This window comes from Thermobia domestica, chromosome 4 (genome assembly GCF_964235325.1).
Source record: "Thermobia domestica chromosome 4, izTheDome1.hap1.1, whole genome shotgun sequence".
Lineage (NCBI taxonomy): Eukaryota > Metazoa > Arthropoda > Insecta > Zygentoma > Lepismatidae > Thermobia > Thermobia domestica.
This window is the reverse complement of record NC_137457.1, coordinates 25899163-26043341: the sequence shown is the minus strand read 5'-3', so window position 1 is coordinate 26043341 and position 144179 is coordinate 25899163. Positions and strand designations below refer to the sequence as shown.

Here is a 144179-nt window from a genome sequence, read left to right as displayed (position 1 = left end):
AATGTAAGTGCAAGTTGGGGATGCATTAGACAGAGTAAAAAACAAAAGCAGGTACCTAATAAATACGTTTATGCATACATTTAAACAAACTTCCTATGTACATGAATAAACGTTATCTGCAAATTATAAACATATATCCAAGAAATATCAGAGAAAATCTAAGTGTGTAAGACTACATGTTTCACAATGTAAAATACTTAAATGTCATAAAAAAAACGCATATAATGTAACTTTTACATTTTCGTTAATAACTCAGTTTTCATCTTACATTATTACCTTTTTCTGCTTTCTTTAAGAGAGGAGTATAGTAATGAATAATTATTTATGATTTTTGAGAAAAAATAAAATAAAATAAGAAAATTATAACCAAAACCCTTTATTGTTATGAAGCCTTAGTCAGCCAAATAACTACGCGAAGAATATTCTGGGAAAAATTGGAGGGAAAATGACTCGACACACTACACAGTTATTAGGAAACACTCACAAAGAGAGATATGTGAAGGGTAAAGATCAGAAGATAAAGCTATGTATTTCTGTGTTGAATATGCAATTCACACTTCATGCACGTTTCCAATATGCAAGATCAATCAAAATCTTCAGTTGAAATTACTGAAAAAGACAGAAAATGACTATTTAAAATTCCAGGTGTAAACTTTCGCTTGAAGCGATGCTATTTTTTAATATTACAACGCATTTTCTCGTAAGTTGCCTCTGTAGTCAAGCGGGTTTATTAATGTAGTTGAAATTCTGTAATCCAAGGGCGGCAGTTCGAGCCTGAGTACGGGAAGTTTCTTTTCAATTTAGGGATGGCTCTTTTTAAAAATATAAATGGCTACTTTGAAGTGCTTGAAAAAAAAAAAAAAACAGATGAACTGTCACGTTTCAAAGCTCAGTCGCATTTATTCACCATGCTCATCATTTATAATTTTATAATTCATTATCCATCATTCATTAATTCTATAACGAGAGGAACATTAACACTTACAATGAGAACACATTTATGAGTGAAGTACCTGAAACCACATGTCCGAAATAAAAATTATTCATGTTCCTGATACCTATTGCTAATATATATCGAGAGAGAGAGAGAGAGAGAAAATACATATGCTTGTATTTTCCATGTGAAAAGTTAGTGTAATTCATAATCTGAACTTTTATAAACAAATTTGAACAATCATGTAGAAAATATGTACTGTTTAAAATCGAATTAAATCGCTATTTCAATAAGCTGTAATATCTTACTTTTCTTATATTTTATATTGGGTCGATGTATAAGTTCGTGTGGTTTTCTTTTGGGTTGGCTACAATGCGGGGTGAAGCGATTGTTTATCGTTATTCCGTTGTTTCACCGTAGTTTAGAGTTTGTGTGTTGTGAAAATACAGGTTTTCTTGATTGTGAGCGTATTATTGTATATATTTCAGACAAACTAATATGGAATGTCAAGTTAAGAAAAATAATCATTTCCATCACATTTTACTCTTCGAGTTTAACCGAGGATCCAATGCAGTAGAAGCTGCGAGAACAATTTGTGCAATGTACGGGAATGAAGCAGTTGCTGAGAAAACAACAGAGAGAAGCTTTTCTTGACCAATGGCTAACAGGTTTCCTCCGGTCAAAACCAAAACAGTTCCACAGGCGAGGCATTGAACTGCTACCTGAACGTTGGCACAAAGTCATAGATAGTGGAGATGAATACATCACTGTGAGTTAATGTGAATGACAGTAAAATGCAGCAACGTATTGTTACACTTGTAGAATATGTTAATGATATGTCTATATTGTATTTGTTTTTGAATTAAGGTGGATGACTACCCGGAAGTCACTACATGTTTTAGCTTATTCCCTCAACTACTGCGCAATAAAACGTTACATAAAACGTTTCAGCTACAACACAACACTCGGATTCATTTGGTTGTGTTTCCTGATATCGAGAAATGAAACAAATAAAATAAAATATTTGATTCGTTTTACAATGAGCACACAAGATGGCACTTACTGTTAGATCTTACTAGAAGTGCTTCGTTTTATGAAATGTTTATTTGTATGTGTAAAGTATTTTAAAGAAACGATCTTATTACGAAATAGATATATTGTTTGACCGTTTTTCGTGTTATGTTTAATATTTTATTTAAATATTAATTTACATTTAAGGAAATAGATTTTGAGACGAAACTTGCGCAGAACGCCATAATGCGTTTTTGCCAAATTTGTACGTTTACTGTAGTAGTCACAATAAGAAAATTCCTGGATTCTTGCGTTGCAGTTCGAGAAGCGGAATGGCGGTAAGGTTCGAAAACTAATTTCTCCAGTAAGTATCCAAGAAGAATTCCATGATTACTCCCTTTATTATCTGGCATCAGTAAACATTCGATACTATATGGCAACGCCGTACTATTCAAGCAGCATTTAGTATAGCACCGAGAACACCTAGGGATCCACCTTAACAGAACAGCTAAATAAAAATAAATTATAAAATATAAGAACCGCACGAACTTATGCATCAACGCAATACTTTATAGCATGACTGTTAGCTGCTATGCAAGACACAATTATCTATAAATTGAATGTAATTAGGAAATCGAAATAGTTGCTATAAGAACAACTTTTTGAAAATAAAGTATGCAATAATGTTTGTATTTGAAATAGATTTTGTGTAATTGTGTAATTATTTGCTCCGCTAGCCTTGTAATAGTCGGCAATATAAACTGTCTATCCCATAATTTTACTTATTTCGCTACAATGTTCATGGAACTCAGTATAAAAGTATGAAACATTCAAAAACTGATCTAGCAGTGACGAAAAGTCAAATTTAACACATTTTATAAGATTAGATGAAGCTTGTCAGGGACACACTAGCTCGTTTCTCTACGAAACAACTTTGAACACATTACGAAAGGTTTGGAACCCTTTTTAGAATGTAAGACTGCCTCCCATATAGTCTTAATAAACGGCGACCTTAACTTCTAAAGTAAATATTAGCTTAGCAAAATGATTAGCACGTTGACTTTGGAATTGAATCTTCCAATTTCGATTTTTGACTTCCTCGTTGAAACTGTTAATTTGTGTGAAACTTAATATTTTAGTAAACCCATGTAATAAAATTCAATGGATAAATGCATTTTATTGTTATGTTGCAATTATATATAATTTTGATTTAAATATTTATTATGATCAGAATGAGAAAGCTCACTATCTCCAACTGAAGTATTGCATCCTCTTTGCAAAGCGGCCCCGCGTAGCGTATACGCTAACGCTCTCGCCTTCGGTGCGTGCGGTCCCGGGTTTGATTCCCGGTAGGGGCACTCGGTCGAAAAAGTGTAACACGCTCTTTCAGGCCAGCCACCCTGAATGAGGTTTTCCTCATTCACACCAGGCAAATGCCGGGATGGTACATAACTTATAGGTCCCAGGCCGCTTCCTTAATTGCCCTCTCCTTTCTTCCTTTACTTTTTGCGGATTATGTGGTCGCCGAGAGACGTCACCCCTCAAAACGTGAAGGGCTAAATGGCATTAGATGGCGAAAGCTCAGAAATCTAAATCCTAAATCCTAACCTAATCTCTTTGCAAAGTACTATCATATATATTTAAAATGAACTATCTTGAAATCATATTCATAGGTAAAATATTATGAGGAAGAGCTAAATTAAATAAGAAAATAAAATGAAATATTTCAGTTTAACGTTCCACTATTTTTCTATTTAGGGGGGAAGGTACTAGAATACTGACCCGCACACATAGGTAAAGGTGGGTTAATAGCGTGGTTGATTACTTTCTTTATCAAGATTTAATTGGTATGCAAACTAGTGTTCTAGAACTCTGCCCCTTTTGGCTAAGGGAAACGATCCCCATGGCGTAAACTTTCGCTTTCGAAAACATCTACTGGCCTACTTGCCGGTAAATGTCGATCGTCGAAGGATTGCAGCTAATGTTGCCACTGGAGGCAGGATTTCGTCGAGTCGAAAAATATATCTAGATTCGAGGTGTTGAAGTTACCACCGCGTGGCAGCGAGAACTTCATTTTAGTCCGCGCTCCTTCGATTCGTCGCGGAGAATCGTGAAGTTACCAACACGATCAACACTCATGTGCATGCGGTTATATTATTTTTTCCTGACGATTTGTTCCTAAAGTGAGCTCCAGGCGTCAAGAGTAACCCCTGTCTCTATATCATGAAGTAAAAAAGCTTGAGATGAGTGTGTATAATTGTATTCATTTAGATGGCAATGTCGCCGATCGTTAAAAACTGAATATGGGAGAACTTCAAATAAAGACGCGCGTCATTTTATTATAAAATTACAGAAATTACGGCAATGATGAGCTACATTTCGGTCACCACTTCGTAATTTTTTCAATATAAGCATAATTATTTTTTTCTAAATATAAACTTCTATTTTGAACATTTGAAGTTGTTATGAAAACAAAATCAGATAATCTGTCAGCGTTCAAACTTCTGTCACTTTTATACGAGGACGATACTATGTGAAATGCTAGCTCTACTAAAGTGGTAATAGACTTCTATGTTAATATCAAATTGAAACCACACGTCCAAAATGAGAATTCACGTTTTCGCTTTATATGTATAGCCATTATTTGGTTCTCGATTAACAATCTTCCCTATAAAACAATACGAGCAATCATATAGAAAAATGCTGCTTAATACGAAATTAAATCGAAATCCTAAAAATTTGCAATAACCATTTTTCTTGTTTCTTTTTTTAGAATATTTACGTATATATGGCATGTGTATTACCTGATATGTAGCATACAACCATCTATAAATTTAATTCTATTTAGCTTGCAAACAGAAGAAGCGTACGAAACTAATGGTTGTAGATTTGAAATAGATTTTGCGTAGTAGTAGAAATATTTATCCTGCCCCCAACGGGATAAGTATAAAAGAATGATGGCATGAGAAATACTAATACTATTAGAGATGGAATAGATTTCTGAGATGAATATCAACCAGAAACCAACCGTCTATATTATAGATAAACATACATGGACCGATCCGCGAATGTATAGTGGTTTTAGCCTATACCCCATACGCTTCGGGTCTCTCTTTCCTTCTCTCAGTATATAGGGTCCGGAAAAGTCCCGGAAAGGTCAAATGTCTCGCGAAAAATCAGTAAAACACAAGCAACATGTGTTAAGTAGTTTTGAAGAAACCTACAGTGTATGTCACGGACACTCATCGATATCATTGGTAAAATTTGTCCGTGATTGTACTTTTACTTCAAAGGACATTCAACAAACAGCAAAAGGAAATAATGGATATTTCAAAACTAAATTATATTTAATTAATAAATTCTTTATCTGTAAAACTGCTATGTGATTCCGTCTTTAAAATCGTTGCCAAGCACTAAAGTCAGCTAGCTTTCACAATTCAACATGTAAAATCCATGTATTGACAAATATGATAACAAAAGTAAAATTCAAAGATTCACGTCTTTTCGTATTTCACCACGAGTACAAAAAGTTCCATAACCTCGTCTCAAGTCGAGTAACAAAACTACTGGGCTTTTCCAAAGTCAAAGCAATATAGCTTCAAAGACCTATCAGGAAAAACACCTTGGTACTAGCGTAAATCATATTGTTCATCTAAACAACATCAATAAAAAAAAAGTATGTACCTGTTTCATATTTGTCAATGCCTAATCATGGATCAGTGCTTGAAAAGTTTCAAATAAACACTACTAATCAAAATTACACACATTAAAAACATTCCCCACAAATCCTATTATTTTATTTCAACCAAAATAATTAATAACAAATTTATTAATATACAGACTTATCAATGTCTAACAAGGATCTTATAAAATAGAGGATGTGCCCTTCCTTACAACAAAATCTTGAAGCCATACGTCACAGTTTCACCACCCCTACACTGCCCACTCCGCCCAATATGATCGCAATGTTTTGAGCCAACAATCATGGCGGAAACGAAAGTAGCCAATCAGACGATGGTAGAAACGAAAGTAGCCAATCAGACGTGCCGATGTTCGGTTGCATTTTGGCTTCACCGATTTAATAGGATGAAGATACATATGGGCAGATCCTCTATTTATAACATCCTTGATGTCTAAATTATTAAAAAAATAATTATTACTATAACACTTCTTGTGATTAATAAAATTGTAAGAACACAATGAAATTACATTGAAATAAAGTAAATTTCGTAATCACAAAATATTATACACGAGAGACCTTACTTGGCTCAGATTCTTCTCTAACTAAGAGTTTACAAAGAGAAAAAGGTCTTACATGAATGTTAGGTGGAATCCTCTCACCCACATGGCTGAATAACTTCTCCACTTGTTATGGCTGCCTCCGTCCCCCATAGCCAGCCTGGATTCTCTTTATATTCCCCACTTTATCTCGGTTTTCACAATTAAGAGGCCTTGTTCATTTGTTTATCTTGTCCCTTAGGCCAAGTTATTTGAACAAAACATTTTAATAGTTCATCTTCTTAAAATTCATTTAACCACAGATTATCTTATCCATTTTTTTTAAATCTGTTTCCCAGCACATTCCCCCACTGAATGAGTACATGATTCGAATAACACCGTTTAGTGTGTGTCTGTCTTATCCATATTTTTTTTATTTTTTTAAAAATCTGTCCTGGCAGTGAGCTACTTAACACTGTTAAGAATGTATTAGATTCAAAATAATGTGAATTATGTTATAAAAAAAGAATAAAAAAAAAGAATTCGTAAAGGAATAAACGAGAATAGGAATCACAATTCACATTCACAACATCGCACTGTATCACTGTATAACGATGTTCTACACTGCATCACAATTTCCATGAACACAAGAATATGGCATGACCCAGTCCTCCAGTCCGCTGAAGGGGGGATAGACTGTCGCCCATTGGGGGTGAAAATTTGCAGGTGCTCGTCACCTGGACCTCCTCATCTGTAATACACTCCGCCGGAGGAAGGAGTATAACAGCCCTTTGTTGTCTTGAAGTACCATGATAGTCCATTGGCAAGTCTGTTTCTATGAGAAATCACTACACGAGCTTGGCAGTAGGTTGAATGCGTGTGGGAACCATCTTCTTCTTTGGAGTTTTGGAGGAGACGTCTGCGTCATCCAGCATGGAGAATAGAACGGAAGCAGAATCCAGCATGGAGAATCGAACCAATGTGCACCATCCTGTGCGGTCCTGGATGTTGCTTGAGGATATGTCTGCGTCGTTCAACGGAAGCAGAATCCAGCATGGAGAATCGAACCACTGTGCACCACTCCTCGATGCTACTGGTGGAGGCATCATTGCTTGAGAGGATCAATGTATGAGAGGTATGATGAATGACGTGAAAGGAAGGAAATAAAGGAGAGGCTTGTATATTTGTTTGGTGCGTAGGTGGGTGGGGTATTGTTGTTATACCAGATTTATTCGAAAGAAAAAAAGGCATGCTTTTCTCAATTCAAGGCAGAGACATGACAGCAAATTCCCAGTGCAATTTTAATTGTATATTTTTATATATTTTGTCGGTATGCGTGTGAATGGGTTATATAGAAGGATTATAATTAGATGCAGCAAATTACAAATCTGTGGGATAAGAGAAGGTTAATATGTGGATTAGAGGAAGATTCATAAAGGACAAATGTAAAAAAAATAGAAGGAACTAAAAAAATTAAATGTTGAAGTTTCGTTTTTTTTTGTTTTTTTAATGGATTCGCCAATACTGTGTTTCTGGTACCTGGGGATAGGTACTTATTATAAAACACAATTACTAATTCTTTGTGGAGAATAGTACGGATTAGCGATGGGAATAGGGGGTTCTATCACCTGTTGAAGGGGGATAGCCACATGCTGTCTAACTTGTTGGTAGGTTTTGTGGGCTAGGTATTTTTTATAACAGCATAGCCCTAAAATGATTAGCAGTAAGAATGAGAAAGGATTAACTGTATTATTATTATTATTATTATTATTATTATTATTATTATTATTATTATTATTATTATTATTATTATTATCATTATTATTATTATTATTCATGTTCTGTATATTTAGAAGCTTGTGGTGTTCTATGTCTTCTTGTGCGGCAGCGTATGTTGCTTGGTGCTAATATTAGGGTGTTACTGTGAAAATGACATCTGGTAAAAGTTAGAGACTGCAATTCTTCATATTGTGTATGTTCTGTCAATGACATATAGTTGTTTAGTTCTGGGAAGGAAATGAGTCCGTGAACTTTTTTTTCCCTCTTCTGTAATGTTTCTCGTTGACGGAAAATGGAATGACGAAAACAAGTCGGACTAGTAGCTGCGGGGTAAATCGTTTTAAAGCTTTATGTATTATTCAGCATTGTTTTTAAAGTACTATGCAATACTATGGAATTTCTCTTTTCGCCCGAAAGACAAGAGAGGTGTTAAGTTTAGTACTGCAAACGAACTTCCTTGTTATCAGATGAACTGAAGATGGTTATCTAATTGTTACTTTCTCAATTTTTCTTGTTATTTCTGCTCTTTATTTTTCTGTCTTTTTTTAGTTAAGTATGAGATAAACTGAAGTGAACGTTAGTTAACGATGAGATAATAAATTGTTTTTAGAGTTGTTTGTAAAAAGAAATTGGAATGAACTGGAAACGTGTGTCATTTGCAGCCTAGTTATCAATGAAATTTCAAGGTTGGCGTAATCTACAACGGAGCAATTTGTTGCCTACCGAAAACATAGTTTTGCCGATTTTAATCGTATTTTTACCTTGTAGACGTTATGTCTGACGTGTATTTTGTTATTGATCTGTTCGTCATTTATGTCGCCGAGGGCGTATATACGGAGCTAATGCGTTAAAAATTGCCTTGATAAAAGGACACAGATTTGTGAGAATATATCAGTGTCAATTTGAGTAAAGCATCGACATCAATTTAGAAGATAATAAGTATGTTTACTTCTTTTGTTAAATTTGAATTTTATGATTTCATTATGAGAATTGGAGTTAATGTTGGAACGTGACTTTATTAATATTGCATGAATTTCATTAGCTAAATGCTAGCTTCCTGAGCATGATTTCGCTTAGGAAATCGACATGGCCAAATTTCTCTGAAAAGAGACTTTAGGTTTCAGGCACAGGAAAAACGAAAGGAGCGAATGCCTTGAAGGCGACATGGCCCACAATGCGATTGTGAGGTTTCAGCCGTTCCTATTAGGTCTTAATATAGTTTCTTTCAGAAACGATATAGGATTTCCACTCTGTTAATGAACTGGTGTAGTTAATAACGCATTTCTTCTATCTGATGAGAGTTGAATTTTATATTTATTTTGTGATGTTTGTCTATAAGAACAGATGTCTCCAATTGAATTGTAATAAGTTTTAATGAATGTTTAATGATGTTCGAGAGTTAGTAGGAAGAAGTCGTTGTTCAAAATGACCGCGAATATTTTGTCCATGAGATATTTGATAAAGAAGGATGGATGCATAGATGTCAGTGATGACGTCACAATTAGAGCCTCTTAAGTAAATCATAGTGCCGAACTGCATTTGTGATGCAGGTGAGTTCGGCCGTAAGTTTCACAGCGTTGTACGTAACGTTTACAATACATGCGTATAAAATAGCTGAATGTAATCCGGTGCTCTGTAATGTGTGGTTATTGAGGGTGGGTGTTAGTCTATTTTCAACCCCTATTCTTTTATTTCTTTTTTTGGTTTAGAATCCTGCTAAAGTCAATGTTTCATTCTATGTGTGTTACTGAGAAAAGAGAACAAGAAGTTATGTTTTGGTAGGGTTTTTTTTGTAAGTTGAAGTGAAACAACTGGTGATAGGAATCGGTGTTCAATTTGGGGAGGGGCTTTCGACCCACTCAATAAGAATCATTTCCTTTTCTTTGCACATTCTCTTATATCAATTTGAGTTCGTCGAGTGGAAGGGGTGGGCGTATTCTCCCAGTTAGAAGTATGTTTGGTTTTTATTATTGTTCTTTGAAAATGTGACTTATGCTTGAAAGCCAACGTAATGCATGTCTGTTTTCAGGCTGGATCAATACATAAACGTTAGATACGTGAGGCTTAGCCTCTGTCATTGATGTATCCCGGTCTCTCACTCGATACTTATGAAATCCATCGGGACGTAATTTGTGCATGCAATATTCGGTCTAAAGTGTAAAATGAATTGAATTTTATATTTTGAGGAGAAGGGTAGTTGCGTATTGTAATGATTAGGAGCATGTAATTTGGCAATTATCCTAATAGGATGGGTCTAAAACTTATGGCTTGGTCGCGAGTGTTGACCTGCTGGGTAGACCCGCATGTTAGTGGCGGCCTATGTCGTCACTTTTTTCGATGTGTATGTAAGGAGTATGATGTTGAAATGTTGGGTTTGGTTCAAGGCAAAATACTGAGGGTGGGGGTAGGAGTACCCTTTCACCGTAGTAGAATTTTTTTTTCCAGAATATGAATACCTATAACTTTACAGTTCGCTGTCCTGCTATACGTGTTGTATGTTATCAGCAATCCGCGTAAACCTCAGCTGCGTGGGTTGTTATGTGCGTAGTACAGAGTTTTTTTGGGGGGAGAGAACTGCATTCTTGTTATCTTTCATAATTCAATTTAAAGGTGCAGTGTATATTTTCATAGGAGGATTAAGTGAATCATGTGAGTGGGAGACAAAGGCGGCAAGCTTGCATGAGTGTGTCTGTTAATGAATAGGAAGGAAAAGGTCAAATGTGAATGAAGGATAGAGTGAATGTAAATCACAAATCATATTGCTAGACCGTTTTGAAAGTGCAAAATCATGACTGTTTGAGATATTAAATCTCCTTAGGGTTGTTTGTTAACAATTTAGATGGGCTAAGGAGAGACACTTAATGAATGGCAGTGAGCTTGTTCTAGACTAGTGGTGCTCAACTTTCGTTACTGACTATACGCTTTTATACCATGCACTTAAAGATCGTCAAAAGATACATGCAGCGTGTCTTTACAACTCATCTATGATGCTTTAATATGGTGAAACTATAATTATTGCTGCATGAGACAACATAGGTAGAAACACACTGGTTGAGCACTACTGTTTTAGATAATCGCAATATGGTCTTAGCAATTTGGTTGAAAAAAAAAGGCGTGGAAAGGATGCAATGAAGTTGTATGAGTTGTCCGCAACGGAGGTTGCGTGCTTTGTGGGAGTGGATTGGGCTATAAGTTTGATTTGGGTGGGGTTGTATGCCATGTCTGCTGCCTATACCTTGATGCCGCGTAGGTATTGTTTATATTTAGTTTCAAAAACTGTGTTTTTCTCTGTGTCTGGAATGTATAGTTTAAGTCTGTTCTTTGCTACATTAATTATTTTTCCTCCAACATCAATTTGATATGAATTTTCATCGAGTTTATTCAGAACTGTGTGTGGGCCTGTGTAAAGTTGCCTCAGAGGTCCACTTTCATTCTTCTTTGTGCTGAGTCTTTTCAAAAGAACTTGGGAACCGGGAATGAATGGGTGGGGGTGTTTTTGGCTTCCTCTTTTTCTTTATGCTTCTGAAAAAATTGTTCCCTCCTGAATTCTATTAGGCCCCGTAGTTCTTTGAGCATAACTAGCCTGTCATTGATGTCAGTGGGAGGTGTATCATGAAGAAAGTTCTGCATTGGGAATCTCACTTCCTTTCCAAATAAAATGTGAAATGGTGTAACCCCAAACTGTGTTAATGGAGTGTGATTAATTGTAGCCGTAGCCTTTTGTAAATGCAATGACCACTGTTTGTGGTCCTGTGTGGTAAGAAATTTGAGGGCTGTTTGTAAATTGGAAATTCTTGATTCAACTTGTCCTATAGATTTGTGCAAATTCGGCAACGCGTATATGGCCTTAATGCCTAGAGAATTGAGAAATGCTTTTGATTTGGAGCTCACGTGGCTTGTTTGCTGGTCGAGAAGTAAACTACGCATGACGCCGTAGGGTATAATTATTTCAGTTGTAATGAAATCTATGAATGCATCTGTAGTAGGAGATTTTATAGGTTTAGTGACCGTAAATGATGATACTTGTTCCACACCTACATAAAAGTGTGTATATTCGTCACCCTGTGATGGCATAAGTTTGCCACATATATCTATGGTCGAGCAGTCGAAGAGGTCACCCGTCGGTATTCTTTGAACTGTGTCAATATTTTGTTGGCAACTCCGTTTAAAGTAGCCACAATCTAAGCATGAGTTAACTTTGTGATGTAACCAATTTTTCAGATTCGGTATATAGTATTTGCTACGAATGAGGTAGTATAATTTCAAGTATCCAGGATGAACTAAAGAGTTATTGTGAAACTCGTTAAATACCGTATCACGCAATACCCTCGGTATGCATAACAAGGTGCGTGGTTGTGTTGGTGAATACATGTTACGGTATAGTAAATTCTTTTTGAAAACGTATTGCTTTTGCCATGTTTTGTAGTTTTTATCGTTTTTATTTTCCGTTAGTAAGGTTCGCACTATTTTAGAGAAGAAGGGATCATCCCTTTGGAGTTGCGCAATGTCAGTATTTCCATCTAATGCCAAGAAATGAAAGGGATGAACTTCAGTGTCGAGAAGTTCCATATCTTTTTCATCAAAAGGCAAGAGGTTCCGACTTAATAGGTCTGACAGTGAATTTTGATATGGCCCGACATGAACTATTGTGAAATCAAAGGTTTGTATCTGTTCCAACCACCACGTAAGTTTAGGAGTTAATTGGGTAGTAGTCTTTAATGCTAGCAGACTCTTATTATCCGTTACCAGTGTAAAATGTTTACCTAGTAGATATTTCTTTAACTTCATTAGCGAGTAGAAAATCGCAAAAAGTTCTAAATTGTGACTTGGCAGAGGTCGAATTCTTTGGGGATGACGAGCTGAAACGTAGCATACCGGATGATAATTTTTTTCGCCTACTTTTCTCTGAAAGAGACACGTCCTATGCCTTCGGCCGAAGCATCCGTCATTAACATGTGCTCTGTGTTTTGTGTACTATATAATTGTAAGATTGGAGGATTTACCTGACCTCATTGTCTCAAAGGCTTCATCCATATCAGAATTCCAGGTTAATGTTTTTGGATTTCCCCGAAGTGCTTTGTACAGTGGTTCTAGAGTTAGCGAAATATATGGAAAGAAGTTACGAAAAAAATTTTACACTCGCTAGCCAACTACGGAGTTGTTTTATGGTTTTAGGTTTTGGTATTTTAGTAATGGCAGCGATTTTGTCAGGGTCTGGCTTAATTGTACCATTTTCAACTATGTGCCCTAGACATTTAACAGAAGTAACCCCAAATTCAGATTTATCTACATTAAATAAAAGTGAATGTTTTTCAGCAATAGCTAAGACTTGGTCTAATAGTTCCAATAAATGCGAGTATGAAGAAGAATAAAGAAAAAAGTCATCAACATACAGGGATAAATTTTGAGCTGGAATATCGCGATAGATAGTGTGTAGTATGCGTTGCAAGTTAAGCGTACTAGATTTATGTCCTTGCGGTTGCACTGTAAGTTCAAATTGCGTGTGGGGCAAATGGAGATCCCGAACCGAAAATGCCATGGCCCCGCGATCTTCAGGAGCCAAAGGACACTGATAGAAAGATTGTGCTAGGTCAAGATGAATAATCCAGCGAGCAGCCGACATGTTATCCAAAACGTCCGTCGTGGGCTGTATGGGATCTGCTAATGTTTGGCATTTGCTAGACAAAGTTCTGAGATCCAAAACTAGACGAATGTCCGATTTACTATTTGGTTTCAGCACTGCAATAATATTATTTCTATACTGACTGTTAGATGGTTGGATTATGCCCTGTTCAAGAAACTGTAGGATTTTTTCTTTCACCATAGGCCTAAGGCGATGTGGAATTACAAATTGGGGCATAACAAAAGGTTTATCATCGATTAAGTCCAAAGAGACTTCAAAGGTTTTTATTTTTACTAAAATCAGATTTTGTCCATTTAAAGGTAGTGATCCGCTTTTCTAAATTTCCAACATTTGTTGCCTCTGGGATGGAGAAAGTGCAGGATTAATGTTGAATTCAGTGAGATCAATGTGTTCCTTTATTTTTTCCATCCTTTCCCTTCTATTTTGTTCCGCCTGTTCTTCTGTCGGTTCAAAAAGTTGCCTAACAGAGTATGCCTTATAGGTACGAGGCTCTGTAGGGAAGATTGTGCCCGAGGCAATAGGTAAGCCCTTGAAAAAAGTTTGATCGTAGGGAGAGAGGTTAATAATTGGTATTTGAAGGTTGTCAATTGAGGTTGCCATGTGAACCGTATAACACCCTTTAAGATTGGCATGTATAGGGGAATTGATGTAAAAATGTTTTATGTTTGTTTTTAGAGGAATTGTTAATCTTAGCATGCCAACACTATTTGCCGGAATGGTTTGTGTTTTAGCAATTTGAAAAACAAATTTGGGGTTTTTCTTAACTGCCAGTAAATTTGAAAGAAAACGAACCTCCTCAGGTTTATGTGATATGGGTTGTGCCGGTTTGCGCCCAAAATATGTTAAGCTTAGTGTACCTGTTTCGTAATCAAGTTTAGCCAGATGCTGTTTGAGGAATTGATTTCCTAAAATGGTGGGGAATGACTGCAGGGGTGAAATGCGAAAAAGAACCGAAAATGTACGACCCGCTATTGTAATTGGTAATGTAACTGCGTGGGTAAGGGTAAACGGGAGGTTAGAGACACCGTGAAGAACCGTGGCCAAAGAAAAAGGTCGCGCTTTTTGAGGAACTAAATAGCTAGGAATTAAATTTAGCTCTGCTTCTGAGTCAAGGATTATTAAATGTAGTTTTGAAGCAATAGAGCCCTCAATGTAAGTTAAATGCCTTCTAAAGATCAATGGGACATTCAACGTACACTGTTTACCAGACTGGTTAATATGCTCGTCTGTTTGTATGGGAGGAGGAATATGATTATTTTCAGCAACTGGAGAAGTTTGCTGGATCTGGGTGTTCTTGTGTAGGTCGAATGTTTGTTGTGATTCTAAGTCATTGAGAGAATGGTTAGTTGGAGGAGGAGGAGGACGGTCCTCCTCTAAGTTTAGCCGTTTTTTGGCGGCTGTTCTGTTGAGGGTAACGAAGGTAAAGTTGGGACGAAAGGGGTGGGACCACAAAGAGTTTGGGAAGTTGTAGGTAGTGGAAATAGAAAGGGAGATGGCTATGGTGGAGGGTAAAACTGTGGGTAAGGCATAGGATATATAGTAGCCAAGGCAGCTTCGTTATAGTTTGCTCCCTTTCGATTGTTCCCACCTTTTCTAAAAGGAGGACGACTTTTTCTATTGACATTCTTCTGGGGAGGGGTCTGAGTGGTGTGCTTAGAGTTTTGTTGTGGCTTTGGAGTTCGGCAAGAACAACATTTATGGGTGTGAGCTGAGGATGGTGTGGGAGTAGGAGGTGGGGATTGAGGTGGGTTCCTGTCATTCCGTTCCCTACTGTGTGATCGTTGCCGTGAACGATGAGTATGGTCATCCCGCCCCCGGGAGAAATTTCGGGAGTAGGAAGGAGACGGAGAACGATCTGAGTGCGATGCCTGTACTGCGCTTGATTATGTTCCATGAATACAACAATATGTTGGACGGGTTGAGCATTAAGATGGGTATTAAGTTGCACTTGAAGTGAATCTAAACGAGAAATGATGTTGTTTAAGGGGTCTTGCTGATATGTTTGTGGTGGGGGGTAGGATTGGTTAAGCTGGCTAGGCGCCGCTGGGCTAACCTGTCTGCTCTCTCCCTTGTGGCTGCTAATTCGATAAGTTCATCAAATGACTTAATAGTCTTTTGAGAAAATTCTACAATAAAGTGGGGCAATAGCCCTGTAATTGAATCCAACAGAAAATCTTAAAAGGAGGGTGGGTGATCGAGTTGTGTGGCCAAGTATTTCTTGGCATATAAATAGTGGAGAAGTGATTCTGTTGGTTCCTGAACTCTGGATCTATATTTTTCAGCTGCGTAGAGCGGTAAATTGTTTGGACCAAATTGCTTTAGGAATTTATCCTTAAGTGTATTCCATGGCAGGGTGGAAAGTGAATCGGTACTTTTGTACCAATATAGCGGAATGTCTGCAAGACATAACGGAAAGATGGAACACATTTTGTCTTCACTCCAACCCGCAATTTTAGCTGTACGCTCAAAGTTAGTAATGAATAGGTCTGCTCTTTCGAACGGGGTAGCCGAAAATATGTTGATTGAATTTGGATGTATGGGAATGGTGGGATCACTTGAATTTCCTTGTGTGGGTGGTGAAGTGGCCGATAATGTTGGCCCTGAACTGTGAGTTGAGGGATTAACAACGGATAGGTTTGAAATGTTAGTTAAGGGCGACCCATTAACTTGAGGACTCGATGTAACATTGTTAATCTGATGAGAGAAATGTTGTGAGGTGGGAGCTGGTGTTGGGGGGTTAGAATGTAACCAGGAATTAGTAAGATTGTTTGTAACCGACTGCATCTCGGTGAAGTTTACACCTAATTTTCGTGATTGAACTGCACTGCGCGTTAACGGCATACGGAATCACTCAACAAAACAAAAATTATAAGGATATTAAAATTTATAAAAATAATTGCACTGAGAAACCCATCAGCCGTAACCAAGAAATAGAGAAAAAAAATTTTTAAAAATAGAATCTGGTATAAAATATGTAAAATCTAGCCAAAAAAGAATCTGAGCATTAGCATGTCGCCAGGGGAGCCATGATTAATAAAATTGTAAGAATGTTACAGTATCGGCAGTGTTGAGTATCCACCGCTGTCAATTCAAAAATAATGGTTCTTATCTCTTCTCAGTGGAAGTCAGTAAAGGAACCGGGAGCAATACTTAAGTAAGCAAACTTTATTAACACTGAGAGAGATTATTGAAAATGCAAAAACACAATAAAATTACATTGAAATTAAGTAAATTTCGTAATCACAAAATATTATACACGAGAGACCTTACTTGGCTCAGATTCTTCTCTAACTAAGAGTTTACAAAGAGAAAAAGGTCTTACATGAGTGTTAGGTGGAATCCTCTCACCCACATGGCTGAATAACTTCTCCACTTGCTATGGCTGCCTCCGTCCCCATAGCCAGCCTGGATTCTCCTTATATTCCCCACTTTATCTCGGTTTTCACAATTAAGAGACCTTGTTCATTTGTTTATCTTGTCCCTTAGGCCAAGTTATTTGAACAAAACATTTTAATAGTTCATCTTCTTAAAATTCATTTAACCACAGATTATCTTATCCATTTTTTTAAAATCTGTTTCCCAACACACTTGCATATGTCCCGTTCTATATAAATCATAAATAACTCATAGCATAACCGCACCTATTCAATGCTACCAAACGAAACCCCTTATTCCCACCCCTTCGTGGATACAGAAGCAACTTTAAATTTTTAAAGTAGAACCCCAATTTCTTATTGCACATTTGGATTTCCAGAAAAAAAAGTGATTGATATCATTTAGAACTCAAGACAGTTTCTTCACGGATGGCGCTTTAATCGACACAGAAAAAGGAGGGGAACCAAAACGCTATGAAAATGTGGATTGGCAGGCCCGTGCTGTGTGATCACATGGTTAGTGTATTGGCCTGCGGAATCAAAGATCCTGATTTCAGTTCCCGCGCAAAGTAACAATTGTATGTGTGTTTTTTGTACTCAAATAGTAAATTCATACACTTTAACTTCGATAAGAATAATGTATTTATCCGTAATTTATTAAATTGCAAGATAATAGAAATTGCGAATAAAAAGGTTTTGTTTTTATAATAAATAACCCTATGACCTCTAATCGTAATAACCTTATTACTAAATAACACTTCATAAAGCTAGTTTGCAAAATAATTATCGAAACTTGTATTGTGTATAACTTGAATAAAGTATTAATTGAAACTAAAATGTATAAAATTATTATTTGGGAAAAGAAAGAAGAGGTTGCCTTGCGCGGGGATCTAACTCAAGACCTCTGAGTGCACAGTGCAGTATGTTAACCATATGACCACAGACTAGAGGACTGGTAACTTCTATTTTCATAACGTTTTCTTACTCCTTTTTTGTGTGTCGAATGAAGCGCTATCCGTGAAGGACCGGTCTTCAATTCTGGGTCAAATCATTGATCATTTTTTTTTCTGGAGAATCAAAATGTGCAATAAGAAATGTGAGTTCCCATTTAAAATTTCAAAGTTATCTCCCGTACCCCCGAAGGAGGCAGGGATAGGGGTTGCGTTGCATTTGGTATCATTGGATAGCCTTTTGAAGACTATTTAACACGTGTTGATTTTGTTTTGCTCATCTGTATATTTCGCGAGATATTTGACCATTCCGGGACTTGAACACACACACACACACACACACACACACACACACACACACACATACATATACATACATATACATATATATATATATATATATATATATATATATATATATATATATATATATATATATATATATAGTGTGTGTGTAATTCATAATTTTGTCAATTTACAAAATGTTTCCAAATACAAAATTTCTACTTCCCAATATGGACTTAAATCGCTTTTCTCATTTTTTCACATCTTATGAATAGCTTCACTGCTGAAAGGGACGTTAAACTCAAAATCAAGGCAACTCATATCTTGATATAACAGTAACAATACAAGATTTCGGATAAAGAACACACGCTATGACTGTCGTTCGTTTAAATCGGGGTTCGGGAGTGGACCTTTGTTTTCCCAATGTGTTATAATAAAAGGATATACAGGTGTAGAAGTTTCAAAGCGAATACAAGGCCAAGGAGCAAATATGTCGAATGATTTTTTTAATTATTAGCATCCACGTCTTTGGTGCGAGACATCTGAATTTGAATCTGAAACTAAATCCGATTGCTGAATATGAATGCACATGTGGTTTATTTTAGAAGACGTTTTATTGAGAGTTTTCTAGAGGAGGAAGAGCAACTGACTTACATGTAACACTCCGATTTTTATAAAATTTGACAGATGGATACTACACATAAAATAAACGAATATGTGTTGTTTTACTTTCTGTGGAAAAACGGTTTTATGGGCAAAGACCCCACCCAAAATTTTGGAAGTTGACGCCCGAAGGGCAAGCAGAAGTGCACCCAAGGGAATGAAATGGTGCACAGATATTGTGGATGTAAAATAGGGGAATATACGTTTGGTATTTTCCTGGAAAAACGGATGGGTGGGGCACAGACTTCTCCAAACCTTTGAGTACGGAATATCAAAAGTGTTAAAAACAGTACGTCAGAAGTGCCTAAAGGACATGTAGAATTGCAACGAAACTTTATGTAGTGACAATACGGAAAATATAAATGAATATGTTTTTGTTTTTTAATTGTATATGGAAAAACGGTTTTAGGGTGAAAAGCTCTCGCTCAAAATTTTGAAAGTTGACGGTTGAAAGGCAACAAGAAGTAGAAGAAGAAGCAGAAGTGAATGAAACTATGTATGGATATTGTAGAAATAAAATGAGTGAATACTCTTTCGTATTTTCCTTAAAAAACGGTTGAGTGGGGCACAGACCTTCTAAACCATTCACTATGAAATATCAAAAGTGCAAATAAGTATACGCCAGAAGTTCCTACAGATATGAAGAACTTCAACGAAACCTTGTGTATCTACAATTCGGAAAAATAAATGAACACGTTTGTGCAGAAAAAACAGGGAGCACACATGGCAGAAACATAGGAAATAGAGATAAATCGAAACCTGCCCTGAGCCAGTAATAACAGAACAGTATGTTAAAAACATATTCATAGAGTTTGTCTTATGCCTAGAGGCACTTACAAGTTCAGTACAATATTGTCTGTTAACATGTAAAAATTGCCTAAAGAAAAGCAGAACAGAATACTACATTAGATCTTATCACTTACTAAACAGTTGTGCAGTGCTCACTTTAAGTCAAACAAAACATCTCGAAATAAGGTGTGGTTCCTGGCTGTTAGCAAATAAAAACTACTATTTTATGTGCTGTTGGAACAATCAACTGCATATTCTGATAGAAATAAAAGAAGAGATTTAAACGCTTCAGCAAAAGTGAAAATATGCTTCGTAGTAATTGAATCCGATTACTATGAACAATTATAATAAATGACTGCAGTCGAGATTCGAACACGGACTCCCGCGTTAGTAGTCCACGACTTTATCGCCTGAGCAACGACTATTTGCTTGCTTTCATCTAGTATGTATATCAATGTATCTTCGGCACCACTTTGGAACATGAACGTTAATTTCCATGAACATTGAACTGAAATAATTAAAATGATGGGATTGACAGTTTGAACTATCCACTACTTGGAAGGCTGTTGGGGCAATACTTACAACATTACGCAAACTTTATTTTATATATAACCATTATTATACTTTTCATTTTCATAAACTTGCTCTTATGATATCAATACCGATTTCCTATTTAAATTCAATGTATAGATAATTGTTCAGTTGAGTTGATTTTGAGTTTAGTGTCCGTTTCAGTAGCGAAGCTATGTGAGATAGGACCTACTGATTAACGTGGATTCTGAACCACATGAACTCCCACCAGGAATCGAACCAGGCCAAAGATATAGATAATTGCGTCTTACATAGCAGGTAATATTCTTGCAATAAAGTATACAATAACTAAACATTTAATGTAAATAAATTAGAAACCTAAGATAATACAGATTACTGAAATTGCGATTTAATTCAATTTTAAGCACCATACATTTATATGATTGTTCAAATTGCTTAGAATTACAATAATTTTTTCAATGATATTAAATTAAAGCTTTAAGTTTGACGTCCCACGCGTATGCCGGTTATGTAAAGGAGACGGTGATGATGAGAAATGAATGAAAATGGTGGAACGAGGAACGTGGGAGGAAACAGGAGAACCCTCAGAAAACCCCAGCACACTGTGTTTCTCTACCACAAATCTCACTTTGTGCAAGTTGAGGTCGAACCGAGGACCCAAGGCAGCAGAGGTGAACGCTCTACTATTAAGCCACCGCGGCCCTATGAAAAATCCAACCATACTTGTATATAGGAGTAGGTATCAGTAGCATGAATAATTTTCATTTTAGACGTATAGTTCCAATTTGGTATTTAACTCAGAAATCTCTTCTTAATGAGTTGAGTTGATTTAGAATTTAACGTCCCTTTCAATAGCAAGACTATATGACACGTGGACGTGTTAATTAACTTGAAAACCGAACCACGTGAGCTGCCACCGGGAATTCAGATCTGTTCTCCTTATAAAGAATGTTAACGATACTTATTTTAACCTCTTCGTATAATTTGATGGACATGTCCAATAAATACGACTGAACTTTCAAACGTGACAGTTCATCTGATTTTATTTCTTCAAGCACTTCAAAATATAACTATATATTTTTAAAAAGAGCTATCCCTATATTTAAAAAGAAGAACTTACTATACTCAGGCTCGAACCGACGCCCTTCATTTCTAGAATTTCAATAGCATTATTAAACACGCTTGACCACAGAGGCAACTTACAAAAGTGCATTGTGATATTGCTAATAGAAGCGCTAAAAAGCGCAGGTTTATACTTGGAGTTTTAAATAGCCCTTTTCTGTCTTTTTTTGTAGTTTTAACTGAAGATATTGATTGATTTCGCATATTAGAACTTTGAGTGAAGTGTGAATTGTATCTTCATCTCAAAACTACGTCATTTTCTGTTCTTTCAATTTTACGTATTTGTGTGTGTTCCTAATACCTGTGCAATGTGTGAGTCATTTCCCCTCAAATTTCCTTCGAAATATTCTTCGACAACTATCTGACAGAAGAAAGTTTCATAACAACCAAAGTTTTTTGCTTATGATTTTCTTATTTTGCTTTAATTTTTCTCAAAAATTAAAAAATAATTATTCATTACTAAACTCCTTTGTTAAAGAAAGCACAAAGCAGCAATAATAAATGAAAAAAACTGAGTTATTAATGAAAATGTGAAAGTTACAGTATATGCGAACTTTGTTTTGTGGATCACAGTACTACAAGTACAAAATATTTTATAACGACATTCTTCTGTTGAATGAAATCATTAAATTCTTTAATGACATCTTGAAAATTTATGCTCCTAAAAATCGAATTTAGATCAAAAAACAATATGTTGGAGCGACATGGACCAAACATAGAAAATTATGTGCCGATTAGTGAAAAAAATCAGAATGAGTTGTTGTACGAAAAATGAAGATGGAAGTTAGTATAAGTTCAGCTGCTCCGACTGCAAAAACATAGTGCGGCCGTCTGTGGTAGGAAATGCTGTAGGTTTAAAAGAAATGTTAAAAAGACCTATAAGTATATAGCTAAATCGTTACTGTGATCTAAATATATAAAACAGAATATTTCAGGTCCAGGGTTAATATAACCTTACTTCCTCTAATTTTTCTATATGTAATTATTTGAGATAGATTAAGTAACAGTTAAGAGTGCAAATCGATATACCTAGTTGTTAATAAATTTTCAAAATTTCATAACTGCATTATTTATACACTGATTGGTGCCTAATTTATATATATATATATATATATATATATATATATATATATATATATATATATATATATATATATATATAATTTATATATATATATATATGGGGGGGTGTATAGGGTGGTCCAAAAGTGTGGAAACACCCAAATAAAATCCAGAAGGTTCAGAATTTGGAAAAAAGGAAAGAAGTAATGTTAGACGAGGGAGAAAATCATTTGAGACGTGTGGCACCATCGGCCGCCATTTTGAAATGGCCGGAACGTTTTAAATGGGAATCCTATCATGTGATAATCAAATAGCACTGAAATTTTGCCAGGAATCTAGTAGTGAAATGTTTTTGTGTCTACGACCAACCGTTGCAAAGTTTAAACCAATCTTCTACACTTATCTGGAGACAACACTGCGAGCAATGCGTAGCCCACTGACCAATGTTACAGCAATTGTTCAATGTGTCGTCTCTGCTGAGCAATCGTTAAATGTATCCGCTGCTACCAATCATCTATTGCCCTGCCCAGCATGTCCTCATGAATGCTGGCAAATGCACCAATAATCCTGCGTTGAAGGTGGTTAATGTCCCTGATCTCGGTAGCATACACAACGGATTTCAAGTAGCCTCACAAAGAAAATCCAATTGAGTGAAGTCTGGGGAACGCGGTGGCTATTCCACAGGTCCTCTCAGGCCTATTTATCTCTGTGGGAATTGTTCATCGAGGTAGTCACGTGCACATAATCTGAAATGAGGTGGTGCTCCATCATGTTGATCGAACAAAGGTCAAGAGCCATCCTCTAATGCGACGGGCGGCAGGATCTTCTCCTCAAGCATGTTACAGTTGATAATTTTATTTAATCTGCCGTCGATGACGAATAGGCCCACAACACGTGTACCACACCACACCATCACTTTGTCAGAGCCAACGACCCGTGAATCGTCGTATCAGTGTATGTTGTTGTCACACCAATATAGGTGATTTTGCTTGTTCACCTCGCCCGACACACACACACAAAATGGCCTATTCCGAGAACAGCATGTCATATGCGAATCGAGAATTTTGTCTGATTTGTTCCGCGGCTTACTCGCAGAATTCGACTCGACGGTCTGGATCATTCTCGGTTAGATGTTGGATGAGTGCCAATCATGCACAAATACGATTCGCAGGATGGACGAAAAGCATACACCACATTCCTGGGCTAGACGATGGGCACTGCAGGTGGGACTTTTCGCGAATGATGTCTACACAGACGTGGATGTAGCTTCGTCCGTCGCTGTGTCAGGCCTGCCTGATTTTGGTTTGTTTTCCATCGACCCGGTAGCTTTCCACATTACACTATGAAAAATGTGCTATCGTTCTGGGTGACGAGCGTTGAAATCGTCTGCGATTAGTTTGCTGCTGCACTCTCCTCAGATCACGATCTCTATCCTCTCATTCCTTGTTAGTGTCATTCCGTTTTACGCCACCTGAAACAAAAGAAAGTAGGTTAAAACTTTGCAACGGTTGGTCGTAGAACCAAAAATATTTCACCACTGGATTCCTGGGCAAACTTTCAGACGTATTTGATGTATCACACGATAGGGTTCCCATTTAGAAAAGTTTCCGCCATTTCCAAATGGTACCATACGTCTCAAACGATTTCCTCTCTCGTCTGTTATCATCATTGTTTTCCTTTTTTCCCAATTCTGAACGGTTTGGATTTTATTTGGTATTTCCACATTTTTGGAAAACCCTGCTTATATATATATATATATATATATATATATATATATATATATATATATATATATATATATATATATATAGGGTGCTTCAAAACAACAATGACAATGTTTGTGAGATGATTCCTGACACCAAGATAAGGCAAGAAGGATAGACCATCTTGGGTGCACAAATGCTTCCTTTCGGAGTTAAATTCCGCCTAAAACATGAAAAATTGAACTTTAAAGGTCCATAGCTCCAAAACTACGGAACCTACCGTAGTCGGATCAAAACTTTATTTAGGAACTAGTATGTACCTTATCCAAGTATCCAGGTTTCAGAATCCTGCCGTACTTCTGCAACAATTTTTACTTGAGTAGTTGGAGAGCACTTCAAATTATATACATGTAGTCAAACTCCTCCTATAAAAATTGCTTCGTGAGCATCTTAAGATTCTGAAACATGTATTTTTGGATAAAGCACATATTGGTTATTAAATGAAGTCTTGATCTGACTACGGTAGATCCCATAGTTCTGAAGCTATGGAACTTTAAATTTCAATTTTTCATGTTTTCGGCAGACTATAACTCCGAAAGGAAGCATTTATGCAGGTAGGTTGGTCTATACTTTTGTCTTATTTTGGTGTCAGGAATCACCTCCCAAACGTTGTCGGTGTTGTTTTGAAACATCCTGTATATAGGTTGGACAATTTATCTTAATACACCCTTGTAACTCCTATACTATTGTAAAAAAAATCTCTGAAATTTTGTACTGTTCAAACATCAACAGCGGGACATCGCTTGACATACTCTGTTATACCACAAAGTTGACACAGCTTCTCCAACGTTGACGCTGAGAAACACAGGCAATGCACTCAGGTCTATGTCTAAGCATCCTCTCATTCGTCTCTTTATTATTAACTGGCTTAATTAATATGCGGCCGGCTTTAGTTGCTTAGATTGGGCAGTCATCATCATCATAGGTATTCTGCCACTATTGGCAGATCACTTGCTGCAACTGAGAAGCTTCCATGCTCTACAGTCTTCCTCTAACCTCCTCGTCCTCACATATAATCTTTTTTGTTTGATATCATCCATTAATTGCAGTCTTATTCGTCGTCTCCCTTTCTTTCCTTTAGCACGTCCCTCATGATACAGTTCCCTGTTAGCTAGTCCCAACCGATTTCTCTTCCTCTTCTTAATAATATCTTAAATTGTTCTTTTCTCCCCTACCATTTCTAACACTCTCTGATTGGATTTATTCTCGACCCAGATAATTCTCTCCATTCTTCTCCATACCCACATTTCGAAAGCCTTTTTTGTCTTTCATAATTTTTGTGTAATGCCCATGTTTCTGCCTCATATAGTATAATACTCCACCCGAAGCACTTTGTGAATCTTATTATCAGCTTTTCATTCAAGTGTCCCACAATATAGTATTTTTCCCCCTCCTAAAGGCTTCTTTCGCCATTCCTATCCTTGCGTTATTTCACATTCAAACTTCATGTCATCACCAATAATACTGAAACTAGTCATCTGTTGTATTTTCTTCCCTCCTACATTTGACACCGAACTCTTCATTCCAATTACCATGACTTTAGTCTTTCTAACATCTTTTTTAATCATATATTATTCACAGCTCTTTCTCAAGTTTTCTAACAACTTATTGATTTTCTATTCAGATTCTGCAACAAGTGCCATATTAATAGACTTCAATTAAATTGTCAGCAAAAGAAAAAAAATCAAACCCGTCCGAAGAAAGGTATTGGTTATTCACGTTAGAGCAATAGACTAAATTAAATGTACCAGTTATACCTAAAAGTGGAGGGAACTCGTGTAGCAAGTGGAAGTCTTGGCAGTATGTCAAATATTGGTATCAGAACGTTTTAAGCAGGGGCGGATCCAGGGGGGCGATCACCCCCCCCAGAAGAGGAAACTTTCTTATGTATATAAATAAAATCGATCCCAAAGTTTGGAGCCCTTAAAAGTAGCAGTATGACAACCCACTGCCCTCCACCCCAGAAGCCGGTCCTGGATCCGCCCCTGGTTTTAAGGCAAGTTCACACAACCGTTATATTGTGAGTGCTACTTTTACAAACCACATTAGTTATTTAAGTAGATCTTTCGTTAAGAAAAATTACAATTAAATTTTATAGTCTAGTGATAGAGGTTTTATTATATAACTTACCACTTTCAGCCTCTTTATAAGTTTCAAATCTCTTGATTATTGGCACATCTTGCGCTCTAGAATTTTCTCCTAAGACACAGTGAATAAACATAACAAGTATAGTGTAATGTAGCATCATTCGGCTAGGTTAAGTAAACCTGGAAATGGATATCAAATTCGAATAGATTTCATTTAATTTGTTTGCCTTGTTAGTTAACAAAGCTTGAATACCTTCAACCGTTACATATACAGGTAGTGGAAATTGAAACCAAAATACCTTGTAGAAAGCTATAATTATTGTATTTAATAAAGTGTTTGGGGGTATCTCTGGCTACCAGTACAGCAGTAACATGACTTGGGAAGGATTGATAGAGGTTCTGCAACGTTTGCAGATCATTCCTCTTGAAGCGCAGTGACTAGTTCTGCACGTGCACGTGGAAGAGGGAAACATTTCCTCACTCAATCCTCAAACAAACCCCATACAGACTCAATAATTTTGAGATCTGTCGATTGAGCGGGCCAAGGCAGATGTTCAACCTCACTATCATGCTCATCAAACCACTCTGTCCAAGTTTAGCAGTATGAATAGTGTAGTTACCATATTGGAATAGTTCTCAAAAATGATCCTATACTCTTTGACAATGACAAGACCCTCTAGAACAATTAGGAAGCCCAAAGTATGCCACAATATTGCACCCAAAATCATCACGGATCAACCTCCATGTTTGACTGTGGTGCCAAGCAGTGTGGGTTGTATGCACGAGAGGAGCTTTTCCTGACGAACGCTCTCCCTGTTGTTTGGAAAACAGTGTACCTAGACTCATCCGAGAATATCATCCGTTTTAGGTCATCCAACGTCCAGGTTTTGTGTTTCTGGCACCACTGAACCCGCTTCGCGGCTTTGTGCTACTGATAAAAGTTTTCGGTATCGCAACCCTACCATGAATGTTGGTCTTATGCAGGAATCGACGGACTGTTTTCGTGCACAGAAGTTCTGTGACGTGTGTATTCATTTCTGCGATGATTGCCGAAGTGCCGGTTCTCTGTTTTCGTGGAGCAATCCTAGTCAATGTCCTGACGTCCCTTTCAGGCAAATTTTGTTTTCCCCCGCAGTCACTCCTCTTGGATGTTCTTCGTCCTTCCTGTTCATATGCACATATCACTCTGGATACTGTAGCTCGTGTGACGTCACAAAGTTTTGCAGTTTTGGACACAGATGGACCTGCTATACGCGTCTTTACAATCTACGCTATTTCAAAGTCAGATATGTCTCTGTTATACCGCTCTAAACACATAATTTGACTTAAGTCACGAAACTTCTACTGGAGTCACTACCAAGAATCCGCACCCGTGTCTCATTGCCTAAAAGTATTATGTAAACTACTAGATGACTCTGATGAGTCCTGTGAAGATTCTATGCTATTTGCGCAGGTGTTTCGGTTTCAATGTTCACTACCTATATATAAATATCTACATTTTAATTATAAAGGTACAATAATGACCTAACAAGTTTCAAGTCCAAAATTTGGAGCTTGAAGTAGATTCAACCAATCAAATTTCACTAAAGATAATTTTCCACCAATGAAAGACTGTAAGTTACAACTAAAGTATAGTGTGAAATTGTTATTGTTTTTAACCAATAGGTTCTAATGTTCTAAGTCCTCTAAGGGTTTACACAATTGACCTTAGACCATAACTTGACCCTAAGTTTCAAAGTATTAAGGTGTCATATTAGGTCAACATTCTCAAATTTGAATTTTGATAATTTCAGATCATCCAAATTGATCTAGTCCTAGATAATAATTATCGATTTTAATTTTTTGACAATTCTAAAATTTGAATTGAAAAATGAAAAATAAAGTGAAATGTTGAAAAATCAAAAGTAAAGTGAAATGTTCAAGTTTTACGTCTACGGTTATGCCGGATAGGCTAAAAGAGACGGTAGTGATGAGAAATGAATGAATTGGTGGAATGAAAAAAGTGAGAGGAAACGGGAGAACACCGAGAAAACCCACGCACATGGTGTTTGTCCACCACAAAGTCTATTTTGCACGAGCTGGGATCGAACCAAGTACCCCATGCACTAGAATTGAATCCGTTCTCCGGTACAGCGGTATAATGCACAAATAGGCGGAATCCTTATATTTACTACGGAAATTAGTACGGAGCATATGCTATTCATATGATACATATTTTTCCACGCTTAGATATTACATCATGCCGTTGCAGGATGTATGACATCTAACAGTCTTCCGTATGTTCATACGTCAGCTATACAATATGTTACATACGTCCGTCTGTATGAGATTCTGACCAGCTGCGTACAGTTCCTTCGTTCGTACGGAGAATATGTGTATTCGGTACACTTATAATACGGAAAGTACGTATAAGACATACGCTATACGCCACATACGTACGCCACATATGTTTTTTTTTCTCTCAACGTACTCTTGCTAAAATCAAGAGAGCATTGGCTCCAATGACGTCAGGCAGTGAGTCGAAGTGGCCTCGTTACGTATGAAGGATGACGTCCTTCGGCTAGCACACTATTTAGGGACGTTAGAAAGTATTGTGGAAGGAAGAAAGGTACCATCCTGGCTGTATATTGGGTACCATTTCGGCATTTGCCTTGTGTGAATGAAGCAAAGCGAGGAAAAGCCTTACTCAAGGTGGATGGCCTGAAATGCTATTATATCTTTTCGACCTTGTATTCCCTTCATAACCTTACACTGTTATAAAAAGACAAAGAAACAACAGCACACAGTTAACAAATTGCAACGGAATAGGGATGGGCATGAGTCGAGCTAAAACTCGATTCGACTCGAGTTTCGAGTCGAGTCAAAGGTAACATTTTCAGGAGTCACTGTTCTTGACGTCGAGTTTCGAGTCGAGTCGAGTTTGATAAATGGCTCGCTCTTTCAGCTCGTTTTAACTCGTTTTGTAAATCATGGCGTAATTAGACTGGAAAACAAAAAGCATGAGAAATTAAGCAGTAATGTGGAATGTTTTAGTGTTGCTCACGAGATGAGACAGCTCGCATCTCATCTCATCTGGACCACGCCTCAAATAACGAGACAGCCTCAAATGTGAACACCAATATAAGTATATACCATCAAGGCTGAGACCTGCACGGTAGAATTTTTGAGCCCAAGCAGAAGCCCAACCCGGGTAATGATGCCAACCGGCTCAGCTTGGATCAACTGAGCGAACAGCTCGATCCAACTCGGATAGGATGAGCCACCGACCCAGCTCAGGTGAGCCATCTGCTCGAGACAGCTCCGTTGAAACGAGTCCATCGGCTCGTTTCGATTCGGCTGAATTGAGCCGATGGCTGGAACCAGCTTGGATGGGACGAGCTATTCACTCGGGCTCGATTGGAGTGAGCCTTCAGTTTGGTTTGATCCGACTCGAGCTTGCTCGCTTGCGTGAGTTGTTGACTCGGCTTGCTTCTCGATTCGGCTCGATAGTGAATGAGCTCCGAGCCAAGCCTCTTGAGCCGTTGACAACCCTAGACACGGGCCGAGTAATTTTGAACATGTTTGTCTGGCGACCTTTAACTTTTAACAAGTTTCGGCTCGAGCCCGAATACTTGCTCCTCCGGTACTTAAACCCGGAACCTCATGAGTGATATCCTTGCCTTCTGAAGACCTCTCGAAGACCGAGATCTGCATTCAACAAGTTTTCAGTATTCAGATACAAATTGCCTATCTTTCATGGTTATACACCGTGTTATAATAATAATAATAATAATAATAATAAAGTTGTGGTAGTAGTATTAGTAGTATCATTGATAATAATATTATCTATGTAGGATACTTGAGAGTACTTGAAACTACACACATGATTAGCTCGAATTGACTTATTTTGGCTCGACTAGACTCGACACTTGACCCAAATTCGAGTCAAGTTAGAGGAAATTTTTCATGCGAAGTTCTCGTGTCGAGCTCAAAGATATTTGTTTCAAATCGAGTTGAGTTTCAAAGAAAACTCGCTCGAACTCACTCGTGCCCATCATCCGCACAACGGAAGTCTGAATAAAATCTCACGTAGCGAACCCAATGAATTACTCTGAGAAAACCAAGTTAGGTTTTTAGTGCCAGGTTTATAACTGTGTAATTCAATTTACTGAATCTTATATTCGTGCGATTCTTTGTGACACATTACTAATATTCTTTACTGAATAGTATGGTCTTACCTTGTAAACCAGTATCTTCCCAACAAAATAATTAATAAACTGTGGGAAACCTTCAATAAACAGCAAGGTTAAAACCATTACGTTGTTGCTGTACTAATCTTTCAGTTCTGTGTTGAAATTTGTAAGAACTATAGTGTAGATTATAGTAAAAATCCACTAAACAATATGTTAACAATAAATATTTAACTGACTGGAGATGCTGAAACAAAAGAAACAAATAATGCCATATTCCCACTGCATTTAAACAAAAAATACTTTACAGCAAACTGGTTGCAAAAACATAATCACGAATCAAAGAACAATTTTAAAAATGTATGTCCTTTTTGTAAATATGATTCAATAAAACATTTTATTATTAGGACTTTTCAGTTATAGATTTCTTTTTAAAACTTTACTTGTAAAACATTCTTGCACTGTTAACTCTCACAACATCGCGGCATTTACGTGTGAACTTGTATTATTAGCAACGCATTAATAGATTTATACATAAAGAAAATTATACTTGTTTTATTAAGCACAATAACCATTGGAGATTTTTTCTGATAACTACCATATTAAAGAGAATTAAGAGGATCTTTTTTTTTATGCAATTAAGTTTCTGACTTTCTTTTAAAATCTGAATTCGCTTTTGTCTTGCATTTCGTCAAGGGCAGTTGAAACTATTTAAGAGGCCCGATCACGGCGAAATTAAAATACCGCTAATTTTACAGTAATTGTGTGATATCTTCAAATAGATAAAAGATAATCGAAATGTGGAACGAGAGCGCCCTAGGCTATATTATTTTACATGATATACCATTATCACGATTCACTTATCTGCTTTCGGTTTGCAGCCATTTAGAAAATTGGCATTTATTTTCGCGTTTCTAAATTTTTGCAAACGGAAAGCTACTAGGTGACTCTTGATAACGGTACTTTATGCAAAATAATATTGTCTAGGGCGCTCTTGTTCCACATTTCGATTATCTTTTATCTATTTGAAGATATCACATAATTACTGTAAAGTTACCGGTACTTTAATTTTGCAGTGATTAGGCATCTTAACTAACTGAGTAGCTCTATGAGCTACGGAACCAATAGATTCAATGCCGCGTTCACAAAATTTCTCCGTTCACTTCAATCCTTAGCCAAGTGAAACCAGTTTCTATTTTATATTCCTATTTCTCTGAGATCCATCTTAATATTGTCCGCTCATCTGCGCCTAGATCTTCCTAATGGTCGTTTTCTGATTGGATTACCAGTTCAAACTTTGAAAGCGTTCCGACTTCATTCCATTCTGGCTAGATGACCTCCCCACTGGAGACTTCTTGATTTCATGGCCGAAACAATGTTTAGTAAACAATATAAATTATTCAGTTCTTCGTTCAGAAGTCTCCGCCATTCCTCATTCCCGTTCCTCTTGGGTACGAATATTCGTCTCAGGATTCTATTCCCAAACACTTTCAGTTTACGTTCTTCTCTCAGAATAAGTGACCATGTTTCGCAACCATACAGGACAGAAGGCATGATTATCGTTTTATATATTTTAAGCTTCAAATTACTAGATATCATTCAAATTCAGAAAGATTATGAACTGTTTTAGTGGTAACAGAAGTTTATAATTAGATTAGAAAATTAGGTGCTTAGAAGTAGCATACTTAGTGTTTTTAGATTTAGAATTAGTTACTTATAAATACTAGCTCGTAATATAATGTAGTATATTTCTTTATTTAGCTTCGTTAGTTTAAAAGTAGTTATATAGACATCATAGTTGGCTTATAGTGTGCAGTGGTAGCAGTACCTTCCTGTAGTTAGCTTCTTTCGACTTTGCCATAGAAGAATTATTCCTAGAAGACTTGAGTAGAATATATATATATACTACTAAAAATTAGGGGATCAGCTGAAATATCACAGAATACCTTAAGATAGTGTATGGATAAGCTTGTGTTTGACTCATATATATCATACAAGAAGGAATGCTTTAAGATACACTAGAAAAATGGAGCACATACTGGTGTTCGTGCACGGAAAACCTTGTTCACATGACTTATGAAACAACACGGTTATGTGCACCTCTCGAACTGCTTACAAACAGGCAAGGCAACAACACTGATTGTTCCTTAATATGGTGTAAGATCACCTCGAACAGGCAACACACCCTCTCACCTGCGTGGCATGGATTCAATCAGATTATCGATGAGTTCTTGGGGGATGTTGTGCCACTCATCCAGAAAAGCGACTTCCAGCTCTGTAATGGTCGTTGGAGTTACTGGTCTAGCGGCAATTCGTCTGCCAAGCATATCCCAGACAGGCTCAATTGGATTGAGATCCGGAGAGCATGCTGGCCACTTCATCCGAGCGATATCCTCAGCTTCTAGCATCTCATTCACTAACCGAGGTTTGTGAGGACGAGCATTGTCATCCATAAAAAGCCACGAATCACCAATGACACCAGCATAAGGAAGAACAAGAGGTTGCGTGATCTCATCCCGATACCTGAGAGCCGTCAAAAAGCCATTTCGGATGATGTGGAGTTCAGTACGACCACCAATGCTGATTCCTGCCCACACCATTAGTCCACCACCATGATACTGAGATCTTTCTCGCACAAACATGGGATTGTGCCGTGTTCCACACTCTCTCAGATGAAAACACGTAGATTACCAGGTTCCACACTGAATCGAGACTCATCAGAGAACAAATCATTGCCCCATTTATTGCGTCCCCACCCACGATGTTCCTCCGCCAACACTATTCGATCAACACGGAGTCGTGCAGTTAATGGGCACATCATAGGCCTACGTGCGTAGAGGATACCTTCTCGAAGTCGATTGCGGACCGTTTGAGTGGATATTGTGCGTCCTGTTGCTGTTCGGAAGGCTCGCTGGAGCAGAGTTGCACTCTGACGCCGGTTTCGATGGGTTGTTAACAAGATATAACAATCGTCTCTTGGTTGTGGTTGCTCGTGGACGGCTCTATCCTGGTGTTCTTCGAACACTTCCAGTTGTTTGAAATCGATTCCACGATCCGGAAAACACACTTTGTGCCACTCCTATGGCATTTGCCACCTCCCGCTGTGACTGACCAGCTTCCAACCTGCCGACAGCTCGCCATGCCAGCGATTCTGGCAAATCACGTTGTTGCGCCATTTCACTACGTGGATTGGTGTCCCAGTAAACACTCGCTATGAGAACAGAGGTATTCTGGGGCTGGAATGTGTTGGCAGCGCCACACTTCAAAATGACCTCTGGTAGCGCCACGTCACCGGTCACGTGCATAGGTGTTTCAAACGTTAGTTTGAACGTTGTGCCTTCATGCTAGTCAATTTTAATTCGAACTGGACCAGATACAGGGGGCGCGGTGGCTCAGTGGTAGAGCGTCCACCTCCGGGGTTTGAGGTCCCTAGTTCGATCCCAGCTCGCCCCGTGGATTTTGTGGTAGACAAACACCATGCCCATGTGTTTTCTCGGGGTTCTCCCGTTTCCTCCCACTTTCTTCATTCCACGATTTCACTCATTTCTCATCATCACCGTCTCCTTTAGCCTAACCGACATAATCGTGGGACGTTAAACTGAAAGATTTCATTTCATATTTGGACCAGATATAGTGTTGTCACATTTTTAAGAAGTTTTACATGAGTTTTCGTCAGATCCCCTAATTTTTGACCAGTATTTATATATGTTTCATAATAAAAATAGTAAATTCTGTTGAACATTGTTCATTTATGAACATTTGCTGTCTTTTTCTTAGATATACCGTCATCAATACGGTGTAGCTGTTTCATACTACAACGCAATTTTGTTGTAGAGTACACAATGTTTGAATAATTGTTTAATTTATAACTTATGTATTAGGATGATGTAGGTTATTTAAATAAAAGATAAGAAATTGAATTTTGTATTTTATTACAAAAGGGTGATGATGATGAAAAGATTAAATGAATTTTGATGAAAGATTTGGAGTTTTAAAATGAAAGGGGGTAATTATAATCTTTGAAGCCGGTCAACACATTGACCTGAAGGGTCTCGGTTTTCGACCGATTGTCTTGTTAGCTGAAGGCTAACCAATGAGACTAATAAATTAAAATATGCTAATGCAAGGCTATGTGTGTAACCGGAACTGGCGTCACCTAATGTGTGTATAAAGATCCAAGTTCTAAAGTTTGCGAGTGCATAGTGCTTAGTTTGCAAGGATGTACAGTGGGAGACACTTCTAAATGGTACAGTGGGGGACACTTCTAAATGGTACAGCCATATGGAGGTTTACGGCTAAGGTGCTCCACCAGTTGAGTCCGAAGCATTTGCTGGGGGATATGCAACAAAATTAGCATTAAAAGAAGGCGGGTGGCTTAATCGCCAGGAGCTGAATATTTCCGTACACTTGGGCGAAATTCCCACTACTGTCTACAGTATCATTTCTCCAAAATGAAATAAATCTTAGACGTGTAGTTCTTAAGGCAAACATATTACTTGATATTTGTCCTATTTGAGACGACAAATTGAAACACAAAATGAAAGTCCAATCCTATTGCTGTTGGAATGAACTCTCTTTAAGTCGTTTGATCTGAAATGACTTTGCAAAACCTGAATAAATAATCTGTCACTTCAGGGGGGGGGGATAGGAAGAGCGAAGGCTCCCCTCCTACAGTATGATAACATATACTTTTAATCAAATGCTTAGCGAGAGTGAGCTCATTGGTATAGCTCTTTTATGATTTGAAATCTTGCTCCCAAGCCATCTTATGTGATAACTGACAACATAGGAGAACGGGAGATGCAAATATGATGAAGGAGAAAAACACTCACATGTGCAAATTCAGAATTGGAGACAAAATGATCGGATAGCATCCATATTTTGTCGCAAATTTTGATTTTGTAAGTAGACATGTAAAAGCTCGCCCGAACCTGAGAGCATCCCATTATCAATTGTTGAATTCAAGTGGAGAACTCAGTTGAGAGCATCAGATGATTAGGTAGGGAGAGAAACATCTTAAGATATGGGGAACGAACAATGGAAAAAAATACCAACTTTCCCCGACCGGACTCGAACCCTCAACCCCTTGATTGTCAACCCACGCCTCAGCTCACTCATCCACGGAGACACACAGGATGACAGACAGTCATACGTCAGGAAAAAACATACGTTATGACCAGTGATTTATTTGTAAGAGGAAGCTAGAGAAATTCCCCGTCTCTAGTTTTTCTTTCCTTGGCACTAACTTAATTACTGTTGTCCCAGCCTGAGAAGAATATTTTCCACCTCTCTAGAAAATTTCCTAAAAAATTGCATACACTTTTAGCAACACAAAACATTTATTCATCGATGTTCTGCATAATTATACTTATACAAACGAATTATTTCCAATTCTATGAATTCCCGTACCAAGTAAACAGAAGTACTGAGTATGAAATTCTATATCTCGCGAATAGTTTTGCAGAAAATACCTAAACTAATTTTTCTATTGGGAACAGGGAGAAGCACACACGCGGGGTTTAGGGAGCAGATTGCGCCCATAAGATTTGTTTTGGTCAGTAATGGACATACATTTACATTCAAATGGCAAAATCACACGTTTAATTATACCATAATTTTATTTTTAAGAGCGCCAAATGCGTAGAACGAAGGCATTCTTCTTGGCTTGGAAGAATAAAATTATGGCTGAAAGTGGAAGTAAACAGACTGATTATGATCAGGAACAGTGGATGCTACCAAGCAGTGGCGTAGTTAGGAGGTTTGGAACGCCCGACATTTGTAGAAGTTGTTAATATAAGGCCTAAGATTGCGGTTTTATTTAAACTTGCCGTTTACAGCTCAAAATAAATTGAATATGGTCAAGGAAATGGATTTCAGCAGTTTTGTGTGTGATCAGCACATTGACTTCCATCATCCCTATTTCTGGAACTAAATATCACTAATTATGTTTTTTTCGTTTTTATATAAAATTCTCATCTTTTAGTCCTTAACAAAACAGATTATTGTTCAAACTGTCACTATGGGATTACATTTCATTATATAATGAAATAAATATAATGAATGAAAACTATCGCCGAAACTGTTACGGTATAGTTTAGAGATGGCACAGTATCAGTACACGCCAGTACATTGTCCAGGAGAGAAAAATCCTAGCGATGTATTATCAAGAAACACGAACATCCAACCAACTGATGAAGACATCGATTTAGATGCATTACCAGTCAAGACAGAAGACCTTGAAGTCAACATCACGTTCGACGAAGATGTGGATGTAGCAGAGTTGCAACGGAAAGACCCTTTCTTCGGTTCAATAATGAAGGCTATAGAACATCCGGAAGAAGCAGATGAAAAATCAGAAAAACAGGCACGCTGGTATGAAATTAAGGACGGAAAACTTTTTAGAACTCAAAAGATGGCTAATGGGAAGAAATTCCTATTATGCATTCCTTTTTCTTTGCGGGAACAAGTTTTCAAAAACTTGCATTGTTCGATATACGGAGGAGGACATTATTCCTACACGAAGTGTTATAATCGAGCATTGAAAACCATCTATTTCCCAAATATGAAAAGATTTTTTCAAGAAAAGGTCAGCCAGTGCATTAGTTGCCAAATTCAGAAACGTAAAGCTGGTAGGACACCACTGCATCCGCAAACATACCCGAGTTATATGCCATTCCAGCATGTAACTATGGATGAGATTGGGCCTTTCAAAAGATCGAAAAATCACAGGAATAAATATGTTATTGTATTTGTTGACAGCGCTACTCGATACGTAATTGCAAGAGCAGTTCCTGCTATAACTTCTGAAATTATAGCAGAAGCAATTTTTGAAGAAATAATTACAAAACATGGGATTCCTGAGATTCTTGCGATGGACCGGCACAGCACACACAGGAGCCGAGTGATGGAAGAGATGGCTGAACGGTTTGGTATGCGGTTAAATTTTGCCAATACAGATGCCCATTATAATATTGGAACATCGGAGAGAGCCATCGGGTCAATTCAACAAATTATGAAGCACTATATAGACCGTGAGTTTACAAACTGGGACGAGATCTTACCTTCAATTGTGTTTACCATGAATACACAGATTCATGACGGGACAAAACACTCGCCTTACTATTTGCTTACAGGGCGTGAACCCAGAACGTTCTTGGAACAGGATCTGGACATACCTTGTGAGTATGTAGAAAACGAAGAGCGAATACGAAATGTAAAGGAAGCAAGGAAGATCGCGTATCAGAATTTGCAGAAGCGGTTCAAATCCCAAAAGAAACAAATTGAGAAGAAGTTCTCTCAACCAAACTTCGACGTGGGACAAAAAGTTTGGATTCGTGAAATGCCAAGAGCAGGCATTCCTGCTTGTTTTGGGAAACGATATAACATTCGAGGAGTAATAGTGCAAAAGTTGAATAATAACTCATATAAAGTGAGATACGAGACTAAGAAAGGACAAGAGAAGACAGATTCAGTTGACATAAGACGTTTGAAACCATTTGTAAGTGCAAATGAGGAAGATTCGGATAGACCAGAGGAAGAGTCGGATTTAGACAGTGATGTCTAATGAAAAAAAAAAGACAACAACAGCGTCAAACGATTGAAAATGTAACAAGGATAGCATTTTTGTATCCGAATAGGTTACATAGCGATTAGAACACTAGTCATTATTTAGAATATGCATCGATTATGCATTTTATAGAGGATAATGAACGATTAATGAACATTAATACTAGTCCTATGCTAAAAGTATGAATATATTGTTCAGAAGAGAGTCATAGACCGCGATATAGTTATATTAGTTTTTAAGAAAATGAAAACGCGATTTCACACTTAGTTATCTATATTTACAGATATTATGGAAAAGAAGTTTACCGTAATGGCTATTGCTTTATCATCTTTAACAGCCTTAGTACTAGCAACGTCTATAATTATCATTTATTTAATTATTAAATTATGTAGATTTAGTAGAGAGAAAAAACAGGAAGGAAGAGTAGAGAATAAAAAGGTGTATGACGATATTAGTAATGTAGAAAACTGCGGATTATTTCCAATATATGCAGAAATAAATAAAAACCACACTAAAAAGCACACTATTTGCACAAAACAAAATGCAGATCACTATCTCAAGCACAAAGAGGAACCACAAGGTAACTTGAACATTGTTGGTATGCACTGCACCAAAACCAAAGAGGGATGTATCACAAATCACGAATTATCCGGTTTTGAAATGGAAAAAGCGGATAAACATTTTGTCACAAACTCGAAACACGAAAACTGTACATTCGTCCATGCGACGTAGTGGTTCTGTGAACATTTTGCCGAAATTTCACGAAAAATGCGGAGCACGTATGCAAAGTTAACTTTATCCATCGAAACAACGCGGCAAACAGGATAACACGTGGAAGATTTTCAAGATCAGTGTCACAAAACGTTGCTGACACAACATTTTCGGGAGGAAGTGCATCAAGAGTTGCTAACTCTATAGATAGCAAACTTACCATAAGTGAAGTGAATAATATTTTTAAATTTTATTTTTGTGTTCTAAAATCATGCAACGAAATGAGACGTTGTTGATTAGTGTATTAGTGGTTTATAACAACATATCTAGTGTATAATGAAGTGCATTACAGTTATGAAAAGCATCAGTGATATGGTCACTGATATTAGTGGAAACTATGCGGAGACAATAAACACTGAGTCGAACTTTGCAACTGAATTCAGTGGAAACTTTTCAAGAACGAGAACGAGAAAATATATGTATGTGCAGTTCCGAGCACAGGAAATGCAACACAACTTCAAGTAGTTATAGATGTAACTCAGTAGATGGCAGGAGCTCATATTTTATGAGGACTCTTGAAAAGTATTTTCTTTTTACGGAAAAGAAAAAACAAAAAAGAAACCTATGATTGTAAATAAATATTGTTTTTATGATTTCTTTCGAATGTGATATAAAGATATATACAGGGTGATGGTTGAATATATATGATTGGTTTATGGAATATATGTAATTAGTTTTTCGGTCAATTTCAGGGAAGAAATTGAGTCGAGAACGGAGTTCTCTCATTTTGAAGGAGGGGCATGTTGAGGCATGTCATTGATTTTATTCAGAAAGATATTATTTTTGGTAAAGGTAGTATAATTTAATAAATTGAATGTTAAGAAACTAAATGTTATCACGTAACGTAAACACGTGTGTGTGTTTATGTGTTGACATCAATGTTGTGTGTATGTAATGAATGTTTCACTGCCGCTAGACGCTTGGTCGTCAGTTCGTAAGATATTGTAATTTGTATTTGTAATGTTTTGAATTGTCATCAGATTGTCACATTGTAACATTGACACACTTTGACTGTGATATAATCGTTGAGTTCGCATAAATTTGTAAGTCTGAGAATTTGATCACGATGTAATTCGGGTGAAACCAACGTTTTACCAATAGCTGAGATATACAGAAAGTCGACGACAATGAATTCCAAGATGTCTGGAATCTTCGTATAAAACCTTATAGTTTTTAGAGATTGAGATGAGTCTCGAGGATCAGTCTCAAGGAGTCTCTGTAGAGCTTTTGTCTCAGAGTTCAGTCTAAGAGAACATTGTACATCGAGTATTCATATCGTTACTCATGTCACAGTAGTTACTTCTCTGTGATTCGAAGTCCAGCATTAGATCAGGAGATCTAATAGTTCAGCAGACCATTATAGTGGATAATGGTACACAATAGTCGACCATTCTAGACTATTGGCAGCAATATAGAGATCGTCCAGAACATCGACAGCAGTTCCAGTCATCAGTTGTATAAAGGTATGTGTATCTCAGCTATGTTTGAGTTTATCGTGGTTAACTTCCTAGCTGCTTAAAGATATGTGATCTTGCGTTTATATTCAGTCGACGATCAATCACAATAGTACACAAGCTTTAATGAAAATACAAAGTTTTAATTCAAAATCAATTAATGTGGTTTCTTTCCGTCATCCTGTACCTACTCATTCTAGATGGTGAGTAGCAGCGATCTTCGACCGTCATTTCACATATTCATCCCCATGCTATATAGGCTCGACGGTGGAAGGTTGTTACTATATATATATATATATATATATATATATATATATATAAATATCGAAAATAATATGACAAATAATATAATCTACTAAGCAATGTTTTATAATACAATAAACTGAATGAAATTCAGGGTATTTGAAGTTAGCGATAATATTGCCAGTAGATTCTGAAATGCAAGTTTCCTGAACATATATGGACACTTCACCTTGAAATATACACATTGAATTTGATTCTCGGTAGAATCTTAAATATGTTAAGAACTTTAAACCTTGAATAACGCAACGCAAGTTTGAATCCCATGGTTGTAATATGTCGTTACAAACTCACTCTTTTTATATAAATCAACCAGTCTAAAGCCGGATATTTGATAAAAACTAATTTCTCCTTTGCGTATATTTCAGGGAGAAAATTTAACGTCAACCTTTTATTAGCAAATATAGCAACTGGTCAAATTGAATAATGTTAAAAATAGCCTACTTCGCTTGCTAGAACTTAAGTTTGGTAGAAGTTCATACATCAAATCGTTTTTTTTTCTTGTTTGTTTGTTTCTTTTTTTCTTAGGTTTCTGAATACTTCTGAAGTTTTAATAGAATGCTTGTAATTATACATTTATGATTGCTCTGTTTGATATGAAAACAAATATTTATTATGAAAAAAATGGTCTGCAGAGCTCTTTGTGGAATGTCTGTTATTAGTTGTAGTAGTTGCTTTTACTTTAGCGTCCCATTCAGCAGCGAGGCTATATGAGACATGGACTTACAGCTTAACGTGGGATCCGAAACCATAGGCTTCTACTGAGAATCGAGCTCCGTTTTTAGGAAAAAATCTAACCACAGTCAGTTCCTACCCGTTGGTGTTAGAACATACCCTATTGTTATACTGGTATTTTGAAGCAGTGATAATTGGTTACGAATTTCGTGACCTGGAAGCAATCACACTCGTGTCCCGGCATGACCGGAACAGACCTTGAGACGACGACACGTCGTCATACGCACGATGAATTTGTATGATACTGTTAAATATTAAAGTTAATACATCATTTTTATATCAATAAATAATTTAGATAAAAAAGACAGTAAGAATATTATTAACGTATATCTACATAGTATATAAATGGAAAAAATGCGTTGTCTATCATAACGAAAAATGGGTGAACCGTCTGAAATGAATTTTATTTGCATAGTTAACCTATAGCTTGGACTAGGTTGTTGAGATCTTGCTCGGGAGAGTACTCCCGGAAGTAGTAACTAAATACACGATTCTGGTTGGCGTTATCCGTATCTTGCCACGTAGCCTATACCTGTGTATATAACAGAAATCGTACACAACAGAAATAACAGAATTCCGTGGTCGTGCGCGCTAGCGTTGTAGGCTGATAACAAGAATTGCTTTTGGCGTGAGTTCAAACCAGGCCGAAGGAAATTTTTCTATTTTTTTAAATCGTTCATAACACGTTTTTTTTTCAATAAAATATGAGAAAAGAGTACTCAAAAAGGCGATTTGCTTTCTTTTGGGGAGATAAGTAGTAGTGGTGGAAGTAGTACAGAAGCGAATATATATATATATATATATATATATATATATATATATATATATATATATATATATATATAACTTTCCATGAAATCATGAAAATAAAAAAAATGACTTCCAACTTTATTCAGAAGGTAGGTATATTGTCACGTGTCGAACCGAGTTGTTTGCTACGTGACGTTATGCCTTCAGGCAAACTACTGACTATTGTCTAGGTATGTCTGAAGGGCCACCATGAAGAAAGAAAGAAATAAAGAAAGAAAAAGGTATGCTTATTTCATGGGGAGAACAAAATAGAATAGTCTATCTGCTCCTTGACATTAAGTGTTTGAAACCGATGCTGTTATGAATATCCATTTTTTCTAATTTCCTTACGAGGCTAAAGGGAAACGTTAATTCTCCTATATATGAAAGAAAAATATATCCCATATATCACACAGATAGCGAAATAAATAGCATATTTATCAACGCCTTGGCGTTAAGTGCTTTAAAATTCTTGAGAATATTTTTCCTTATTCCCATAATAAAAAGAAAAAAATGAGAATTGTTAATTTCCGTAGAAAAAGAAAGAAAAATATAATTATACTTATTAAACAAAAAGAATAAAATAAAATATATTTAAAATAAAGGGTGCGGCAGAAATAGTTAGACGATGTAAAATGAACATAGAAAACGTAACCCGATAAATAACGCGCTCATTGTTGTTTTGTTTTGTAAAGTGGTTCAAAGCATTGTATATGCATGTAGGTTTGTTCGACTGTTCCGTGCGCATGCGCAGTATTGGAAGAACTACGTAAGCCTTCCGTCAGTAGCCATGGAGCGTTGGTCTAACGAACATCGCGCTTTCGCAGTGGAGTGTTTCTTCAAGAACAAAGACTCTGCAACAATTACGCAGCGTAAGTATCGGCGTCATTTTAACATTGGCAGAAATGGACAGGTACCGACACGACAAACTATTCTTAATTGGGTGAAAAAGTTCCGAGCTTCGTCTTCTGCAATATCAAAGAAATCCCTAGGTCGTCGACGTTCAGTGAGAACACCAGGCAATATAGAGAGGGTTCGAGGAGCATTAATTAGAAGTCCAAGGCGTTTATCTCGTCGGCATGCTGTGTCACTTGGCATGTCAGATAGGAGTGTGCGGCGAATATTACACCAGGCCATACACTTGCACCCATTCAAAATTCAGATGCTTTCCAAGTTGCTTCATGAGGATTTTAATGCTTGCGTACAATTCTGCAATACGCTGTTGCAAATGATTAATGAGAACCCAAACTTTATGCAGAGGTTAATCATGTACGACGAGGGTCCTTTTCACATTCATGGGTGTGTAAATAAGCAGAATTTCCGTTACTGGGCACCCAGAAATCCAAGGATGTTGCATGAAGTGCCCCTTCATAGCCCTAAAATAACAGTATGGTGTGGTGTTTATTTTGATGGAATTATTGGACCATACTTTTCAACGACGAGGATGGTAACACTGTAACTGTCATTTGTGCTTGGTATGTGGACATGCTCGAAAACTTTTTACTCCCAGAACTACGAAGGCGTCGCCTTAGACAGATGTGGTTCCAACAAGACGGGGCCACGTCACACACAGCAATTGCATCGATCAACATTGTTAGGAGGATGTTTACAGGACGGGTTGTCTCGTCGCGGCAATGTTCCTTGGCCTGCACGCTCGCCCGACCTATCGACATGTGACTTCATTCTATGGGGTTACTTGAAGCAACAAGTGTATGCAACAAAACCTGCAACATTACAGGATTTGCGTGAATCCATTCAACATGCAATCCACCAAACCCCGCTGGACATGCTTCAACGAGCTATGAGTGCTGTGAAGAGACGTGCAAATATCTGTTTGAATAAGCATGGTGCACACCTCATTGACATAATTTTCAAGACGTAGTTACCATATGTAATGTTTTTGTATGTACACCTTGTCTCACAAAGGTTGAGCGCATTCTTTATTGGTGTTTCGAGGCAAAAATTTTCTAAGTCCGACTTCGGGTACCTTCGGAAAAAAGTAAACCAGGTTCGAACATCGAATCCAATCTTTGCAATCGGGAAAAATCTTGCAGATGTGTTTTTCTTTTTTTAAATATAATAATATAATAAGTCCATTTATCACTTATGTCCATTGATCAGTTCATTGCACGGCATTGTAAGTATTGAAAGCGTAAGTTCACTCCCGAGTTGAAACTAGGAAGCACTCTTAAACAATAAAACTTAGCAAGTTTAGACTACATGAAAATAATAGAAAACACGTTTAAAGCCCTTGTACGCCTTCTAATGCATTTTTAGTTATTCACGTGATAACATTCTTTGTGGTCAATACCCCAAAAGTATCTGTTTGGCCACCTACCAACCCCGCCTTTCGTTAACCAGCTACAGTTTAGTTTTCATTAGCTTGTTAAGAATGCAGTTTTTCCACTCCAATAGCCAGGAAGTAAGAAAAGAGATTATTCAACTTCGTCTTTTCCACATCCGTAAACCGTGTTCATTTAAAGATTTCCTTATGTACAAAAAAAGAATAAAAAGACCATAAGTGACCTAAAAGTTACCTTAAAATATTAAAAAATGACCTGAAATTTCAAAACAGCAAAAAGTGACCAAAAGTTGATCCTAAAAAACTATATTTTTAGAACCTAGAGTTGATGGATAACGTTTTTACTTGAACTTGCCTTGTCCTATGCGTAACAGAAGAAAGTTGACTTGTCAACAAGATCCGGGCCCTGGTAATTATTATCTTAAATACACCTATATATCGCCAGATGTATTCTCCGAAAAGCGCATCCTTTAAATAAACAAATATATAAAAACTCAGATAACCTCCAACCGTACGACCAAATAGGAAAAAAAATATACATATATATAAACACAACAAGGAAGAACACAACACACACATCCACGAAAATTTCACTCCTCATTAACACCAAACCACAAAGCTTGCTAAAACGAAGAAACTTGAAGGAGAGCGACGATAATTCATCGAAGAGCGACAAGCAATAATGTAACCACACGGCGAGCGACAACACACCACAAGCACGAAGAACAAACGCCTTAATACGTCTCCACACAAACCAGGAAGAGAAAAAAAACATAACTTGCATCACTCGAGATGCCCCCAGCCCCCAAAAGAAATTCGAAGACAGACAAAAAACGAAATTTTTTTTATATCTTAGGGCAAAGCAGCCTAAAGGCTGGACGCCCATCCTTTCCAGACTACGGGAAGGAAAACAGACACTCTTTCTTCTTCTTCTTCTTCTTCCGAAAAGCGCTTCTGTTAGCTCAGTGGTACGCCGTTGGACTTCAAATCGTAAGGTTGAGGGTTCGATTCTCATGTGAGTCAACGTTTTTTTAATGAAATTCTATTTTCCGCAATGCATGAAAAATTATATAAAATAATTACATTAAAATGCGTCAGTTGTATATATATAACATTTAATCATTGCAGAACATAGTGATTATTATGCTTAAAACATAACAGGTGTTCACAGTACGTTGGTATTCTATGATATATGTGAATGTTAAATTCAAATTAAGAAAATAATATCATCGCAATAAATAAATTATGTAGTGTATTTATTTGCAGCTATTTGTCATATAAAGGTTACTTCTCAACATTCGTATTACGGCATGTCATTGACATTCTTGAAAAAATATCCGAGGCATAAAAAGAGGGTATAAGCAGAGAATCCAAACTCGGAACGCTCGCAAGAAATTCACGAACCCCAAAGGTGACGTGAGCAGACTGGCATTGTCCTTATGAAGCATGCCACAGCAGGTCTTGACATAGATTTCCAATTCAATACCTGATATATGCTTTTGTAATGTGGAAGTGGTGATGCCTTTAGTCTCTCTCTCTCACTTTCTCGCTCGCTCACTCTGTATTTATATATATATATATATATATATATATATATATATATATATATATATATATATATATATATATATATGAAAGTGGATGTATGTGTGTTTTGTTAAGGACTAAAAGATGAGAATTTTATATAAAAACGAAAAAAAACATAATTAGTGATATTTAGTTCCAGAAATAGGGATGATGGAAGTCAATGTGCTGATCACACACAAAACTGCTGAAATCCATTTCCTTGACCATATTCAATTTATTTTTAGCTGTAATCTTATTCATAGTTTTTATTAACAGTCAAATCTAGAGTTTTACCCTTGTAAAATTCTACTTCATTTTTCCGCTTGACAAGAAAAAAATAAATATATACTTGCAGCATACCTGATCAATAATAAAATAAAAAGAAAAAATAGCGACAGGAAGATTCGAACACGGGTCGCGGAAATAGGAAGTCTGCACGGATCCAATGAGCTACGGAATAAGGTACACGAAACATCTACGCTATAAATATATGGCAATAATCGTAAGCTTCACGCTGTGAAAGAACTTTTTTTTCCTTTTATTAAGTTTTACGATATTTCTATAGTGTATTGGGTGAACTGCAAAGAGATAGATCATGCAGTTATCATTTGGTTAGGGATTCAACTTTAAAAACTTTTAAAACATTTAAAAGTTTTATGGTAGCAAGGAATGTGTAGCGATTTCATTCTAATAGTAATGGGGAAAAGATAGTATCCCACGGAAAACATGCATTTTCTTATGTGACAGAGAATACATCACTTGGCAGCAGGGGCGTAGCCAGGATTTGATTTCAGGAGGACCGCTGGCTAAATGTTCGTTTAGGATGTGTCCGGGGGTTCACCCCGGGAAAGTTTAAATAAAACTGCAATCTTAGGCCTTATATTAACAACTTCTACAAATGTCGGGCGTTCCAAACCTCCTGGCTACGCCACTGCTTGGTAGCATCCACTGTTCCTGATCGTAATCAGTCTGTTTACTTCCACTTTCAGCCATAATTTTATTCTTCCAAGCCAAGAAGAATGCCTTCGTTCTACGCATTTGGCGCTCTTAAAAATAAAATTATGGTATAGTTAAACGTGTGATTTTGCCATTTGAATGTAAATGTATGTCCCTTACTGACCAAAACAAATCTTAAGGGCGCAATCTGCTTCCTAAGCCCCGCGTGTGTGCTTCTCCCTGTTCCCAATAGAAAAATTAGTTTAGGTATTTTCTGCAAAACTATTCGCGAGATATAGAATTTCATACTCACAAGGAAGGGTCACGCAGTGGCTCCGCTGAGATCCGAACGAGACAAATGTGTTTTCATTTGATATGTTATAACTAGATGGATCCCAAGGTTATACGTGCCACCGAGCGGAATATCGTGAGTTACAACATATTTTATAATGTAAGAACTACAAAGCTGGCAGAATATTTTGACCGAATCATTTGTTCGGAAACGGTTGGGTAAATGGAAAACTCGGATAATATGTATCCCGTCATTTTCAAAAACACACTTTTTCGGATAAAAATGTTTGCCAGGATCCTCGCAGGGTCCCACATGGGGTCCAACTCAAAATTTTCAAATGACAAGAGGGATTAAGTAGCACATCGTTTGGAAGCTGTTGCAAAATGAAAGAAGATGCAGCAAGTCTCGACTCTCTACGACAACCCTGTGCAAAATAGTGGAGGGTCAAAATGTAAACAAAAACTTAATTGAAAAGTCAATGGTCACCCCTATAAATCGGAAACGGTGAGAAATGTGAAAATAGGAAAGGAAGTGTAGCATTATTTTCAAAGTACAACAATTTAAGGTAAAACGTCTTGTCCCCATTCTGAATTTGCACATGTGAGTGTTTTTCTCCTTCATCATATTTGCATCTCCCGTTCTCCTATGTTGTCAGTTATGACAAAAGATGACTTGGGAGCAAGATTTCAAATCATAAAAGAGCTATTCCAATGGACTCACTCTCGCTAAGCATTTGATTAAAAGTATGTGTTATCATACTGTAGAAGGGGAGCATTCGCTCTTCCTACCCCCCCCCCCCTGAAGTGACAGATTATTTATTCAGGTTTTGTAAAGTCATTTCAGATCAAACGACTTAAAGAGAGTTCATTCCAACAGCAACAGGATTGGACTTTCATCTTGTGTTTCAATTTGTCGTCTCAAATAGGACAAATATCAAGTAATATGTTTGCCTTAAGAACTACACGTCTAAGATTTATTTCATTTTGGAGAAATGATACTGTAGACAGTAGTGGGAATTTCGCCCAAGTGTACGGGAATTTTCAGCTCCTGGCGATTAAGCCACCCGCCTTCTTTTAAAGCTAATTTTGTTGCATATTCCCCAGCAAATGCTTCGGACTCAACTGGTGGAGCACCTTAGCCGTAAACCTCCATATGGCTGTACCATTTAGAACTGTCCCCCACTGTACATACACTACGTTGGCACATTTGTGTACTTAAGATTGCAGTTCTTCGTAGTAGGAACAACCATACTCTGAAACTGACTTAATAATATTTTAAAGGGCATATATTTAATATTTTTTGTTGTTGGGGTGAACACTTTTGTGAGCTGATCTTATAATAATTTAGTTGATAAATATACAAATTAGTGATTTTATATGTAGATTATCAAAATGTTACAACAATAACAAACGTATTTTTGTTCTCTGAGTGTACAATGAAATTTAAAATAACGTAGGAAAGCAACCACATAATTTGTTTAATAATGCTATGAAAACATTTGTGCTTAAAATGTTTTACGAGGGGGGACCCCAAAAAACGGGAAATTCGTCATAACTTATTTATTTCTTAATATTTTTACACCAAATTTTCATCACCTTCAAAGTATTGTTCATGGACCGCAACGCATTTCTGCAAACGTTCCTTCCATTGTTCAAAACAGTTTTGAAAATCACTTATCGGGATCTTCTTTATGATCTCCAGCGATTTTTGTTTTACCTCCTCCACAGTGGCAAAACGCTTTCCTTTCATGTCACATTTGAGTCTGGGGAACAAAAAGAAATCACAGGGGGCTAGATCCGGTGAGTAGGGGGTGCACAATCAGTGTCATGCCATTTTTGGTTAAAAACTGCTTCACGGAGAGGGCGGTGTGGAGCGGAGCGTTGTCATGATGGAAGAACCATTTGCCTGTGCGCCAAAGATCTTCCCTTTTCTTCCGGATACTCTCCCTCAATCTTTTCAAAACCTCCAAGTAGAACCCCTGGTTAACAGTTTGACCCGGGGGAACGAACTCCGCGTGCACAACACCTCTGCAATCGAAGAAACAAATGAGCATTGTCTTGGTGTGTGACTTCACTTGGCGAGCTTTCTTAGGACGAGGAGAACAACTTGTCTTCCACTGGCTTGATTGCTGCTTTGATTCGGAGTCGTAGCCATAGCACCACGATTCATCACCGGTAATCACCTTGGCAAAAAAAAGTCAGGGTCCTCTTTGAGCTGATTTTGGAGTTCAACACATGCCTGAAGTCGACGCTCCTTTTGCTCGTCTGTCAGAAGGCGAGGGACAAATTTGGCTGCAACTCTTCTCATGTGCAAATCTTTTGATAAAATCCTCTGAATTGAGCTCCACGATATTTCACACATCTCACAGAGTTGACCAATGGTTCGGCGACGGTCTTCACAAACGAGGGCATTGGTTGTTTCGACGTTTTCGTCAGTTCTTGCCGTTGAGAGGCGTCCTGAACGTGGTTGGTCTTCAATTGACATTTCTCCATTTTTAAAACGTGCAAACCACTCGTATACTCTGATTTTACTTAGGGCAGTATTCCCATAAGCAATCTTCAGCATTACAGTAATTCCCGCGGCCGATTTCCCCGTTGCTCTCGATAATCTGCCATCACGTGTTTGCCGAACTGGAAAAAGTTGTTTTACTAAACAAACTCTCAGGAGCGAACCGATGCACTCACAGCGACACAACTTTGCACACTGACGCAGGTGGCGTGATCGTACAGGATAACTGGTACAACAATGGGTTCCCCTACTCTTCCTCCCCCTGCAGCACAATTCCCGTTTTTTTGGGTCCCCCCTCGTATGTAGCTTAATTGTGATCACTAGACTATCAGTAATGCAGCTATTTGCACCTAGATTATAAACTTTAATGGCATACGAATTAAAATTTTAAGTTTTAGGATAGAATAATGAATACCTATATTATCATTAGTGTATGGCTATAGCTACAGCTGCCAATATTAATTCGTAGGCAGATAGGCCTAATTTTCTAGTTTTGATTCTAAACAAATTCCCTTCAAAGCCACCGTATTTCCTTGCACTTGTATTTCCTTGGTCTGTGTGAGAGACCGTAAAGTGCCAACTACAGTACATTTTGCGTTTTTGACACCCGACAAACAAATTAAATACAAGTTTAAAAAATGTATTTCTACACATTTATCAACGATTTCACAAATTCACCTTACTTCATATAATCTCATTACTGTATCCACTAGAACAGTTATGAATAGGTAATATAGTTGTTCCTTCCGTGTAGTTGAACAATGAGAAACATCACATAACATACATACTGTATGTTTTACCTAAACCTTTTCCTAATTTTCATAGAAGTTCTTATTATATTAGTAATTTTTATGGTTATTACTTGAACGAGGGGATTATTTCGTAACTGAGTAACCATTTTCGCAGTGAGAAGCATGTGGGAGAGACAGCGGTTGCATATCGAGAGATATATAGGCTCCGAGAGCGTAGTGAAGTGAATGCAAGTAATGATGTGTATACAATGCACAGAATTCCATTTAAGCAGGCTTACAAGATAATAATCTTACATTTTTTTGTTATTTTTACCATTTTTTTTAAATTAAGGTTATCCACCTTGAGTATATGTGATCCTTATACAGTGGTATTTCTTAGTGGCATTGCTATTCCCTATAAAAGTTTGGTCCTCACGTTTATCAACTGTACCATTTCTTTCCTTGTCATCCTTTGTAAGCATAACGTTTGGTGCAGATTAAAAATATTGAGACACAATTTTGAAGATTTACGGGTAAAATCTATAGATCCACAAAGAAAGAGTATCATCTAAGGAACTTAATTATTAAGCACAATATGGTAGAAATAGTCCAATCAGCATGCGTAACTGAAGCAATACGGTAGAACTAGCACAATTATAGTGTTATTGTTGTGTAATCTTCCCTACAGAAAGCAATTTTACACAATATGAGCTCTCTAAGATACATTATATATTTGCCAAAGTAGTTCTGCACCACATTATTTTAAATAGCGCTCCCCTCAGTATCTTCGATGTCTTTTGATGCTTGTAATGAATTTCCTAAGTTAATTTTAGGGACAAAACAATTAAGTCAACACCCGCAAGATTGTTATCAGCACGTTAACCAATAATGCTACTCTGCTCACTGTGGATTAATAAATGTTCCCTCGCCCAAACATAAAACAGAACATCGCCAATAGTTTAGTGTTTTTATGCTGTTATGAGTTTAGTTTGCACATAACACAATATGTAGAATATATAGTTATTGTCTTTAACCTCTGCTCTTGTTAATCTGCGCGTTAATTAATGACAGATTTCAAATGACAAATATGTGCAGGTATGCCAAAGCTGAATCTCTTGGCATGCTTGAAAGATACAATTCAGTCATGTTATGGTTATCTCTGTGTCCCATATTGTCAATCTGTACGATATATTCATTTTTAATATAACTGGAAAGTTATTTTTAAAAGCATTAATTTACCTTTTCTAGCACTTTAAATTCTTCTTTCCTTTGTTCTGCAAATGTTCCATGTTCTATCATGATGAGACGCTGAAACGAAGTGCGGGGCAAAAGGAAATTTCACGAAGTGTACAGTATCTAGTGTATACTTTGAGTGTGCATGCTTGAAGTGCGCACTTCGCACTTTTGGACACAGCCTAAGTTTCTTTCATTTTATAACATTTTATTATCCCACTTTTTTCAAATTATTTATTATTACAAATTATATTTTATTTACCTTCGCCATAATTCTTTAGATATATATTCCATTGTGCATCTATATATATAATATTCCTGTGTGTATCTATAGGGTGTTTCAAAATGAAATCTTTGAATTTTACTTCCCACGGTTATGCCGGTTAGGCTAGAGGAGACGGTGATGATGAGTAATGAATGAAATGGTGAAATGAAGAAAGTGGGAGGAAACGGGAGAACCCCAAGGAAACCCATGCACACCGTGTTTGTCCACCACAAAGTCCATCTGTGCGGGGGACTGGGATCGAACCCGGGACTCCAAGACCAGAGGTGAATACCCTTCCACTGAGCCACCGCGGCCCCAGGGTGTTTCAAAACAACACCGATAACATTTAGGAGGTGGTTCCTGACACCAAGATAAGACAAAAAGAATAGACCAACCTGGGTGCACAAATGCTTCCTTGTTTTAGGCAGCCGAAAACATATAAAAATGAACTTTAGAGGTCCATAGCTCCAAACTTATGGGACCTACCGTAGTCGGGTCAAGATTTCTCGTAAGAACTAGTGTGTGCCCTACCCAAAAATCCATGTTTCAGAGTCCTAGGGTATACATGCAACAATTTTTATAGAAGGAGTTTGGATACGGGCATATAATTTGAAGTAGTCCTCAACTACCTCTATAAAAATTGTAACGGACGTATCTTAGGATTCTAAAACATGGATATTTGGATAGGATACATACTAGTTTCTAAGTGAAGTCTTGACCGGACCCTGTAGGCCCCATAATTTTGGACCTATGGATCTTCGAAGTTTATTTTTTTTTTCATGTTTTCGGCAGCCTGTGATCGAACTGTGCGGGGGACTCCGAAAGGAAGCATTTGTGCACACAGGTTGGTCTATACTTTTTGTTTTAGCTTGGTGTCAGGAATCACCTCTCAAACGTGGTCGGTGTTCTTTTGAAACAACCTGTGTATTTATATCTCGCTGTATTACTTATTAATGATTAAATTAATAAGTTAATCTAATAAGTTACAAATCAACTCAGTTTTGTTTACAAGTTGGTTACAAACAAGAACAGTTACGTTCGTTATCTTTTAGATATATTATTGACATCTACTACAAGATTACCTACGTAAATGGATCTCAATTTTTTTCAAACTCGGGTATTGTGATAGTTATTTAATGCATTAACTACCACGTAAGTTGATTTTAATCCACGCTAATTTTTAGCCCACGGCCCTGTAAACAAAATATTCATACTTATTTTCACCTTGGGAGCTGCGTAATATACAAGCGACTTAAACCTCATACTGTAACATTTATGTAATCTGATATGTGACAACTCACGGACATACAAGAATTTCTAACTGAAGTAGAAAGCTTATTTTGTTCTTTGGTTTCTTAATCTATTTTAACATTAAAGTATCTGACCCCCTAGGAAAACTTTTTTTCTAGTGTGGCAGTCAATATGCTAAAAACACAAAGTACAATCTTCCGAAAAATACATAATTGGTATAAGAAACCTTAAAACTCAATTACCAAGCTCGAGGCCGGTAGCCAGACCAAAAATGTAGGTGGGCCCGGTAGAAGTTAGGTGGCGGACGCTCCAACCACATTATAGATCATCACCATATTATAGTTCATTTGCGAGCCTATCGTGAAAATTTTAGTGTGGCCAGTAAAAATTTAGGTTTGACACGGTCCCCCTAGACTCCCCTTGGATACGGGTCTGGCAAAGTACAAATACTAAATTCAAAAGGCAATCATAAATTGATATATTCCAAATCATCATTTATGTGTTAAAATGCTAGGTTTATATATGTTTGTGAACAATCCTTTCAACAGTGAGTTCTCGGGAACCATAGGCTCTAGAAAGATGCTGTTTTCACTGATCGATTGCAAATTTTGTGTAGATTGTCCAGTTCTAATTGAAATTTTAAGAAACGGTCGTTATTTCCTTATTACATTATTTAGGAGTACACAGAAAGTGTTGAAATTTTAAAAAAACTAAAGCGTGATATCCTACGAGTTATACATTTCAACACCATATAATTGTATACGGGAGTAGTATATCTCTCAGGCGTTTGTTCCATGTCGAAATGATAGTGAAAAACAAAGGATAACGATTTCTCCAGTCTAAGATGATTCTTTATTGTTTTAAGTGTTTTGCCCGATGAACACAATATATCACTGACATTGTAATTAATTGTGTGTGTAATGTATTTTCTTATTACATCCTGCATGCAAGAAGAAAGAAATCACTGATCATTCATGAATTAGAAACTCCAACCAGAAGTACGCTCAAATCTTGAAAACGGTGCGAGATATTGAAAAAAATAATCGAAAAAATCTCCCCTTTATGATACCCGTTGCCGATTTGTATCAAGACGTCTTTCACTTTTGTTTGTAAAGGGACATGAACAGATGTTGTGAGGGATGACAATAAGATTCATGCTCATATGTGAATGATGCACTGTGTAGAGAGCGCAGGTTAAGCTAGTTTTTCATTAAAATTATATGAAACAAATATGTTCAGTGTGTGCCTTTTCGGGAATAATGTGTGCTTAATTCAGTTAATTCCACCGTTGTTCCTCTTTTTTATAAGAAAATGATACAAGAATATTTGTGGATAGTGACACAAGGATAGTGACCAAAAAACTTTCATTAAGAAAAACATAATTTTATTTGGACAGTCTTTTGTCTGTTTCACTTAAAAACTAACAGTTTAGTCTCGTTAAAGTCCTATTAATTCGTTATCTTTTACTGAACACAACAGCAAAATCTTCCTTTTTCCTTTCTATTCACAGTCTTCTTTACGTTAGGTTCTTCCTGCGGTTGATTTTCCTCATATATAGCATGTAAAGACTCTTTATATTTCAATATCTTTCCCGGCACACCTGTAAACAAAAATAAATCAATCTTAATAATTTTGTATCAATTTTGTAGCATTTCTTATATAAGCGGCGGTTTTACTGGGAATAAATTTCTTCTTAGAGCGGGGGGGGGGGGGGGGGACTGTCCTTCAATATTTTCAGCAAATATATATTCTAAGAATATTTTGTATTAATATCTGCTAATCTCAAATTAAGGTTTAACAGGTTTCGTTCTAATTATATATTTGTCCCTAATTCTTGTTCTAAATAGCAATTAATGAAGTTATTTTAGAAAAACTGGAGCGGGGGGTCGTTCGCATATTACATAACGCTATTTTGACCAATTTTTACCCCCTCCCCTCTCCTTGTTACACTTCGTAACGCAAGGCAGAACCTCTTCCCCTATTCTTATATAACGTTTATGATTGTTTTTTCACCAATTTTGCTTATTCTGGGGGTTATTACAATAAAAAAAACTAATTTTAATGAGATAACTTGTTATTATATACACAAAAACCTTGTATTCTGAACATAGTTGTAGTGTTCTTTTCGCCAACAAATCAAAGTATCAGAAAATATAAGCGGCAACCGTAATATTTTAACTCCATAACGTTGTTTAATTAACCAGTCTTAATTCTTCAAAATTGCATACTGTCGTTATCTCGAGGACATCGCAGCCACCCTTTTAGGTCACCAATGATTGACAAGAAGGAAGCACTTCCGGAAGGTGTAGGTGATACAGGATGTAAAGAACTAACATCGACTTCTTCTTCTGGGATCCAAGATGCTTCCAGTGAAGTTCGCCAGTGTCGACGATACAAGTAAGTTCTCTTCCTCGTGGACCACAAATTCGAAGTGGCTGCACATTTGGAGGTTCAAGTACGTCTTGTTTGTGAACAAGCTTCCGAGCATCCTCTTTGGAGCTCGGACTTCAGTTTATCCATTTTCAAATTCTTCTTGTCGTAAATCAGTGCCACAATACGAATAAACTCGATTTCTTCAGGAAAATTGAAATCCAAAGATCAAAAAATTCAATGCGAGATGAATATCCGACGAATTCGATTTTTGTTATCTTATTTTGCTCTGCAGATCGTTCCATTGCGAAAATATTATTTAACAAAAAAAAAAAGTTTCTTCTGTTTCACATGAGAAACTCCTTGGAAGACTAGAGTGAGTAATGATTCAATTCAAAAGTTTTGAATCATATTCTTAGAAACAGTGGTACGAGTGGAAACGCGAGGGCATTTTCAAGTTTGAATCATATTCTCAGAAACAGTGGTACGAGTGGAAACGCGAGGGCATTTTCAAGTGGTGGTTACGTTCGCTACTAACTCCAGAAAAGGGTGAGCTGTAAATGCAATGTGGCGATAGCCACAAAACGGAGTTTTATTGTATTGTAATACATGCAAGGTTCCTCACCACTCATGCTGATGTCTAGTAGCGCCTTGTAATCCCTTCTGCATAATTCAATTTATACAGAGTATATGTTCGCGAAGCGACGTTGGATCAAGTTCTTTTGATAGCATTGCATTGATTTATTTAAACTATGTAAGTATCAACATTACCTGTCTTGTCTTGAACTTGGTAAGCTGATTTTCCTGCCTCCATTCCCATTACATTCCAACCGGGAAGGTTACTAACAGTTGATTTTGGTTTATAACTTGCAGCAGCTACGACATCTGATGACCTTAATTCTGAATGTCCTAGCGCTGTAAAAGAGACATACATTACATTGTTTAATATAATAACTAGACCTAGGAATTTTAGGTACAAAAATTTGTGAAAACAAGGTGCAACTGTTTTTTAACTACAAATTTGAAATATAAATATTCGTACAAATACCACCAGAAAAATTACATCATATATATAATGACGCAAAATTCACAATTGTATTTTTTTAAAAATCTGCTTAAAACAAGTTCCGAAACACAATATTATGAAAGTTTGTAACGTGTTAAAAAAAAAAAAGCTTTTTCTCTTTGTTTAAATATAGTTTAAAAAATAGTTACTACTAGTGCCCAGAGTTTATAGCGGGATTTTGTGTAACTATTAAAAGTTATGTTTCCTGAGACACTTGACCGGAAAAGTAGATATCTATTGAATCACCGGAGTGAAGATATGGTTCTTCGCTATGAAGTTTGTTCAATCAAAATGGTCATAAAATTATAGAATAAGTTTGAGTGAATTTCTTCGTCTGAAATACTAATATCAAGTAACAGTTCAAGCTGTGTTAACTTCAGAATTGTGGTGGATAGAAAGTTATACTGTGAAGTTAAAATTTACGAAATAGTAATTCTGATACTGAACTTCAGGCAACACCTCCCTGGTTGGAATTTATGATTTCCAGGGAAGCGTTTGTAATTTCTGGTAAATTCTAAGTACTACCCAATATTATGGATACCCGTGTAACTAGACAATTTTATATTTAATTGAATTATATGCAACTTATTCTGGTAGTGAAACATTATAAGAAACTTGTCCTTGTCCAGTAAATAAAACTATTGGAGTTCCATTGCTTCAATTTAATGGTTAACAATTTCGTATTTTAAAGAACAATTTTCTACAGTTCCAGTTGCAGGACTTACCGGTAATGTGTTTGGATGTACTCGTAGTTCAATGTTAAAAAAGATTTTCTTTTCTTGAAATGATTAATTAAAGTTGCACAGTGAATATTGAAATTTAGTATTTTGTTTGGAAGAGCCACTTGAACTGATTATTAATGACTCTATAAAAATATTAGTTATATCAGTGCTCTCCAAATGGTGGCCCGCGGGCCGCATGTGGCCCGCCAAACCATTTTCTGCGGCCCACAAAGCTCTTACAATTTACAATTGTTATTACTGATACTATTTTCATTTATATTTATTCATCCTTTTAATGTTCCCAGTTTTCTTTCGAAATAAGGCATCCATTTAGCGATTCAGTATAACAAAAAGTCAAGGGAATCCACGGTAACATCTTTCCCTAAACCGTGGTGTTTGGTCGGAAAAGAGTGTCAATGTTTGATAGTACTTATTTTTGTGTCAAAGTGCATTTTCTACCATGAAAATTGTGAAGAATCGCTTCAGGAGCTGCCTTGTACATTCTTCTCTTTTATACCTCCTGCGGCTCGCAACAACAGGAATGGATGTAGATATGCCAACCCTTGTAAACGCTGCTAGTTAACCTCATTTGTCACATTGAATAGGTATATGTAAGGTTTCAAATACATTATTTTATTTTTTCTAAGGATGAAAGTAAATCTACCATTACAGTAAAACAAGACTGATAAAAATTAGTTCCATATATAGAGTTCAGCATAAAGTTCAATATGAAAAATTATGTTCGTTTTAATCTTTCTATATTTAATGGTTTTTTATGGTTTTAGTGTTTTTTATCTTTCTATGCCAAAGTAGTCTAGGCTCAATAGAAATAGATCCAAATTAGTATTAATGTGTATACTAATTTTGACGTTATTCCTGTTGGTACTTAGGTTATCTTGTATTCAACTGTGGTTAGTAAATGTCTATATTTACTTCTGAGTGGTAATAAAGGCCAGTTGTTCACTTACAATGCCATTTTTTTTTAATCACAAAACAAAGAGTTAAAACATTTTGTTGTATATTGTGCATTTCGTGAAAAATGACATTTCTGACCTGACGGTACTTTTGAGTCAAAGGGACCGCCAATAATTCAGGAAATACTTTTTTTCAATTGTTGCGCAAAAATATTTTATTTCACTCCAATTGAAGCAAAAAGCAGTAAGAATATCATGTCTAGCTTCATTTGTTCATAATGTCGTAAATAAAGGGTTAAAATACGCAGAGCGCAAGAATGTGTGGATAGAATTCAATACTTCACGCACCAAAGCTTTAACTCAACTAAACTAGTGCACTCGTTGCCAGACTCAATGGCGTATATTTCGTATAAATGAACGCAAAGTGTTTGTTTACATATTTTGAAAGAAAATTACCTCGCAGCATAAGCGGCGGAGTTGGGAATTGTCTGCTGTGGGGGGGGGGGGAGATTTTTGATCGGTCTTGGACCTTTCATTTCAGGAATAAAGATGGTAATGAAGTCAGAAATAAAGATGAAGGTGTCAAAAAGTTGGGGGAAGAATGGCCCCCATATCTCCGCCCATCCCTCGAAGTTAAAGGATTAGAAAACCCTAGATGAAAAAAAAAAAAGCCAAAAGCCGTTTCTAACTTACTTCGGAAAATAAGACTGCCTGTATGGTTTACCGACTGTATGAATCAATGGAAGAGGATACATTTCTGCCGTTCTCTTTCTTCCCACGAGCAACTTCTTTCTCATCTCCAGGTTTTACGACTTTTTAATAAACTTGCTGAAACTATGCTAGATTTGGGCAGGATGCTAAAAGCAAGAAGCTAGATGCTAAAGACATGCAAATTATGCTAGATCTAGCATCATTATGCTAGATCTGGCAACGCTGCCTCTACATCAAATTCAATACCTTTCATCTAACGACATTGCACTGAAACGAATATACTGTGATCCCGCATACATTCCTTGTTCAATTGAATAAAATACGAAAAAGGAGCCAAAAAGTTTTAAAAACTTTATATGGGTAATGACATTAAGAAAAGGTTTAGAAAACGTGATTGCATTGAAAAAAAAAAAAAAGAGTGCTACCAAAGCAGGTTGGAATGTTATTTAATGCTATCTTTTCAAGAAAAGCATAATTTTTATAGGTTAGAAAATTAAGGTGAAGCATCTTAAAATTCCTAGCTCCAAAAACAACAAACTTTATTCTGAAGCAAAACACATGACAGAAAAAGGTATACTAACGGTATTATAGAAAACTTTATACTCCATATGCCACACGTAATTTTAATCATATTTGGACTAACAAAACCTATTTATGCTACGTGGACTTTATTCATATACATCGTTAAAAATGCAATATTTCTATATTGAGTATGATTTCAAAGTATTTGGAAAGAAATGAACTTAATGAAAAGTTAAATCTGACCTGAACAGAAGTACTGTACAAGGTAGGATAACTACATCTCTCGTTTCTAATAGAATTGACTCTTTTCTCAGAAAGTTGACAGGAGTCCCGAAAAAATGTAAATAAGATACAAAATGTCTCATCTTTAAAATAATTAAATAAACATCCTGCTTTTGACTCTGTAGGTACGGAGTTAGTTATTATTCAGTTCAAAATCTTCTGTCGTCGCGAATTCTGTCGAGGAATTAGAAGATTAAAATATATAAGTCGATAATCATGCCTCTTGTACTGTATGGTTGCGAAATATGGTCGTTTACTCTCAGGGAAGAATGCAGACTGAAAGTATCTGAGAACAAGGTTCTGAGATGAATATTCCGATCTAAGAGAAACAGGAATGGGGAATGGTATAGACTTCGCAAATTTTATAATCTTAAATTCTTAAATTAATGAAATAACTGATTTTTAATAGAAAATGCAATACGATATGGACAATTACGACAGGGTGGATATGTGTATTAATTCCTTTCGTACACCCCTATATAAGAAATTCTACTTCAATTACCTTCATACACTCCCATATAAAACGTTTCGCTTTAACTACTTATGTGCACACCTATATGAAAATGTTTGCTTTGATCCGTTGTGCACATTCGTATGAAAAACTCTACTGTAATTATCTCCGTGCATGTAAAGTTTTCCTTTAATTACCTTTGTGTACAGTGGACCACAGAAATTCTTGATGTACAAAGTCCGTGAGTTAGGCAACCCAACTAACGCCTGCTACAAGATTAATTACGCTTGATAGAGTAGCTAGAACAGCAGCATAAAGTTGCCCCTAACTGTTAAAAGAACAAATCGTAAAGTGTGTTTTTGTGCAGGAGTGAGGAGAAACGCTGGCTGGCGATATGACAAAAGGGAATCTTTGGATACTTGTGCTCACAGTAAACAGCAAAATATCAGAAAAAAATATTCGAACACCAGAGGCGCCGATTAGAAGATAACAGTCAGGGGACTTAAATAATCTTATAATTAACTCAAATGAGGGATTATATAAACAAGTTAACTTACTTCAAATGACTATACATATATGCGTATCAAATATACGGATACGGATAGGTTATGCGGTATATATATTAGTTTATATTTTTAAAGGGAAACACAAAAAATTGCGCTGAGTTTTAAAACTATTAACAGTAGTCCCACCTGCAAATCAATTAAAGTATGGATTGATCATTCAGGAGAATAATCCAGCCCCTAATGCAAATTTCGGGGGCTAACAGGGCGTGAGCTCCTAGGTTCCGGCGCCACTGATTGATACGTAATGTTACTTCGAAAGAAGTACTTGTCTGATTTCATTATTCGTTAAATGACTTTTGAAAATGCTAAATATTGTTATGCAGTAGTTTATTTGTAAATGTTCAAAATGCAAAATTCGATAACACTTAAACGAGTAGGAGAACTTACCCGTACTAAGCGTATTTCTCCTTACGTTGCAAATATAACCGAGGGCTCGTGATTTATTTAATATTTGTGCAAATTTACACATTGAGACACAAGAAGAAAGAGGAGAATATAGAGTCATTAAACAACAATTTAAAAATTCACGAAATTAACGGTTCATATCAAATATAGAACCTTTGATAGAATTAATTTTGTAACTCGTTTTCTCCATTCATTTTCCTTCCTTTATTTTCAGGATTACGTCATCACTGAATTTCTCCACTGGAGATTGTCTTTCATTTAGCAGCATCCAACTGGACTTCAGCCTTGTAAATGAAACATTTTAAAAAGTGTAAACGGCGAAGGCGGGAATCGAACACGGGTTGCCGGACTTGGAAACTACAGCGTTAACCACTCATCTAAACCGTTTCTTCTTCCGGCTTGCCTAAATATAAAGCCTTTTCTGTTCGCTCAAAACAATAGCTCGTTAATAGTCAGATTAATTGTTAAAACACAGGAATATGTAATTGAGGACTCGGAGGGCATTACATCATTGTATTCACTAAATTATCAACATTACAGATTTTTTGAAAACAAAATACAAAACTCTTTTATTTTGAATCAAATACGGCGCGTGTATTATACTCGTAAACAAACTAAAGACATATAAATTGCTGCATAATAATCGTGGTTAAGTGGTCAAGGCGCTCGATCAGTAATCTGAAGGTAGTCGAATCGAATCAGATCCACGAACGACTAGTACTTTTTTCTTACTTTAGAATTTTTGATGGTGATTGATCGGCGATAACACGTTTTATGTTCTTCAGATATTTGAATACTCGGACGTTTCAATACTTGAACTATCAAACCTTCAGGAATAATAATAATTATTATTATAAACTAATAATAATAATTATTATTATTATCTTACAGAACATTAAAAGTTAGGAGCTTATTATTGCTCAGGGCATAACATTACAACCAGAAAAGTAACATTTGGTAAGAATATTTCTGTTTTGTTTAGCGTTGCTAATGAGAAAAGGAATTTCTCATCTCGTTTCTGAAACAAAACAAACAAAATTGAGACGAGAGTTAAAACGATTTTTCGTTTTATCTCGATTCTCGAAATAGTGTATGTGCATTCTTTAAGTAACAATTGCTTTGTAGACTGAATTTTATAAGATATTTTGTTACTTTGTATTTCAGAGCTCATTGAATTTATTATGGTCTGTGTAGATTTTTTTGTAGCAAAGCTTTTATTATTACTTCTGCATATCCTAAAAGTTAGTTTATTATATGCCTTACTGTTCAGTGATATTAATCCTAACATTACAATCACATAAGAGGCATATGCCTATGATGCTCCCTCAGGTACATAGGAATGTGCTCAGTATGTGCCTTATGTGCCTATGAGAGAGAAATCTCATGGACAGCAAGTGATAGTCACATTCTATGCCCGCCCCTAAGCACATGCCTGACATGTACCTGAGGAACTTACCTAGTGTGTTCTAGGTATGTTCTTCCCTATACCGTAAGCGAAAATTACTCCCCCAAAATATGTTAAATCACCTTTATGTGTAATTTGTTTACATTATGGTGTCTAAAAGCACTTTAAAAAGTAGAAAAGAAATACACGGCTGGGGTGGGCGCGAGCCACTAACCCTTTCATTACTAGGCATGTGCTCTTCCGACTTTTTTCGCTAACCACTTTTTAATACTTTTATTAGCTAAGAGAGTTGGATACATACTAGCATTAACACAACTACAGAACAATATAAATATATACAGCTAAGAATGCGCAATATAACTCAAGAAGGAACAGAAAAGTAAAGGAAAAACAACTGATTATTAAGCATATATACAAGTTTTACAGTTTGCTCATGGATTTTGTTGTTTTGAGGACTTACGTAGCAGATACATACGCTTTACAAATTACTCAAAACTTATTGAGATAACAAGGAGTATAACTTAATTGCACATATATGGTGTTGTCAAGAAAACGAGCAAAAGTACATGTTTTCATAAGAAAGCTTATTTTTTTTTTTTATAATTATCTTTAAAATATTCAATATAAAGCAAAGTGTGTCCTGCAATTTCCATAGAGAGTAAATACGTAATTGTTTGCGCTATAAGCCAGGTAACAGAATTGTGTTTCGTTTTTGGATACAGAGAATATTCCCGTCACAACAGGAGAGTGACTTCGATTGACCGACTAGGTTGGCGCATAATAAGACCCAAAAATCACTGCATTTGAGACCCAATTTGTTTGCTGTTCACACAATTTGTTAATCTTTGACTCAACGAAGCATCGACACCACAGAAAGAACACATTATATTGGCACTAAACCCACATTTATTTCGTTTTACTTTCGTATTTACAATATCATTCACTACTACGTACCAAAAGGATTTATTTTCTGCTGTTAAATATTTTGAGTGTATGTTACGAAATATAATATTCCAATTGCATTCTGGTTCTCTTTCTATCAATCTGCATGGTGATAACTGTTGTAGGTGGTGGATGTACAGATGGTGATCAGAAAAATGGAAATACCTGAACGAAATTGCACATTACCAGATTAATATGGTGTCGGGCTACCTTTCGCCTTCAAAACAGCCTTGATGCGACGTGGGATGGAGGCATAGAGGTCGTGAATGATAGCAAGTGGAATTTTACACCATTCCTCGTGCAGGGCATCGGCCAGTTCTGTAAGAGAGGATGGAGGTGGAAATCGTCGCCGGAGTCGTGTTTTCAAGACGGACCGCAGATGTTCAATTATGTTGAGATCTGGGGATTGGGCGGGCCAGGGGAGGTGTTGAACTTCATCCCGATGTTCCTCAACCCACGCTGCAATAACTCCAGCTGTGTGGATGGGTGCATTATCATCCTGGAAGATGGCGTCATTGTCCAGGAACAACATCCAGACCATAGGAAGCAAGTGATCCCCTAATATTGCGACATAATCGTTGGCAGTGATTCGTCCGCTAAGTGTGACCACAGGACCCAATGAAAACCATGATATGGCGGCCCACAGCATCACCGAGCCGCCGCCATGTTTCACAGTTGGGCGGAGACACTGCAGATCATAAGCTTCTTTGCGCGTTTTCCACACATAAACACGGCCCGTGGTTGGGAATAGGGTGAAGAATGACTCATCCGACCATATCACACGTTTTCAGTCCTCAACGGTCCAAGTTGCATGGTCGCGGCACCATTTGCGGCGTGCGAAAGCGTTATGATCCCTGATGAGCGGTTTGGCCCGTGCAACACGACCCCGTAAGTTCATGTCATGTAATTCGCGATGGACTGTGGTTGTCAAAACAGGGTGGGGGAGGTGCTGATTGAGTTCCTCCGTCACTTGCTCCGCAGTGGCACGACGGTTCTGCGTGACAATGCGCTTTAATACCCGGCGTGACCTGTCACTCATTATTTTCTTCCGCCCACTGTTCCGCTTCCCCGATGTGGTTTTCCCGTGTGTTGTGTAGGCCGTCATCACCTTCGACACTGTCCCACGCGACACACCTAACACAGTAGCCACTGCTGTCACACTCACTCCACATAATCGTGCACCAACAATTTGCCCTCTTTGAAACTCTGAGAGGTCTCCCATTTTACACTACCTCCGTCTGCTGCAGCCACTGGATACTCCTGTTCCACTGCGCATGACGTAGTATGGAGACCGACCTAACACACCACCACCAGCGGTCCGGCGCTGCGTGCGCCACGACACTACTGCCAACCCATACATCTGACGTGTTGCCAACTACAGGTGTTTCTATTTTTCTGATCACCATCTGTACCCATGTTTACTTGTTCAAGTCAAAACATTGGGAGTTTGATAACATTGATAGATATAGGCACACAAGGCACTACTTAAGTAAGAGCAGCTTGAGGAGAGGGAAGTGATCGCCAACGGCAGTGTTGAATCGATCGTATCCAATAAATATCGCAGCAAGTGATAGGGATAAACAGGTGTCATTATAGCGAACACGAAACACACAATTGTTCCACAAAAACTAACCAGAAACACTTTGTTGCTTTTAGAAGGCAGGGCAAAGACGTTAGCATCAAACCACAGTATACTCAAAATAAAAACATTGAGAAGTCGAGTTCGATACAACAAACACAGTGACCTATATTTATGTAAGAAACTTAAATACCTGATTTGATTAATTATGAAATCATAATTATATCGTACTGTATCAATAAGATTCCTCATAAATGCTATTCCTAGTATTTTACCCGTAGATTGGAATGCAATGTCCTGAATTTTACTAAACTCTTCAGAATTAAATATAATAAGACCGGTTGATTTCTTTGTATTCAATGTAGCTCCAGACACTTGTTGATAATTAGCAACACTTTGCATCAAATAGTTATAGTCATGAACAGAATGTAGGAAAACACTGACGTCATCAGCATATCCACACACACGTAGAGGGCGTGCAATAACGTCGAAACCATGAATCTTGCAGTTCACATCATACAAGAAGGGTGCAATAGCCAAGGTAAATAATTGTAAGCTTATAGGATCTGCTTGTCGAATACTACGAACTACATTGATTGGAAGGGTGAGATGACCGTTAATATTTAATTTTGTCGCAGCTTCTTTATAGAAGAATTTAAACCATTGTATAACGCGAGCATTAAAACCAAAATCATTCAAGTCTCCACAAATAGGAATCCTCAATATTATCAAACGCATTCTGAAAAATCTAAATTAACAATAGCTGCGGTAATCTCACAATCTTGACGTACAGTAATACAATCTCTAACATTCATTAAAATCTGATGTATAATCTTACCCTTAATCGCAGCATATTGCAAATCACCCAGTAATTTATTCATGTAAGAAGCTAACCTAGAAGCCAAACAACGACTAATATTTTTAACATCAGCATTTAAAAGGGAAATAAGTTTGAAGTATTCAACCATCGTTGGTTGAGGTACTTTGGGTACAAAAATAGTGACTGCAGGATTGGATCGACAGTGATGTTCGGAGGCAAAAAAACAAGCATTTACCACATCTGTAAGTGTCTGACCCATGGCATTCCAAAGTTTCTGATATAATAGACTCGATATTCCATCTTGTCCGGCTGATTTTTCTGCTTTTCCAGCAAATGTTGCCAACTTTACTTCTTCAAATGTAAAAGGCGCCGTCAAAGAAGTATTATCATCGTCTGTTATGACGTTAGCATCAAAAATAGAATTCTCAAGATCGAACTATCGAGATGCACAAGAAAGTTTTAAATAATGATCATAAAATACCTTTTGAATTGCAAAAAAACATTAGTGCAGGGGTCTCCATCTGGAGTAAGAACCATTTTGATCAGGCGGAGCTTGCCACGCTGATTTTCTTGCAAAACATGAGTAAGAGAACACTGTTCAGGTACATCAAACATAAGAAAATTACTCCTAATTTTTACACCTTGAACTTGAGTCCGATGAAATTCTAAGAGTTTAGCTTTATATTTCTTAACAAGAGGCAACAATGTCCTGTCGGAAAGAGCATCTCTTTGAGCCTCTAATTAACATCCGTAATAAAAATTATACAATTTCAAGCGATCACGAGAGCGTTCACCAGAATACCATTTACAGAAGCGAGTTAGGTTTACAATAGGTAGTCCACCATGTGAATATATTTGGATACCGTTTTTCTTGCTGTCTCCAATATTCCCATTTCCTCTGAAACAAGGTAAGAAATCCCGCATCTATTAATAGTGTTTCATTCATATGATAGAAGCAACGTCCACACACAATTTTACCATATGGAATTTTAATTTTCATCACTAAAGACAGATGATCACTAAAACAGACACGATAATGGTATATAGAAAAAAGCTGAGATTTAAGAGATTCCGTTAAATAGAATCTATCTATTCTCGAAGCACTATTCTGGTGAATAAGTAATACCCCAATAGATCACTGTTCTTTAGTTGCTACGCCTCATACAAGGGATAATGAGAGATGAGGTCAGCAAGGGAAGCACAATAATCAAACCCTGGTCCATCAATACGCAATTCATATCACCCGAAAAATGACATTGTCTGAGGCACAACTAAAGGACACCGCAACATTAGTCGCAAAAAACGTGTTGCGCGCACAACGATTATGACTTCCTGATGGCAAGTACACATTGATCAGAGTCATACCAAACAAGTCACCACGTATAATTGTGCCACTAGGGTGACATTGCACGTTCGTCAACTGTAACCCATCTTTTATCAAAATCGCAGTACTAAGACAATTATACGATGAATTGTTATAAACGTGATATGAATTTTGTACATTCACCACTTCCAATCCACTTCTTGCAAAAAAGCCACCTCAATTCCAGATTTTCTCTAAAATCAGACAGAGCGTTATACTGAGTTGGTAAGGATATTCCATTGAGATTAATACTAGCAATGGTAAGAACAGTTGTCATGAAAAGGTAGGGAAGGAAACACACTGGATAGAACATGATGAGATGGCGGAGATACGAAGTGGGAGGACTAACTCGGAAACACGCTAGAAATATCATCGCACACACATAAGAATCACTAGGTGAAAGTGACATCAGAAAGTGTAGACTCTACAGATCCAGAAGCACTGTCTTCTACCGACGTTGTTGCAGCAAGCTGTAGTTGTTTGATAACATTAGCACTAGTTATCCTGTACAAAGAATCACTAGCGGGTTTATCAGGTTTTCTAACGGATGAAGAAACTTTACCCTCCTTCACTGTTTTCCGTCTTATCTTGAGAGAAGCGCTCTTTATAACTATTTTGTGAGGGAACTGAGACTAAAATGAAGGTGTGATTATAAGATGAAATGGATTTCTCACTATCAGAAAGAGCACTGGTGACAGTAGTAAGAATATCTGCCACATCACTAATATCGTCAGGAACACAGTCAACGGCGTCAGCAGTAGCGACCGCTGGAGTTATCGAGTCGGGTACCCTATTTACAACTGGAGGTGAAACAGAACTTGTTACGGGAAGTAAGGAAACTTCGACAGATTGCGGAATATCCGTAGTATGCTCAATCGTTGGATTAGATCCACATTCAGAAGTAGCAGAAGCTACAGATGGAAGGGTAGAATTGTCATCAGTCACTACCTCATCACAAGGTAACACAATGGTATCACTGGCACTAGATAATGGGGGAAAATCCTTGTCACTAAAAGACAAAGGTAATGAAACAACGGGTTGTACACTTGTGACAGGATTAAGTGATTGAACAAGATTAACTTCGGTGGAAGGTTGCACTATAGGCTTAGAGTTTACATTACGTCTATCAGATCGATCATAACGATGATTAGGGCTATTACAAGCAAAACAGGTACGTTCCTGACCAAAATATGAAACTAAGTATCGTTGACCTCGGATTTCAATAGACGATGGAATTGCCTTATCTAACTGTATGTACACCAGTTTCCGCCCAGTACGCACTCGGTATCGATGACTACTATCATAAAACTCGTCCTTGATATTTTTGACACTACCAAATGGTGTCAACACTTTTAGTATTTCATCATCGTCTTATTCACTTGGCACTAAAGACAATTTAATTAAAGTAATGGGCTTATCTGCAACTTCCACACTCACATCATACACTCCATTTTCATCAGTATATCGTAATCCAGTACTATTATCTCGAATTATTTGTTCACAGAAGAGCTGGGATATTAACTTAACAAACACACAACGTCGGTAATGTCTAATTCAATACTCACTACTTGGTCATTGCTTTACTTCAAATTGTCAAATATAAATTCATGTATTCTATAAGTAATTGGACGATTAGGTATATTACTAAAAGTTTACACGCAATTGTATTAATTCATTTCACTACCATTTAGACGATAAGAAGTATAACTTGAAGAATGAAAGTATGCCGTATAAACAAGCAACAGCGCATTCCGCAGGTCTGCTTGCCACCACTGACACAACATGACTACCATCCGACTTGACTGCGGAGGCGATGAAGAAAACGTCGCTTGTAGAGGAATAAATACTAGGGGTCTTTTTAACTTGGCTAATCAGAGTGCTCTTGTAACCCTGTATTTTCGACGATAAAATCCGTTTGCCATGTAATTTTATAACAAAATGACGTACGACTCTTTACTTTATTTGATGGTTCTTCCATATTCACTTTCAAATGATCGGCGAAAATTAGCATCTAAAAAATACAATTCTTTAACCCTAACTACGTAAATAATTAGCTGTTTATATACGAATGAAAGATTCATCTTAGTTTTTATTCATCAGTTTTTCTTCTAAATTCATCTTCCGAATTTGATGCATTTGTAGCTTCGTTTTTCTAAGCGACTGTGTACTAGAAGTAGTGATGTGATGTGGAAAATTTTCCGCTACATTTTTCCGGAAAATTTTCCGTTCTGAAACAAAATATCAGTAATCAAGTAACAATTCCTCAGTAATCATAAAATTGATTGAATTCGTGTATAGAAATGTTAAAAAGTAAAAGATCGTTTAAAGAATCTGAAAATTTTCATGGCACAGGCAATTTTCAGTACTATGTAGGAACAAGTGAAACAATTTTTCATGAATCGAAATATTTTCTGGTTTCTATGGAAAAATTGAAGAACTATTTATGAGTCGGAAACTTTTCATCAGTTTTAAGCAAAAAGTAGTAAAACAACCTTTTGTGAATCGGAAAGTTTTATTGCTCTGTAGAAACAAGTGAAAGGAATATTTATAGATCGGAAAATTTTCATTATGATGTAGAAACAAGTGAAAAACAACATAAACCGGACAATTTTGGATACTCTATATGGTGATGTTAGGTGGAAAATATTCCACTATATTTAACTACACATTGAGCTACAAAATTGAATTTCTGTAGGGGAAAGTTAGTCAGCAACAAATTATAATTTTCCAATTAACTTTCGGGAACTGGAAAATTTTCTAATATTTCAAGTTGTGAAGTAAAAAGTTACATAGTGTTTTTTTTTCTCTCTCTCTCCCTCTGCGAGCTCCTTCGTTGGTAAGCAGTTAGCATATGCGCCTTTGGCATGGGAGACCTGCTTTGATTCCCGGCGGGAGCTCATGAAGTTCGGATTCCACGTTAATCAGTTGGTCCCGTCTCATATAGCCTCGCTGCTGAAAGGGACGTTAAACTATAAATCAACTCAATTCAATTCTCTCTCTCTCTCTCTCTCTCTCTCTCTCTCTCTCTCTGTGTGTGTGTGTGTGTGTGAGTGTGTGTTTGTATATGTAAAGTGCCGAGAACATACATCGAGTTCGTAGAGTACAAATATCCCATTCTATTATTTAAAATTTAAATTTATTAAAAGTGATGAATATTTTCCGATTCATAAAAACATACTTCACCTATTTGTACATCGCTGGTTAGCCATAAAATTTATTGGTAATAAATAATTATTGTCTTAAAAATTTTCATGAAGTGAAAATCTAATGATTCTTCATTTCTTCAAAAATGTCAATGCGTACTTCCCTCAGAGTCCATCTTTGATCTCACAAAATTATATTTCGTCAGTTTAATATGCGTAAGACGAAGTTTTCTGATAGCTTTATTACTTTTCTAGATTTACATACTGCAACATTTATAAATAAGTAGAGATAATATGAAGTGCCTACTGTAAATTTTGAACTATCCAAAATTCGAGTTTAAGTAACTCATGAAAACAAATACTGACTATTTTCTGGAAATAAACATTTATTTATTCATATATTCATTCAGAAGAGAAAGTGAAATATAACTAATAAGGAAGCTGATTGTGTAGTCGTTCTTCCAATAAAATAATAAAAGAAATGTAAAAAGCTATACTATTAGCACTGCATTTTAAAAGCAACAAGTAATTTCATTTTAAATTACAAAATAAAAAAACATATTTATTTTTTATATAAGTATTTACTTGTTCTATCGAATTGTCATTATTTCCAATACATTTTTATACATAATAATAATAGTTTTACAATACAAATATCTGCCCTAAGATGTTGATTATACAAAATTCCAATATTGAAATTATGAAATTATGATTTACGAGTGTTAAACTCAATAAAATCAAAGCATTTCTTCTTATTTACTGTTACAAAAATAATCTTCATAAGGAACTTTCATGTAGTTATTTCATTATATAAGCAGGCCTATATGTAAAGAAATAGTTGAATTTTCTCTTATTCAAATAATTGATAAATTAACAAAGGTTTGTTTTCGATTTCTTGTTAAATTTTAAATATTGGAATGGAATATTTGTTCTCTACGAACTCGATGTATGTTCCCTGCACTTCACACACACACATAGAGAGAGAGAGAGAGAGACAGAAACACTTTAAATTTTTACTTCCCAACTTGAAATATTAGAAAATTTTCTGGTTCCCGAAAGCTAATTGTAAAATTATAATTTGTTGCTGTCTAATTTTCTTATACAGGAATTGAATTTTATATCTCAATGTGCAGTTAAATATAGTGGAAAATTTTCCACCTAACATCACTATGCATAATATCCAAAAGTGCCCGACTTATGAAAGTTTTTCCACTTGTTTCTACATCGCATGAAAATTTTCCGATCCGTGAAAATTCCTTTCACCTGTTTCTACAGAACAATAAAACTTTATGATTCACAAGAAGTTGTTTTACTTTTTGCTTCAAAATGATGAAAGTTTTTCGACTCATAAGTTTTTCAATTTTTCTATAGAAGACAGAAAATATCTCGATTCATGAAAAATTGTTTCACTTGTTCCTACATAGTACTGAAAATTATCTGAGCCATGAAAAATTTCAGATTCTTTAAACGATCTTTCACTTTTTAACAATTTGTTTAGAACGGAAAATTTTCCTGAACAATATAGAAGAAAATTTTCCACCTCACATCACGGCTAAACAACGATGTAGGAATAAGTGGAATATGTTTATATTAATTGGAAAATTTTCCGTTTCAAAATTTTCCGGAAAATTCTTATCGCTGAATAGGACAGAAATTGGAGCAGAAAGCGCGAGAAACCGTTGCATGTTACTGCGCATGAGCAAATGCAAACAGCTGTCATTCGTGCGTCGCTGCAGATATCAATTATGTGTCATAAGAATCTGAAAAAGTACGCACCTAAAGGAAGTACCTCGAACATGAAAGATATATGTCCCAAGTGACGACATAAAAACAAATGACTATCACAGTGCGAAATTGAGCCAGGTATATAAATACTACATTTGTGGTACATAGTCGCAAATGTCAATTAGGTGTAACAAGTACCTGAAACTTTTGGTAGCTGAAGTACATACTTAGCACATGAATACCTTATGTACCAAGTATCGGGTACCTAAAAAGTAGCTGGGACATCTAAATGGCACGTACCTAGCACATCTTGTGCTGTTAGGGAAGTATTTTTATTACAGTTATCTTCCTCAAAACGTACAGTGGAATATTTTCTATATGAAACTTTAGTGCAACGCTTTGGTTTAAAATTTTGGTAGTTGCAGAGGTGTGCCCTGGAGATCCAGACCCCCTCCCGAAATCCCGACTTATCTGTAAGTTTTGCCTAATTTTAATGCAAATTTAAAAATTGTAATACCATTATTATTATTATTATTATTATTATTATTATTATTATTATTATTATTATTATTATTATTATTATTATTATTATTAAATTTAAGACCTCAATATTACGTCATATTGCAATGTAAATAACCATATTGAAGTTGATAGGAAGAGAAAAAGAAAGGATAACAGATACTTTCGAGGGATTAGTAAATGAAATCTTTGAGTTTTACGTCCCACGTTTATGTCGGTTAGGCTAAAGGAGACGGTCGAGGGAAAGGAAACGAGAGGGGAGAAATAAGGTGTCAGCTCCTGGACAATATTAGCCCTAGGAACACTAATGTATTTTTGGGTTACAGTGAAAACCATCCCGGGAGGGGAGGCCTCTGAGGCCTACAAATTAAAGGTCATTATTTCTCACAGAAAATAATTTATCTTGTCTGATATGAACTTGGAGTGTCTAAGACATCATATATTATTATTTTCTATTACTACTAGGTTTCTAATTACAGTGCTGCAAACTATATGTGTGTAATTCTTTAAGTTACCATTTTTTATTTATGTCAGTAACTATGACCTATTTATTTTATTTGTGTAGAAAAACTATCAAACAGATCAATAGCGACTTAGTATATTATAGTATGTGTACAAAGGCGGCTTCTACAAGCATATTGGTGTGGTACAGTAAAATGGGGTAGAATGGGGACTAGTGAGGTATACTTCAGTATTTCAATGAATTCAGGATTAATCTTGTGTAATTCCATCCCTGTTATCCTTGGAATGGCAAAATTCTTTCAAATTTTGTTTCCATGAAAAGACGGACAGTACGAGGGACGTTCATTAGACACTATAGGGTATGTCACCAGAGAAGCAGTGTTGCCAACCCAACAAAAAGTTACAATTTTTCTAGTAGCACAACGTCAGGTTTTTGCACCTATGGAATGAACATGTAAGACGTAAGCAAAGAAGCTACGACTTGTCTGTCAGTTTTGTAAACTAATACCACTACATCGTCATGAATATTACAAGGGATTCACTGCAAGGCATAATTCCTTTCTATCATTATTGAAACTATTGAAACTTGATTCTCTCTTTCTTATAAATACATATACATGTGTGTATGTATGTAGCAGGTTTGAAGGAATAAACTAATAGAAAATAAAATATTTAGGTGCCAAAAAATAATCAGAAAAAATATGTATATACTAATTTTTAGAACGTACAGATGGCAACACTGGACCATAATAATAGTTTAGAGTGACACTGCATGTTGTAATACCAAAATTGCTTCAATGGAAAGTAAAATAAGTAGCCAATACACTGGAATATAACAGTTAGTGTATGCTGTGAATAGCCCCTTAGTACTATCAAGCGGGAGGCCCCTGAGGCCCACAACACTTTATTTACAAATAGAAAAAAAAAACCACTAAAAACTAAGCAAGTACGTTTCGTGATTAGTGGAGTCAAGCTTGACAATATCAAATTTTTCAGATTTTTTATGCAATTAGAAATGTTAGAAAATGTTACAAAAATAATTCGTGGACCGAGACCCCTCTCTTGGTGTTCCTAGGGTTAATATCGAAACTTCGGAAACCTAAACAGAAATTAAGTAGGATTTGTCTTCACCACGATACATAGTAACACACTTCCTTTGTATAAAAGACTTAGGATTATGTATGTGTTACATTGATGTTTTAACAAAATATGCATACCAATATAAAAAAGAATAGTTCCTATTTACAAATTTTGGTTGAACGAATATATTGAACGTGTTGGAAATGGCGAACGAAAATATTATTATTTCTAGCAGTAGGAGTAATAGTGGAAGACGTTCGGAATAATTGCTCGGAAACAATATCGTTTCAGACACATTTATGACTGATACTAGGTCCTAAGCATGACCCTTAGGGGTCGTATTCATGAATTGTTTGCTAAACACATTACGTTTTCCACCACAGTACGAATCAAGGTTGTAGAGAGACATGTGACGTCATTTTGCTAGTATTTCCGCTGTGAAGAAAGCCATCTTACTCTAACTTGTAAGACCGAAAGAATTTGAATATTTTTCATTTTACTACACATCAGAAGTATGGATATTGTAGTTAACAAAAACAAGTTACCGCAGCGAGAATCGAAACTTACCGGCCCCCTGAATTACGAAACGAATGCTCACGCCACTACGCTAAGACTGGTTAGGTAAGTAAGAGTCAAAAAACCCTCGTTTATGAAGCAAATTGCACACGTTTACAATGACGACGAAACACACTGATTTCTGTCATGATAAAATACTATAGTCGAGAGACTTCAAATTTAAATTAAAAAACAAAAATAGACATATAGTGCCTCATACCACTTTCTATTCTGATTCACCGAAAGTATCTCTGTAACTTGTCTTTATTATACTTAGTAATACTCGTTTTACATTTATTTCCAGTAACCTTGAACGACAGGGACACGAACACAGATACATGGAGGATATATACAATTTCAAAGGATCTCCCACTGGGAATTGAACACGGGACAGCGAGCACTGAACTGTCTGAGGCAGTGATGGCGTGGATCAATGAAAACTTGACCCACCGTGACCCACGACCCATCATGACCCTCCACCAACCGTGACCGACTCTGACCCACAACCCACCATCACCACTTGTACCCACCAACCACCTTGACCCACTCGGATCCACCACCCACAATGATCCACTCTGACCCAACACCCACCGACCCGCTTACACCCGCTCCGACCCACCATCTACCAAAACACTTCGTTATCAACCCTGACGCATGTTACTCAGCCTCTTCTCTACTGACTAAAGAGTATACTTGTAATAAAACCAGAATGTGAAATTCTAACTAATCGGAGTTTGAATTTTTACGATCACTCGCTCAAGCACCGGTCTGTTGCAATAACGATGCATTTGACCTTTACGATATAAAATGGTAAAGTGTTTGTCATGGGCCAAATTTCGATGAATTTCAATTAAATTATCATGGTATAATTATTTCCTTGTTCAATTATCGATTCTTTCCAGTGCAAAAACGCATGAAATTTGAAAGTCCCAAATCAAGGTAAGTAGACCAACGTACAGCCCAAACTTAAAATTTCCGTGTAATTAAGCGTACATTACAAATTTTATGTCTATTTTTCTCACAACTTTATTGCCTGATTTTCCGGTGCACTTAGCGCTCCATATAATAAACATAAGCTTCAGCAATTATTATAGTAGAAACCGCATGGTTTCTGTTTCTCAATTTCTTTGTGAATTTGTTTCTCAACTAATATTGATCTTTTTCAATTATTTTTTACAAACCAACCCACTACCAATTTTGCACATGTAGAAAGTGCCCCCCCCCTTCCGGTCATAAATAAGAATTTTAAAAAATGCTATGAGACGTTGTGTTTATTTCCAATAGAGCGTTAATATACTGAATTTCAGCTCTGTAAGTTTAACGGCTTAAGTTTCTTTTCTCGCAAAAATTCGGATCCCAACTACCCCCTTAAGATATTATAATAATGAAAGTGATATGATAACATCCCAATTTGGATTAAGACCTAACTATATACCGAAAGTCATTTCATTTGACTTTGCAATTTGGCCGTGATGATCAGGCACACATAGTTACATCCATTTTTTATATAATAATTTATATATTATAGTGATTCAAAATGTATTGTTTTCAGTAGTTAGCTCCTCTAAAAACTCACAGGCTGTGTGTCTTGAAAGCCAAGTAGTAGTATAAGTCCTATTGCTATTATTGCAATTACAAATATCAATGTCCAAAATGCCTGAAGTTTTTTTCACTTACAAGGAGAAGGCAGACTTTGGTAAGTGAACTTCAGGGCCATTTTTTGCGAGTTTGTAGTGCATATTTAAAGAATTAATATTGCAAACTGGGGGAGCGCAATGGCAAAAAAATAACGGACAAAAACCGTCTTAAAGTGTTCTACTCGCTGCATATATTGTACGACGCACAAATTTACCAAGTGTCGGCGTGGCAAAGGGAGGAAAATCTTTGACTCACGAGTAAACGGTTCCGGGTTCGATTTCTGTTCGAGTCAAACTTCTTGTTTTTGCTTCAACCAATAAAGTAGCCATTTGTAGCTGTAAGCAAAATATTAATTCACTATATTTTTATAACGAATAAAGCAATAGAAATTTTCAAATCACTTGTAAAATCTTTCAATGTTCCATGTTAACTACGGTAGGAACAAAATTTAATCTATTCCGTAAATATTATTGTTACCACAGTTGTTGTGTAAAAAATGTTCTTGACGCTTTGCGTCTACATCTGTAGACAATCTGCGAATTACAAGGGGAACGAGGAGGAAATCTCCTTTTTATATATAGCAACATCCAGTATTTGCAAAGGGGATTTCACCCTCAACTCTTTTGTAATTCGCAAACTGTCAACAGATGTAGACACGAAGCGTCAAGAACATTTATTACATAACGACTGTCGTAACCAGTGGTGTATTTAAGGGGGGCGCTTCCGGGCTTAAGCTCCTCCAAAATGTTATTTACTATATTAAAGTAAAGGAAATATCTAGGAGAATTTTCACATTTCTAGGACTAAAGTTAGCAAAGCCCATCCCCTGAAATAAAATCGTAAATATGCCACTTACCATAATCATAATATAACTCGTGACATCAGTACCTACTGCTGTCGGTCTTCGTGTCCGAGACTGCTAGTACAATTGATTAGTAATTATAATTACTTTTGGCGTGGGTTCAAACCGGCCTCAGAGAAACTTTTTTTAATTCTTATATTTTATTTTTATTAAGTTTCCCTAACACGATTTCCACTAAAATATGATAAATAATACTGGAAAAAGTGTTTTACTTACGTTACGCGTGCAGTTTTGCTACACGAATCCATAGTATAGGTAGTACCGGTAACAGTAGTAGTAGTAACAACGGGTCAGAAGCTCCGCAAGACTTGTTTTGTTCCAGTTTGACTGCCATGATATTAATTTAACCTCATCTGTTTCTTCAATTTTCTTCTTCTTTAATTCCAACAAAGTGACAATTTTCTTCTATTACTATAACAGACAATACATACACTAGAAGGTTTGGACAACCGCAAACTGCAACCAATCAGAAACGTGTATTTAGTTCATATGGCTAGGGTCGAGGGTGGAATAAAAATATATTGTTCAGAAGATACTGTCTACAATGCAGTAAGTAGAGTGAGTCGGTAGATAAGAGTGGGTCGGTGGATTGCAGTGGGTCATGGTGGATCGCAATGCACCATGGTAGGTCGCAGTGGGTCATGGTGGGTGGTGTGTCGCAGTGGGTCACATACTGTTGACTCTCGATCCACTGATCCACTCAAAAAACTTGACCCACCGACCCACTCCAACTCTGATCTGAGGGTGGAGTACTTGGTTTGTTCCCAAGGCAAGTAAGCTTGAAGTGAACAACATCGTGCTCGTGGGTTTTCTCGGGACACTCCAAATTCCTCCCATTTTCTCTTTCCACTAATTTGCCCATCATAATTCACTTGCTTTAATCATGGTCTCCCTTAAACTAACAGGCATAATCGTGGGACATTAAACGCAAAGTTCACGAAATATCAACAGTGCTAATAACAGTATGTCAGAAGTGCCTAAAAGATATGATAAGTTGCGACAAAACTTTGTGTAGAGACAATACGCAAAAAATAAACGAATAAGTATTTTCTTTATTTTCTATGGCAAAAATGGTTTTAGTAGACAGAAGATCCCATCCAAAATTTTGAAATTTGATGCCCGAAAATCAAAACGTGGACCGAAGCGAACGAAATTGTCCACAGATATTTATACCCGAAATGAGGGAATAAGTGTTTCATATTTCCCTCAAGAAAAAAAAAAAGGTTGGGTGGGCACGGATTCCGGAAAACCTTTGATCATGAAATATCAAACAGTATGTCAGAAGTGCCTAAAGATCATGAAGAGTTGCAACGAAACTTTGTGTACGGCCAATACGCAAAAAGGAAACGAATGTTTTTTTCATTTTCTGCGGAAAAACTGTTTTAGAGTGCAAAAATCCCTACCCAAAATTATGAACGTTGACGCCCTAAAGGGAAGAAGTAGTGGACTGAAGTGAATGTAATTATGCACCTATATTGTATACATAAAATGAGACAATATGTGTTTCGTGTTTTCCTTAAAAAAGCCTTCAAACCTTTGATTATGGATTATCCAAAGTGCTAATTAGTATACGTCATAAGTGCCTAAAGAAATGTAAGATTCCAACGAAACTTTTGTAGGGACAATACGCAAAAAATAAACAAACATGTTTTTTAGCTTGTGCAGGGAAACAGTGTTGAGGCCAATGTCTCTTCCGCAAAATAAATATTATCGTAGAAGTTGGGAAGGAATGGATCGAAGCGATTGAAATTGTGTGTAGATATTGTATATGTAAAATAAGGCAATTCGTGTTTCCCAATTGTCCCATGTAATCTATTTTGTAAATATATTGATATCACGAGTTATATTATAGTTACCACCGTCGCTGTGTAAAAATATTCTTAACGCTTCGTTCCTACATCTGTTGGCAGATTGAAAGTTACAAGGGGAATGGGAAGGAAATCCTCTTTGGTAATAGTGGAAGCTACTATAATCAAAGGAGATTACAACTTATTCCACTTGTATTAAGCGACGAAAATCTGTCTCCAATATTAGGGGGACGACAAATAAGACCGTTACCATATTTTTAAAGCGATATTAAGAATATTTATGATGTTGAAAAACAATACTGTGGAGGATCAGGGTTGCAGAGTTGTCTTCAAAATTGGGAGGCGGGCATATTTGAGGCTTATTCTGAGGGATATCAATTTCATCCCATTTTTCTTTGTGGCAATCGGTCACAATTCATCTCATTTCTCTCCAAAAAACACATTTCAAATCGGATTACTGGGGGCACAATCCCTCAGTTCCAAGATTGGAGGGGACATGTTCCCCTCATCCTCCCGTGCATTTGTCCCAGGGCTTCTAATACACACACCTTCAACAGATGTAGACACGAAGCATAACAAATGTTTTACACAGCGACTGTAGTAACCATAATATAACTCGTGATATCTATATATTTACGAAATAAATTATATTTTGTTGAAAGTTACCAAGAAATATTGAAAAATTTTACAACTGATTTGAATATTTCTATTGTTTTAATTTATTATAAACATATGGAGAATTAACATTTTACTTGTAGCTAAAGGTGGCTACTTGATTGGTTGAAGCAAAAAACAAAAAAAGTTGACACCAGCGGGAATCGAACCCGTAACCCTTGGAACGTGAGTCAAAAATGCGTCTGACACTGTCACGCCGTCATTTGATAAATTTGTGCAACGTGTGATATATGCGGCGAGTCGAAAACTTTAAGACTCTTTTTCTATGCTCTATTAGGCTATTGCGCTCTCCTAGTTTGTAATATGAACACTTTAAGTGTTCATAATCACCTTGCAAAAATTGGCCCCGATGTTAATTTACCAAAGTCTGCTTTCTCCTTGTAAGTGAAAAAAGAACTTCATGCATTTTTAGACATCGATATTTGTAATTGCAATAATAGCAAGATACAGAGATACTCTCGGTGGATCACAAAAGAAAGTGGTCTGAGGTACTATATGTCTATTTTCGTTTCTTAATTTAAATTTGAAGTCTCTCGACTATTGTATTTTATCATGAAAGAAATCAGAGTATTTCGTCGTTATCGTAAAACTGTGCAATTTGTTCCATAAACGAGTGATTTTTGACTCTTTCTTAACAGAGCAGTCTTAGCGTAGTGGCGTAAGTATTTGTTTCGTGATTTAAGGGTCTCCGGATCGATTCTCGCTGCTGTAAGTTGTTTTTATGAACGATAATATTCATACTTCTGATGTGTAATAAAATGGAAAATAAACAATTTCTTTCGGTTAGAGTGGAGACGGCTTTCTTCATAGGGGAAATAGTAGCATACTGACGTCACATTGCTAGTATTGTCTGTCTACAACCTTGATTAGTACTATGGTGGAAAACGTAACGTGTTTAACAAACAATTCATGAATACGACCCCTAAGGGTCATGCTTAGTGCCTAATATGAGTCATAAAGGTGTCTGAAACGATATTGTTTCCTAGCAATTATTCCGAACTTGTTCAACTATTACTCCTACTGCTAGAAGTAATAATACTTTCGTTCCCCTTTTCCAACACGTTCCATATATCCGTCCAACCAAAATTTGTAAGTAGGAACTATTCTTTTTTATATTGGTATGTATATTTTGTTAAAATATCAATATAACGCATATATAATTCAATGTCTTTTAGCCAAAGAAAGCGTGTTAGTATGTATCGTGGTGAAGACAAATCCTACTTAATTTTTGTTTAGGCATCCGAAGTTTCGATATTAATGTTCTCCAAGAGCTGACAGCTTCTTTCTCCCCTCTCGTTTACTTTCGGACACTATCCGCTCTTATCCTTTCTCTATCACTATCTCTTATCCTACCTTTTTCTTTTCCTATCAATTTGAGTAGGCTTATTTACATTAATATAGGACGTAATATTGAGGTCTTGCATTTTCACTACTACTACTATTACTACTACTACTACTACTACTACTACTACTACTATTACTACTACTACTACTACTAATAATAATAATAATAATAATAATAATAATAATAATAATAATAATAATAATTCTAAAGTTAAAAAATGTACTGGTCGTTCGAGGATCCGATTTGATTCGACTACCTTCAGATTACTGGTCGAGTGCCTTGACCACTTAACCACGATTACTACTCAGCAATTGATTTGTCTTTAGTTTGTTTACGAGTATAATACACGCGCCCTATTTGATTCAAAATAAAGAAGTTTTGTATTTTGTTTTTAAAAAATCTGTAATGTTGATAATTTAGTGAATACAGTGAGATAATGCCCTGCGAGTGAATTACATATTCCTGTGTTTTGTCAATCAATCTGACTATTAACAAGCTATTGTTTTCAGCGAACTGAAAAGACTCATTATTTAGGCGAGCCGAAAGAAGTAACGCTTTAGATGAGTGGTTTGAGTTGTAGTTTTCTAATCTGGTGGCCCGGGTTTGATTCCCGCCTTCGCCGTTTCCCCTCTTTAAAGTGTTTCATTTAAAAGGTGACCTCCAGTTGGATGCTGATAAGTAAAAGATAATCTGCAGTGGTGAAATTCAGTGATGATGAAATCCTGAAAATAGATGAAGGAAAATGAATGGAGAAAACGAGTTATAGTGTTAATTCTATCAATGGTTCTATATTTGATATTATCTGTTAATTTCGTGCATTTTTAAGTTGTTGTTTATTGACCATATATTCTCACCTTTTCTCTTTGTGTTTCAATGTGTAAAATTTCACACATATTCATGAACCCTCAGTTAGATTTGCAAGTTAATGGGAAATAGGCCTACTTAAATACGGATAATTTCTCCAACTCGTTTGAGTGTTATCGAATTTTGCATTTTTAATATTTACAAATAAATTACCAATAGTTCATTCAAAAATTATTTAACGAATAATGAAATCAACAATTTCTTCTTTCGAAGTATCAATCAGTAGCGCCAGATCCTAGGAGCTCACGCCCTGTTAGATCCCCAAAATTTTCATTGGGGGTTAGGATCTTCCCCCCAAATGATCCGTCCATACTTTTAATTGATTTGCAGGTAGGAGTACTGTTAATTGTTTCAAAACTCAGTGCAAAGCTTTGCATTAGTTAAAGAAATAACCTACCATATGTACCGCATAATCCATCCGTATATTATTTGATACGAGGATATGTATAGTTATTTTAACTAAGTAAACTTGTTTATATAATCCTCATCTGAGTTAATTATAAGATTAACTAAGTCCTTCGACTGTTATCTTCTCATCAGCGCCTCTGATATTCGTATATTTTTTCAAGTGACTGTGTATAGTTTTACGTGTGTATCATACAAACAAGAAGTACTGTGAGTACAAGTATCCAAAGACTCCCTTTTGTCATTTCGTTAGCCAGCGTTTCGCTCCACTTCTGCACAAAAACACTCTTTACGATTTGTGCTTTTAACAGTTGGAGGCAATTCACGCTGCTGTGCTAGCTACTACCAGGCGTAATTAACCTTAGAGCAGGTGGTAGTTGGGTTGTCTATCTCACGGACTTTGTATATCAAGAATTTCTGTGGCCCACTGTACATATACATGAAAAATTCTGCCGTAATTACCTTTTCATACCTACATGAAAAGTTCTGGTTTAATTACCTTTGTGCACATATACATGAAAAATTCTGCCTTAATTAACTTCGCGCATATCTACATGAAAAGTTCTGCTTTAATTACTTTCGTGCATACCTACATAAAAAGTTCTGATTTAATTACCTTCGTGCATACCTACATAAAAAGTTCTGATTTAATTACCTTCATGCATATCTACATAAAAAGTTCTGATTTAATTACCTTCGTGCATACCTACATAAAAAGTTCTGATTTAATTACCTTCATGCATATCTACATAAAAAGTTCTGATTTAATTACCTTCGTGCATACCTACATAAAAGGTTTTGATTTAATTATCTTCGTGCATACCTACATAAAAAGTTGTGATTTAATTATCTTTGTGCACACCAATATGAAAAGTTCTGTTTTAATTAGCTTTGTGCACATCCTGATGAAAAGTTCTGTTTTAATTAGCTTTGTGCACATTCAAATGAATAGAAAACTTTTGTTACGTCTCATATAATGGAGAGCATTATTAGGTACACTGAGAAAAATCCGTTGTCCGGACAACGGTATATTGTACAAATATACGGAATCCTCTTGTTTACTACAGAAATCAGTACGGATCATACGTTACACATATGCTATATACGCCTGCCCTTAGATGCTACATCATGCCTTTGCAGGATGTCTGACATCTAACAGTTTTCCGTGTATCACGTGTATATACTTATGTTACATTCCTCAACTGTATGTTATATACGCCCATTTGTATGTGAGATCCTGACGCCTATATTGTTTCATACGGCAAATACGTATAGATGGAACACTTATATGTAAAGTATTATACAGGGTGTCCAATATACAATGCAACCCAGAGTTTGGGATAGTAGAACTTTTGAACCTGAAGCGATACACAAATAATGGTTATACCAAAATGAAGCTTTGTTCATGCATATATTTTAGAAGTAGAAAGCAACGATTGAAGTACGCTAGGAACCACATAGTGTTGCCAGATGTAACCGAAGGTGTAAATCAATTTTTCTTTCGCATAACTCATACGTATGGATGTTGCTGTCATTGATTTTCAGTCTGTTTAGTTGGAATAGGTTGGGAACTATAGAGCAGAAAAAAGAATTTTTCATTTCCACCGATAACTAATCGGATGAGACCTCTGTAAGGTTAAACTAGGGAAATCGTAGTTTTCATGAATTAATACCATGAATTGGTAACATTGCTGATGTTTCAGTGCATCAAAATGTGTGTTAAGAATCTGTCTACATTATGCACCTCCTGAAAACAATAAAAAATAAACTTTGAAATTATCATCATAAAACTTTTACTTACATCCATCCATAAAACTTTTACTTACATAAAACTTTTACTTATATCATTTCTACGAGGCTACTTAAAGCAAGAGGTATACAAGAACAATGTTCGAACTATTCAACACCTGGAAACGCACATTCGCAGTGCCACTGAGAACATTAACACTTCCAGTCTTCGTAAAGTTGCTGCCAACATGGTGAAACGTGTGAACTAGTGTTTAAATCAAACTAGGGAGCTCTTCCAGCATCGCTGTTGAGCTGATAACTCGTTTCATGATAGTAGCAGTGTTGCCGGGTGCATGTAAGTAAACGTGGAAATGAAAAATTCTTTTTTCTGCTCCATAGTTCCCAAGCTAAACCAAGTAAATAGACTGAAAATTAATGACAGAACATCCATACGTATGAGTTATGAGTCGATTTACGTGTTTTGCAAAAACAATTGATTTACACCTTCGGTTGCATCTGTCAACACTGTGTGGTTCCTAGTGCACTTCAATCGTTGCTTTCTAGTTTAAAAATATATCCTTGAATAAGGTTTCATTTTGGTACAGTGAAACCTCTACTAACGGACACCTCTATAAAGCGGGCACCTCCTATAACGGACATAGTTTGTAAGTAGTTAGGGGTGGTTACTTCTGGGCCAAAACTCCAAGCTAACACATTTCGTATATATTTTTAGTCAACACAGAATGACCCAAGAAACCGTCACTATGCAATTTAACACAGAAGGATACCCCCAAGTGAGATTGAATATGCTTTTATGACATTTAAAATCATAAAAACTTACATCTAAAACTTACATCTAAAACTACAACTACATTATTCTACGCATTTACAAATATAATCATATCCATAATTTTCACATCTACTACATCTTCCAAAGCTACAGAAGTCACTTGTACATTCTTTTTTAGTTTGCGTTGCAATTGATTTACATGTTGTGCAATAATATCGAAAATAGTCTAATTTTATTATGTTTTGTTTAGGCATTTATTATATAAATGAATTGTATATATATATTTCATTTTTCTTCTAACTTATAATGACCCCATGGTAGGGTATTGATCCCATCTTTTAAAACACATCTCTTATCATCCACACAACTTAAAGCTAACTTATTTACTTCTATACTGTACAAATCGTGCTTATAACTTCTAATCAAATTCATCTTCTTATAATATTCTTTTTGGCTAATCAAACAGTCCTTATATTCGTTAAATGAAAGTTCTTTATACACAACACACTTCTTAACACCTTTAGCTTTCTTACAACACTTTTCTTTATCGAACTTACCTTTAAAGTCTTTATCTGCTAAATCTATTTGAGGTGCTTTTATACTGTACATCTTACTTCTTAAACCCACAAACTCTTCTATGATTGTACCTTTTATCTCATCCTTCATCTTACCAAGTATTTTCTTATTGATTTGTGGTATCCTATATTTGTTATCTTTAGGGTAATCACTCGTATCGAAGTAATCAATGTAATTTTTCATGTCCTCGTACACATCTTCTGTTTGGATATGGTATATATAACTATCGGTATCTGTATAACATACTTCTATTTTGCCTTGGTATTTTGGTTTCATCACATTGTAATGGAAGTCGTACATTAAATATTTCGATAGATCTAGAATTGACATACCAACATAAATCGGTTTGTTGAATTGCACTTTAACCTTGTTCATATGAACTGCTACTAAATTTTCCGTAAAAACTGTAGTACTCTTATAATTAGGTTTTGCTACAAGCTTCTCGTATTTTTTCTCATCACTTACAAGTTTGATATTAACTCTCTTTCTAATATTCTCCATAGTCTTTCCAAAAACTGAATTGTTCATGAGCTTATAGAAGTCTTTTTCAAAGTCATTTGTTGCTCTAGTTCTCATCTGCGTGTTTAAATCTATATAGTTCTTTAACCAATCTGATTGCTCGAACTCTATTACTCGATGTATCTTCTTAAGTTTTAATCCAAGTGATAGACACTGTTTCAGGTTTCGATAGTGAATAACATATTTTTCTTTGTCATATAGGGTTGTTAATAGCTTCGATTGTTTTGAACCAGGCGGACATATATTTTGAGGAGCTAATGGATAGTCTTTGTGATAGTCATGTAATTCTTTAGGATATTCAAGATCAACTTCTAATATGTAACCAGTATCAGAATCATCAGGTATATTTGTGAAATCTATTTCTTCAATCTCATCTTCACTTAACCATCTAAATCCCTTATACGGTAAATATTGACTCATTGCCCACCCATACAAGTTATTGGCATCTAGATACATTAAGTAAGAATCTTCTTTATCCTTATCGTAATCTTCCATATACTTATTGTTTGCTTTCACATACCTTTTTGAACATTGACTAATTCCACCTCTTATACCTTTCTCTACCATTAATACCATATCATAATCCCACAACAATTCTAACTTTATATTCGTCATCTTTAACATTGCATCCCAAGCTAAACCTGGTGCCGTCATATACCAAGCAGGATCAAGATCATAAGCTTTAAGACATGTTTCTCTAAAGTTCTCAAACACATCTGCTAACAATAATACATCTGTTTTCAAATATAAATCATGGTATTGTCCGAGATTCTTAATGCCAAATGTTTTCCATACTTTCTTTGCATGTTCATAATCCTCATCACTTATATGTGTGTTCATAAGCTTGTTGAAGAATGCTTCCTTTAGTGGTAATTTTCTTTCTCTAAACCTATCCCAATTGTTAACATAATCATATGGGTAAACACCTTATCTTATTACAAGCTGAAACTGTTCTTGATTAGGATAAAAGTGTTGCATGTGTATCATTTGCTCAGGTTTCAAGTTCGATGACAATTTGTCTAGACTAGAAGCCATAAATCTAAATGAATCTACAAATTTCAATTTAATAGTTCCAACCTTTTTACTGAATGATATGTATCTTTCTTCATTATTGGGTATTAGATCTATTTCTTCTTTATCACATCCAAGCTCTTTTATAAACAAGTGAGAGTCATATCCTGTCAAGTTATGTATGATCACTGGCACAAACTTTGGTACTTTGACTTTTAAATTGCAGTTATTACATAGCGGTGCTACAAATTTTCCTGTTATATGATCGTGATGCTTAACTTTATAATTTTCTTTAGTATACTCCTGCTTACAGTAATAACAACATTTAGATTCATTGAACTCTTTTCTCTGACTTTTTGTTAATGGTAATTCGTTATTTTGTTTGTATATGTTTGATATGTGTTTGGCTTCTTTCTTTAACATTCTTATGAACTTCTTAGCTGCATCTTTACCTCTATACACGACAGGATTGGTTTTACTTCCATCACTCTTTACTACATAATAACAAAATCCAGATGGTTTATGTTGTTGATATTTTTTCGTATATGGCTCATTATCTGGATAACATTCTTTACAGCCCATAACTTTATGTAACAAACATTCAAAATCGGCATAAATCACAAATGGCATTTTCATTATGTATTGGTAGTTTTTAAATTCAACACATTTACCTTCTTCAGGCATTATTATTTTTACTGGCTCATTTAACGAACAATCTTGCTCATGTTTATTTAAAGCGTTTTGAGAGTAAAAGTATAACAAACATCTATCACATAAATATTTTCGAGCTCTCTTTTTAGTTAACTGTGTACATACTAGTCTGCTTAAATCCTTAATCCAACAATAGTGTGTTTTAAGTTGGTCTTCATTTTGTTCTTTTACATATAATAAATTGACATGATTTTCTTGCTTGTTTTGTGTGTGATGTAGTATATAGATTGAATAGTCTTTATCATATGCATAAACATTTATAGAAATATCAAGTAATTTTTCAGCTTTTGGAATATCGTTTAGTTTTACAGGAAAGTGAATATTTTTTAATTTAGATTCTAAGTTTAACAAAAGCTCATTATTTTTTGGTACTCGCTCAGGATGTGAATTTGCAGGATGTAGGGCTCTGTATAGTGAATATAAGAAACATTTCTCATCTTCATTCTTTACATTAATTACTGCCTTTTTGTTTTGAATTTGTTTAGGTAATTCTATATATGTTGATCCTCTATATGGTGTATATTTGGCGATTGCTAGTTGTAAAAAGTTAATGTTTATAAGAGCCCAACCAGAACCTCTAGCTTGGAACTCATCCATTCTTGTTCTTAATCTTTGTTTCATCTTAGTTATTTCTTCTTTCAAATTACTTGATCGGTATATTTCCTGGTTTTCAGTGTTAAAATAGAAGTTTTCAGTTTCTTCACCTTTCTTATATGTACAACTTATATAAAGATTAGCTTTCAATGAACTATGTTTACTTAAGCTAATTTGTAATCTGTTTGATATAGCTTTATATGTTGCAGTAATATATTGTTCAAGTGGATCTTGTGGTTTGTAATCTGTTGTAAATCTCCATGTTTCTAATCTTGATTTTAATTCAATGTTCTGACGTTTTACATCGATTGGTTGTGGTTCAACTTTGATTCTTGGTTCTTCAAATACTTCTTGTTTAAACGGGAATATGTCTCTAATCTGTCTTTTGCTTTGTTCATCGTCATATTGTCTAAGAAGGTCTATCAGTTCTGCTTTTCTTAATCGGGAATATCTTCTGATTCCCCTCTCTTTACATTGGCGTCTTAACTCTATTACAGTAAATTTGTTATAATTACTCATCTTATTTATTATATAGAAAATCTTTATCAGTATCGTTTTTTACCTTCACAGGATTATTTCAGTTCATTTTCATTTTTTCTAACACATCGTTTAAACATCTGCACGCGTCTGCCATTGCCTACATATGTTTCCTCGTTGTGTTAGTCCAGAACTTTCATGGGATTAACCCATCAAAGTCACATATACACATTTAAAACTGAATCATTTTTGTAAGCTTACTCATCATCATCATCATAATCATCACTACCATATTTATATTCATCATCACTACTCAAATCAGATGTTTTTTGTTGCATTACTAATAACTCTTTTTCCTTTAACAGTATTTGCTTCTCTAGTAGTGTTGCTAAGAGTTTAAGATCATGATGAATTAGTTCAAGTCTATCATGTAATAAATCAAAATCTTTCTCCATATTTGTTATATAGAAAACCAACAAAAATGAAATAAATTTAAAAATCTAAGAATAAAAACAAACATGACTAGTGCTAAGGAAATATTATCTTACAAACCTATATTTGATTGTGTATGTAAATATTTAGATATTGGTGGTTACAATGATAAAGACAAAATAAATTTTAGCGTGTCCATAGGTATGTTAGATCATTTGTTCAAGAAAGCCACTAAAGAAAACAACTCATTTCTTACACAAAACATTCTCTATGCAAACGTTATGGACTTGTCTGATGAGATATTAGATTCACTGACTGATGAACAATGGCTATCTATAGGCTATGATGATTATGAGGAGGAATATAACTATGATCACATTACAAAAGACTTCATACGCAAATATCTGCAGAAAGTTAATTTGATTGAAATATGTTTATGGAAAAATTTATCGGAAGAGTTTATAAGAGAATTTGCTGATAAAGTTGATTGGGAGATTATTTCAGGAAGCCAAGACTTATCAGAAGACTTTATAAGAGAATTTGCAGATAGAGTTGATTGGAAAGAAGTATCGTATCACCAAAAGCTATCTGAAGAATTTATTAATGAGTTTATAGATAAAGTTGATTTTGATGCTATATCTTACAAAAACGAACTCTCTGAAGCCTTTATACGAGAACATGCAGATAGAGTTAATTGGTGGTACATATCTGGAACTCGTCAATTATCAGAAAACTTTATAAGAGATTACGCTGACAAAGTAGATTGGGAAATGATTTCAATGTCTCAAAATTTAACAGAAGAATTTATTGCAGAGTTCGAAGGTAGAGTTCATTGGCGTAACATTTCAACTTATCAAGACCTATCTATAGACTTTATATATTCATTTAGACATTACGTAGATTGGAGAGCTATAATAAGAAAATATCATAATAATCCCAATTTAGGTGATATGTTGAATGTAGCATTCACTGTTGCAGCAGAGGGTTAATGCATAACTAATTATCTTTTATGGCTATTATACCATAAAAGTTGTATGTTTGAAAGGGGTCCAGTGTTGGTAGACCCCCAGTTGTAGCCAAATCTTCTTCTTATAAGAACGTTCGAAACTTATTACCTTTACCTCTACAAATCTCTTATACTCAAAAACAAATCAACAACAAACTCGTCGTCTTCTCCTTCAATATCCACGTGACAACCATACGAAACAACACAGTTGTATTTTTCTTTGACTTTGTTTAGGAGGTTGACCGAGTTTGGATCTTTGGTTTCTGATAGCACTGACATTTTTGGGTACTTTTCTTTGAGACACTGGAGTCTTGCCTTGACGTTACGCTGCTGAACCCTTCCAACCCAATATTTGTATGACTCGTAACGCCTAACCTGATCATGTTTGTCGGTGTCGTACTTGTCTACTATGTCTTGAAGCTGACCAGCCGTGAGGTTCTTTTTAACAATAACTAGTTTGTGTACTTTCCCTGGATCTTCTGTATGTTCAGCTGCTATATCTCTAAGTCTTGTGTTTTCTATTCTTAAATCGTTCATTTGTTGTTCTATCTCTTCTACTCTTCTTTGCAACTCTTCTTGATCTTCTTGAATCTGTTTAAAATTAGAAACGAAATAGTCTTGGATAATATCATAGCACTTGTCATAGAAGTCTTGTGATACCCATAAAGCAATAGCGAGAAATATCTTTTTATACATATATGTTCCTGAGACTAGATTGTTTATTTCGTTACCAGCTAGTTTTACTGTGTAAGATGAGTTTTCGAAGTGGCCCGAATTCGGTCCACTTAGTTTGTTATTGTAATAATCTAATAGCTCTTTTGATTCTTTGTTTTCTAACCATTTTTTGAATCTTTTCCCACCATCTTGACACAACTTAGTAGCATTGAAATATCCTGTTGATTTGTCTATAATCAACTTGAAATCACCAAACAGACCATACCAGTAATCATCCTTAATCTGTTCATAGCAAATATCGTTTAAACTAAGAGAACTATCCATAGTACCCATATTTATTATATAGAAAATCTTTATTTTTAACTTCATTTTCGTTACCAGCTAGTTTTACTGTGTAAGATGAGTTTTTCAAAGTAACTCAATTGGAGCCACCAGCACTGGCCCCCTTTCAAACATACAACCTCATACAATTTTCATTAACAAGCCTGAGATGATAGCGGAGCAATATGGCTCCTTTTGACTCAACTATGTAAATTGGGTTTTTGGTGGTGCAGATCACCTAATTTTTATGTAGAGCAACAGAGCAAAAGTGCTCCATTGCTCCTCCTGTTATTTGATATGTAGAGCGTTCGATGGGATTCCAGCTACCGGTTTTTTCATTATAGTATTGTATTAGTTCTTTTGATTCTTTATTTCTCAACCAATCTTTATTATCCCCAGTTACTTCGTAGCCGGCGCCAGATATCCCGCACCGGCTTTGATTCCCTGGAAATATATGCTTATGAAGGGTATCGTTTCGTTACCCCCTTATCTCGTTCAAACTATCCTTTTATGGCATAATAACCATAAAAGACAAACATTTATATTTACACTATAACATTACTCTTATCTATCCAACTATTATGCGAATCATCAAACCCTAGCCATTTAACGTATACTTTGTCACCTTTCTTTCTCAACACTTTCTCCACCAAGTATTCATCCTTATGTTTCGTCTTTAATAGTTCTGGTTCGTAAAATCTACCTTGCACATCCTCTTCTTCTAAATCTTTAATTCTATAGGTAGGCGGATTGGATGGAATAACTTCACTAATAACAAATACTTCTGTTGACCAATTAGGTGTATATCCTTTCTCAAATAACCCTTTCGACTTACTTATACGAACATGATCACCTAACTTGTATTTGGGCTTAACACGCTTATATTCTTTTTGATACACTTTCTCCAATATTGTTTGCTCATTCTTCTTATTAACTTCTACAGGCTTTAAACCAATTGTTCTATGAATTTGATGATTATACTCTTTAACTAGTGTTGGTAATATCTCTATCCATTTATAATTTCCTTGTGTTGTGAACCTTTTCCACATGTTCTGCTTAAGTGTTCGATTAAATCTTTCAACAACAGAAGCTTTCTTACCACTATAGGTTGAGTAATGATTAATCTTATTTTCCTCCATCAACTTCTTAAACTCTCTATTGTAAAACTCTTTACCTTGATCAGTTTGTAAGTTACTAGGCTTTCTCATTCTTAATATGGATTCGAATGCTTCTGTAACATTCTTCCCACTCTTATCTTTAACAGGAACAGCAAACGCATATTTCGAGAACACATCTATAATCGTTAGCAAATACTTATAACCTTTATTGATTTTGGAAACACCTTTTAATACTCCACTATCCATTTCTACAAGATCAGCCTGCCAAAGATCATCGATAGCTTTTATAACTACACTTAATCTGTCAAAGTTTTTTCTAGATGGTTTGTGAATTTCTTCTATAATGTCTTCTCTAACACCTTTACCTTCTTCTAGTCAATCAGGCTTTTTAACGAATTGAGTTTTAGTAATACCACATACAGAACAAATACCTTTCTTTAGATATCTTCCATTCTTTGTTTGTTCAATTCTAATAGTATCTTTCTTCGTATCTGTCGATTTCTTACACTTAACACAATACATCCTGTTTATTATATAGAAAATCAATAACTATCGCTGTTTAATATTATGCTATCAACATTCTCACCATCATCATCACTATCTTCGTCTTCTCTTTCTACATGCATAAGAAGCAATAGTAATTTACCATGTTTCAGATCAGAACCTTTAGATGGTCTAACTGCTAATTTATCATTTGTATTAAAGTGCAATGGAAAAGTTTCAACTAGAGAATCATTTAAATATATATCTATATAATACGTATTGTAAGATGATTCTATATGCATTAACCTACCTTTATAAAGAAATTTGTATGCGATAGATAGATTATGTATTAAAAAGAACGGAGTTTCAACATTTTCTGATATCAATCGACTATGAAGCTCTATAACATAACTCCGTTTGATGAAGTTAAGCTCTTCTTTCAACATAGCAATATCTTTTCTCACAACTGTATTATCTAACTCTGATGTCATTTTAACATTACCAAAGATGTCCATATTTATTATATAGCAAACGTCTTTAGGAAAGCTCTCTTTCTATGTACATTACAACAAACAATAATTGTCCTTCTTCCATAGCAGAATTTTTATTCGGTTTAATCGTAATTATATCGTTCTTCTTAAAGTCAAAAGGTATCTCTTTAACCAAAGTATCACCCAAATATATATCTAGAAAGTATTTATCCAAACTTAAGTCCATGTGCATTATTTTTCCATTATAGAGAAATTTGTAACCGTTAGAGAGATTAAATATTCTAAAGATTGGCTCCTTAACGTTTTTAGCTCTTAATCGATATAGTAGAGGCATGGTTTCTTTCTGCATAACCAATTTAGTAGTATCCATTCTAATCTTTTGAAAATCTTCTTTCTTTATGTATGTGTCTTGTAACGTTTCTAATGCATCTTCAAATCGTTTTCTATCGTTCTCTAATTGGGCTTCTATTGATCTAAGTTGACTTACGCTAACAACATCATTTAAATTCTCCAACAATTTTAATTTTTCTTCACTAATATCAACATCACCTTTTCTATCTTTAACATTACCAAATATATCCATACTCATTTATTATACAGAAAATGCCCATCCTAGTTTTTCAAAACATTTCTTTAACATCTCTATTTGTCTAGGTGAGTGTTTAAAATCAATATCGACATGAACATCGTGCTTTTTCAACAGATAGCGCAATACACATTTTAGATTAATAAACAATGCTCTTTCCGGATACAGCCCCCTAAAGACCTCGTGTAAGTTTTCGAAGTCGTCTTTAAGTGTTTCCTCCATATGTCGTAAGTTTAATGGTTTTTGATCGGTAAGATGATAGTGTATTAAATAGACATCATCATAATATTTTGTGTATTTGTTTTTCTTTAGTACTTCTAGAACATCTTCTGTTGATATTAAATCTCTTGGTATATCTCTAAGCTCATCATTTAACACCTTGAGCACTTCTTCGGGAATAATTCTATCCTGTAAAGCTTGCAAACGAGATACCTGTAACTTAAATCTTTTTGTAGTATCGTACCATGGTTTTCTCGCACAAGCAGCTCTCATTCCTTCACAAGTATCGTAAACCCAACCACTCTCTACAAAACAATCATCACAAATGTATCTACTCATACCTTTTGTTAATGACTTACTACCACAATAACTGCATTGTAATGGTGCGGCGCTATAATTTAACAGCAAGTCCTTTAAGGTAATTATTGGACGTAACTTTTCCAACTTTTCTTCCGTGTACAAAAATTTAGGTATTAGCATTTTCCATAAATCAATGACATTATATACGTTGTTTCTATCTTTTAAGTCTATCTCACTAACATACTCAAAATACTGATAAAAATTATAACTATCTAGTGCATCTAATTCATCCTGATGCTTCTCAAAATAAGCTAAAAATCTATTGTGTATAGTTTCCATTGTTTATCTTAACACAAAACTTTTATGGATACAAACCATAAAAGCACTTAATCATTTTTAATCATATACATAACGTCACTAAAAGGATACCCTTGATTTAGAAGATTTAAAACCTTAACACAAAGATGACCACATATAACTGAGTTAAAGTCTTGTATTCGTTCGTCATTGTAAAATAAGTTTTCGGTACCAAGATATTGTACCAGTTGTTTAGGAGGAACACCGCCATAAGAATCGAACACGTACTTTATGTTGTTATCTTTCCAATAGCATATCCAATGAGTACCAATGTTTTCTGATTTATCGAGGTTAACTACACCACACTCATGTACATAGGGTTTTTGTGGAAGTTCATCACTCATAAATACACCTCTAAATCGTTTTATCTTTAATTCTTTAGCCAACCTCTCTATATCGAAGTTGGTCAATGGTTTTAGTTTTTTGACTTCTTTGGTTTACCTGCTCCCTGCTTTTCTTCCATAGCCATATTGTGCCTTTTTTGTTCTTCAAGTTCTTGTTTATTTTTCTTAGCATCAAGTACAGTTTTAGTAATCGCTGCTGCACCACCTGCTAATGAGCCAACTGCACCTAAAGCTGCTAGAATGGCTGGAATTGTAAAGATAAAACCACCCATATGCTCTTTCTTAATCTTTTTCATTTGTGCAGTAGTTAAAGTTAAATTCATTCCTTTACCTTCTTTAATTTTCTTGGCTTTATCGTTAAGTTGTTTCTTTGTTAATACATGATCGATATTTAGATCCTTTAGTTCGTCGTAAGGAACACTAAACATACAACCTTTAATGGAACACATCTTCCTATTTATCTAAGAGAAAATCTTGGTTTGCAAAAGTACAGTTGTTGTTGCTCCACCAAAATCAATTAAGGAATCATTCTCATCTGTTATCCTTATCTCAAAATTATCAACCTTGTCTTTGGATATAGGGAAAAATAATGGATAAGTAGGCTCGTAAATAATACTATGTTTGAACTCAGCATCTGTTTTGAATGATGCTATGATCCCTGTTTCTCTATGTGTGTATTCTGTATCTTTAACAAACATGCCATCTGCTATATTACAGTGAACATTTATAGTATCAAACGGATGAAACTTTGGCAACTTACTTCCAATATGTGTTTTGTTCTTTTCTAAAACTTCAAAAACATTAAACCCGAGGACAGTGCCTATACTCCCAATTGTAACATCATTACTATCTGTTTCAATTTTAACTCTATTTCTTAGTTGATCTTCTGATAATGTTATGTTGATGGATTGAGATTTTAAATACTCATTAAGACTGTTTAAGCTGTATTGCCCTTCTGGTATAAAAACTTGTCTATCACCATATGAGAAACTGTTTTTTTCTGTTGTTATGTTTGGAGTTAGATATGTACTGTAAAACCCAACTAGTCCTATACTTAAATAGTTGCTCCTGTTGTCTAATTCGTAATGGAGTTTCTTCTTTAAAACTGAAGTATCACTCGTTATCTTGAATACCTTAGCCATTTATTATATAATAAATGAATGAGTTTGATTTACCTAGAGATATTCCAAGAGAGAAAGTAATCAAGTTAATAGAAGATGTCATTCGAAAGTTAGAATACAGTTTAAAGAAGAAAAAGAGAAAACTACGAATTGTTAAATATGCATACTACACTTTGATCACGTTGTCGGTTATACTTTCTGCAACAACTGGGTTTATTAATATTTTTATACCTGTAACAATTTACTCAATATTAACAACGTCTCTTGCAACTGGAAGTGCTATTATAACAGGGTTGTCTTCTAAGTTGAACATAAGCAAAAGAAAGGATGAATATAAAGCCATTGTCACGTGTATTAACTCATTTAAAGAACAGTTAGAGATGATAATAACACTAAATGGTGAAATGGACAACGAATATATAAAAAATACGTTGCTTAAGATCAGAGAACAACTTAAAGATATAAGATCATAAAAGGTGATGATTTTCTCTATAATAAATGAGTAAGAAAACTATTAATTGGGATGTGAAAGAGATGATAAAAGAGACAACAGCTAAGAAAAGAAATGGAGAGCTTATACCTGACGATGTTCGATGTCTTATCGTGGGTCCGTCGGCGTGTGGTAAAACTTTTTTGTTATTTAACTTCTTATTACAGCCAGGTTGGTTAAACAATAATTACTTCTACATATATTCTAAAAGCATGAATCAGCCAAAGTATGAGCAGTTAAAAGATCGATTTGAAAAGGCAGAACTAAAATTCAATAAGCATATAGCAACGTTCTTAAGCGGTAATGATTCTATTGTGCCTATTGATGAATGTGAAAAATACTCTGTTGTTGTGTTTGACGATTACATTTTGGAGAATCAAGATACTGTTAGAAATTACTTTACAAGAGGTAGGCATAGACATTTAGATTGTTTCTATCTTACACAAACATATTCGAAAGTACCTAAACAGCTTATAAGAGATAACGTCAACTTCCTATGCATATTCAGACAAGATGACACTAATCTTAAACATGTGTATAATGAGTTTGTTGGAGGAGATATGTCTTATGATAAATTTAAAGAGATATGTTCAAAATGTTGGCAAGAAGATTATGGTTTTATAGTAATTGATATGACAAGGAAGGTAAACAATGGTAAGTATAGGAACAAGATAAAACACTTCTTGAACGTTTGATGTTTATTGACGTTTTACGTTTTAACGTTTGACGTTTATTGACGTTTATTGACGTTTATTGACGATTATTGACGTTTATTGACGTTTATTGACGATTATTGACGTTTATTGACGATTATTGACGTTTGTTCGTTTTCTATACAATAAATGGATGAGAAAGAAATTGATAAGAATATTAAGTTGAAAGAGTTCTTGATAAAGGGCTTCAAATCTTGGAAGAAAGAAAAAGCAGGTATATACGATAAATTTAAAACACAAGAGCAACCTGTAATTGATGCTATTCAAAACTTGGGGAGTGAGATCAAAGAAGTAGCAGAACAAAATAAAAATCTAATAACTGAGCTTGTTCCAGTTGCACATAAGACGGCTTCAATAGATCCTAGTCTACTAGAAACACCTAAAAAGGTAACTTATGATAGTTCTCCAAGTAGTAGCGATACGCCTATAACCGGAGAAATAAAGCAGATGAAAAAACAAATTAGAGACAAAGTGGAAGGAGTAGAGCCTTTAACAACAGCACAATCATTTGGTAAGATTGCAACGAAATATTATAGTAAAAGAAATGATACTGTGTTTGGAATAAGAACTGTAGAAGAAGATGGAAAAATAATAAATAAGATAGGAAATTCTGAAGTTAAAGTGAATGGTGATGATTTGATAATTAGTGGTAAAACTTATAAAGGAACAGAAGGTCTATGGGAATTGTTAACGATGAATACTAATAAAACCATTGAAGATTATGACGATGATGATTTTGAACAGTACAAGGAAATAATAATAGAATCAGATGCTGCCTTCCAAAAATATAATCGAGATAAAAAAGTAGCATCTAGTAGAGGTTCAAAGTACATTAATATTATCAAGCCTATTTGGGATAATTATATTAAACCAACTTTACCCCAACTCCTAAAAAGAACACGACTGGTGAACTCCTAAAAGGACTGGTGAAGGAATTAAACAATATACAGAGATACCTAAAGAATATGTATGGATGGATGATGTGAGAAAGTTAATTGATCGGCTAATAGTTATAGATGGAGAAGAAAGGGCTGGTAATCATAACTTTTACAATGAGAAAGTAGGTATAGTGAGTATGATTAATAATAAGCTTTCACAGTTTATTCCTAATGATCCAAAAGGTATAGGGTATTTGATTAAGATCTTAAATACATTACCACCGCGATTTTGGAATGATGAGAAGCTTGGGAAAGGATTAATGAATAGGATTTTAAACATGAAGGGTATTCCAGAGTTACATATTCCAGGCTACAAATTTTGCGGACCTTTTACGAAGCTACAAGAAAGATTAGAAAGAGGTGATGAAGGTATTAACCCATTAGATGAAGCTTGTAAAGAACACGATATATACTACAGGGGCAATAAAGATACAGAGTCAAGACATATTGCAGATAAAGAACTAGAAACTAAAGCATGGAAAAGAGCATTTAGTAGTGATGCGCCAATTGGTGAACGATTAGCTGCTTTTGGGGTTGGTACTGCTATGAATGCTAAGGTTAAGTTGGGATGGGGGTTGTAAGTTTTTAAATGTTATTATGTATGAGTCTTTTATGGATACGCCCCATAAAAGTGTTGTTTTTCCTTGGTCGACTTTCCGACAATGCTAATATTTATACAGCTATACAAACACAAACAAACTCCCGAACGGAAGATTTTCCGATTGCAAATACACAAGACTTTTAGATCCTTCACATGTGAAGGGCCAAGGATTAGAGTTCTTTAACAAATCAAAAGGTACAAGCATTGTTTCAAGATTTTCTTTATAATAAATGGATAGTGTTGAGAGTTACGAGTTACAGAGCTTTAAAGCTAACACAAGAACATTTAATAACTTGAATGAAGCTAACAAAGATATTGAGTTTGATTTCAACGTGGGCGATGGCTTTATACATCCACACAAAGCAGATTGTCATATGACTTTTGAAGTTGTTGGTGCATCAGTTGGAGGAACATTTGGTGCAAACGATACTATAAAACTTGTAGATAACTTCTTCCCATTCTTCTTTTCTCAAATTGAGGTTAGAAAGCATGGAGTTGTTATAGATAAGATTGAACTACCTGGAATAACATCTACAGCTGTCGGAACATTGAAGATTTCCAAGCCAGAAGTTGAATATCTAAAACAAGCAGGATTTGAAACAGATGATAAACTTGGCCTAAGAAAGGACTTTAGCGTTTTGTACCCATTAAGATTAATTCCAGGCTTCTTAAGTGATTATAAAGAGGTTATGTGGAAAGGTGGATTGAGAATAACATTTACAAAAGCTAACAACAATAACGATGTCTTGTACAAATGGACTGGATCAGGAGCAGCTCCTCATGATGGAAAAATAACAATAAAAAGTATGGAGATAAGAATGCCTATTGTTGAATACGAATCTAATTACGAAAACAAGTTAAAGTTGAATATTCTTAAAGAACCTAAAGTCATGTTTTCATTCCATACTTATCAATGTGTTCAGAAGAATGTTGCAGGTTCTTTCTTAGAGTTTGATGTTACTACTCAATTTAATTCTAGACAATTTGATATGCCTGATTTCGTAGTTGTAATGTTCCAAACTGATAGAAGTGGTAAACAAACAGCAGATGCAAGTAAGTTTGATCATTGTAAGGTAAAGAATATCTATCTTAAGAATGGGAGGAATGAGGTATTTCCAAAAGAATCAAGAAACTTAGATATTGCTAACAAGGATTATTTTAAGATGTACGAAGACTATACTGCATTTAAGAGAATAACGTGTGGCAACACCGAAATGTACTATGATCCTAAAGAGTTTATAGATAACAGACCAATGTATGTGATTAATTGTAGTAAGAGGAAAAATGTATCGCTAAATGAGAGAACGAACATAAAGATTGTGGTAGACTTTGCAGAAGCTGTGGCTGCTAATACTATATGCTATGCGATTTTAATTGGACAGAAGAACTTTACATATGATCCTAAGAATGAGAAAGTGGTAGAAGAGTTTTAAATAGTTACATGTTTGTTTGTGTTGTTTATGGAGGTTTCCATAAACGAAATCGATAAAAAATGAATAAAATATTTTTTGATTTTCTATATAATAAATACGATGGCGAGTCATATTGAACATTTAAACAAGCTTGGAAGTCTTGAGCAGAAAGAAGTTGTTGGATTAAGAGAATTAGAATTGAATACAGAATATAATATTGTGAAAATGGAAAAGATTAAAACTAAGTTTGGAAAGAGCATATTAGTTGAGTATGAGGAGTTCAAGGTTTTTCTTCCACCTAGATTTACAAAACACTTAACAGATAAAATGATTGATGAGATCGTTAAAGATGGGATAAAAATCAAATACACTGGTCTAAAAGAAAACTATCCAACTGTTGAGTTCTGTATGTAAATCCAAAAAATGAACGAAAATGAACAAAAATATGTTGTCATAAGTAAAAAATGGAGTGTTTAGAAATGGATCCCCAAAAGAAGTTTATACTTACTAACAATTTCAATGTAATTGTGAAAAATGTGCAAACCGAAGTTCAAGTAGTTTTCGATATTAACGGCTGTCTATTCAGCTTGAATTACGATCAGTGGACAGAGTTTAAGAAATCATTGTTTCCTATAGAGAACGAGGTTAGCAGAAGATTCCATTATCAGTATCCGAACTTGTAATTTCAAGTATGTGTTAAGTGTATAAGTGTTTTTATAGTATCAGGACTATAAAAACTAAGACCATTGGATATACAGAACATAATGTCATTTGAATTTTAAAGATACATGTATAAATAAGAAAGTTATTTGAGTTTTTGTAATTATATCCTTAGAGTTATGCAACCTAAAACATTCGATAGATAGGAAATTTATTTGTCTATTGATTGTCGTTTGAATTTTGAAAATCGGTTAATAAACAACGGAGATAGAACAAATTGGGAATAGTATCCTTAGAGGTATGCAACCCACAATGCATTCAGAAGATGGCAAATTTTTTTCTCTGTCGAATGTCGTTTGAATTTTGAAAATCGGTTAATTAGGGACCGAGTTATTAAATAAAAACGTTATTTGGGGGTGGGACTATCAGTGTTGCCAACTCATTTTTAACAATTATCATATTTATTAGTAATGGGGTGAATTCATCCCTATATGTTTTAAAGCGATATCTTGAAAAATTAAAATCCTGGAACGTTCCGAAAAAATATATTGAGTTGGATACACTGACTTTTTTTTGTCCTGCAACTTAGGATTTAGTTCTGATATTCTGGTATCGCTGAGTGTTGATGGGAAGGAAAGAAAGAAAGAAACTCGAAGGAGACTACGTCACGGATTCAATGACGTCATGTATGATGTATTATCCGCAAAGGAGACTACGTCACAAGAGCGCCCTCTGTCCAGTGCTAGCTACTGTTGAAGGAAGAGGCTCTTGCATATATATATATGTTGGCATGAGGAGAAGGAAAGAGAATCGGATTAGACAGTCTTGTGCTGGTACTGGAATCGTTCAAAATGAATCAGTGACAGATCATCTGTTCCGGAGTTGTATGTATTCCTTCTCATTGAGTTTTCTAAGCTAATTATTAACGGATTTTCATGATTCAAGTGTCAAATGAAAGCTTATAAACTGGAGATTAAGATGCAATAAATATATTTTGTGTAGAATTCCATTGTAAGTTTTTAGATGTAAGTTTTTATGATTTTAAATGTCATAAAAGCATATTCAATCTCGCTTTATGCTATCCTTCTGTGTTAAATTGCATAGTGACGGTTTCTTGGGTCATTCTGTGTTGACTAAAAATATATACGAAATGTGTTAGCTTGGAGTTTTGGCCCAGAAGTAACCACCCCTAACTACTTTTGTAATCCCCAAACACTGCAATAGGAGAATAACATATTGGCAAACCTCTCTAAAGCGTCACTCTCTCGTACGGACAATGACAGTCTTTTCTGTCTTTTATAGGCATTATTTACGTCCGTATTAATGACACTTCCTCTAGATTCAAGTTGAAAAGTATAGTAAAAAAGTATAGTTTGTAATTCATATCATACGTGTCACCAACGAAGCACTGTAACATTTTGCTTCCTTAACTGACTGCTCAGCAACCCAGACAAAGCGTCAAGTGGCGTAACTAAAGGCTTGGGGGCCATTTCGCAGACAACGTGGAATGGGACTCCTTCTCTACGTCCTACATCACGATTTGGGGGATTCGTAATGGCTTGGGGCCCACCGCAATGCGAGGTCTGCAGGGTCCTTATTTACGCCCCTGAAAACGTCTGTGTTTAACAACACTCTCATGTCCTTTGCTTGCATCCCACTCCCATCCAAGCTGTTTTAGACACAAAAGTGATTGACAGTTCCCTACCGTTTGGGATGACACGTTATGCTACTGTCCTTCAGGAATCTCTAACCAAGCAAAAAACAAGTTTCGTATTTTTTGCCCGCGGGTACACATATTGTCTCAAAAAAAAAAGGCTTTCTGGACTGTAATTAACCCACAAATTAAAGCGACATACTGAAAACGTAGTAAGTAGTGATAAGCGTAAAGTGCAGAGAACTATAACATCTTATTTCCATGTTGTGCCTCGAACATAGAGTTTTGGATGGCGGAGGATAATGCAGGTACCGTAACATTTTGGCAATATTCGCAAATACATGATTAATGCAAAAATATTTTTTTTTCTAACTGCATATTACCTTGATTACTAATTTACGTAAGAAAATATTAAAATATTGAAACCTCTGTAAGACGGACATCTCTCTATAGCGGACAATTTTTGATTCCCCACGGCTGTTCGCTTTACAGAGGCTTCCGTGTATAACCATTATTTGTGTATCGCTTCAGGTTCAAAAGTTCTACTATCCCAAACTTCGGGTTGCGTTGTATATTGGACACCCTGTAGAACATGCGCTTTTAGTTATACGTCTGCTATACGTTAAGTCTAAAAGCTACAGGAATTACGCATGTAACCTACCTTTTTAAGTACTCCACCTACATTTTTTCTCAGTGTATTAGCGAGAATATATTTGAGTATTTGTATGAGATACGTATGAAACTCTCGTATATTTTGTTATTATTGTGCATGAGCTATCGTACACCGTATGTCAGTTGAAATTATGTGGAGCAACGCTAAGGGAAATCTACCTGGAAAATAATTCGATTGACTTAGAGCAGAGTTTCTCAACCTGGGGGTCGAGGCTCTTAGAGAGTTGCAAGAGAGTTTCATGGGGTCGCGAAGAAAAGCTGAAGAGATAAATATAATTAGAATCTAATACCGGATATTAGTCAAAGTGGCAGCCTCTCGAAAATTAAAATACTCAATAACTTTTTAAACAACTGTCCAAGTTTTTTTGAAACCAAAATTAAAAATCACTTTATTCTTTATCATATGACCCAAAATTAAGGGAGTTATGAAGTTTTAAATTTTTCAAGCGGCCTCCATTTTGAAACAGTATGACGAATCGGATTCGGTATTTGTCATATGAATGAACTGACTTTATTTGGTTTAGGGGAGCTGCTGTATCCACTATATGCTATAAATGGATTCTACTATTATAGAAATAGCTGGATATCCTGAGATCTTCACAATAGGTATATTAAAAATCCCACACAAGCTTATTACAAACAAGAAATTATAAGAGGGTCGCTGGCAAGAGGATGTGATAAAATGGAGGTCGGGATAGGAATTAGGTTGAGAACCACTGGCTTAGAGGAAGGCGTGATTGAGACTGCGTGCAAAGCACGTGATTCAAAATTAAATATTAAGCTTTGTATTTCTATTACGGTATTTAAAAAAAAAAAAACAATGAGACCACCGAGATTTTCATTAACTTTTGTTTACATTTCAAGTCTCAGTTTGTAATTTTATGCTTATATGCTTTGAAAAATAACATTTTGTTTACCTCTTCTCATACTGTCCTTCTCGCTGTTCATATTAATCGTTGATACACCAGCCTCCATGCCTATTTGTTCCCAATTTGGCATCGTGCTGACCGTGGACAGATTGGAGGCGCGAAGGGTTATTCTCTCGATCTTTTCTTTAGTGTCAAACTTTCCTAGAAATAACAAAAGGAAGGCAAGATAAGATTAAATAAAATAAGATACATTATGATATGACATGATACGATATACGTCATCATATGATATGATACGATACACAATAGGATAGGATAAGGTGTCATATGACATGATATGGTAGGATATAAGATATGATAAAATAGTATATGATAAGATATGATATGACATGATATACGATACGTTAGGATAGGATAAGATAGGATAGGACAGGATAGGATAAAGTATGATATGACATGATATACAATAGTTTAGGATAGGATAAGATAGGATAGGACAGGATAGGATAAAGTATGATATGACATGATATGATAGGATATAAGATAAGATATGACATTATCCCTTATAGGATCCTTGCTTTTGGGGCTATTTTTTAGACTTTCAGTCAAGCAGCTACTGTATCGTCACTATTTATCCTAGGATCATGGTTCATACCTCATTATCTTTAGAATAGAGCTGGCTTTCAAATGGTACCACTTGCATGCTCATACCATATACCAGAAGCGGGAAAAAATGTCAAAGTGAAAATTTCGGAGGGAAAAAATTTTTCTCGAACTTTGGCCCCCTGGACCCCCCTGGACCCCCCTGGACCCCCCTGTGTGATCGTAGCCATCTAAAACAAATCTGATAAATAGTACTTGGTATACTGAATGTGTGTGCCAAATTTCAAGTTTCTATCTTGAATAGTAAGGGCGGGAGAATTTTTATCAAAAATTCCCACAATGCCCCAAATTACCACAAAACACTATGATCTCAGGGGAAAAAATTCTGAGACATCCCTAATTACCCTAGGACTATAATCCGCCAATCATTCTCTTCAGAATAGAACTGTCTTTCAGGCGGTACCATTCACATGTCTCCATTATGTATCTAAGGCGGGAAATTCCTGCAAAAAAGGGATTTTTTGGGGCAAAATTTCCCTATTTTCAACTTTTGCCCCTATGGACCCCCCTGTTTTTACGCAGAAATCGGAAAAAAAACTTCTGGTAAATACTACTCGGTGGACTGAATGTTTGTGCAAAATTTCAATCTTCTACGTGAAAAAATAGGCCCGTCAGAAAAAAATTTCCCTACTATGCCCCACCTTTACCCTATACAGAAGTATATTTGGATAAAAATTCACTGAGACGGCCCTAATTATCCTAGAATAATAATTCGACCGTCGTTCTCTTCAGAATGGAACTGCCTTTCAGACGGTTTGACTCACGTGATCCTATCATGTACGTGAGGCGGGAAAATGACTAGAAACGGGATTTTGGGGGTAAAAAACCTTTTTTTTACCCTTTTGCCCCTCTGGTTCCCCCCCCTGTTTTAGCACTGACATCGGAACAAAAAATCTGGTAAATACTACTCGGTGGACTGAATGTTTGTGCAAAATTTCAATCTTCTACGTAGAAAAATAAGCCCGCCAAAAATATTGAACATAGGCTTAGAAAATGAGAAAAGAAATTTTTGACTTATGACGTCATCACCTCCTATGTCTGGACGCAGGACGGTCTGAAGCCATACGTAATGTCTTCTACAAGGCCTCTGGACTTGGAAAACAAAACAAAAAAAAAAGAAAAAAACGGACGAAAAAGCTCAGATAGAAGAGAAATAACGCAATGTACCATGAAAAACGCGTATGGTACAAATTGTACCATAGGATCCCAAAGGGATATGGGATAGGATATAATATGACATGATAAGGTATACGATAACATAAGATAAAGTATGATATGTCATAATAGGATAGGATATAAGATAGGATAGGATAAGATATGGTATGACATGATAAGATATACAATAAGATAGGGTAAGATATGACATGATAAGATATACATATATTAGGATAAGATAGAATATGATATGGTATGACATGATGAGATATACGATATGATATGATATGATATGATATGATATGATATGATATGATATGATATGATATATGATATTATTTTCAGTTTAGCCTTACTTCCAGCAGTGAGGCTATATGAGACGTAAACCTATAGCTTAAAGTGGAATCCGATCTTCATGAGCTGCCGCCAGGAATCGAACTCGGATTTCCCACGATAACCGCTTAGAGACGAGGAAGCTCCTAAAAAGGAAAAGAAAAATGGTATTTGACCATATGCTTTATTTATAATAACCGCTGATGGACATTAAAATTGGAACATGCATATGAAGGAAAAAAGACAAAGGCCTTAAGGCCGTGTCTAACGTTTTCAGCTGATATTATCAATCCCTATATAATAACATGGTGAACTTCTTTCCAAAGTATTATGAAAACTATTTGTCTTATGCAGTTCAAAATTTCTCCAGGTGTTAACCTACCCCAATACTACATGTTCACTTTTTTGTTTTTTAAACTAGGTCTTATAGTTTATAATTATTACTTTTTACAAGTAAATATGACAGCGTTGTAAGCAGGCTTTCTTTTCCTGTTCGTCGAGGTGCAGATACCTGATCCATTCACACCATTGTTCCCCACTGATCTTCAAAAGTTTGGTAGGGGAGGGAAACAAGTTACGAAGTGAGATAAGATCGTTTATCTAAAAATGCGGAGAATGCATATCTTGGAAGTTATGTTAGTTGACAACCTGATCATATGGTCTCAAGAACAAAAGCTTGCAGAGGGCAAGAGTGGCTGCTGTCAGAAATGAGAAAATCTTATCTACCTACCTATACATCTTTTTACTTGTATTCTGTAACAAGTCTTCTTGTCAAACGGTGTGCGCTTTCCTTAGTCTCCTATTTCAACCATTTTTGATCCTAAATATTGAGTCTTGCGCGGTGAAAAAAGGAAACACGTCAGAGGAACGCAAGACAAAAAGCATTATGATCAATATTTTGCTTTCCAAAATAAGAAATGCAACTTTAAAAAATAAAACTTTTAAAAGAAATATCTGGGAAAATGAAAGAACAAATCATGGCATATCATAAGTGTGTATAGCAGTAGTAGGCCTACACAAAATAAATTATTAAATATTACAATATTTCTGAGGGTCTACATTATTTGGATCCGATATGGGTATTCCAAGGATAAGCAAGTGAAATATTTTTCAGTTGATTTTGACTGAAAACCTGATCAAAATAGAGCAGAATTATATATATATATATATATATATATATATATATATATATATATATATATATATATATATATATATATATATATATATATGTGTGTGTGTGTGTGTGTGTTGTGTTATGTAGTATATTTTGACTCAGTTTCCTGATCAACGTTACGTTACATCTTAGAAATCTAGAATTACGTCACTTTTGAACAAAGAGATGTTGTTTCCCCCATGTAGTTCATAATACTTCATAATTTTATTGAAAAATATCTGGCAACGTGTATCACTTCTACTCTCCTGATTCATTTAAAGAACCAATTACAGGTTGGTTGCAAACTGGAATTGTTATTTTCGGTCAGGAATATCAAATTCTCAATTAAATTTGGCTGATACATGAACCTTGTCGCAAATTGGAATGATCACAAATCGCATTGAATAAATAAAAATATATACACAGAAAGCTATATTAATCCATATATCCACATTCGTGCATAGGACTACTTCTATTTTGTAGTTGACCATTCATCACAACAGAGTTAATTAATACTTGATCTAATGATGATTTTGCGGGTGAAACATCTCAACCAAAATCTCGCGGCCTACGATCTCGCCTGGCTGAAACCTGGATAACGTGTAACTCATGTAACTGAGATACAGCACTGAAAAGTTTGCTCCATCACCATGATATTGTTCTATGTGAACAATACAATGAACATAAGTATTTAGTAATATTATGAAGAGTAATTTATATTTATGTACTAATAATTATAACAAATATGTTTTGGTTAGTGGTCCATATAGGAGGCTATCGAGCTCAAGCTCTTTCCGAAATAATTTCATTATTATTTTTTCACATTATACGTACAACGCAAACGCTTCTTACTGGTTCTCAAGCCTCCCCCTCCGAAACAAGATCCTAAATATGCCACTGGTTATGATAACTGTTGAATATATATTATAAGTACATCTGTACAAGCACTTTGGCAGTTTATACTGGAAAATATTTCACTATGGCGTAAGAGAAACAAAAACTGGATATTGGTCGATATTCGTGATGTATTTAAATTTTAGCAATTCGAAACGTATGTATTTTTTTTAAATATATCTATTCATATAATGATTGGATAAACTTTTAGTTTACGCGCATACCCACCGTTGTTAACTCACTTGCTCCCTACAGACGCACTAGTAGTTGTATGCAAGGATCTAGTCAGGACTTCCGCTTTGATAAGACTTTAATTCCCATATTAAAACCTATAGTATACAGTGGATATTATCGCTGTGTGTTCCCTTGAATAGCACTGGGGGAGATTAGACCCGGAAGTGATAAAAATTATCAAGAATGATTAATTTTGTGAGTCGATAATTTTTAATTGGAGCGGAAGAAAGTTTGATACTTTGAAAAATATTTTATGATAATTTTAATTAGAGCGGAAGAGGCTGTGATATGATTTCTTTTTTTCCCCTTTTGTAGCGGAAACTGAATATAAGATATGAATAAAGTCACGTATAATTTGTTAGTTAGGGGAAAAGCAATATATGCTTTGAGTCACGTAACTTGTGTGTTTGATTAGAATATCAAAGGGAGTAATGATATGTGTATCATCTTGTTTAATTGGAGCAGACTTCCCTCCTTTTTGCGTGGGCAAAAGGGAAGTTTTGGATAACAAGCATAGAGATATTGATTTCGTTTGCATGAACGTGGGATGAAATACGTGGGGGAAGATAAATCCCTCCTCCTTTTGTGGATAAGAAGCAAAAACTGATTTATAAATAAAGTATATTGCCTTACACGATTTTAATGTTGTGTTTTTAGGTGCTAAGTTGTTTGTAGACGGTGTAATTTGATTGGAACGGTTGGATTTATTATTGAAGGTAAGGAATTTTATTTATTTATATCAATTGAATATTAAAAAATATAAGATGAGATAAATGCCCTGTTATTAGATATATAATGGTAGTACTTTGATTGTTGAGTTGCTTATGATATAACTCAATTATTGGCTATTATCAATTATTGGCAGCGAGGCTATATTGTTGTATATGCTTACAAGACTTTGCTTGCAATGATTATATTAACAATTTGAAAGACATAAGATGGCGCCGGGAATGGAACCCGACTTTGCTATGGCAAAGACGCGTACGCTAGCCGTTGCTGCGGGGAATGGAACCCGGCTTTTGTACGGCAAAGACGCGCACGTTAGCTAACGCCGGGAACGGAACCCGGCTTTGCAACGGCAAAGACGCGCACGTTAGCTAACGCCGGGAACGGAACCCGGCTTTGCAACTGCAAAGACGCGTATGTTAGCTGTTGCGGGGGAATGGAATTTGGGTTTTTACGAAAAAAAAAATGCGTACGCTAGCCACAACGGATGTTTATTTTGGTGCTGGGGTTTGAAGGCAAGCGATTTAAACTTGGAAGTTAAAAGAGCTTTATTTGAAAAAAAAAGAAATGAATTTTATTTTCTTATTTGTTTTAAAACAGAATTATAAAAATAATAAAGAGACTTTGCTTGATTTTTAAAATGGCTGAAGTCTTGTTAACTATCACTAGCGTTGAATGACAGGAGGGCGTAGCTCTTGAAAATTGACCTGAAGGAGTTTTAAGCTGTTGAAAGGACAGTAGGCAGGGCTAAAGAGTTTGCTATCTGGCAGGGGGGTTTGAAAATTGACCTGAAGGAGTTTTAAGCTGTTGAAAGGACAGTAGGCAGGGCTAAAGATATTGTTATCTTACAGAGGGTGTTGAAAAACATTGATAGAAGGGTTGACTTTAATGGGTGGAGTGTTGGTTAACATAGACTGGTCATTGGTGGTTTTCCACCATTTTGTTTTTCTTTTAGCAGAGTAATTATAACAAGCAATGGCGAACATCAAGATTTTGAATGAATTAATAAATGGTGTACAAGTTTTAAATGACATTGCCTTATTTAAATATGTAGGGAAAAAAGAGACTGTTTTTGCATACAAAGTATGGTACATTTGCGAAATGAGATGAGTGAGTTTAACGGGAGACGTATGATTAAAGTAAGTGAATGATGATGGGCGGAGAAGGGGAAATATTGAGAGAACTATGTAACGATTTTATTGTGTTACGTCCGACTATTATGCCGGTGAGGTAAAAGGCACTATTGGTTTTATGAAACTTGTAAAGAAAAAAGTATATAGAAAGTGGAAGGAACCACGAAAAAAATTGCACGCATACGGTTTTCGTTTGCCACAATTTATATATATATATATATATATAAAAAAAATAAATCCAAACTTAATGTTTGTTATGAACAATGTTGAAATAATTGGCGGGGAACCCCAAGTACAAGAGATGAATGCTTTAGCATTTTAGCTTGCAGAGAATGATGAAATTTAAGTTAGTATATTGTCGTGTTGGTCCGAGCTTATGAATAGTGGAATAAAACAAGAAATAGTTTACTTACCTAATGTCCATATGGCAGAACACATTAACACACTTTACGTTATGGTAACTGATACTAATGTATAGTAGAAACTGTACATGTTTTGAATGAAAGAACATAGGAATGTACTTGATTTATAGTAAACTGATTTTATATATATATGCGGAATATACTTTTGTGAACGATTTTGTGTATGGAACCCCATTTGTTTTGCGTGATTGCTATTTTTGTTGAGTAAGAGTTTGCAGCGGCACGAGGAATTTTCGTGACGAAGTATATGCGACCCGCCTTTTGCTGTGGTGCGATGAAAAACGCGGGCATTGCCTATATGGTTTTGACGGTAGCGTATTATGGTGAAGCGCGCGTAAGAGATATTTGTGGAAATGGCCGCTTATAGTATGCAAAGTTGCAGATTTAAAAGAAAGATGGCCGACATTGTAAAGTTTTATGTACAGTGAATATTAGTGAGAATAAATGTCACGTTGTAAAAAGTATACTATATTGCGTATAGGAGCATAATGAATAGTATTGGTAATGAGTAATAGCGACATGAAGTAATGATGTATATAGCGTATGGAAAATACATGTACAATGGGTAGTTAACATGTTGAGTGACGCTAGTATTAATTGATGACGTATATAGCCTACGGAAGGGTAAAAAATAGATGGATGTAATGGGTGAGAACAGCATGAACTGATGGCGTATATAGCGTATGAGAAAATACAAATTTAGCATTTAGTAAATATGATGGTTGAAAAATGGCATTAAGGGATGACGTATATAATTATACTTATGGATATGTAATTTAGTTGTATAGCGAGTGATAGTAACATGAAGTGTTGCCTTATATAATATTACGTGTGAACGTACAGCAGCGGTATGAAAGATACAGCATTAGCTGAAAGCCCCTAAAGTTGTAGAAAATAGACGCAAAGCGCGTACTAAATGGAATAGCTTCCACATTGTTGATGTTAGCGACTGCTATCGTGTACATAGTATACATTAGATTGTATGGATGTGGAAAATAGACGCAGAGCGCGTAGTATATGCAGTAGGTGGCACATTAGATGTTATGAATGCAGAAAATAGATGCAGAGCGCGTTTTGTGGGCATGCTATTTGTGAATGTGTTGAAGAAAGAATTTATTTAGCTTTTTTGAGCGAGCGAACGGAATTAAACTGAGGGACCAAGTATGAAATGGTGGATAGCAGAAATTTTATTTTATGATAGTTGGGGATTGAACCAGGGATTGTATGCAGTTGAAATAACCACTGAGCTATTATAGAATGTTAGGGGTTGTTTTGATATTTGCTAGTAGTAGTAAAAAAATGATTTTTGTTGTAGTAGTATTTATTAATTTTATGTTATTTTTTCTTTTTTAGGAAGAGTATTTTTTGCTTAGTGGAACAGAACTGGAAATTTGTAAAACGTAAGTACATATATATATTGTTAACTTAGGGGTAAAGTTTTGTATTGTGAATGGGAAGAAAAAAGCAGAGGGGGAGTGACAAATGGTTTGGGTTTTGACTTGCATTGTACAAGTATTAATTTATAATAGAAAGGAGGGAGCTGGTAGCAAACTTGTTTGCTATTGTGTTAATTAGTTTAGAAACTTAAAGGCATGGAAAAGTAGAAAACAGCATTGAAACCCGCCCATTGGGAGAACTTATATTTGCATAGAATTAAGAAAGGGATGCTAATTGTTATTTTTCGTAACTTAGATAAAGTAAATATTTTTCTGAAATATGAGCAATGTAATAGAACACTAATTAAATATTATAGGAATAGAATAAACTAGAATGGAAGAAAGTAGAAACGCTTTCAAAGTCTTGACTGGCAGACCCATAGGAAAACGACCATTAGGAAGACCTAGGCGCAGATGGGAGGATAATATTAAGATGGATCTCGCAGAGATAGGAATACAAAGTAGAAACTGGATCCAATTAGCTAAGGATAGAAGTCAGTGGAGAGCTTTTGTGAACGCGGTACTGAACCTCCGGGTTCCATAGGCCATAGAGTTAGTTAGTTAGTTAGTTAGGAATAGAATAATAAGCGCTATTATTCTATTGGAGAAACGTATTGATTGGAAAAGAAACAAAACTCTATTGTGTAAAATTAGATACAATTGCGTTTAATATAGCGCTGTTACTTTGAGTATCCTATTAAAATTGTTTGGAAGTTACTTGTGTTCATTTGATGTAGCGAGTTGATTTATGAAGGGGAACATATAAATTATATTTATTATTGAGTATATGATATAATGACTTGTATGGGGGTAACACTAGTGTAATATCCTAATAGTAATTGTATATTTTAAACTCATTATGGATTTAGTAGTTAATAAAAATATTATCTGTTCATTTAAAACCTACTTAGGCAATATGTAGGAAAAAAGTAATATTCAATTAATAATTATTATTATTTCTTGCTAATGTTTGTATATACATTAGCAGTTTAATGCTTTTCTTTTAAAAAGGACCTTTGGAAATAACAGACAAAGGGAAATATACCTTACCTAATTTGTTTTGACTAATTATAAGTAAGCCTCACACTAAGTTTGATATCGTGCGGACATGAGAATAGCGCTGCGTTGTGGGAGGGAAGGGGAATGGCTTGTTTTTACAAGTTAATTTTGAGGGTAGGCTAAAGCAAATAGTTTTTAGCTTTGCCTTTGAATAAAGTGGAAGGAAACCCACGCACACACTGTTTGTATACCTATTAGGAATTGAACTAGGGACTTATGCATTAGAGCAAAAGAAATAGTAATTTTACGTAGAAATGATGTATTATTTTGAATTATTATTCTTACTGTATAATACATAATTAGTATGGAATTTAGGATTTATATTTGGTCGCGCTTTAGATAGGACTACCTTGGCATTTACGTAATGTGAACGAAGAAAAGTTTACGTAGGGAAATGAACTTAAAATTTCTAGCACCAATTTTAGGAAAATTTCTGGTATGAGAAATAGATGCACTAACTTTGAAGTGTTGTGTTTTGAATGGAGATTTTTAAATAAATAAATATGTGGAAGTTGAGAGAGAGACTGCATGCCATAATAATAAAAGTGGAGAAACTTAAAAGAAAACTGCTAAATTGGAAAATATAATTTAGTTTAGTAATGCAAGACGGTAAATGGATTGATAGTAGGCAAAGGGAAAAGCCATATAAATTAGTATGTAGAGTTTTTCAATTATGGATACTAAGTTAGGTTAAAATGATCGAAGAGCAGGACTTGGAATATTTTGGCTTTTACCTAGTGCACCGGGAGTTGAATGAAAGACCGCATACACTAAAGGCAATAGCGCTACACGGAGTTGAACATAAAGGAAGGAAGGTGATGCCGGCCAAAATACTTTAATCGTAATAATAATAATAATAATTTCGAATTTGCCCTAATTTTTATAAAGAAGAAAATCCACAAGTTGTTCACGACACAAAGTGGGTTGTCATTCATGTGTTACGTTTATTTATTATTTAGAAATATCAGTAAATTTAGAGAGAAGGTAACAACATTAAAATAAACGAACAAGGTTAGAAAACAGTAATATTTTTACGTAATGCGCTTATGGCGCTTTCGACCAACCTCGAGGAGTTGTTTATGGTTACAAAGAGCAGTTAGTGAACATAAGCTTTATTGCGTGCACCTGAAGGAAAACAATAAGATTATATATGTAAGGTATAAGTTAATAGAAAGGTATAGAAGGTAGATGGTTGTAGTAATCAGTAATGTATGCAACATAACACGGACCGTGAAACCAACCATAAAGTGGGGTAGACGTAAAATTGAAATGACCACCGGGAATTGAACTCGGGTGTTAGAAAATATTATATACATTTGCAATATTTAGTGGAACGGATTTTTGCTTAAAACTATTGCTTATTTATTAGAGGAATACCATTAGTAGCAATAAGAGAAAAAGGAGAAGTTAACTTTGATTTTTTCTGCTAAGCGGAAAGTGAATTTGAGTCTTTTATTTTTATTAGTTAGGCATGAGAATATCATTGAGTACCTAATGTATTAATTTTATAGATTTGAAAATATTTGTTAATTATAATATTTGTATGTTTTGTCTTTATAGGATGGCAGAGGGAAAGTCGACCATTTTTTATGACCTGATAGAATATGGGCCGAAAGAATACTGCGAAGAAAAAATAAGAAGAAGGGGGCAAAAACCAGCATATTTTCTTTCTTACGCGTGCCCGAAGAATAAAAGGATAGAAAAATGGCACGCGTGTGAATTATGTATAAATTTTACAATTTTACAAAAATATTTAGAAAAAAAGAAAGAAAGAAAAGATGAAAATGATATTTTAGGGTTAGCATGGGACTTAGAGGGAAAGTACATAAGTGAAGTAATAAAAGATGAAGAAGAGGAAGAAAGCAACAAAAGAAAAACAGAAGAAAAAGAAATGGTGGAGGGAGAGGTAATTTTTGGCCTCCCATAAAAAAAAAGAGAGAAAAAAACAACTTGTATATAGATTAAGAATAATAAAAAGAAAAAAAAGAAAATCTTATAATTTGGCTTTAGTTGTAATTTAGTGTTTTATTTGATAAGCATTCCTTGTCCCTTCAATTAGTATTGGATATTTGTTGCTGACCGTAAAGATTCTTGTGTGTTTGACAATGGTTTCTCATTTTTAACTTTAAAGGTGTTTGTGACTTTCAAAACACATTTGAAGGGTGACCCATAGAGATAATTTTCCCTCTTTGTGACTGTTTGCTCGTTTTTTAAAAAGACAACTATAAGGCTGTGACAATGGATTTTGTAGCACCTAAGGTATTGTATTGAACTGGTTTAGGAAAATGAAAAGTAAAATAATGAACCAAATTTGGGCGTTCTAGGAAACATCTGGTTTAACTTGAATATTTCTTTTAGGTGACTGCATACTTTTACCTGATTTACTGCAACTCCAAGAGTTGTGGGTTTGAAACGAATTTGACATTGGTTTTACATTAAAAGTATTCTAATCTTATTATTACTTTTTCAAATATAACTTATAAGAATTGTGTTGATAGGTTTTTTACTAAAATAATATCTTGGCAACAATTTCTGACATGGTTTCACTGTAATTTTGACAGGACTTCAGTGTAACTTTTGACAGGGTTTCAGTGTAACTTTTGACAGGGTCTCAGTGTAATTTTTGACAGGGTTTCACTATAATTTTAAAGATTCATGCAAATGAATGATAAAGAAGAAATTAAAGCAAATGAATGATGATCATGTGATTGAAGAATCAGTGAAACTTGTGAGAAAATTACTTTAAATTATTTTGTTCTTTATAAAAGAACGGCTGAATCTATTTATTTGAATAAATTTTGGTGTAAAGAAGAATGAGGATTTCTAAAACAAACTAGAATTTTTTATTGACAAAATTTAAGAAATTTTGATCCGTGTAGAATAATAACTTGAGAAGCTTTTACAGGTTGCGCAAATGTATATTACAGATAAATATAGTTTGGATGAGATGAGTACTACTAGTTAGGATTTAGATTATGTCTATTTAAACTGTTACGTTTGAGGGATGACGTTGTTGATGAGTTCGGGGAAATGGAAGGGACGTACACACTATGTATTGTTTGGACATTTGTTTGAGCACGGAAAACTGTATTTAAATTAGATAGCGTGAAAAAGCTGTTTTAATTTTTATAACCACCGGGATTGGAAACCGCTTGCAGCATAGCGACAACGTTAGCGAGTACACTACGCAGGACTACTGTAGTACTAGTTAAACATATATATATTTGGATCAAACTGGAAAATGGCGGAATTATGTAGCGGTAGGATGGAAATAATTTTCACATTTTTAACTAGTAAAAGAGAAAATATAGCCGGAAATGGGAGGACAATATTAAGATGGATGTGAATAGAGAGCTTTTTTGTGAACCTCAGGTTCCATAAGAAATAAGGTTACTTAGCTAGTTTAATTAGGTTAGGAATTCACTATTTAAGACAAATTATTGGTAATGAAAAATAAGTAAAGAGGAAAATCAACGGACATATTAATTATTGCTAAAATTATCTATAAAATTGAAATCACATTGGAGGGAATTACTAAGTAATTGCCGTGGAAATTAAATGAGGGATCCCCAAATAGCAGAAATATTCACTTTATTAATTATTTAGTGCACCCCTGCATTAATGAAATAATAATTTAAAGATATGTGATTAGCAAATTAAAGTCTTAATAGTATTTTAAATCGTTACACGATTTTAAATGTTAACTAACAAAGCAGAGAATTTTGGTTATTATCCGATTGAAAATCTCTTGTTAAGAAATTTCAGGCTTAAAATTATGCTTTTTTTCCTAAAATATGTACGCTTACTTTGAGGCAAAGAAAACAGGGAACTATATAACATATATGGTTTAGTAATCAATTTTAGGGTCTAGGAGGCTCAGGTGAGCAGATCATGTAGGTAGAATGGAACGGTTTTAAGTGAAAACAAACATTAGGAAGACCTAGGCGCAAACGGTTGAATCTCGCAGAAATTGGAATACAAGTGTTACCTAAAATCACAGCCAGTAACGACATCTTCCAACCATTCATTTATAAGGTATTTTACATATAGAAAATTACTGTTGAAATAATATGTGATACATTCAGTGAGAGAATGTGATCATTTATTAACTTTAGTAAGCCATAAAGTAAATTTCGAGGAACAATTTATTATAGAATGTCTATGTAGACATTGAATCTTTAAGTAAAAATCCTATTGTTTTCCTTAGCTGAAAATGAAAACTAAAATCATATATGAAGGTATTATAATAAATTAAAGCACTAGCACCTGTGCCTAAAAAATTGTCTAATTGAACGTTAGATCCTATTTTGCACCAAATGTGAAAAGAACAATCACTTTTATGCTGCTATAGAAAATCCAACTTAGATTCCATTATGTAAGAATTGTGTCTAGCCCCATATGAAGAAGTAATATTCAGAATACGAAATGACATAGGAGATTCTTATATTTAGTTAGTGATTAATGAAACCGCTGACGATTTATTTATAACTGTAAAGAAAACTAACCTTGATATCTTTTCTTAGGCAATGTTCCAACCAGTTTCTTTTCCTAATAATATCTAAAAGTGTTCTTTTCTCGCCCACCACTTTTTCGCTTAACCCAACTAATTCTTTCCATTCTTTTCTACACTCACATTTGAAAGGATTCCAGGCGATTTTTATCACCTTTACGTAATGTCTACGTTTTTGACCCATACAGTTTGACGAAACTTTATCAACTCTATTTAAGGTTTCAGAAAACAGTCTTTTTCTTACTCCTGAAGGCTTTTTTCAGCATTTCTATTCTTGCTTTTATTTCATGTTTGCACTTTATCTTATTACTAAGAATACTACCCTGATATCGAAAACTATTTATTTGTTTTATTTTCTCCTTTCCTAATTTTACATTTGACACAGATCCCTTGGTTACAATCACCATGGCTTTCTAACATTTATTTTCATTCCATATGTTTCAAAACCCTTTTGTCATTTTTTAAAACATTTTATTGATTATTTTTCTATTGATTAAGATTTTACAAGAAGCCTCATATTGTCTGCAAATCTATTGAAATGCCGTCATCATCATATAGGCTCTTTTTCACTACTTCTTCTAGATACTTAATAAATAACATCCTTGTTGAACTCCCCTTCGAATTGCAGTTTCTACCATCAGTTTTTTCCCATATTCTAACACTTACTTGTTGGTTCATGTATAAGTTTCTTACGAGTTTTCCATTCCAAGCCTATCTTTGTTAGAACTCCCAACAACAATTTTCAATTCATGCGGTTAAAAACCTTTTCTAGATCAATAAATATAACATACACCTCTTTCCCTTTTTCTATAAATCTCTTTCACCAATTGCCCTTAATAATCTAATTGCATGTTTTGTGCCCTTGCCTCTTCTGAACCCCTCCTGAACTTCTTTATTTGTTGTTTCATATAATCTTCTGTTTAGTATTTGAAGAAGAATTTTAGCTGCATAAAAGATGATACTAATAGTCCTCGTATGTATTTGCTTTTCATTTCTTATCCATCGGTATTGTGATCGTTTTTAGAAAGTCCTATTTTATATATTTCATTACATAGTGAAAACAATTCTTTGTTTCCTATATTTTTAATGAATTCGATTGCTATGTTCCGATTGCCTTTCCATTGTTAAGGTTAAGGTAAAACATTAGAATATTTTACGAGTGTTAAAACAATTGTATTAAGCCTTAGAATCCCGAAAAATAATACTGACCACCGGGGTCCATTGAACCCGAGGACTATAACTGAATTTGAAACGTAGTTTTTGCATCTTTTGTAGTTTATCTGTTTTTTTCTCTATCACATATTTTCTTTGGACTTGTTTTGTGATCATTATCCTTGGCTGTATTCCTATGAGTAAATGGAATGTCACAAATGTCTTCATATTGAAAGCCATCTTTTCCAAGTGGGTCCTTAAAGGCAGCAAGTAAATAAAGTCCATAATATATATAAGCACTCAATGGTCTTACATCTAGAATATCGTAGAATGGGTCATTCTCTGCAAGCTAAAATGTTAAACCATTTGATTCATGGAATCCACTTTTTTCTTTCCATTATAATCTTCTGAGATTTGAGATATGAGAAAAAATTACTAAGAAGAGTTACAACTTTAGGTGACAAAAAGATACTATTATAACATTGTTTTGAAATCCAAACATGGTTGTAAATTTCTTTCTCTCCTTAAAAATCGTGAAATCTAATGGCAATTCTCCATCATATGGTAACAACTGTCAGGCGCCTTGAAACCAAATCCTGTACAACTTTTGCACTTGTGATATAAACGCACGTAATATTACGGCCACTGTTTTTAATTTCTTCCTTGACCATTTTTTTATCTTTCTGAATTTTATCTGACCTTTTCCTCGTGTTCATTTGCATCTTCGAGGTATGCTTTATTATACTATCATATATAGCCTAAATTTTAATTCTATTATTTTCCAGTTTGCAATGTATTTTTTCTGTGTTTTTTCGGCTGCATTACATCGAAATTTAAAATTTATTACTATTTATTATCTTGGACGCTCATTTGACCAATTCCACTATCGACAGCAATAAATAAGAACATAGCTACAACTTTCTTTAGTTCAGTTTTATCCTTTTTCTTCCACCATTCCTTTGTGTTTGTTATATTAATTTCAGCAACGGAGGTCAAAATTGCAATATAAATGTAAATGATTTCGAGTCACATTCTCTAGCTGCAAAGAATAAAGTTTTTACTTGACATTCTGCTTAGAATCTCTGTATGTAGTTGAACATGTCTAATTTTATTACTCGCTGAAACATTCTTTATTACCTAATGTACTTCGTTGACAAATGTCTCCTGCTGCCATCTCAACCATTATCACTACAACTTTCTTATTTATTCATTTATTTAGAAAACAACACAACAGGATTAATGCCTAATTATAGTGTCGTATACCCGTACAATTAATTAATTCACTTTTATTGTCAGGTACTCGTTAATAATCCTGTTTCTAAATACATATTTTGACATAGTGAATATATCTAATACATCAGTTTTATGACTTAATTCATTGTAGGAGTCACACATTCTTCACAGCAGAAATTTACTGAGAATATTTGTTCATGTCCTTTCACAGAAAAATATATAGCAGTATTCCCTGGTCTTGTTTTACCTGTTGGAACGCTCAAATATATTTTCGTGAGTAGCAGTCAATTTTATTATTTAATACTTTATATAAAACAGTAAATCAAACATCTTTTGTCGATGTTAGGAAATTCAAACTCCTTACTAAGTCCACGTAGGGAATCCGTTTGGGATAGAAAGCTGTTTTCTTTTACGTAAGCATTTTTTAGAAATTGTATGTTTTCTATTGCTTGTAAGTATTAATTTACATTCGGTGTCCAAATAACGCACGCATATTCTAATCGGGACCTTACGAACAAATTATAAAGTTTAATGAATGTTGACTCGTTTGTAAACTCTTAACCCATTATATAGATAAAACCAGTTTCTGAATGCAGCGTGCATCAATGTGATGGGAAAAAGTCAATTACTCCTAAATCTTTAACTGAATTTGGTTTACACAAAGATATACCATTAATTATATACAGATGATTGATGGGATTTTCTTTCCTTGAGAACAATAAAGACTTGCATTTAGACATATTCAATGAAAGTTTGTTTTTAGCATACCTTGTAAATCCTCCTCGAGTTGTGTGCAGTCATCTATTGTGCTTATTTTGAATATAATTTGAAATCATCGGCAAACAACAGAAAGTAAAAGTTTTTAACATAGGTTGAAAAATTTTCATTAATTACAAGAAGAAATAATAGCGAACTTAAATGGAATCCTTAAGAAATACCTAATAATGTGGCAAATTTTGTGATAATATATGCCTCAGCTTGCTCTCGATTGCACAAGTAGGAAGCAAAGTGCTCTATTGCTCGTTTAGAAAAAATAAAAAAATACCAATTTCTGTAGTAGCGCGCCATGTTTAACTTTATCGAAAGCCTTACTAAAATCCGTATAAATGATATCCACTTGACCGTCTTTGTCTAACTCTCTTGCTATATTATTAGTAAATTGATTGTTGTGAATTTATTCCTTAAAAATCCGTGTTGATGTTTAGATATAACAGGCTTTACATGGTTTAAAATTCTATTGTATAATATGTTTTCAAGAACTTTTGCAAAGGAAGATAGGATGCCTACGGGTGTGAAATTCTCTATCTGATTCCTGTTTCCAGATTTAGGAATAGGGCAAATGAAACCTTCTTTCAATTTATTTGAAAATATATTGGTTTTAATGCACATATTAAAGATAATGTAAAGTGAATGTTTCAATATATGTAAACAGTCCTTCACCACATACGGTGGAATGTCATTTATAGTACAAGATGTTTTGGGTTTCAGCGCTTTAATAGTCTGCTCAATTTCTTCTAATTGTATTTCCTTTATATGAAAGGTGTTTAACATTCCGAATTATTTGTTATTAAATAATTCGTGTAGTACTTAGCGGGTACACTACTATATACTGACTTAAAAAATAATGCGCGAATGCCTGAAAAATTTCTTTCTTACGTTTTAACTCGTTACCATTATATGTTAGAAAATCTGACGAAAGACGCTTGGTTTTACTTTTAATAAAATACCATAACTATCGTGGGAATCATTACATTCAAAATGTGAAATAAATGCCTTGTACGCTCTCGAAATTTCTGATTTTATTTCTTTTCGTAGTTCCAAAACTCTTCACGATGGTATGCAATATTATTTAGCCCCTCTTTACACTTTTTTACAATGGTAAGATTTCCGTTTCATTTTTTAATTATATCATAGGTAAACCAGCACGGATAACTCGCATTGACATGCTTTTTAGCAGGGAAACACTTAAAATTTTGAAACAGTACAATTAACATCATCATTTTGTAAATGGCAATCCCAAGATAATTTTGATAATTCTATATATAATTTTATGAAATACGCCCTTTTACAGTTGAAAACCAGTTGCTTTAGGAACTTGCTTTAATTTAGTAATATGATTAAACGTCTTCCAAGAAAAACATTCTCATTCATTGTTATCATCTAAGGGAAGTACTCACTGTCTTTTCAAAATCCATACGAGCAACTTGTCAATACAGAAAACTGATAAAACCACTAAAAATTAAGAAATCTCACTTCGTCTTTGTTTTCTTCAAAGATTATTTCCATTTAAATAAAAAAAACAGTAAAAGTAACCGTTTAACGTTTATTTCGACTCTGTGCTGTAAAACATAGCCTTGGGGTCCACTGGAAGTTCTAGGGTTACCTCTTAACTATTTTACTCATATGAAGAATGTAAGTCAAACTATAATATAAAGACCATATTTCTATAGTAAATAATGAAACATACAGTCATTATAAGGTCTACGTATATGAAACGGACAAAAGCAAAATGAATAAAAATTCCAAAGTAAAAATATTTCTTTTCAGTATAAAACCAAAAGAAGTAAAATACTTCACACAATACTTATTTTATAATAATGTAACTGGTAAATATAAACATATTTAAATATATGTGTTCATTTGTATATTTAAAATAATATCGCCGAAAATAAAACATGTCATCAAAATTATAAATAACGCGTATAAGTAACATTAAAAAAAGGTCATATCAATGGTATAGATCAATAATGTAAACGTTTTCACTTATATGATATTTCGTACATTACATACATATACTAATGCGGAAAATATTTCAATGTCAGTATACTGTTGGCATATGTAAAATATATACTTTTTGTATATACAAAAAAATATTCCCGTTTTGCGTACCTCCCGTAAACCCGTTTCTGGTTCCAGCGCGTAAAAAAGCGCGAAATAACGGTAGGCGCAAAGCGGGCCCCGGTCGCGAAAGCCATCCGGCCGCGCGGAAATTTTACATGGCGTGCCACGGCACAGTAGTGCTGACGCGTGGGTATTTTTCCTTTTCTGCAATATTAACAGTAATTTGCAACATCTTGCTTACAATATGCAATACTGGGTATTAAACATATAGCATACATTACCGATTTATACATTCACACTGTATGTGTTCTTATGAGTTTCTATAAGAATTTTAAGATTTTCACATTTTAGTACTTTCGAAACGTAGTTTCTCTTTATGAACTTTAGAAGTGAATTATTTGTAAGTTCACAATCTACGATTGTTCAGAGCTTCTATAGGAAGCGATCCAATAAATAATCACACTGTAAGTGTTCTTAAGAGTTTGTGTAACAAACGATTTATTTACAAGTTCCAAACACAGTTTGTCTTTATGAGCTTCTTCAGAAGCGATCCTATAAATAATCACAATCATAGATTATTCAGAGCTTCTATAAGAAGCAATCCAGTAAATAATGACACTAAGTGTTCTTAAGAGTTTGTGTAACAAACGATCCAACAATTTGTAGGTTCACAATCTACGATTGTTCAGAGCTTCTATAGGAAGCGATCCAATACATAATCACACTGCATGTGTTCTTAAGAGTTTGTGTAACAAACGATCCGTAAAAAAATAGACAAGGACTTATTTATAATTTCGGAACATATTTCCTCGGAGTGATCTTTAAAAACATGTTCAGAGTTTGCTATGCAAACGAACCAACTATAATTTGAAACATATAATTTTATTCGATCACAATCAAAGATTGTTCAGAGCTTCTTCAGAAGCGATCCTATAAGTAATCACAATCTGCGATTTATTTACAAGTTCGAAACATAGTTTCTCTTTATGAGCTTCTATAGAAGCGATTCTATAAATAATCACAATCTACGATTGTTCAGAGCTTCTATAAGAAGCGATCCAGTAAATAATCACACTATAACTGTTCTTAAGAGTTTGTGTAACAAACGATCCGTGAAAATAGAAAAGGAGAATATAAATATAAGAAGCGAACCCTAAACAATTGCATAGCAAGCGATCCAACTATTTGTAGGTTCACACTGTAAGTGTTCTTAAGAGTTTGTGTAACAAACGATCCGTGGAAAACAGAAAAGGAGAATATAAAATACAAAAAGCGATTTATTTACAAGTTCCAAACACAGTTTGTCTTTATGAGCTTCTTCAAAAGCGATCCTATAAATAATCACAATCAAAGATTGTTCAAAGCTTCTATAAGAAGCGACTTATTTACAAGTTGCAAACGTATAGTTTTATTCGATCACAATCAAAGATTGTTCAGAGCTTCTATAAGAAGCAATCCTATAAATAATCACATTCTACGAGTTACTTTAAAATATTTTCAAAACATCTAGGTTACAAACTATGTGCATCAGCGTACAAAATTAAAGGTAAATAATAACAAAAATACTTTTAACCAAATAAAATTTTATTAACAAAACCATTTTTTTCAGATAATATACAAAAAATGATTATATATCATAAATAAAAATATAATAATAAAGTATATGATATAAAAAATATAAAATGTTATATTCTACTATAACTTTACATATTTAAATTCATACAAAGGTAAATAAGTTTATTATAATAAATCAAAAAATGACCAATAAATATTATACAATATAAATGTATTTACAATTTATAACTTTCACTTCGTTTACTTATTTCACTAACACATGAAACAAATTAAAAATTATAAAAATTATAAGTAAAATCTTTTTCTAAAAAAAGCTCTGTGATTAAATCAACATAATTTTTGTCTAATAAAATATTATATAATACATAAATAAAAGTCCAATCATCTATTTCAATATGGTGATATGATGAAAAAATTTCATACAGTTCATCAAAAGTATCCCCTCGTACCATAACACGCCATGCATTAAAGCACATCATTTCATAGTCCCCAGTAATACAATCATGGTAGTCTATAATACGGGAGTTTTCGAAACAACCTTCACATACAAGTTTATAATTTGGCTTCCATCTTGAAATACATTCCAACACGCACTGTAGTTCATTCACAAAAAAAGAACTACAATTATACACACACGGTCTGTTTCCTGTAGCCATTTTTAGTTTTTGTTTAAAAACAGTTCCACTAACTGGGAAATATAAGTATCAGAAAACGTAAGTGATTCGTATGATAACTTAAATCTATTTAAAAGAGTTCTGTTCTTTTCATAACTTTCATTAAATAAATGTTTCGCTAAATAAAGTTCAAACACTATGTCACGAGTTGTCTTCTTAATTAAAAATTCCCAAACAGTTCGTTTCAATCTATTCTCATATGTTAATCTGCATAAATCAACTTCATCTGAAATCCTTAATGAACAGGTAATACAAAGTATTAGTTCTTTTACTTTATAATTCTCAAACAGTTCCTTTATGCACAGTTCACTTACTTTAAAACGATTGCATTTACAGTTCACTTTGTCTAATTCAGAAATTTCAATATATAAATTAGGATACACTTTTTCAAAAGAAATTTCATCATCATATCTATAACATCTTCTAAACGGTTGAATTACTTCATCATTAGAATGTAATATTTTCAGTTTCTTTAAATCAGATGATTGTATTAAAATACGTTTCTTTTCATGTTCTCTCGAGGAAATACACTCACAAGCAAATACTCGTCTACTACACATTTTCAAAATACTGTTCTACTTAAGTAATGTTCCTACAATATAAAACCGACTGCGCATGCGTACAATTTTAATATAGGCGCATGCGTTCAACAACACACATATACTGTTCTACAAAACATACAAAAATTATTTCTAATCGTATACGCTTCGTGTAAAAAATCTTTATGTAATAATATTTCTCTTGCAAAATCACAATCGTACATTAACATATAACATATAATGCTTTCATAAAGTATATAAAAATTATACTGCAAAAGAATATAATCCTTTTTACTATAAATATTATGTGATTCCTTATATATTTTCATGATTTCCTTGCACGTGTCATCTTTTGATAAAATACTAAAAGCTTCCAAGTCCAACACATGCTTACTTTTCAAAATACACGTATGAATAGTGTCATTTCTTAAATTATCAAAGCACTGTTTGCATAGCAATACTTTGTTTGGTATCCAGCTAATTAAAGCTTTTTTAATACAATTAATGTCAATACTTAATTTCTCACACGCACAATTCTTACTTTCACTAATGCTCATCTTCAAACAACAAAATATTCTCAACAAATAACACGCAATATCTTTCTTTTCCTTACAACTGCTGCCCTCTACTACACAAACATGTATTTTACGTTCTCACTCTAGCGGATATTTCAAATTCAAATACTATGTACAGTCTGTGTTTCTTCTTTTTAAAAATATTTTGCACGTGTCTTTTATTCCTCGTTTTCTTAAAATGTAAAATAATGCATATATATATATATAAAACAATACTACACAACAAGTAATATATGTAAATGCATAACAAAGTGATTATATATCATGTATTACTTATCATCATTTTACCTATTATTATATTTCTATATCTATATATAAGTGATGAAAAAATAACAACATAATTTTCTAAAATATAAGGTTTATTTCTTTATATACATCATCATTTAAAAACAAAAGTATTTTACAAACATTAATCTGCAAAATATTACAAGGTTATAAAAGCAATGTTAATGCTGTCCACCAAAACATAATTGTTGTGCATTACGAAATGCACATCCTGATTTTTTCTCAAGTTTAATATTATGTTCATAAAACGATCATTAAATACGTTCGCATGCAATGTGTATAATGCACCTTTGGAATAAAAGGTTGCATCTTGCTTACAAACTTCATATAAAAGGTTACGTATGTGTGATATAGTATAATAATATTACACGAATTAAATAACGGTAGTAAATTATATTCTACTGGTGATCTTATTAATCAATGCAGTTAAACAAAATTCACAAATAATAAATTCATAATTTCAAATCTTAAAATCGTGTATGTTAATAATGTATTCATTAGCACATGTTTACGTTGCAGTAAAAATGGAATAATTTGTCCAACAAATTCAGTGTTTCGTATAAAGTTTATACTTGAGATTTCACTATGTCTTTCTTCAAACAAATCAATAAGAGTTATTTCATTGGATAAATACTGCACTGCAAAATCACCAGCGTTCTCAGGATTCAGTACAATTGGATTAAAGAGTAAAACAACAAAAACTGCAATATTATATCACAAATATCCACTAATATAACAAATCATTGTAAGTATTTACACAGTCACTTCACATATGGTTTTATCATGTCTTTCAAATTGTTATCCACTCAGTAGTGTACATGCACATTTACACAATCACTTTGCATATGCTTTCTTTTTGTCTTTATTTTCAAAAATATCAATCAATTCACTTATAAATTTTTCGTCTCTTTCTTCAAGTAAGTCAAAATAAGTCTCATAAAAAATTTCTTGTGTACAAATGCCAATTACGTGTGATTTCGCATACGTATAAAAATTTCATCAATATCAACATCCATTAAAATCGTCACTACTCTTTCTTCTAATTCTTCTCTTGATATAAACAAACAGTCATGTGCCATTTGATTCTCAACCCCTTCAGTACAAGAACTGCAAATTAAAATTTTGTCTGTCTCCCACTCTTTATTCGATTGCATAATGCACTTCACATCCACTTTATAATTACTACAACAGCAATTCAAACTCCAAAATCGTGATGTCCTCGATAATAACGATGGAGATAAAGGTGGTGTCCGTGAAAATAATTCTTCGATATCTGTTTCATTTGATGATGCATCTTCTTCATCCGAAGATGACAGGTATACAACATCTTCACTCTTTTCTTTCTTTTCCATTAATTCCCCGCTCTCGTCATCAGAAGATGATGATAAATATACAACTTCTACAGAGTCCAAACTGTTAGACTTCAACGGGGATTCAGTTTTCGATTTCTTCCGCGGCAATGGCGAAGAAAGCATAGTTTCTTCATCGTCGTCAAACACTAGCTTTCGTACAGGAGCCATACCAAAATACATACAACATGGTCCTAACACCGAGTATTTATGCGTTTACGTCAAACAAAATGGCGTCCATTGATTAAACAAGCTTCCTATCAAATTTTAATATTCTCCCAAGTATATTCTACACGATAATCAATCACTTCTTGTCAACAATACAAATTCCTAGAATTGTAATCATGTGTACGTACCATCAAACAAAATCAACATTCGCATAAACGTCCACGTACGCCCACACGTTGCGTCGCGTTTTCCGGAAGTTATCTTCATATTTATCATTTATATGATACTCACTACATCCTGTTCCTATTTATCATTTTCTACTTATCAACAACATACCACTCTTCCCCCCTTTCCACTACATCCAATTAACGTTTATCATTATCAACATCCGGAAAACAATGATATCAAAAACATAGGGTCTCTATAACATAGTGTATACCAATACCGGAAATACATTGATAAATCAGTCTTATCAAACCGGATATCCTGACTAGATCCTTGCATACAACTACTCGCACTCCTGCGCAATTCCACCAGTTCATCCTATTCTGAACGTAGTGTTGTCCACGAGACCAGAAATTTCTCGTCTTGATTATAATCTCGAAAACCACACGAGAAGTATCTTTTTAAATTCGAGACGAGGCAAGAAATACAACAATTACCGTCTCGTTTTCGAGACGAGAAATTTCTCAACTCCCGTGGCCAGCACTGATTCACCCAAGTTTTGATCTCAAACACTGTTTCAGTGTTAAATGATTCATATGTAAAAAAAAAAAAAAAAAAAAAAAAACTACAAATTGATAAAATGAAGGTACGAAACCAATGAAGAGCATTTATCTATTCTCTTTCGAGCCTTAGAAAAAAGTAGATGTAAACAAACCCACCTGACCACCAGTTTGTCGATGACCACTGTTTGGTTGTTGGTCTCAGTGCGCTAGTATCCTACCGCAATATAATCCCTACTAAAATAATAATTTCAAATAAAAATATCTGAATTTATCCTACATTTTGTGATAATAAGCGCAATATATATATATAATATTTAACAACAGATGTAGCTTTATTTCAACCTCACCCGTATCTGGACATATAGTATTTACTGCGCATGCGTATGCGTTCACGCGCCTTCCCCACTTATTTAAAATTGTTGTAGGATGCAGAGTTTCATGGCGACGATGTGTGGCAATAACCCATTTTCGTCTCGTGTTATAAAACACAAAAGAAGACAACAGGAATAAGAGGCAATCTCGTTTATATATCTCCAACATAGCAGTAGTAAGTATCAGTCCGTCAATTATTTACCAACAAACTGTAGAATTATAGTCTGGAAATTATGCGACGACAGTAAGTAAGCAGACGATCTTGTTGTTCACGTCTCTTGCTGCCGAAGCACGTGTGAGCCGCGGAGTAATTCATTTTGGTTTGTTTACGTCTACTTTGTTCTAATGCTGGAAAGACTTTACTTTTAAAATATGCAAATCGTTACACAATTTAGTCCAATCATTAAGTATGGTTTAAATGTTGTTATATCACATTATTCGTGAACCAATCGTGACGCGGAATGGTTGTGATGACATTAAGGAAAAAATTCGGGCATATATTTTTTTAAAAAACAGAAATTACCAAAAACAGAACAATAAAATTTCGAGACAAGAGCGAAAGAAGTCTTTGAGGATTAGGACAAGACAAGACATATTAAATTTAGGAGACGAGACGAGAAAACCTTATTTCTCATGTCCAGGGGCGGCGATTCGGGGAGGCAGGAGGGGGCAGTTGCCCCCCACTTTTTTGAAGTGACCCCTTAATGTATATAGTTTCATTTGGAAATATAAAGTTTTTGTATGTATTACTGCCTCATGGAAAAAAATGGTGCCATATGCCGTTGCGTGAGTACGTATTGGTTATTTATCTTCCAGTGGAGTTCAGAAAGCTACAGAAATTGTGTTTTAATTGCAACTCAAAGCAATTAATATTGCAATTTACAATTGCGTATTTCTTTAAATGTCGTAGTATTTAACTTGTAAATGCTTGTAGTATTTACTATCTTTCACTTTCTAGAGTATTAACATACATATAATGGCATGTGTGGAATTAAAAATATAAGTTGTTCATTAATCACCAGTTTCAATATAACTTCTACAAAACAAGCCTCATTATTCATTACAATAATTATTATTATCCTTTCTATTTATTTGTTTTGTAAATTTGTTATTAAATAATATGATCACACAATTTTCTAGACAATTTTAAGATGTTCATGAGCAAGGAATCAAATCCCTTCTTATACCTTCGTTCTTTAAGAGTACAAAGGGCTAGTACTTACTTGTGTTGCTCTTGTTAGTTTACTTAATAAAATGCGAAATACGATATAAAATATTTTAACTGAAAAAGATAGTATCCTATTAGTTATACAACCTTTCGTCAAACAAAGTGTTAGAAACAAGCAGGAAAACTAACACTGATATACAAATATTCAGATCATGTCTTGTCCCCCCACTTTTAACGTCCAATCGCCGACACTGCTCGTGTCGTTTCGTCTCATGGGGAACACTATTTGAACGAAATAGATAGATTCTTGCTTGAAGTGACTACCTGGCAGATTGGTGCAATATTTTTTTTTTTTTTGGCATGAATAATCGATTTTATGGCATATCAATCTGCAAGCATCTCATCAACCTGTACGCTATTATTGGGGCATTAGCCAAGAACTGAACACTGTAGAATGCATTAGGTTATTATTTAGAAATGAAATGAAATCTATTTGTTTACGTCTCACGCTTATGCCGGCTAGGCTAAAGGAGACGGAGATGATGACAATGAATGAAATGGTGGAATGAAGAAAGTGGGAGAAAATGAGAAAACCTCGAGAAAACTCACAAACATGATGTACATTCACCACAAAGCCCACTTGGTGCGATCTGGAATCGGGGAGCACACACATACCAGAGGTGAGCACTCTACCACTGAACCACCATGGTAACCGTTCTTTAGGGCATAATAATTTATGTAAAAGAATCCTTGAAATTCCCATATTCTTAATCTGCACGAAAATAGATTTGATGAATACTATTTTTTTTCTACCTGGGTTTATTAAACTTCCAAACTATTCTATGCATAAGTATCGGAAGTCTAATAGAACGGCTATGTCCGTCTGTCTGTTAATAGGTATCACACCAAAAATAGCAAGAGATATGGAGAAGGGTTTTCTGGAATCGATTTAGCCTAAGAATAGGTACTAACAATAGTTTCCATTTCCTCTGTCAATCTTCTTTATAAATCGTAAGTGATAGAGATCGACCACTTACGGTCAATAAATAAAAAAAAAAAACTATATTAGCTATCGACAAGCGGTTTTAGGGAATTGATTCAACATCTCTAGAAAATATACCCTCTCCATTCCTATTTCTCTATTGAAAACCGGAACTGGTAGAAATTTACTACTATGTCCAGTTTCAATATTGATTCACATAGAGCATAAACGACACGATATATCGAAAAGCAGTTCTCAATTCGTTTTCTTCTTACACATATATTAACTATTTTGTAGTTCGCTATACATCAGAACAGGATAAATCCTCTTCGATCTCTATGCAAATGTTTCTCAGTTGATGCGACAAGTAAGCTAGTTTGCTCTACACTATACAGGTCGAAACTACTTTTATAAGATGAACATTTCCCTCACTTGAAAGCAACAAAGATAGATTTTGTAAAACGTTCATACGTCGTTAGCTCCAATATGCCTCCACAGGTAGCTATTCGCGGAGATATTTACGTAGAATCAATGAAATCTTTAAGGTCTATGAAGAGAGAGAAAACAGACTTTGCTCTTTTCTGCTGTCAATCTGCATTCCATCGGTTTATCTGCGGGGACAACCCAAAGTTCGCGCAAGTGACCTAGCGGAGAACAGAGAATGAAAGAAAACTACCTGGTTAGCCTCATTTCTGCTGTTCTGCGTTGTTGCAAAATGTACGGCCATATATTAAACAGCTTTTAAATGAAAAAAAAATAATTAGTGCCCTCTAATATTACCCTAGCAAGAAAAAGTAAAAGTGAACATGCAATATTGATACTAACAAAAATTTCGACGAATTTTGAAACGTATAAAATAAATAGTTTTCATAATATTTTCGAAACAAATATGCCATGTTATTTTATAGGGAAATCCAAACGCATTCCAAGTGTTGGACACAGCTTTGTATTTCTATTTATTTAGCTTTGTATTTCTATTATTTAAAAAACAATGAGACTACCGAGATTTTCATTAAGTTTTGTTTACATTTCACGTCTCAGTTTGTAATTTTATGCTTATATGGCTTGAAAAATAACATTTTGTTTACCTCTTCTCATACTGTCCTTCTCGCTGTTCATATTAATTGTTGATACACCAGCCTCCATGCCTATTTGTTCCCAATTTGGCATCGTGCTGACCGTGGACAGATTGGAGGCGCGAAGGGTTATTCTCTCGATCTTTTCTTTAGTGTCAAACTTTCCTAGAAATAACAAAAGGAAGGCAAGATAAGATTAAATAAAATAAGATACATTATGATATGACATGAAACGATATACATCATCATATGATATGATACGATATACGATAGGATAGGATAAGGTGTCGTATGACATGATATGGTAGGATATAAGACATGATAAAATATGAAATGAAAGTTTGGAGTTTTACGTCCCACGGTTATGCCGGTTAGAATAAAGGAGACGGCGATGGTGAAAGATAAATGAAATGGTGGAATGAAGAAAGTGGGAGGAAACGGGAGAACCCCGAGAAAACCCACGCATACGGTATATGTCCACCACAAAGTTCACTTGGCGGGAACAGAGTTTGAATCCTTGACTCCGAGCAATAGAGGTGAACGCTCTACCACTGAGACACCGCGGCCCCTATAATTAAATAGGATATGATAAGATATAATATGACATGATAAGATAGGCGATAGGATACGATAGGATAGGATAAGATAGGATAGGATAGGACAGAATATGATAGGATAGGACAGGATAGGATAAAGTATGATATGACATGATAGGATATAAGATAAGATATGACATTATAGGACAGGATGCAATATGACATGATAAGATATACAGTAGGATAGGATAAGGTATGATATATCATGATAGGATAGGATATTATATTATAGGGTACGATATGATATGATATGATAATATATACATATGATAGGATAAGATAGGATATGATATGATATGACGTGATGAGATATACGATACGATATGATATGATATGATATGATATGATATGATATGATATGATATGATATGATATGATATGATATGATATGATATTATTCAGTTTAGCGTAACTTCCAGCAGCAAGGCTATATGACACGTAGACCTACAGCTTAAAGTGGAATCCGATCTACATGAGTTCCCGCCAGGAATCAAAGTCGGATTTCCCACGCTAACCGTTTAGAGACGAGGAAGCTCCTAAAAAGGAAAAGAAAAATGGTATTGGACCATATGCTTTATTTATAATATACACTGATGGACATTAAAATTGCAACATGAAAACGAAGGAAAAGAGACTAAAGCCTTAATTGTGAGAGCACTTATCATATAAGTTTGAAATTGTAACACTTAGTATTCTCTGCAGTTTGCGACAGCACTACAAGAATCTACCAGAATACTCAGAGATTAGTAGGAGTCTAGAACGGTTGCGACTCGATGACACATAAAAAACCATCAGATATTCGATATCCTCCTAGAATACAGAGAGCCATGTCTTATAAACGTTAAGCAAGCATGGAAAATTTTCTGACTTGTGACACTTTTTCAATAATGTATCAGACATAGCGCTGCCCACAAGACTAGAAATGTCTTGTCTTGGCTCGAATTAAAATATGAAGTACCTCGTTTGGGAACCGAGACAAAACTAGGAATTTCTTAATTTCCGTGGGCAACACTGTTCATCCAAGTTTTAAACCTTAAACACTGTGTGTTACATGCTTCACATGATTAACTATAAATTGATAAAGTGAATAGCCTATACACAACATAATGGAAAACATATATCGACGTTTAAAGATACGCAAGTACGTAATTCAACAATGTACTGTACTCTAATAATAAAAACTATCTAAATGCTGTTACTATTTAATACTCTGAGTAGAACTATCGTGATGAGAAAGCAGTGACGACGCCAGCTTTAAGTTCTTAGGGGGGCAAAGGAGGGGCAGATACATTTTCGGGGGGGGCAGCTATTTGCCATACCAAAAATGACATATTTATTACGTTTGACTTATTTTACATTACATTGTGTATTTCGTTGCTGTTTTCATATTAGACCTATATGATTATAAATTAAACTTGTTTCAAGTAAAATTTGTAACTAACAAATAAGTAACGTCTGCACATGAAATATTTTTCAATGAAACTTTTGAAGCCTAAATATAAATTGAATTACTTTCGCGTATGCTACCAGTAACACATTCATCTAGTAACTATATGCTACGCATCTCTCTCTCTCTCTCTCTCTCTCTCTCTCTCTCTCTCTTTCTATATATATATGAGAGAGAGAGAGAGAGAGAGAGAAAGAGAGAATTTACGAGGAGCTGCTGAAAATGTCGTAGTCCAATACAGAAGGAGTATAGGTACTACGTAGAAAAATGAAACGGTAGTTTAGAAAAACATATCTCTGTATGTACAAATACAAATTTTCATATTAATAATTAAATTTTTATTGTTTCTCAGGCCTCTGAAGTGATTATGTGTGCCCAAACAGATAATTTCACAAAAATCCAGATTCTAACTGTTATAACATTTTTGTTCCATCAAGGAAAGTCATCGAAGTAAATTAATTAGGAAATCAGTGAAACACCACGGGATTCTCCTCCGTTATATACAGTGGTGAAGAAGTAAGTGGCTTAGTATAAACGCGGCGATTTCTCAACAAATTATGCTTTACATCCAAGATGATTAAAAGCAATGACTCTTCCCGAAATTATGGATGCAATTTGTGATATTATTCTTGAAAATTGCAGCGGTGGATATAGCCCGGGGCCGGAGGGCCTAGGCCACCCCAGTTTTTGAGTTACAAAAATAATTTAAGCTATTATTTATATAGTTTTTAAAGTGTATAGTAAACTCACAATATTATAGTCTGAGGTCTGGCTGCATACCGCTTTCTCAGTTTTTACCTTCTCAGCAAAACTTGTGTCAGAGATTCTGGGCATTTCTTTGGAACTCGTCGGTAGCATAATTCAGAATGGCTTGGGTATGCGAAAGTTCTCGGCATAATGGGTTCCCAAAATATCTGTCAGGAGAATAAAAGAGTGACGGCATTAAGAGAAGTACTCTTCCAATTTGACCGTAATGCTGATCAATTTCGCTTACGAATAGTAACCATAGATGAAATATGGTTGTACCACTATGATCCTGAGTCGAAATAGCAGTCAATGGAGTAGTAGCACTCATTTCTCCATCGCCCTAAGAAATTCAAGACACAGAAGTAGGTTAAGAAACTGCAACATTCTTCTGGGATAAGTATGGAGTCGTACTCATAGACTACCTCCGCAACGGTCAGATATTCAATCCAGAATCTCTACATTACTTACAAAACTGAAAGAAAAATTCAAAGTTCAACGCCGCGGAAAATGAAAAGAAAGGAATTCTGTTCTTTCAGGGGAATGCACCTGTCCATCAAGCCCCTGCGAACACAACTGACATTGCATAATCTAGGATTTCAATATCTAGATCATCATTCTTACTCCGCAGAATTAGCTCCGTCTAACTATTACGTGTACTTATTTCCGAAACTTAGGGGTAGTGCTAAGAACAGTGGTGCAAGGAAATCTTCATATTTTTTAACTTTCCTGCAAAAACTGGAGCACTGTACAAGGTAGTATATTGACTCTCGGGGGAAGTGTAAAAAAAGTAAAAGCACTTCCTAGTCAATATGGTAGACGTCACGTCAGTACTTTCAAACAAAATAAGTAAGGGAGCACTAGTATAAACCAATTACTAACTAAAGATCAGCACTCTGACAATACGTTTTATTGGGAATCAATTTAATTCCATAAATTTATTATTATCATTTGCAAGGGAAAACACAACTCTTTTTATCTCCTTCAAAAAATTAAGCCCTGGTAGTTGCAAACTAAGCTGTTATAAGCACATCCTCTTGAATATTGAAAGCCGAGAATAATGTTTCAGAAAAAAAGAAGTTTTAAATAAAACAAAATATGAAACTGAAAACTTCAAACCTGGACAAATACAAACAAGTTACGTAACTGGTTTTACCTTTCTTTTGTTTCAATCGAAGTTGATCCAATGAGAAGAAAACAAGTCGACCAAATCTACTATTGTTCGCTGGGCAAAATAATTAAAAATTATAAGAAAGAAGTATAACTAAAATTTACCTCAAAAGGCGCTAAATTAGAAAACAGAAATATGCGTGCATACCCAGACGCTCAAAGAAGAAAGCTTGAGGACTAATCTTTTACATAGTAAATGCATGGAAAGTAGACTACAATTTGTCAATGAGATTGGTTATGATACTGATATAAAATACTACATATAGAATGTTTAAAGATTGTAGGGGTCTGGGTGACAGTCTAGGTGGCAGTTAGGGGGGCAGAAGTAGCTACTAGGGGGGCGCTCGCCCCCCTTGACCCCCCCTCTGGCGTCGTCACTGTGAGAAAGGATTCTGATAACCTAGATGAAATCACGAAGAAAACTCAGGGTATAAATTTTGTACATGAATTTACACAATGAGTTGAGAAAAGGTTGAGCCGAGATGATACTTATTTTCTACGAGAATCAACACGAGACGAGACAAATTTATTTCTTGTCTTGTCTCGACTCATAGCCAACAGTAACCAGATGTGTTTAATGGGATAGAAATTAGGCGAATACGTAGACCAAGAAAACATGGAACATTGAGTCCATCCAGATTATTTGGACGTTTGCTGCAAAATCCACTACTGTTGGTATCCTTACACATACATGAACAATAGTATTACCTTAAACCGTGCGTAAAACTTGCCATAATATCGACTGTTGAAGTAAAGAAATGTTCCTTTATGTTAATACGCACCTTCGGTAACGTGTTTGCTCTCTTCGGACACATGCTCGTCCTTCGACCCTTCCTGCCGCGATTGGATGCAATATTAGCTTGTGGTGAAAGTCTTGTACAGGTCGGTGGGTGGTCTGTAAAAATAGAGCAATGCCATCTGTCTCATACACTGAGAAAAAACCGTATGTGGCGTACGTGAAAACGTATGTTACATTTGTAAATCCTGTAGTGTTTGGACTTAACGTACAGCAAAATTATAACTGAAAACGCATGTTTTATAATTACTTTCCGTATAAGTACGGAACATTTATACGTACTTTCTGTATGAAACAATACAAGTGGTCAAGATCTCAGATACAGATCGACGTATATAGCATATAGCTGGCGTATATAACACACTTATACGTATGTAATATACGGAAGACTGTTAGATGTCAGACATCCTGCTGCGTCATGATGTAACATCTAAGGGCAGTGCGTATGTGGCATATGGATAGCGTATGCTCCGTACTGATTTATGTAGTAAGCAAAAGGATTCCGTATATTTGTACAATATACCGCTGTCCAGAGAACGGATTTTTCTCAATGTAACACTACCTTAAAACCAAGGATCTTATAAAATAGAGGATGTGCCCTTACAACAAAATATTGAAGCCATACGTCACAGTTTCGCCACCCCTACTCTGCCCACTCTGCCCAATAGGATCGCAATGTTTTGAGCCAACAATCATGGCAGAAACGAAAGTAGCCAATCAGACGATGTCAGAAACGAGAGTAGCCAATCAGACGTACCGATGCTCGGTTGTTTTTTGGCTTCATCGATTTAATAGGATGAAGATACATATGGGCAGATCCTCTATTTATAACATCCTTGATTAAAACCGTCCTAGCATTCGTGTCTGCGTAAAGATATCAACTGTGCTTACAATGTAAAGTTAACACCTTCTAACTACTGTGAATAATCACATCTTTGACAGATAGTCGTATTTCCATACTAAGCTGGTCCAAGAGACAAGAGAGGGTCTTCGAATAGAAGCACACTATTCGAGACGAGATATCACTTTGTCGACACCTTTTCGAGACAGCCTAGGCATGTTCCTTTCTAAAATATTAGAACAAAACGTTACACTAAAAATAAGGTTGAATACGCCACTGATTCTACTTGTGTCACTCTTACCTTCATTGTCAGCCACAGACAGTTGTTTCTTCCTATATTTTACGTAAATATGAGTTGAAGTAAATAATTTACACAATTAAGTTATTAGCGCCCAGTGACTGAAAAACAATGGTTTATTTTATTAACAATGATAGTATTCCTACACTAATGCGTAATTAAAAATATCACACAATTTTTAAAATAAAATATAATGCGCATATTATACTTATATTACTTTCATACATAATGAGTAACCATAAAATGGCGTGTTATCGAACCACAAAGCAGAGATTGAATGGTTCAACAGGACGTGACTTCCTATCACCCACTCTGACGCACCGACCCACTTTGCTTAGTGCATTGTAGACAGCACCTTCTAAACAATGCTGAACTTGTCTACGTTTTACTTTCAATGGTTCCATTTTGATTCCTTTTTCATTTGACGTGGGATATTTATGTGAAAAAAGAACTTCAAGCACTTTTGGATATTGATATTTGTACAAATGATGATCAGAAAAATGGAAACACCTGAATGAAATTGCAACTTACCAGATTAATATGGTGTCGGGCCACCTTTCGCCTTCAGAGCAGCCTTGATGCGACGTGGGATGGGGGCATAGAGGTCGTGAATGGTAGCAAGTGGAATTTTACACAATTCCTCGTGCAGGGCATCGGCCAGTTGTGTGAGAGAGGATGGAGGTGGAAATCGTCGCCGGAGTCATGTTTCCAAGACGGACCACAGATGTTCAATTATGTTGAAATCTGGGGATTGGTTGGGCCAGGGGAGGTGTTGAACTTCATCCCGATGCTAATATTGAGATAATGAAAATGAAAATCAACGCAAAATAAGAAGAGAATTTGAGAACATTCAACCCATGAAAGTCTTACACAATATTCAGGAGATAACAAATACCGAAATAGAAGAAATTATAAGAAAACTAAAAACAGGAAAAGCTCCAGGCTTGGATGGCATAAAAAATGAAATTTATAAAAATAAGAAAAGTATGTGGATTCCCTATTTTACAAAACTGTTTAATTTTTTACTCAGAAAACAGGAATTCCCAACCATTTGGAAAGAAGCTAAATTAATAATATTGTTAAAAGGACAAGATAAAGACCCAACCGATGTAAGTTCGTATCGTCCTATCTGTCTACTCAGAAACATCGCGAAAATTTTTGAAAAAGTCATAGCTAGTAGAATTAATAATGTTAGGAACATTGAAAATGATAAACTACAATTTGGCTTTAGGCCCGGCAAATCGACAGAAGATGCTCTCAACACCTTTGTAGAACAAATTAGAAGAAGCTGTTCAGTAAATAAATACGCTTTGGCATTATTTGTGGATATCGTAGGCGCGTTCGACAATCTTTGGATTCCTTCATTAATTCAAAATCTCATCAAAATAAATGTACCAGAGTACTTATTAAACATTATTAAGAATTACTTTACAGATAGAAAAATATTAATTAAAGGTGAAAAAGGGAATATTGTAGTTAAGACAGAGAAAGGATGCCCCCAAGGATCGATCTTGGGACCGTTGTTGTGGAACATAGAATTGCAGCCCTGTCTGGAAATCCTTAATAGTAAAGAAGAAATAGACCGAGTAGTGGCATTTGCTGACGACATTGCAATTATCATCTCAGCTAATTCACGAAGAGAATTAGAAATTAAAGCAGAATTAGTCATTAATATCTTACAAAATTGGAGTAACAAAAGTAAGCTAAGGCTATCTGCGAAGAAAACAAAGTATATGTTGTTCGGTACACAACTGCGTAGGAATCCAACAATCAAATTAGGAACTAATACGATAAAAAGGGAAGCAGAATTCAAATACTTGGGTATACACATTGACGAAAAACTAAATTTTGGGCCACATATAAGATATATAGTAGACAGGGGTCATAAAGTTGCAAACAAGTTAATATCGATAGCAAATACCACGTACAAACTGCCAAGGAAAATAATTAAATTATATCAAGAAACTTTATTAAGTGCAACAATGGCATATGCTTCAAGCGTGTGGGCCCACAGATTGTTGGAAAATAATACCTTAAAACAAAATGCCGATAGACCTCAAAGGAATTTATTAATAAGATTAAGTGGAGCATTCAGTACGACACCGCTTATTACGTTAAATGTCTTGTTAGAAGTCAAACCAATAAGTTTAATTATCAGGAAAAGAGCTGCAATTTATTGGTTAAAAAAATCAAACATGGGGAAAGTACAAGAATTACTAAGCACTCAAAGTAAAACGGTCGAAGATATAGAAAACGAACTAATAAAAATTTGGAACAAAAATTGGCAAGAAACCAATGTCTCACGTAGATTGTATAATATAATACCAAAAATTGATATTCGTCTCAAATGGCAGCACTTTGACCCCAACCCAGGACTGATACATTATCTCTCAGGGCACGGGCCATATGAACAATACCTGTACAGAATGGGTTTGAAAGAACATCCCAGATGCCAATGCCAAGAACTAGGCACGCCGGAACACCATATTTTATGGTGTCCCCTCTTGGAAGATCAATTACAGGGAAGAGATGGCATCAGAACAAAAGAAACAGGGGAAGTCTTAGCTAAGGAAGAGGACTACAAAATATTAAGTAGAATAGCAAAGGAATATTCTGATCTAAGAAAACAATTATATAAAAGGCAACAAGAATAAGAGAAAGACTTTTGGAAATGTGACACAGGAATAAACAAAATGTAAAAGAAAACACTAAGGAATGAAAATGAATGTGTCAGAGTGCAAATGAGTATCTTCCAGGACCGGAGTTTTTGCTCCAGGAACGCTGGATTTCCGCGTGCTCCGGAAGAATAGTGTGAATGTGCGCTCGACGCATCTCCGGCATCCAGCCGGATTGAAACTCCGGATGTGTTGAGCGGGTGTGCACGGAAATAGGTGGTGGGAAATAGCGTAAACTTCAAAACAAATCAAAAATAGCATATACATAACATACACTAAAGATCCTATGCACAACAAAGCCAGTTACTCGGTAAATGTCATACAGTGTCCACCTCGAACCTTGTTCGTGTAGGTGTCAACACCGGTCCCAGCGCTCACGGCGGCAGGACACAACTGACCAGGGCCTGCACTAAGTGCTCCGAGTGGGTCCTGGACCTCAAACCGTTGCACTGAGGATCAGAACCATAGAAGTCAATTGTGGAAAACTGAAATGACTAACTCCGCTTAGGATCAATAAGGAAATCAAAGTTTACGCGATCGCAGAAAAGTGAATGGGTGTTGTGGTGCAGTGTGGTGATAGTGGTATGTTCTTTTTATTATTATTATTATTATTATTATTATTATTATTATTATTATTATTATTATTATTATTATTATTACGGAAAGTTGTGTTTTCACACACAGGAGTGTGTAGTGTTTATTTAAGCGTGCAATATTTAAATGTAAGTGTATAATAATGATGCTGAGTTCAGTAGTGCAAATATTATCATCCTCTATTAGAAGAATGTAGTAAAAATTTATTTTTAAAAAATCACACAGGAGGAAACCTAAATTTAAAAAATGTCAAAAAAGAACAAAATAAAATAGGTGGAAAGCCTATCATACAGGTGAAACCTAAATCCAATGAAGATGATACAAAAAATAGGTGGAAGGTTATTATCTAGGTGGAAAACCTATTGTACAGGTGGAAGGCCATCACAGGTGAAATCTAAATCTAATGAAGATTATGATAATACAAAAATAGATGGAAAGGATATTATATAGGTGGAAAGCTAATCATACAGGAGAAACCTGATTCAATGAGGAAGATGATCATAAAACCTAGGTGGAAAGCCTATCATACAGGTGAAACCTAGACCTATGAAGATGATGATAAACATACGAGAAAGGCTAAGTATAATAAAAGAACGAGGATAAAAAAAATTGAAGACTAGAGTAAGCTAAACTTAAGTCGAGAATAGAATAGAATAGGAAAATTAGAAGACGAACAAATATTAGGTAGTTAGGAGTTTATATTTAAAAAAAAAATTTTTTTTTCTTTTTTCTTTTTTTTCTTTGTTGGTTTTGTCTAAATTTATCTTTTGTTGTTTCTTAGTGTTGTGGTTTCGTCCATTTTTCCATCCCTCGTCCCTGTCCACCCTTGTCCAAATAGAAAAACAAATGAATATTGAAAAAATAATAAAGCAAAGAAGATTGCAATGATGATAGCCCTGTTTCGGTTAAACTTTCAGGTGCCGAAACTGAAAGGCGCGATCTGAGCAAAAAAAAAAAAAAAAAAAAAAAAAAAAATAGCAACAGAACTTACTATTTGGCTTTCGAAACACCCGAATTTTACAGTTTTCTTCCCCTTTACGTTGGTCTACTTTACCTTGATTTAAGACTTCCAAATTTCATCCTATTTTGCACTGAAAAGAATCTGTAATTGAAAAAGAAAAAAATTATATATGATAATTAAATTGAAATTTATTGTAATATGGCTCCTAACAAACATTTTACATTTTTCATCGTAACAGAGCCGTGCTTGAGCGATTGACCGTAGAATTCTCGATTAGTGATAATTTCACAGTCTTGTTTCACTAGAAGTCAGTGGAGAGGAGGGTGTGGATCATGAATCAGAGTTGATGAGATGATTCAGAATGGGATCATGGTGGGTGGTGGGTCATAGTGGGTCATGATGAGTCGCGGGTCAAGTTTTCATTGACGCGCGTCAACTCTGCCACAAAAATCTTGAAGGACTGTGGGTAATTATATGCAACGAATCCCCAAAGAAAGAAAGCGCACGAGGTTAAATCAAGCGATTGGAATGGCCACTAAAAACTATCATCGTTAGCTGCAGTAATGCCTGTGTTGAGTAAAGGTTAATAATGAAACTAAAGGTAATAGTAAATTTCCACATTGTTCTGTTTTAGAAGAGATGCGGGTGATTATATCATCTCGTGATGAATCGATTCCAAACGAACACTTGTCGCTTACTCTATAGGATTAATGTTAAAGCTTAGAATACTTGATTTCTTCCAGTTTCGGTTTTAGTACAAGATCAACGAATAAAGGGTAAACAGGGCCATACTTTCGATTAGGGAGCCGCCATGAATGAGTGGCGCAACGTTCACCTCTGGTGTGTGGTGTCCCCGGTTCAATCCCAGTTCACATCAAGTGCTGGTCGAACACCGTGTACATGGGTTTTCTCGGAGTTCTCCCGTTTAATCCCTCTTTCTTCATTCCATCATTTCATTCAGTCTCATCATCACCGTCTACTTTAGCCTACCCGGCATAACCTTGGGACGTAAAACTTAAAGATTTTTCCCACTTCAATTTTGTACGAATGCATGCATCAACCACACCCCTACCCATTTATTCTATCTATCGTCTTATATATAATGGTGATATAAGAATTCGATATTTTTTGTCTCTCTTTCTCATTTCAAATGGGAAAATATAAGCGTTAAACACAGATGACGTACAAGAAGCACTACAGGTGTTTGTCCTTTAGCACAATTGAAATATTTAATACGGAATCAGAAATTAACGCTAACAACTCAAGGCCTGTAGAGAAAGAAACATCCGTAACTACATCTGTGAAAAAAGAGTTGAGTGTATGCCCATATCTAAGGAGGCAACCGTTTCTTTCCATGATTTAATACCAACTCCCAAAAAGATTGTTAAAAAGTGTCCAGTAAATCTATACCTAAGCAGCGTGCTGAGCTAGTAGCATCTTCAGAATCTGT

The 144179-nt window shown here is 35.2% G+C and overlaps 2 protein-coding genes across 2 annotated transcripts; one reads left to right on the top strand and one right to left on the bottom strand.

Moving 5' to 3' along the window:
- Positions 1-42808: 42808 nt before the first annotated feature.
- On the top strand, positions 42809-43477 carry LOC145682708 (uncharacterized). Its single transcript, XM_081754096.1, has one exon. It carries the CDS (start codon positions 42809-42811, stop codon positions 43475-43477), a length of 669 nt encoding a protein of 222 aa, XP_081610222.1.
- An 11022-nt stretch (positions 43478-54499) lies between these two features.
- On the bottom strand, positions 54500-138597 carry LOC145683277 (uncharacterized). Its single transcript, XM_081754643.1, has 5 exons — positions 138503-138597; positions 132620-132772; positions 104218-104370; positions 56244-56387; positions 54500-54702 (listed from the first exon to the last, which is right to left on the bottom strand). Exons 2-5 carry the CDS (start codon positions 132699-132701, stop codon positions 54566-54568), a joined length of 516 nt encoding a protein of 171 aa, XP_081610769.1. The 5' UTR covers positions 132702-132772; positions 138503-138597; the 3' UTR covers positions 54500-54565.
- Positions 138598-144179: the final 5582 nt, after the last annotated feature.

What these genes read in the sequence shown, in the direction of transcription:
- LOC145683277 (XM_081754643.1), bottom strand. Translation starts at nt 132,701, where the DNA reads ATGCCAAATTGGGAACAAATAGGCATGGAGGCTGGTGTATCAACAATT. An exon ending in GAAGGACAGTATGAGAAGAG is followed by an intron (nt 104,371 to 132,619) that starts GTAAACAAAATG and finishes TGTTATTTCTAG; the next exon opens with GAAAGTTTGACACTAAAGAA. An exon ending in GAAGGACAGTATGAGAAGAG is followed by an intron (nt 56,388 to 104,217) that starts GTAAACAAAATG and finishes TCTCTTTTACAG; the next exon opens with CGCTAGGACATTCAGAATTA.
- LOC145682708 (XM_081754096.1), top strand. Translation starts at nt 42,809, where the DNA reads ATGGAGCGTTGGTCTAACGAACATCGCGCTTTCGCAGTGGAGTGTTTC.